Source organism: Mycena indigotica (assembly GCF_014461135.1).
Source record: "Mycena indigotica strain 171206Taipei chromosome Unknown Mind.scaff0005, whole genome shotgun sequence".
NCBI lineage: Eukaryota > Fungi > Basidiomycota > Agaricomycetes > Agaricales > Mycenaceae > Mycena > Mycena indigotica.
In genome coordinates, this window is record NW_023503004.1 from 4,152,623 (window position 1) to 4,271,973 (window position 119,351).

Here is a 119,351-nt window from a genome sequence, read left to right on the forward strand (position 1 = left end):
CGGGGGGGGGGCAATCCCGGGCGAGATGGTTTGGGTCGCCGCACCTGAAGCAGGCGCAACGAGGGGCACCCCGAGCCCTGGTGCGATCCAACTCCATAGGGACGGGAGCTGGAGGCGCCGGAGCGGGGGCGCGGGGCCGCGGGTGGCACGACCGGAGCCGCCCGGGCAGAAAGGGGCCGGAGCCGGGATGCGGTTGACCGGAAATGGAGTCCGAATCAAACCGCCAGGCGTCTTGGGGGGCGGCTGACTTGATCAGCTTGGCCCGGACCAGGGCCTCGTATTGACGGAAGGCCCGGGTGCGCCAGCTAAGGTAATCCCGGAGGTCCGGGGGGTCGTTCGAGGACGTGATTCCGTTGTTGATCAGGGGGTCAAGTCCGTGGCGGAACTTGGTCACCTTGACCAACGCGTCTTCGAATCCGGCGAGGTCCATCAGGTCCTCGAAGTCGTCGGTGTACTGGTAGACATCCTTTGTGCCCATGTGATAGGCGGAAGTCTCCAGTTTGGAGAGAGCATGATCTTGCTCGTTCTCCTCGACGAACCGGAGTCGAAACTCGGAAACGAACGAGCCCCAGGACGGAAACGGAAACGGGGCTTTGCTTCCGTGGCGCTCCGCCCATTGCTGAGCGGGTCCTTCTGCCATAAACGACATGGCATAGCGGACGGCCTTTTCCTCACTCGCCTCTCCGTTGACCACGAAGGCCTCAGGGGCAAGGCGGGCGAGGTGCGGACCGCGCGAGGAGGAACGCGGCCCGCGTTTCCGGTCGCCGTTGAAGGTGAACGGGGGGTTTGGTCGCAAGACCAATTTTGAGGCGAGGTTGATGTCGCCAAAAAGGGCTTCGAGTCGCCCTGGACCGGAGTCGGAGTCGGAATCGACGTCTCCGGCGATGGTGTTTGGGGTCCGCCAGCATTATTAGCGGCGGCAGCGGCAGCGGAAGCCTGGTTGGTGAGTAAAGCAAGGGCCTCAGTTAGGCTATCGATTTTCGCCTCGAGTGAGTCCAGCCGGGCGTCTGCGGTAGGAGTGACTCCGGACGGCATGACGGGTGCGGGGACCACAGGAGTAGAGGAGGAGGGGACAAGTGGCAGGGGCGGTGACGAGGGCGGAACGGACTCGTACTCCGAGCCTGAGTCAGCGCCGAACCTGGCAATCTTGTCCGGTTGATCCCGTAGAGAGTTTCTTCTGCTGTAAGGGCAACCCCGGAGGCCTGAGATCAAGGTCCTAGCAGGGGAGGATCCAAAGCGTGAACATTGGTAAGCGAATACAAATGAAGCTGACCTAGCAGGGGAGGATCCAAAGAGAAGAAACTCTAAGGGTCCGCCTGCTAGGTAGCTGACTATATACTGCTTGTCCGTAGCTGCCGCTGTCGGGCACAGAAGGCTTGGGCGGCGTCGCAGGCGAGGTCCCAGGGCGACCGTCGGGAGGGCGTTGACGGATCGGTGATTGTGCGGGCGAGATGGAGGGCCGGACCGGAGACGGAACCGGAGTCGGACCGGAATCGGAGGCGTCTCCGAGGGGCCGAAAGGGAGGTTCCCCTGACAATACCAACACACAAGGGCTGTCAGGAGAACTTCTCTTTCAGCCCCTCAGAGACAATTCCGACTCCGGTTCCGGTTCCGACTCCGGTCCGGCCCTCCATCTCGCCCGCACAATCACCGATCCATCAACACCCTCCTAACGATCACCCTGGGACCTTGCCTGCGACACCGCCCAAGCCTTCTGTGCCTGATAGTGGCAGCTACAGACAAGCAGTATATAGTCAGCTACCTAGCAGGCAGACCCTCAGAGTTTCTTCTCTTTGGATCCTCCCCTGCTAGGTCAGCTTTATTTGTATTTGCTTACCAATGTTCACACTTTAGATCCTCACCTGCTAGACCTTGATCTCAGGCCTCCGGGGTTTCCCTTACAAGGGCAAGGAGTATAAGGTGAGTAATGTTTGTTCTATGGTAGACCTTAGCTCACTATGATACAGAAACTAATAGCACGGAGCAACTTCTCAGACAGTGATTCTGACTATAATTATATAGATGTGGGGGGAAAGCACTGGTCTGTGGGGCTATATGCTAACATATAGAAATGGCTCTGAGATGACTCCTCTGATATATGGAATAGCATGAGTTATTTATTAAAATGCTAATCACACATAATCAACTGGGAAAGCACTAGTCTGTGGGGCTATATGCTAACATATAGAAATGGCTCTGAGATGACTCCTCTAGTATGTGAAACAGCACGAGTTATTTATTAAGATGCTAATTACACATAATCAACTAAGCAGGCACAGGTTAATTTCCAGTGATAAATAGCCAGATGGAGCAAGGCTGCTGACAATGAGACAGAGTATCAGGAACATATTCGAGATACTGGCATAGAGCGTACAGGTGAAGTCTCTGTCAATATGATGGATATCCTCAGAGAATTAGCTGTAGATGAGACAGCTATGTAGAGTGTGCCTGTCTTGCCTAACAGCCTTGGCTATGTCTAGAGTATGGTCAATATCTAGCTAGCTTCCGGTAACTAGTTGTCTATTCCCCCTGATGCAGCTGTCTAGTCTCTGCTGCCTGCCTATCTGGTCGATTTCCTTGCTGCCATGGCCTGGGATCGAAGCAACTTCAATCTCAATGCTTTTATTAACAATGCTACACAACAATATTAGCCAGGTAAACAATCTGTCCACAATGTCAAGGCAGATACACACTGTTGATTTGTCAACTTTATTAAGTCTCTAGGCCTGGAAATTGAAACAAATACGGTCTTGGAGATTCTCTTTACTACCAACTTACAGGAAATGCAGTTTGACAACCGTTTTTCTGATACTAAGGTTATTCTGTGTGCCGTTAGTGACAACTAGCTGCTCAACTCAGCCTATGGCAGTTTCCTGCCACGATCTAAGGTAGATGAACATATACAAAATGTGATCAACTAAGTCCAAGTAGTGTTAAGGCATATCCCAAGCTATAATTCCTATGACACTCCAATAGAGCTCAAGACGAATCTTTGCAACCTTGTTGATGGTGAGGCAGATCTGCTTAAGGATGTAGAATTTCTTCAGGTCAGCTCCAGAGCTCTTCAAGACATAAAACAAGATTTGGTTGAAGTGTTAACCATGTCGAGAGGACATATTTTATAGCTGGACATTAGAAAGGATGTTCCTCAGGAGAATTGGTGTGGTGTTACTGGAGGATACTAGGATGCAAAAACAGGTGTTGGGCTGCATAAAGATTTTTTTTCCAGAGTATCTTAAATCTAGCCTATAATGATCATCAAGACCTCTTGCTCCAGGAAACCCAAGAACCTTTACCTACACATACAGATCTATGGTCTATGATCAAACATGGATAATTCCATAGCCTTCACTGCAGCCTTCTGTCACTAGTGATACCGCCGGTTACCGTAATGGTAACGGCCATTGATTGTGACGGTTGGCTACGGCAATGGTCACCAGAACCATAGCCATGGGTCTGGTTCATCAAAGGGCTGATGGCATGGCAACGGCTACGGGTCGGCCATTACGGTTACGAAACAGGTTTGACAGTAAGATATCATTGAATATGACAAGATATGGCATCTTACTGCCTAAATATATCATGGAGCCATTGAGGGCCCTTCAAGTTATGTTCTTCACCTCCTGCAGCTTGTGTATTATCATCCTTCGTTCAGTTCCTTATGCCCGGTCATCCCTGATACGGTTGGCGCGTGACACACACGGCTCATACCGTTGGTTGGCGGTTGTCGGAGTGATGTCCAGATCAAGTCTAGGTATTGTCGAGATGTCTATTATAAGGATGCAGGGAAGAACTCGTCATGTGGGCATTAGTTACCCGGTGTGGACATGCTGTTCCAGCATCAAATGTCCACCTACCCATTGACCCATACCGATGGCCGTGGCAGTCGTAATCTTACGGCTGTTACGGTTTTAAGCCGAACCGTAACCATCCCGCAACGCAAATGTTCACATTCTCTCCTGCAAATTCCGTCAATGGTTTTGGGGGTTGAAGGATGGAGTAAACGTGGTTGCAAGTGCAAATGGTAAATGCTAAGGGATGCAGTATCACTGGTGTGGCTGGTGCTGCTGCAAATCAACAACACTTGGTGTTCTGGAATACAGGCTGCCAACTCAAGATTAACCCTCTGGCTATTGTAGTGATGGGCAGGTCCGGTTCGGAAAGTCGGTCCGAACCCGAACCAGACCGGACTGAACCCAGGTTCGGGGTTCAGGTTCGGCCAACCCCGGTTTTGAACTGAATCGAGGCCCAAGTTTGGCTGGGTTCGGCCAAATTAGGCCGAAAACGCCGGTTCAGAGGCCGGTTCGGACCGAGGTTCGGCGTTCAGGTTCGGGAAATCCCGATTTTGAACCGAACCTGGGGTTCTCGGTTCAGCCAAAAGTGGCCGAGAACCGGACCGAACCGGACCTGAGCATCACTAGGCTATTGACTTTGCACAAGTGACCAAGGGGCTCTTGGCCAGCTGTCTTGTGCTTAAATGTATGTGGTCGAAGAAATCCTCTCTGTGTCGCAAATGGCCACTTGTGACATAGTTAGATGTGGCTGGACGGGTGTTGCAAATCATCGTAACTCTAAGCACTACTGCATTGACAATAAGACTTGACCTATGCAGGAAAACAAGTTCACTCTTCCCATTGAGCAGTTTATCTTTGCCCATGACATTTTGCACCACAATGTATCAGCATCTCTAGGCCAGCTTGAATGAAGATATCCTCAATCAGTTTAGTTTGGTTAAGATACCTGTAGAAGAAGTACTTTCTATGTACAGCAGCACAGTCAAGGGACTGATCCATAGTAACGACTATGCATTCATGAAGACACTCCCTCCTTCACCACTTGACATGTTTATTCATGCTGATGATAAAGACAACATTCACTAGCTTCGTATCCTGGCCATTAACGTGAAGCTGAAGCGACACCAAGACTCTGATCTGCTGACCAGGGCTCCAAACCATTTTATGCCTGTCACTTCAAAGCAGGGTCCCTGGCAGAAGCCCAAGGCCACTTCTAAGGATACCTTGCTGGCTTAGTTCAGAGATTGTAAGTCTTTCCTTTGTGACTTTTGTAAGGCTTCTTATGGTTCTCAGGTCCTGAGAATGTCCATTTCTATGTCAGCTCATATGTTGGCCGTGACAATGACAAGCTATAACATATGTTCATCTCAGACAAAGTCAAGGGCCCAGAGCACCGCCATTATACAGATAATCACAAATGCAATAACTACAGATCAAATGCTTGCAGCTCGTGCCAGTTTATCTGAGTGGCCAACATTTTCTTATTGCCCCATGTGTTTGCTTGTTGTGCTGTTTTGGATGCTGCTGTGAACAGACAAGAGATGGAAAGAAGGGGAAGCCTATAGTTAAGAAAGGAGGTATACAGAAAAGGGAAAAGACTAAAACTTAGATTTCTCAGGGAACGGTGCTATAGACTAGATATTGTGGAACTTGTGTACTGCTATAGCTGTTTTGTTAACACATTAATTGTAAGCTGTGTGTGTGAGTAGTGGGATTATGTTATAACCAGCAAGTTCGCACTGTATAGTATGGCAATTCTTTGTATTAGTAGTAACTGACATCTTTGGCTTCAAAACAGTTAAAGAATGACGCAAAACGGCTCAGCAGTTGAGGAGATAAGTTGCCAACAAGTTTTTGATGGGTTTGATGGCTTGTGATCTAACTGTGACATGAGATCAACGAGTGTGATGGCACCAACTGAAAAAAAAGGCACAGATAAACCATTGGAGGTATTCACACCTGATATACATGCAGGTAAGTGACCTCCAAGACGATGATAGATTTCTCTACACTGTTGTGATCACATCGTCGGAGGTACTGCTCATTGTGATTAAGGCAATCCACTGTGTCTTGGCCAGCTCAATGATCCGTCGCCGTGATGTGCGCGGCCGTTCAACCTCCGCCAGCGTCTTAGCTCAGCTGGGAGAGCAGCAGACTGAAGTTGTTTGAAATCTGAAGGTCCCGTGTTCAAGCCACGGAGATGCCATTTGTTTTGCTTCGCCTTAGGCTGTTGGGAGGCAACAAGCTGGATCGATTGACGGTCCTCTGGATTTGTTCTGCATGTAATACGTACATAGGCCGAGCCGAAAAGGATCCTAGCCGAGAGCCAAGACCATTTTCAGGGATTTCAGGGATGCACCTGGCCAATGGGTGGAGCGAACAGAACAGCCTGTGCGGCGTTCCTGAGGCATGCCTAGTCCTCGCGCAGGATAAGTCAGCTCTGCTCGTTGCTAAGTGAAGCTGCACACGGCGGACAGAGATCTGAATCGACGACAAATAAATTGCCCAACCTGCAAAGAATTATGGTCCCGTCTTATACATCCAGCCGGCCCGGGCCGCCAAAGTGCGCCCTGTGGTCTGTTTACATTGGAGCACTCAATGAACTTCGGCAAGTGCAAGCGACATGCATCAAAGTTGCTTGAGGATATTCAGCCTTCATCCTCCAAGTTGTATATATACTATACTTGCTATATATTTTTTCTGTCACCCGACTGGCGACCCCGAGTCACACCTGCTCATCCTCGTCTTGGGCTTGGGTCCATAAATCATCGCACACATTATAACTAGTACAATCCAATCCAGAGAAGAGCATAAAGTCGTTAATCAGTTACCGCCTACGCCTCCGGCCTCCTCCGCTCCCCTTCCCCGACCGGCGCAACGGGGACCGGCGCGGGCGGGTCCGGCATGACGCACACGAGCGCGATGAACGCCCACACGCCCGTCTCCATGAACATCCCCGCGCCCGCATACGACAAGTCCACATACTGTTCATCCCATCAGCACCGTGACCACTGCCCAACAGGGAAATGACGCTTACCGAAATCGCAGCCCCTAACTCCGCCCACAGGGCCAAGGCGCCCATCAGAGTGCCTACATCCCTTCCCCGCCCCGCCCGCTCGAGGAATCCCACCGCCAGGGCGCGTGTGCCGAGCGCCGGCAGCCGCGCGATGGACGGGAGGAGCAGCGCGCAGACAGCGTAGAGGACAGGCGCACCGGTGTGGTCCCCGACGCGCGCGCAGAAGAGCGTGATTGTTAACGGAAGGAGTAAAAGTAGGAGTAAAGAGGTGCGCGTAAGCTCATGCGGCACGTGTAGCCCGGCACGTGGGGATCGGGGAAGAAGACGGGGAAGGAGGAGCAGGGTGGCGAGAGTTAAGATGCGGGGGAGAAGGTAGATCACCCAGAGGATGGGAGTCTACGGATAATAAGCATTTGGATCTGAAAGATGTGGGGGACGGCACACACCCGCCCTGATGACCCGGGATAAGCATACAGCTCCGTATACCTCAACATGCTCGTCTCCAGCGCGCCCGTGAGCGAGTATGCATAGCTTGCGACGCCGAGCAGCGGCAGCGCCTTCCCACTACCGGGGAAGAGCACCGTGAACGGGACAAAGACGGATGCAACGAGCGACTCTTCCCGCCTTTGCACGTGCTCGTACCTGTCCGTGGGAGGTTGTGGCTTCGAGTCAGGGAGCAGCCGCCACACGATGCCGGCGTTCACGGCCCCGAGTAACGCGCTGAAGAGGTATGTGTACCGGAAGGAACGGATCGCCGCGCCGAGCTGGAAAGACTCAATCATGTGCTGATTACAGAAGCAGAACCACGCACCGCGCCGCCGAAAACGACCCCCACCATCCCCACCGCTTCCACTATACCAAATAGCACCAATCTGCTACTCGGCCTAGCCACGTCCACGGTGTAACTGCCCTGTATCAGCCGGCAGAAAATAACAACAAAGACAGACACGCACGCATTAACAGCCCCGAAGAACGCGGGCCAGCCACCCAATAAACCCTGCACGATGAACGCGATCGAGAGCACATCGCGCTTCTCCTCTTCGCCGAGCGCGGGCCCCGCCAGTGCCACTGCGTGGAAAAGCAGATCGCTGCAATCGATCGTTAGTTTCGGTTTGGAAAGGGAAGGAGGTGACGCACAAGACGACAGTGCCCAGGACGACCCCCAACAAAACGGGCCGCCGGCCGCGCGTGTCGCCGAGCTGGCTCCAAAAACCGATGGAGACGAAGCTTACGACAAAGGCCGCGAAGCGCGAGGCTGCAACGGTCAGAACTTCATAGATAAGCAGAGGAAGGACTCACTGAAGTCAGTCCAAAGAGTAAAACCCGGGAGGTGGAAGTATGGCGCGAAGTAGCCGCATGGCGAGTCGGGGTGGGACGCTATCAAGTTTATCACCTTCAGCATCGCAGTATGAGCTACGGAGGAAAGGACGGACTGGGACAGAACTCGTCCTGGTAATGCTCAAAGCGCGCGTGCATGCTGGCGCCGCGCTGCAAGGGTCATCGATCGATCAGCATCTACGTTGGATGGGGTTGGGCCGACATACAGCAACGGATGAGAGGAGGAGCACCCCCAGCAGCCTATCAACATCGTCAACATTGAAACACAAAGGCCAAACGAGAGACGCACCAGGTAAACCCACCCCCAACGCCCAGCCCAAACCCGGCCTTCCCCGAATCCCTATCGTCCTCATCTTCCCGGCGGGGCAGCAGCGCGTCAGTCTCGCGCGCCTCTCTCTCCCTGTCGTCGCGGCCGTAGTGCGTCGTCATGGATGTCGGCGGCGTGCGTCGTGAGTCGTGTACTCGACGTGGTGATGGTGGTGGTGCAGAGCAACCCGCAAATGCCAAGGATCTGCGCAGGTGACGTGTGACAGCCGTCAATAGAAGCTGATTGGCGCATCCGCGTGACGGGCCTGTTGCGCTGATTACAGTCAACTCCCGACTGCGCGACGCGACTCCGTGTGGTACGAGGCCTCTATCGCAGGTATAGACCAGTGCGTTGGCGCGTTACGACGATGCGGATCTGCGACGGGCCACCAAGGCAGGATAGGCGCTATCTCGAAGATCCGACATCTACCGTTGATCGACCGCGCTGATCCTGTCGTGATGGCAATGGCCTCAGCACGATTATGTGCCGACTTATAACAATAGTCAAGACAACAGTCATAACAAGTAATGACTGGCAGGAGAATCACCAGAGTATAGTAAGAGTAAGGACATTCCCCCCATTGCAACTCCATACTAGTAAGTCTCCGATATCAACGGTGACCGGGATCCCCGTGCCGAGGAAGTATGCGGCATTCAACATCAACGCCGGACACGAGGATGAGTCATCCCTTTTTCCTTCGCACTCCTTCATCGCGCTCTCCGCTTCGCCCTGCGCAGTCGCTTGCAGGCACCGCATTCGACGTATCAGGCCTCGGCGAACGCCTTCCGAGTGGCTCGGACCCTCCAGCCCTCGCGCATAGCATTTCGCTGATGGGTATTGGGCAGTGGCAGTGGGCACGGGGCCCCAGGGCGTCTCCTGCACCCCCAATCCTGATTTGGGGCGCTCTCTAAACCGCCACGGGGTGACTTCTCCCGCCGCCGCCGCGCGGTGCCAGTGAGCTGTCCTCTCAACTCCATCCAGAGGACAGGTACGCGTTGTCCAAACAGCGACGAGTCGAGGTAGACCCGACGGAAATAGCAGCAACTGAGAGATGACGGATAAGCCCGACGCACTCTGAGTTGACTCTTGTATACGTGCGTGCTTATACACCTGCCATTATTCGACGCTGAATCGCTCCATAAACTCACAGGCAGTGCCAAACGTGAACGAAAAGGCGAAGCGTGGCAACTCATAGCGGCAAAAAGGTCTTCTCGGGAAGGACAACGCCGCTCTGGGGGTCCGCGGAGCTTCTCCGCTCTAAATTAAGCCTCGGGCCACAACAAATTTATCGCATCGGAACCTTCCAACACTCGATCGACGTCTAAAAGCACTGGCAACCTTCGATAGCCAAGCATCACTGGCTGCACGGCACGTCCACAAACGGCCAGCTATGAAAAGGGGAGTGACGCGCGCTGTTCGCCCTCCGTTTTCCCTCCGGTCTTCCCGATGCCTCAACCAACCTACTTCGTGCCAGCGACTGGATCATGGGCGCCTGCGCCATTGGCTAACCCTTATGCGCATAAGCGCGAAGATACTGGGACCACCGATCGCTGGGGTACGCGTATACTCGAGGAACCTACCGCTACTAGTAGTGCACCGTCTCCAACAGATGTAAGTCTGCGCGGTGAATCGTTGCCATCTCACTGACTAGCCTTCACCTTAGTCTGCCTGGAACCGGTCGTGGCCTCACTTTGACCCCGCCTCATTTAACGCGGAGCACTACCACGAGACGCGATACTTGCCTACGGGCCTCGTCGCCTCATCGCTGCCAACATATGGGACTTCTCCACTAGTACTGCCCGCCTGGAGCAATGACCGCTTTGCCGCCAACATGTCTTGTCGCCGACGCCAGGGAGTGGACCTGGCCTCTCCACCGGATACAACAAGTTATTCTTTGAACGGCTACCTCCCTGACGGCCCAAATATTGTCTCATATTCGCCCCCGCCGCATGTACCATCTCCCCGCTTCTCAGAAGCGGATGAACATTTGCAGATCACCTCTGCTCAACGCAGCCCGGCAACTGCATGCGATGAGGCAAACGTGAAGCCCGTTAGGGATCGTCGCCAGCCATTGTCGTGTTTGTTCTGTCGCGCCCGGAAAATCGCGTGTGGCACAGGCGGAAGATTCGACGAGCGTCGTGATTCCGAGCCAGAGATGTGCTGGTATGCTCCGCTTTGCACCGCAGTTTAATATGTGGCTAATTTCCGTCTAGGCAATGTCTCAAGCGCGGCCGCAGGGTTTGCATCTACCCGGCCGCGTCCAAGCGCGGACTGCGACACCGGGTCGAGAACGAGGGACTCAGTGGCGACCGCATCCGGCGCATGGCCCCCAATGAGGGGGTTTCACCCGGCGAGCTGGATGCAGAGGAGTATCGGATCTGTTTCCGACGCTAATCTCTAAGTGGACTCTTAAGACATTCTACTGTGTTGCCACCGCCTGTATTTGGCCTCGACATTAAAATTGGACAATAAATGTTTGCAAGGATTCGAACCGAGACTAGATTGGCTGTGATTGGTGTCGTCACAGATCTGCGGGTTGCTCTTGACGTCCATCATCTCTGAGTATATACGAGTTTGGTGGGAGTGGGACTCGTGCCAGTCCCACTCCCAGTGCTGTTTGACAGCGCTTAAGCCAATTTGGTGGGACTTGTCCCATCAGAGTGGGACTCAATGCATATCCTATGCATGATATTGGCATGATATCATGATCTTCGGGTGACCCCGACCAGGGCCTTGCCCCTGTGGCTGGTCACTCATCTCAGTCCAACGCCCACTGGCACCGACGACGCACTGTCTGCACTGTTTCCTTGTTCGGCTCTTGACATCTATCGTGTTGGGGCTCAGGTACTCTCCTCAACTTCCCACAGTCCAGCACCCGTAACAACCCATGGCACTGTATCTGTCTTCAAGTTTGTTCGGCTATATCGATATCAAACAAGCCGCCCCACGGAACTACCCACTATACATGTGACGATGGTACCAGTATCAGTATCTGCCGCCCCACCCCTCATGCCATTTGTGCACCTGGTGACCTAGGGGCCCGGGTAGCATTACTTGAGCATTACTTACGGCCCGCTATCGCAGCTCTGTACATGCTGCACTGTTACTTCTCGCGGGGGCACAGGCAAGACCTCTCGGCAACTCATGGGCGTCCAATTTGAATTGGATACACTCAAGATACACTGCTAGTTTGACTGGCAGGGATGTCATTGATCGAGAATCTAGCGGAAACTTCTGAAGTCCTTTCCCGCTTTGCATGGCTCAGGTCTAAGGGAAACCTTGTTTTCTATCATTTCCCAGCAGCTACCTATGGTAACCTATCGATTCGCGGTCAGTACCGCGATTGTGGTTCCACTCTTTTGTTGATGGCACTGCCCACAGAACATTCGGACTGACAAAGCTATCTCTGGCCCTGCGCAACATAGCCACGCGAATCCGTCCGCTGAGCAACACAGAATGTGATGTAGCCCGCTTACGGAACCATACTCCCACGAACCTATACTTGGCTTTCATCCAAGATAACATTCATCTTTCGAGTGATGGTCAGCAACAGCAATTCTGATATCGTACGGAAACTCCAAGTTCGCCGCATCTTTAAGCGCCCCTGCCCGAACTCCACTTGGCCTCTAATCCGGTGTTGGACTCGGGCGGGTTGGCATCCAGAGCTTCATCAACAGACCTCTTGACACAGTATAGTAGTACGCCAGAGCAGATCAGGGCCGCGGGCGGTGAACCTACTTCCGATAAGAAAGTCGACAACATCTCTCGAGACTCGGGATGATTTTGAGAAGCTTTCCGCACTGGGCAAACTTCTACAGACCAACCGACGATGACCCTGTAACAGTTACAGCAACCGACTTGTCAAGATTTGAAAAATCAGAAAAAAATTTCCGGCTTTCCAGGGACCCCCCTTCCCCTCCTAGTACTGTAGTAATTTTACTCAGTTCGAATGTCACACATCACATTTGCTATAATTTTTTTCTGCATGTCACACCATTTTTGGCATTCAGATTGAGTAAAATACTAAAGTAATGAATGATCGCTGAAAAGTGAAATGAATAATTTCAAGTTTCAAGGTTTTTTGCTCTAAGTCCACAGTAGTATAGATAATCATAAATAATTTTGGCACTGTGAGACTTGGATAATAAGATGTGAGACTGGTATGTGACTCAGTGGTATGTGACTCCGTGACCAAGTGACACTTTACATGCTTCACATAGTGTGACAAGTTTCCTAAAAAGGAAATTGCTGTTTGACTGTACAGTCTCTAATGAGTTATCTACTTAGTGAGAATATTGCTCTAGTGCTAACACGATCATTCAGCTGTGACTATATATAGAATCTACTATAGATCACTAGATGGAAGATTAGTATCATTGTCAATAAAATATTATCACTACTGACCTATTTCGATCATTTCAGCGGGCCTGTGACCTGTGACCGTTTGGCCGAAATGTTCAATTCGGCCGCAGGCTGAATTTCGCGTGACTTATTACCTGATTAGGAAATTCGGCGCGCCGCAGGCGCGCAAAATTTGAAAATCATCCTAATTGGGACACTTTGGGACCAAAAGATTTGCCTGTGACCCGTGACCCGCCGAAATATTTCGGCCAAAAAATCCCATGTGACCGTGACCGGCCTAATTGAAGGAAATGGGTCAGTATACATATTGTCTACCTACATATATGACATATCTCATATTACTCCAATCTCCCAATAACTCAATCAGAAATCAATCAGAAATGAGGGGTCCCTGATAGAATAAGGGGAGAAAGAAGCATACAGCCATCACAGAGGGGTCCCCCTATGGGATTATATATCTCACACTACATTGTATGCATGGAAAATCTTGTTATTCTCTTATATAATGATAATGTTGGAACTGGGTAGAGAGAGGGGATGGGAGCCCAAAGAGATATATTCCAATGAGGAGGGGCATTAAACAGGTCATATATATATGACAAATAATAGGGGCTGGGGAGATAACAATATGTAGGACCATATTTCAATACTCCCACTGAGCCTAATGCACCAGAAGCTCTCACTCACTTCAATGTCCATTTAGAAAGTGTAATATGTTTTGCAATATAGAAGTATGGGATTGCTACATAATGCTATACCTGCTATATTCAATCACTCTCTGCTATGTTGATTTTGTGTTTTCTGGATCAAGCAAGTATTTAACCAGATACAGCCCAGACATTCATCCAGATAGCTAAAATCATATCTCATTCCCAGGTGCATCTATATACTGTAGCAATTTATTCAATTCGGCAGTCACATGTCACACCGGCCCTCCGGCGCCGAAATATTTTGGCATGTCACGGGCCCACAGCCAGATGCCGAATGTCAAATGCCCATCAAAGCATCAAAAAAAAAAATTGGCGGCCCTCCGGGCTGCTAAATAGGCCGAAAAATTTCGGCTGTCACACACATCGACAGGCAGCGCCGAAAATTTAATTTCGGCGCTGATGTCACACCATTTTGGGGCGCCGAATTGAATAAATTACTACAGTACTTATTTACATGAAAAGCTTCAAACACATCTAGAGAATGTATGTAGCATAAGTTGTAAGGAATTTTGTGGTCCAAAATTTACTAAGCTAAAAGTAAGGAAAGCCAGGCCAGAGTCATGGCTTTCAGGCCAAGCCAAGGCCTGAAGACCACCCCAAAACAAGTTGACCCAAGTCACCCAACTTATTCCCCACCATCACTCTTAAGCTCCGAGAAGCAGGAAAAAATCAGGAAAAAAGAGAGGAGCCAAGATGTACTTATTCACATGATCCAATCGGCATTTATTTTATTTCCGGATAGGCATGATGGCGTGATGACTCATAAGCCATCACCTTCGCCAGCACATCCACGCTCCAAGCCTTACTTACCGTCCAGCGTGGCAGGCTACGACGGCTGCTGGTAAGGGAAGGGTCATAGGCATGTTGACCACTGGCAAGTCTTCCCTGAACAAGCTTGCAGCAGAAACTGACGCGGGCGGCATGCGTATAGACCAGGCCGTATCGTAGCGTAAGAGCGGCCTTCTCGGGCCAGCGGCACCGCCAGCCTGTATGGAAGCTGGAACGTTCCAAGGGGAAAATCCAGCTGTCGACCCTGCAATCGACATCGATGCCCGCGCCAATCACTTCTTCTCACCGCCATCTGCAGCTTCAGGTTTACCCGGTTTCACACGACACAACAGCCACGCCCACAAACGGTGGCTACTTATTTGGTGGCGCTAAGCGCTCGTACTCTTTCACTGCACGCCACGGTCTTGTTCGTCCATGGAGAATCCAACGTACCTTCAAGTTGTCCCGGAGAGCAGGGTCTGGTTTCCGTTGACGATGGGGATGCTCGACAACCAGCTCCAAGATTCGCGGTTGTATGGTCTCGGACATGTCGCGCTGGATGACTTTCACGGCGGCGTTGGCATATATCCACCATTGGAGGAACTTGGGATAGCTGTGAGTTTGCCTTTGAAGGCACTATTCTTGTCACTGCTGCTTATTCCGCTCTGTTCCAGTCTACATGGGACTTGAACGCATCGATGCCGCCGTCGTGGCCCAGCCTCAAGGTCCCGCCTGAGACCTATGCTGATGTGGCCCCTCCTTTCACCAGTCCCGAAAGCTTGATCCCGCTGTCGACAATCTTTCCCGGCTACTCTCCACCGCGCCGAGGGTTCGGAATGGATCGACCAAACCTCCATCCCTCGCTCTCCCTCGATGCTGATGCGCAGTCCGCTTTCTCAGGTTCTCCCTCCCCGCCACCCATATCCGAGTGGCAGCCCCGTCTTGGCGTCCCCCCGGCGCCCGCTGTCCCGAAAGCACAACTCGCCGCCAACGCGACTTCGCGGAGCAACAAACCCAAGTCGAAGCCACAGCAGCCGCTCTCGTGTTTGTTCTGCCGCGCGCGCAAAATCGCGTGTGGCTCGGTCCGCGTTGGCCAGCAGGGCGACCGACTCGGAGTGGGGGAGATAGAACAGCCCCCGAATGTGCTGGTATGTCCTGGTTTAAACGTTAGCATGGTTAATGATTGTGCTCGTGGGACAGGCAGTGCCACAAGCGCGGCCGGCGGGTGTGCGTTTACCCGACGGTGTCGCGGCGCGGTCTACATCATCGCCTGAAGCGTTATAGCAAGGAAGATGTCGATGTTGACGGCGAGCGGTTCCGACGAGTAGAGAGCGGCGCGGGCAGTGGCGACGTATACTGCGCCAATGAGGAAAATGTGGTCGGCCAGCTGGGGAACGGGATGGGTAATGGGCCCTTCCAGATCTGTTTCGAACGATAGGAGCGCGAAGGTTGCAAGTTTGTTGTTTCGTTCTTCCATCATTGAAGTTGCACTGCGGCGAATCTCTTCCAAATTGATTCCAAGGAGATATTTAGTATTGGGTCTTATCATGTACCCTTTTTGTTTAGTGGTGCTACTGCCAGTATTACCGTATCAAATAAAAGTTTGCGATCTTGGTCAACACAAGGAAATGGATAGGATATGTGACTGGTGTGACATCACTGCTTGGAAAGATTTCCCATGCCATGTCGCCCTTCCCTCTTACTCCTCCATAGCCGCCCATCGCTGGCTCAGTAAGTGGGCTCCTCCGCGTGGTGGACCATTAGCTCAAGCACTCAAGCAGTGTCCTTACAATGCCTAGAGGCTAATCCCGATATATCCGGGCTGGGGGTGCGGATCGCGTTTTACGCGCAGACTTTGGCGCTCGGTGCGTCGCAGTCCGACCGTTCCGCGTCCATTCTAATGCCTTGGACAGTGCTGTTGACTGGCCGCTCTCTTGAAGAGGCGCTCTCCTCCGTGTGGACCCTACTCGGCACGTCGTTCGGGCTCGCGGTCTCGGCGCTTGTTACTGCCGCCCAGGCGCAGCTGCCACTTTACCAGGCCATCATCGTGACGGACCTCGTCTGGCTCGCCAACTTTGCTATTTTCATGGCCCTCGCGGCCTACAACCGCCACCCGCGCGGCTCGCGCGTTGTGCAGTACTGCGCGATTGCGCAGACGTATGTCAGCATGGGCTGTGTGCTGTACATCTGGTCACAAGCGGACCAGCTAGACGGCGACGGGGGCCCGGACGAGGACAAGACTATATTCGTGGTCATGTTCGCCAGCGTCAACGCGACCGGCCACGGCCGCACGATTGCATTGACCATCACGAGCCTTTTGCTGGCTGCATACTCGGTCGTCGCGGGGCTCTTCCTGTGGAAGCGTGTCCCGCCCCTTGTTGCACAGAGCCTCCAAGCCCGCAGAGCTAAACCCAAACCCAGCCCCAAACGCCCCGACCCACTGTCTCTGTCGCTGCCGCTCACTTCATCTGTGTCAGCCGCCCCCTCTTCAGCGGCGAGTAATGCCTCCACTTTCCCCCCTCCTTCCCGCCATCGCCCACGCGCAGTGTCCACGACCACCGCCCCGCCCTCGCTCCCCTTCGACCCCCACCTGCTCATCCTCACCGTCCTGTTCCTCCCCCCGTACCTCGTCACGCTCATCTGCACCGAGCTCCAGATCGTACGCAACGATATCTGCCCCGCGAGCAACAACTCGTGGGGCTTCGGCCAGGTCCTCGCGCTCTCCGTCACCATCGTCCCGTTCGTCATCACCTGCCAGGCCTTCTGGCGCTACGGCATCAAGCAGCGCAAGCGGGACCGCGACCGCGAGCGCCACAATCATGGCCCGATACCGAGGGTTGTTGTCGACCAAGTGCCGTCCTTTTAGTTAGCGCCTCTTTATTGTATATATCCACACAATCATGTTGTATCTTTTGTATTTACCAATTCTAGGCTTCGTAGAATGTGGCGATAGATAAATGCCAGTCGAGGTTTCATGCGTTGCCTCGTACTTTAACTTCGATCTTTGGAGGACGATTGGATCGGCTCTGGTGATCCCTATGGGTGAAGAGGACTACTATATATAATTATTATAAACATGTATGGGGTACTTCCAAATGCTATTTAAGTTCCACAGATATATCAAATCAGTGGTGTCACAGATCCATGAGCATGTGATGTTCTTACAACTCTTTCTCAATCATGATATCTTTGTGCAACACAAAAAGGAATATCAAAAGCCCTAATTTCGATTGACCTTTTTGCAAAAACACAAAGATCACAATTTGTCATAGATGGAAAGTTGTACACAATGGCAGTCTTTTAAGTAATTGCTCTTTCATTATGATGAAAAGAGAGTCTTTCTCTGGTCCTAAACGATAGATGAAAAGGAATCATTTTGGTATCTGCCATTTTATTCAGATAAAATATCTTATTTCTTTCTGATGAGGAAATATCTATTAAAAGGTGAAATTTGTACTCATGTTTCTATGTGAAAAGAAAGGTTTGAATTTACGGTAAATTATTTACTGTGTGAAGGCGACTTTTATGTAGGCCCCCTTGAAGAAAGTACCGGTACAAACAGTATTCAGTGATGGCTCTAAGCCCTTACTGATAACCCTCAAAACACTCTAAGGCCTTAAGGCTTAGCCTAAGGCCTAGGCTTAGAGTAAATAAGGCCTTAGAGGGCTTAGTGTCCCAAAAAGGAAATTCTTATCTGTGTATGTGTTAGTCTCTAGAATTGCTCTATACACCTCTGAATTGTCTACTCCTAATGTTCCATTATCAAGGTCACTGTTTTAGCATTGAGCTGCCCTACAAAATACATATATTGCTGCTCCTCCTCCTCCTCAAGTGCCTGCTATAATACCTACCTTGAGGACTCCTTCCATGCAAAGTGTGTGCCACATCATGTTCAAGGGCAGAATCACTTAGTGAGTTGAGAAAATTAAAATCTGCCTTGGTAAGGCCTTGTAAGACAGCTGACTCAAGAAGCATGTGACCTCTAAGGCCTTAGGGCTGGCTAACACAAATTGAGACCCTTTCGCTAAGGTTTTGTCTTGATTAAGTAATTTCCCCGCCAAACTCGTTTCCATGCGATCAGTGAGCTTTCCCACAAGTATAATTGCAAGTCAAATTTGCGTCCGAGGTTGCGATCAATTCAGATGATGCAGTGACTATGACATTTATTTGTGTTTGGGGTTTTGTGGTTTGTCATCCAATTGTCATCTGAGACAACTTAGGGCGTCAGAGTTGGGGACCGGCGCTTTGCTGCCACTACCGATACTGTAGTATTTTACTCATTTCGAATGTCACCTGTCATACCTATAACATTATACAAAAAAATTTCGCATGTCACAGAGATTCTGAGAATTTCATGTCCTAAAGCGGTAATTTTGCACATTTTCCGGAAGACGCCAAGAACTTCCAAATAAGGAAATCATATGAATTCAAATTTTTGTATGCGATGTCATGCCCAAAATGCCATTCAAATCAAGTAAAATAGTACAGTAACAATTTATGCTATATGTCTCACAAGCAAGTATATATGGAGATGGATTGCTGCCTGTGACATGAGTCTGTCTGGTGTTGCTTGTCAACTTGCCCAGTGACTGCTACTAGTAATTGTGTTGGTTCAATGCAGACTCCTGAGATGTTTGAAGGGTAAACAGTTTTGTTAGTTGGGTGATAAAGGCTTTTGATTCTGAAAAACCCTGAAAAATCAGTCTATATGGATGTGGATTGCCTGCTATATGAGTCCGTTATGTGGCCCTATCAACATGTGTGACTAGCCCTTGTTAGTTCAATACAGACTCCTGGTTGTTAAGAGACATTCTGATTTTTTTTTTAAACAACTACATAAATATATTCATAGAATAAGACCCTATGTTTGATACCAGTCAACAAACTGCTGGATATTGTCTGATTACCATAAGTATTAATAAATAGTGTTTGAACTTTGACTACTGTTTATGCTTGTATTCCTATTTTCATTTGAATGCTTAACATAGAGAAATGAAGTAGTGGAAGCCTGAGGATTTACACACTAGATTGTGATTGAATGACAAAATTATGAGCTGCAAGTTTAGATAGATGTGGATTGTCACCTTTCACATGAGTCCAACATGAGTCTGACTAGTTGGCTTGTCTCGACTAGTGACTGCTACAAGTAATTTTATTGGTTCGATGCAGATGCCTGGGTTGTCCAGGAAAAAAGTTTTGTTGGTTGTTGATAAAGGCTTTAATTTTTTCCCAGAAAAAAATATACTTATTTGTAAAATGAGACTGCTTCATTCTATAGAATCATATGCGATATTGCAAACATCAGAGGGGATATATCTCACTAGCTATAGCACTGCCTACTTAACCACCAAAAAATGCTGCTGGTAGGCAACTGCATGTCACGGATAAGACCCGGCCCGTCCGCTCCGGCGCTGGTGTCGGGCCATTGCGGGCCCGTAACACGCAGCACGTGACGACGGGGAACATGCGCCCCAGTAGGAGGAACGCACACGTGGGAAGCACGTGACCGAGAACGACGCGTCGAGCCGTCGCCGAGCCCAACTTCGACACCAGGGGAATGGGGAGGAGTGCTAGGAGGTCAGGAGTAGCGCCTGGCCCGCAAGGGATGTGCGATCGTCCCCTCTGCGGCCAGGAACGGGAGTGAGGAGGAGGAGGAGAGGCCAGGGTGTCCGATCACCCCCTTTGCGGGCCCGCGTATATAATGCGCGATAGTGTACCCTGTACTCTATCGCTTAGATCGTCTGAAGAACTACCTTACTCCGTGCGAGGAGACGCTATCGACTCATCGGGCCCGACACGACCCGGATTCGAACCTTCGACCACCGACTACGGCAAGGGACCGAGTTCACGGGCCCTTTCGGTTTCGATCTACCCCGCCCGCCATACTTGCGGGCCCGACTATTCGTCTGTTCTGTTCCGGGCGCGCGTTCTTAGGAGAGGTCCTTGCACGGCCCGACCCGCAGTCTGACAGAATCTAAGCGATCCCCCTACACCCGCAACAGAATGGACACTACCACCGTCATCGCACTCCCGGCGTGGGCCACGATAGTGGCTATCGTCATCGCCTCCCTTGCCTACCTATACGGACGCACCCTCGAAGCCCAGCCCGTGGTCTTCAACCGCGTCCTCTACGGGAGAAAGGAGCCCGCCCTGAAGTGGGGCACCCCTAGGCGGGTCTCCTTGGACGAACACCATCGGCACATGGAACACACTTGCCCGGCCCAGGGCGCCGGGCCCGCCGCCAAAGCGCCGACGCCTCAACAACTCCCCGCCCCTCCCCGACGGCCGAACCCGATCCGACGATCGTCTCGGACCGCCCGGGCCACCGGCACACTCTGCCTGACGAAATGGGGACACCTCCCTCCTCCGCACGAAGGCCCTGGGGGCCCGTTCTTATCTCTCTCGTAATCTGCTCTACTTAATCTGTGGCGGGGCCTCTGCCCCTAATAATAAAACTCTTTCTTCACCCATCACACAACGGACGAGCGCAAGACGAATCGATCGATTACAAAACAGCCAAAATACAAAAAAAGGGGAAAAAACACGCAGACCAAAAACAAACACGATACGGTCCGAATCATCACGGGGGCGCCCTACGGGAGGGGGCCGACTGGACAGAGCGCGAACAATGACAGCAAAACAAAAGGAGGAGGATACCCGAACGCCGCGACCCAGTAGACGGGGAACTCCGGCCGAGGTCGCCGAAAGACGACGAACGACCCCCGAAGCCTAATCCAGGTCCATCATGTCGAAGCTCAGGCCGTCCTGACGGCACACATTCGCATATACCTCTCGTTCAGCGGCCCGACGCTCTAAACCCTCCGGCGTTTCCCAGAATCCCGACCTCTCTCCTTCGGACCGGTGGATAGCCAGAAGAAGGGCGCCCAGATAGCGGCACACGTCGGCGACGTCCCGCGAGGCGGTCAGGGACCCCAGCGAGTTCACCAACCGGAGGTCTGCATCCAGGGAACGCATCGACGACAACTCCGCGAGTGCGCGGGTCCGAGCATCCGGGAAGCCCCCCGTCGGCCGAATGAACCGCCGACTGTTGCAGCAACAGCACGCCCAACGGAGACAAGCGCTGATCGGCGGGTACCGACGGGTCCCCATGCAACCGGCGAGACTCGGCAATGGCCCGATCCAAGTCCCATCCCCTCCCGAACCACAGGGAGACTCGAGGGAACGAAGGCACCTGGAAACCCATGGTGGGATAAGAAAGAGGGTGGGTCTCACCCGCAGGGGACGGATGGCCGGGACGAGGCCTCTCCTAACGAGCGATTCGCGACAGGGGAGGCCGGCCGGCGGAAAGTGGGGCGGGGCCTCGGCGGGGGCCGACTTGACGATGGTGGGGGAGACGGCGGCGGGGTGCGAACTCGTTTTCGCACGGGGCGGGGAGGAGTCCCGAGAAGACGCTGACGAAAGGACGACCGGGCGGCCGACGACGGCCCGAAGAAGGCCCGACCGTCGGGGTTGGGCTCCGCCCGAACCGATCCTCGTTTGATCGGGGCAAATAGGAGAACAAGAAGGACCGGTACGGGACCGATGCGGACAGCCCGACTAGATCAGCGAAGCGGGGATCGGGACGTAGCAGCGCAAACTCGCCATCCTCGACTTGACGCTCCCAAAACTCGAAGGAAAAATCGTGCAGAGCCGCGGAGCGAGCCTTGTACGCATCTGCAAAAGACCGCCAGCGCAGACAAGCACGATGGAGCGGGCTACACGCGTCACAAGCCCGACGCACGGGACCAGGGAGTTTCTGGGGAGAACTGTCTGGGGCGCCCCACACGGTGCACAAACGATCATGAGCGATGCAATACTCGCAGCGAGGGGAGAGGGATCGGATCACGGTCCCCGGGCGACGGGGGGGCTCTCCCCGAAAAAGCGCCAGCTGTCCAGTGGACTCGAGACGAGGGGCCAAGGGGGTGCCGAAATCCCGGTGCAACGGGGTAGGCGACGAGGCCGGGGAAAAAGGAGGGTCAAGCTCATCCTCTACCGGATCGTGTTCCGAAGGGTCGATCCCCAGCGAGGACAAGCGACGGGGGCCGGCAATGACTTCCACATCCGAACTCGAGTCCGGATCAGAGGGGAGGAACAGGAGGGTCGAAACAGGCGGGGCACCGTCATGCTCCACGTCGATCTCCATAGAGGGGGAGGATCGCGCCCGAGCCACGGGCGTAGGGGGGCACGCTTTCCCATCAGGGCCGTCACCCCGGCACCTTCCGGATCACTTCCAGGGCTCGGGAATTGATCGTCTAACCAAGTTGCCAAAGGGAGGAAGCTAAAAGAGACGCCCGCCTCCGCCTCATCCAACGAAGGGCCACCCGAGAACGCGACCTCGTCCCGAGGATCCGGCAAGAAGACTACCCGAACGAATGACGACCACCGGTCGGCGTGAAGGAAACGGCGGCACGAGAGACGGAGGGAGAGGGCCCAGCAGACGGGCCAGCGTATCGGGCCGAGTTATATTCTCTCCGGGAAACACGCGAAAGCGGCCACGTGGGCCAAGACGAGGAATCGGTCTGAGACGAAGGGGGAGGCCAACGGAGGCAGCGCAAGACAAGGCGTGAAGGATGAGGCGCTGGGCGGAGACCGTCAGCACACGATCGGAAGCGGGCAAGGAAGGGAACGTACCACCCAACGCCACAAACGGGGAAAGAACAAAGCATCGGGGGAGGAAGTGTCGGCAGAAAGGAGATGGGCAAGGAGGCCACGGCCCAGTTGTCCGAACAAGGGGCGGATATCCTGAAGGGAGCCGTCCTCGCGACGCCAGACGAAGGAGGAGGGGAACGCATCAAACAAAACGCCAAAGTAAAGGTGGTGGGGCCCGAAGACAACCGGCTGCCACAGACCGGCTTTCATCAGGCGGTCGAACTCGCCTTGCCACAAGATTCGAAGGGAGGACGACGGCAGTAAGGGCGCGGCAGGGGGGGACTGGGAGAGTAGAAGCTCGATGGGAACGGACTACGGGGGCTAACCGAGGGAACAGCTTGGAAGAATAGTCGGCGGCTTGAGACGGAGGCAAGTCCTCCAACAGGCGGAGGGGGCTCGAATGACTCCCGGTACGACGGGTCTCGCCCTTGCAAGAGGGGCCAGGAAGCAGGGAACTCGACGAGCGACATGGAGGCAAAACGAACAAACAGGCGACCAGGCTCCGACGACGGGGGAACCATCTGAGAGCCAAAGGGGGGCAACAACCCGGAGCGGTACAAGTTGGGGGACGACATGAAGAGGATCAGAAGGGAAAAAGCCCTGGCTTATATGGGGAACGAACGCGTTCTATATCGAACTTCGACCGAGGCGCGCAGCACAGCCCACTCGCAAGCAATATGAACAAAGGACGCGCAACTGAATTGGCAACACGAAACGCTACGCCGCACGTGACCGCGGTGAAACACTTGATGGACAGGAAGAATCGATCTGCGGACGCCACGAGGCGTCAGAAGCCGCGGGAGATTAAAATGCGCAGCCGAAGCTTAGCTTAAGCTTATGGGCTGGATGGAATTTGCGATTGGAAGGACGAGCTAGAGTCAAAATTAAACCCGAGAAACCGGGGCGACCGAGCCACGCCGACTCGAGACGAGTCGTTCCTAGGGGGGGGGGTGATGTCACGGATAAGACCCGGCCCGTCCGCTCCGGCGCTGGTGTCGGGCCATTGCGGGCCCGTAACACGCAGCACGTGACGACGGGGAACATGCGCCCCAGTAGGAGGAACGCACACGTGGGAAGCACGTGACCGAGAACGACGCGTCGAGCCGTCGCCGAGCCCAACTCGACACCAGGGGAATGGGGAGGAGTGCTAGGAGGTCAGGAGTAGCGCCTGGCCCGCAAGGGATGTGCGATCGTCCCCTCTGCGGCCAGGAACGGGAGTGAGGAGGAGGAGGAGAGGCCAGGGTGTCCGATCACCCCCTTTGCGGGCCGCGTATATAATGCGCGATAGTGTACCCTGTACTCTATCGCTTAGATCGTCTGAAGAACTACCTTACTCCGTGCGAGGAGACGCTATCGACTCATCGGGCCCGACACGACCCGATTCGAACCTTCGACCACCGACTACGGCAAGGGACCGAGTTCACGGGCCCTTTCGGTTTCGATCTACCCCGCCCGCCATACTTGCGGGCCCGACTATTCGTCTTTTCTGTTCCGGGCGCGCGTTCTTAGGAGAGGTCCTTGCACGGCCCGACCCGCAGTCTGACACTGCACGGGTAAACCCATGGGTATCCGAGGCATTACTCATACCCGTACCCGCACAGCCTGCTGGCGAATTACCTTTTTACATACTCGACAGTCGACTGTGATTCAATCACAAAAGTGCCCAAGTATAAGTGTATGGAGGTGGATTTCCCCCTCTGGTGTGCTTGTCAACTTAACTGGTGACTGTACTAGGAATTGTGTTGGTTCAATCCAGACTCCTGTGTTAGCAAGGCATATGTACTCTGTTTTGTTAATTGGCTGATCAAGGCTTTATTTATATTTTTGAAAAAATAGTTGAATATATTTGTAAAATAGGACTGCTTGATTCTATATTTAATACAAGTTGAATGTGTGACATTGCAAACATAAGAGGGCATGGTGGGAATACTTATCTCACTGGCGGGCCCCAGGGCTGCTTACTCACCACGCAAGGAAAACACTGCTCCAGGGAATGCTTAACATTCTGAGCTGTGACTCACAACTATGTACGGATGTGGATATAGATTGCCACCTGTTACATGATATATATAAGTCTGTCTAGTGTGCTTGTCAACTTGACTGGTGACTGCTACTAGTGATTGTGTTGATATGTGGATTGAGGCCTTGAGGGGTCTGTTGAGTAGGCTGGTCAACTTGACCGGTGACTGCTCCTAAGTGATTGTGTTGGTTCAATCCAGGCTCGTAAGATATAGTATGCTCATGTTTTGTTGGCTTGTTTATAAAAAAGGGTTGGATTTGTTTTAATGAGTAGGACTGCTTGATTGTGATATTGGAAACCTGCATACCTAAAAAGCAGGAATCCCTCACCGGCCGCGGGGCTGCTTACTCACCAGACAAGGAAAAGGCTGAGTCTAAGTTATGTAAGCCTCAACAGCTCCACAAATGTACATGAATTTGATCGAAGTCGAAGCCTTCACTACATTTTACGGGGCACCAAGCACTGCCCATTGCATCTCCTCCACTCACACACCCCTCGCCCCGTCCGCAGACCGTGACGCCACGTGATAATACTGCGCGTCGACGCGCTCGAGCACGACCTGCGCGTCCGGCGCCAGGTTGCCATAGACCCACTCCGCGCGGGCGATGCGGGCCGCGTCGCGCTCGCTGCGTGCGCGCATGTGCAGCCCGCGCTTGGACACGAGCGGGTAGACGCACGCGCGCCGCCCGCGCCGGGCGCACTGCCAGCACAGCCCCGGCCCGCCGCGGCGCGGGGCAGGCGCAGCGTCACGGTCGCGCTCCCCGGGCGGCGCGGGCCCGCACGCGATCTTGCGCACGCGGCAGAAGAGGCACGACATCGGCTGTCGGCGGTGGATCGGTTCCGGGCGGTGGGCGGTGCTGGTGCTTGGCTCGTCGGTGAGCTCGTCTTCATCTTCGTCATCGTCATAATCGTCGTCATCGTCGTCGTCGTGCATGCACGGGCCGGTGAGCTTCGGCAGGGGTGGGCGGCCGCGGGCCCGGCGCCGGAGGGTCACCGGGCGGGCCGGCCGCGTTCTCGCTTCAGCGTCCACCGCGCTGGCAGGCGCGTGATAGGCATAGGGCACGCTCTCGGAGCGCGGGTCGGGGAGGGACAGGCGGGCCGGGTAGCTGTGCGTGTCCGGGCCTCCTGACACGCCCTCGCCGTTCCAGCCCGCGAGCGACGACAACGTGCGCATACTAGTACTGGCACGTGACGGCGGCGGGGGCATTGGCATGGGGAGCGACAGCGCCGTCGGGCCCAGCATGTAGCGCTGCGTCTCGAGCGGCAGCGGCGTGGCACTGTAGGGGCTCGCATCGTCGGCGTACGAGTCGGGCGTGACTCGCGTGAGGGTCGGCGCCCAGGAGCCGGTCGTCGTCCACGGCGTCTAGAGAGCAATCCGGTCAGCGACGAATAAGGAGGGGAGGGAGGCCTACCGCCGGTAGGGGCACAGACGGCGCAGGGACCTGGTAACTGGAGGGGCTTGGAGTGGCTGGTCCGTAGTCGGGGGCTGGCACGGTCGTCGCGTCAGCGCTGCCAGTGGCAGTGGCATAGTCGCTGGTGCTCCAGCCCACGTGCGGCCCCTCGTCCTCGATCTTCGGATAGCGGTACGCAGCGTGGTATGGCGGCGGTTGCGGGCGCCAGGGGCCCGTCGCGGGGACGAGGTACAGCGGGCGCGCCATCGTCTTTTCGAAATTCCAGCCAGTCAGAGAATTAAAATTGGGGGGAAAGCAAACCCTCGCCTGCGCCACCGCCCTCAGGCTCCTGATATAGCCCGGCGCTCTGTGGGTGATTGTTGGTCGTGCCATTACGTGCGCGTGCTGCTTCTGCCCCCAGAAGCGTGATCGACGACGCATTACTGTAAACATTTGCGCCTGCAGGGTCGAAGCTTCGCCCTCCTGATCGATGATCCAGTGACAACGTTGGTGCGGCGACCTTATTCTGGGCGGCGAGCTTCGATTCGAAGCGCATGGCAGGGGCGGTGCAGCCGAGAAGCCCTGGGCCGAAAATGCTAGTACCGGTTTGAGCTTGGAAGCCTAGGGAAATTAGCCTTTTGGCGTCGGCAACGAGGCCAGGAATGTAATGGAGGCGCGTGATGTGCTGGTGGCGCAGCGAAGGCGCCAGAAATGCTAAAGCTTGCAGAAAGCGCTCGCGCACATGAAGCAGCCATTCGGAGCCGGCGCGGGCCCCGCGCGACACCATCGCTCGTCCTACTCCCCCATATATATCGCCCCCAGCCCACCCCAGCGCCGGGCCCACCCGGGCCTCAGGCGTCGATTTCCAAGGCTAAACTTGGCTCGAGGCGCACACTACGTGTCGGTGCAGCGGGAGAAGCCCCGGCCCTCCCATCCAATCAGCCCATATCCAGCCACATCAAAGCACCATATTCGTAGAGACGACGCACCAGCATGCGCGCGGCCCTGTGGCCGAGGCGCGTCTCCGGATTCCCCCGGGCCAGCGCTCGCCACGCCACACGACGCGTCCGCCGGCGCCGCTGCGCGTCTCGCCCGACCCCCGAGCACCCAGCATGCTCCCACTGCTAAACGCCCGCCACACCCGACGCGTCGTGCGGCGAGCGCGTCGCATGATGATGAGGGGAGACGAAAAAACGCGATGAGTCATCATCATCAGGCCGGTGTCCACTCTGGACGCCGGACCCTGGTGCCGGGTTCGAATTCCAAGTGGTGTGAATACAGGCACTGCGACGCGGGCTCGTTTTTCTACAGGGCTTCTGTCATATATGTAATATACGCCTATGCTGAATCTGGGCAGATTTTGTGGTTGGAGAAGAATCTGCCACTTCTGACCTTTATCTGTTCACAAATGGAATTTTTTTTACAAGTGCCCTTTTTTATTCCATCTCAAGATTTTGTGATAATCAGTGACATTGTGTACCCATTGAACTGTCAAACAGCAAAATTTCCTTTCTTGGAAATTTGTTACTGTATCACTCCTGTGATGTGATGTATGTCAGGGGAACCCTGCTTTAGCCTCCTTCGAACCATCTGAGCGCATCTGAGGTGTATTGTCAGACTGCGTCGAGTTGGGCTCAGCGACGGCTCAACGCATCATTATCGGTCACGTGCTTCCCACGTGTGCGTTCCTCCTACTGGGGCGCATGTTCCCCGTTGTCACGTGCTGCATGCTACGGGCCCGCAATGGCCTGACACCAGCGCCGGAGCGGACGGGCCGGGTCTTATCCGTGACATGTATCCAACTAGCACCCCCTTGGACGCTCCGGCCCATCCAGACCATCACCTACGGCCTCCTTCGCCCCTGACGCGCAGGCGCCACGGTGGCAGCTGGAACACCTGGTACAATGCATAACATATGGGATATAACTCAGTCTCCTTCAACACAAAAATTAGTGTATTTTATCTTTATCTTTTTTGACTGTTTTAGTGTCTTATATCATGTACATAGTGATGGGATCAATGTTCCTGGTATAATCCATTGTGTGTGGAACCATTTTTGCAAGAGATCACTGATTTTGATGATTGTGTGATCTTGCATCACTCCCACTCAGTTTAACATTGATATCCTCTTTCTGCTCTATTAAATCCATAATATTACATATTGAATCATTGGCCTGAAGAAAAGGTGATTTGCCTTCTTATATATGATCTTATATTAGTCATATCCTAACCTAACGATATAAGAATAGCCCACATGTTGTGCATTGCACTTTTGGACTATAATCCAGATGCTGCACATTGCACTAGCTGCGAGAGGTACAATGGTAGTGGTTGTCAACAAGCAAGGTATAAAGGAGAAGGCGGAAGACAAGCAGGAGAGATGAGTAAGGCTTTCTAAGCCTTACTCAGCTGCTCAGTTAGCCTCAGGTAAGCTACCAGGACAATGGGGGCAACATTGCCAGCAGTGACAGCGACGGAGGCGATACCGAGTGATGGTCGCGCTGTGACAGAGTGATGAGTAGAAAGCTATATATTGGGCCCCTCCTGTACCTCTATATAGACAGTGAATTATTTGGATTGCACTCATAGGCTATAGCCTGCTTACCAAAGGGTAGGGGATTTATTTGGACAACAAGAACATGGATACGACTATGAATATGGCTTAAAGGGCATTTGAATATGATCATTAACAGACTCCATCTGTCAATCAATGGACTGCTAATGCTGTCAGACCAGGATTGAATTGCAACCAATATATACAAGTACCTATCGTTCCCATGATACTTTAACTTGAATATTGTTACTATCTTCAAATAAACAACACTATCAAAATATCCCTAGGTTGCCACTGCTGTATACTTTAGTAGAAGCCCCCAAACATGCACGTAAACACATTATCGAACCTTGAATTAGCAGGACTATATATTTACATTAGATTAGTTGGATTGTGTTGGTTGGTTATGGTTGTTTAAGTGAGTGCTAATGCCTATTCCATCTTATCTATTGTTCCTCTTTTGGTCCTTTTCCTTTCCCACCCCACCCTGGTTTCCTACATTTCAGCCCATACAATCATCAATCTGTTAAGACCCTCCCAATGATCATATTAGGACAAGGCCTGTTCTGCTCAGGCCTTCTGCACTCTATGAGTTATGGATAACTAGTATATAGTTAATGCCCTAGCAGACAGGCATATGACCATATGGTCTATCACACATTTGCCTCCTAGTGAAAACCGAATCGTGCAACAGGATATGATGGAAAAAGAGACAAGAAAAGCGAGAAAGAAAGCATCTGCCAGCACAGGTGCATTATATTCTATGCTGTCAATAGATTCACCCTGCTAAAAGCTGCTTTCAGGCAATGTTGCGCCTTTTAAGTAGGTGACCAAGGTCTGGAAACCCAAGTCAAAGTCCACTAGTAGCACCATGTCCCAAGGTGGCACCAAGTCCACAGGTGGCAGCAAGTCCACTGGCGGCATCGAGTCCACTTACGCTGACTATCCACCTACGCCGCAAACCTTGGATATGAATAAAGCAGAGGTGGAAGGGCAGGGTAGAAACCCACAGGAAAAACTACACACCATGGTCCTCGATGACAGAGAGACTGTGGAGTATGTCACTAGGCAAACTGACCTCTTTCAAACCCAATTACTGCGAATGGTCCCTAGCCAAATTAAGCTTGACCGACAAGAAGTTATTAACTGTAAACTTAATAGGCCAGCTATTTTCATAGCACTTTGCGTTATTATCTGCTGTGGTCATGCCTTTTCTTGAGGGCCTTGGGCTGAGCACCTCAAATCACAATCCTATCTGCAAGCAAGTTCTCCCCTTTAATCTAAACTTACAAAGCACCTCAATCAACTCTATTAATTAGTTTATGCAGGCCTAGTACAATAAACTGCTACAATTAAAAGACTAATAGTTACTACTAAACTCCTCTAACAACTATATGATGACTGCTGGGATGTTTAAGGTATCTTCTCTCATTCTTGCTCAACATCCAATAGAAAGCAGTCTAGGGCGGCACCTATAAAACCTAGTGCTGGTCTTTCTGAGGAATGTCGGTTGTGGACAATGTATAAGCTATAAGCACTAGCAGAAGATACTATGAGATGAAGACAGATTTAGATACCTAAGTCCAACATATAAATAGTTTATGTAAAAGTAAATAGTATTCAACATTTTTTATAGTGTTACATTATGATAAAGTAATCTAATGTTAATAAAGCAATCTGATCTTAGCTTTTCACAGTATGCATATTTAAGTCACATAGTAAACTTTCTGTTGTCTTTTGCTATTTAAGTTACACTGTGAACTTTTTCTTGCCTGTCAAATAATTCCACAAGAACTTGTAACTGCTTTTGCTTATTCTGCCTTCCTTTCCCAATCATGCAGACAACTATTAATAATGCATACTGTACTCTATCACTTAGATCATCTATTGTACCGCTTCTCTCTATGTAAGGAGATATTATTAACTCATCAAACCTTAATAACCTGATTCGACCCCGATACTAACAACTATAAGAGACTGCTTTAACAGGCCCTTGCAGCTCAACTTTAACCTCACTTACTACACTTGTAGGCCTGGCAATTCATCTCTTGTGTTTGAGACATGTATTTCTTAGGAGAAGCCTTACATGACCCAACTTAAAGCAGAATTTAGCCCTAAGGTGCTTAAAGAAGTTATAAAGACTATTATCCTAGTCTAGAATATATTATTACCTAGGGCAGAGAACAATTATACCTTTAGGACTAATCAAGTTAACATAGCTTTACTGCAGATAGATAGTTTATCAACATAGTTATTAATTTTAGTTTTTTTATATTATCAACCCTATTATAGTATAGACCTAATAGTAATGCAGGCTTCTTAGCATTTAGCCTGCAATGTGAAGTCATTACAGTCAGTTATGTATAGTAATAACAACATCTCGTTTAAACCTAAACTGAATCAAACCACACACACACACTTTCAGGTTTTAAGTGTATTATAAGGCTGAAAGTAAATTTTAACTTTAACAATGTTGTATTAGTTTTTGTTTACTTAGATGAAAATTAATTGCACAAAGATGATAGGAGCATAGTTTAAGTTGGGGAAAGCTTTGCAGGTAATTAAAGAATAGTAAGCTTTTTTGTTTTCACTAGTAGTAGTATATGAAAAAGTTATACAGTTAGCAAAGTTATGCCACTAGATCTGTTGTAAATATGATATCACAGCTTAAAAAGGGAAATAAACCCTATTAACTACAACTGCCACAGACTAGGCATCTTATTGAGAGAATATAAATCTAGAGAGAACCTTTATTATAAGAAAATCAGAAAGGATAGAAGAGGTAAAATTAATATGGCCCCAAATTATTAGTTCCTAATTCTGTGTCTACCTTAACTGTCCTCTAAACAATATAGACATGAAGAAGTAATTTTTCAAGGAGATATGTGACTAAGGCAGCATTATTTAGGTTGTAGTAAGTGTAAAAACCTGATAGCATGCTGAATATAGACAGCTTGATTAACTAGATGCATCAAGGTAGAAAGATCAAGAACTCTTTCTTTAGACCTATGACTACAGCTCTATAGGTTAATGTCTTAAAATAATTATCTGCATAATTGGGAAAAGAACACAGAATGAGCAAAAGCAGCTACAAGTTCTTGTGGGATCATTTGACAGGAAGAAAAAGTTTATAGTATGACTTAAATAGTAAAAGACAACAGAAAGTTTACTATGTGACTTCGATATGCACACTGTAAAAAGCCAAGATCAGATCACTTTATTAATATTAGATTACTTCATTATAGTGTAACACTATGGGAAATATCAAACACTGTTTACTTTTAAACAAATTAGTTATGTGTTATACTCAGGTATCTAAATTTGTCTCCATCTCCATCTCCAATCTATTTCCAGCCTTTAGTTTTTAGAAAAAAATGATTTACTAAGTGTTTCTAGTTATGTTAACTTAGAATCTATATAATCATCTATGCCTTGTTCCTTATATGCACACATCTCACTACTTTACTTATCCTTGTTTTAATTTTGTTACTTACCCCATTACACTTAGTTCCTATTCTATTACTTCTTATATAGGTCATTCTATTCTTAAAAACCTTAGACCAAGATGCCATTTAGGATCTAAAGCATTAAGGAACTAAGATCTTGATCTTCTCATAGTTTATTAAACTTGTTGTCAGTATCTTTAGACTTCTTGAGTGCAGCAGAAGTAATATAACACCTAGAAATATTATAAGTTTTTGTAAGAAAAAAGATATATTTACATTATACCTGCCAATAACATACACTATAATTACATCATCCTTGGCCAAGCTACTGCCAAAGTTATTGCAAGCCACAACCATATCACCACTCTGAAGTTCAAGAAGACCTGGCATTATGGTTACAGTGTTGCCTCTAATAATAAAGGTTAGCTTGAAATTCAGGGTTATTTTTATCCTAAGTTAAGACCTTAGATTAGGCTAGAAACTTTTCTAAGGCCTTATTTTACCCCCCCCCCCCTATCTACCTATATGGTCCAGTGTGACTTGTGTGATAGAGGCAGATATTAACTATTATTAATGTGTCTAGAAAGAGATACCCACAAAGGCTGGTATGATAGTGAATTGATCACATGACAGAAATCGTGGGAAATCATCAAGGAATAGATGATTTGATGGGCCGGAGTCATTTGGAGTTAATCTAAGTCAGTCTGAGTCATTTGAGAGTTCTTAACAGGCATAGCTTCAATGACTCACATTGAGTCACATTGAGTCACACTAAGTCAGTTGGAGTCAGAGTGAGTTAGTTGGAGTCATTTTATTGATCCAAATATGACAGGAAGTTCTTGTAAGGAAAGGTATGTAAAAAAGGCTAATTTTCCGTAGTAAGTAAGTATTTTCTAGTGCAGAACTTAGTGTTACTTGTGATTTACATAATTAATTGACATCCTTCTGGGCTTAGTCATCTATAATCAATTTGGATTACTTGAGTAGGCATTGGTTAAACTTCCTAAGTCTACTGAAGGACAGTCAGCTAAATTCATTCTGGTAACTTAGTATTGGTACAGATTATAGGATAACGACCTAGTGGATTGCTAACGGAGCAGACTCCAGCTGAGTACTGACCATATAGGTACACAGATTGACTTAAACTTAGGTTTTACAGAGCATGTGTGCAGAGTAACGCCCTAGGAAGTAAGCACGTGGGGAAGTACCAATGGAATTAGGTTATACAGAGAACTTGTGCAGATTAACACCCTAGCAAGTAAGCACGTGGGGAAGCACTTTAGAAACTAGTAATACAGAGAGCTTGAGCTGACCAATACCCTAGTGAGTAAACATGTAGGGAGGCAGCTAGAGATTTAGGCAACATAGACAACTGAACTAGACACTACCCCTTTATAACCATTATACAACCTTCCCCCTATTTTTCCTAAATACACCTCACCTCCCTGTTTCTATACTAGTACTACTGTGCTATTCCTTGAATAAAGTCACTTCTAGAAAGATATAGAGGGAAACTATTTTTCCCTATGAGATCGTGGGCTGTATCAATGGAGAAAGGATGTCTAATAAAGCTTCTGTAGGCTAAGCATAACAATGAGAAGCCAGATGCTAGTGCTCTTGAGGGCTCTGGTGAGGATTTTGATAAATAAATAGTTAAAAATGGTTTTTCTTCTTTAGGAAATAACCCTTAGAAAGCTCTTAGAATCACACCCTAAATAAGGGTAAATAAGTATTTAAGACCCTTTAATTTAAAAGCGACCTTTATTTTAGGTCTTATAATAACACTGACTACACAGACTTGAGGGAATGATCTAAACTACTAACCTCAAAAGCTCTGAAGTCTGTCTAGGGAGGGCTCTGGTGACTCAGTGGTGAGGGTTTTGATGGATAAATAGTTAAAAATGGTTTTTCTTCTTTAGGAAATAACCCTTAGAATCACACCCTAAATAAGAGTAAATAAGTATTTAAGACCCTTTAATTTAAAAGCGACCTTTACTTTAGATCTTATAACAACACTGACTACACAGACTTGAGGGAATGATCTAAACTACTAACCTCAAGAGCTTTGAAGTCTGTCTAGGGGGGATTTGTTAGTCTTGCTTTATCTTCCAGGTGGCCTGGAGACCTGCTTGGGAAGTATTTTGAAGGTACATAAATGACACAAATGCCAAAATTTCAGCTGTCATGCTTAGTATACTATTAATCTCGATATTTGTTGATTCTCCTTGTGGTCACCATTTTAGCCTTGTTTATTTCCATCTCCAAGAATATCTCTCAAGAGAGTTCAACCCTTTATCTCTATTCCTGCCAAGATGTGAATCATATATTTATTCATTTATTACTTTTTAGTACAGCCCTCCGCAGACAAAAAAGGTCAAAATGTACATGATCGGAGTCCTCGCCCTCATAACCGCGAGTCCATCTTCTAGGCGTCACCGCTGAGCCAACTAGATAAGATTAGATGATTGATCCGATCATAAAACATGATCATCTGCTCATCATGACGTGACGTGGCACTTCCATTCTCTTCCCTTCCACTCCATTGCCAACGACGTCGATGACCGTTAGTTTTCCCGGTGTCGGTTATAGCCAACATCGTCCCGGCACGCGCACTTCCCTGCGAGGCTAGCTGCGCGGGCTCGTGGCCGCGCTGGGCCCGACGACTGATCGTTGACGCCCACCACCCGTCGGAGGCCGCGAAGAATGGCGGGACCAGGGTCGCCGTATTTTTAGATCGGGCAACTGGCGCGGCTTCTGCCCGTGCACATCAGGCGGCATGCAACACCATTCGTCGACACGCACGCCTTCTTGAGGCGCCACCGCGCGTCCAACTAGCCAGCGGGCCTCTCGATACTCCGGTTCGCATTCAGATCTTCAGAACCGGCTGGTAGAGCGGCCGCGTGACGCGTTGAGATACCCCCGTGTCCAACCGCGACTGATACCGGTGCGCGCACCCATATATACCGTCCTCCTTCGCTCACTACTGGTAGCACTCTACCTATCCGTCATGAAATTCCTCCGTGCTGCGTTAACTGCGCTTCCATTTGTCCTGCCGGTTCTGGCGGCCAACAGCTTTGCTGGCGCCAACGTACGTTTTTTTTCCACTATCCCGTTCCAAACCTGACTTGTTCTGCGCCATAGAACTACTACATCTGGGCGCTGCCCACCGCCGACCGTATTGCGATCCTCGACGGGATGCAGGCCGCGGGAATGAAGGTCCTGCGAACATGGGTCACGGGCGTGGGTGCGGGGCAGAAGAACAGCAATAACGTCGCTGGCAAGTCCTTCAAGTTGGTGTCGTCGGAACAGGATGCGGGATTGACTTTGCGATTAGTTCCGGACCTCGAGGCGAATGGCATCGGCAAATACGACGACACTGTGTTGAACCATATTGACCAGCTCATGGTCGATGCGCATGCGCGCGGCATCAAGCTCCTTATTGGTACGTGATTGCTTGAACTCGCTGCACCTATCATTTATCTCCGAGTGGAACAGGCATGTACGACCAGAACGCACTTCGCAATAACGACATCTACGCGCGCACCTACGGCGTCAGCGGCTTCTACACCAATCCCGGTCCGTCCATACTTCAAGTTCCGTCAGATAACATATAATTCTAAACTTTGGAGTAGACGCAATCAACGCGTTCAACCAACGCATCACACACATCCTTAACATCCACAAGAACGCGCTGCTGAGGAACCAGGCGTGGTCTTTTCTGGGCGCGTACATCTTCGGGCTCGAGGCGCAGAACGAGCCCATGATTTGGGACCAAAGTCTCTATCTCAGCCATCTTTCGTGGGTCTGCGCGTCTGCGCTGCAGGTGCGTGCTGCTATTCCTGACCAGGCGGAGTGACTGATGAAGAAATTAGATCAGGAATAACGTCGGAGATCGGGTATGCTGTTGTAATGTCAAAGAATGACAACTGATCAAACAAAATATTTAGAATCAGCTCATATTCACGGGCGGTGGGGCGGCAGCGTCCAGCGTCCAGTCCGCATTCTTTGCGAGCTCATGCGCCGTCGACGTCGTGGCCGTGCACGACTACAACGAGTGCGTCTACCCTTGCTACTCTCATGGATCAACATATCAACTCGTTTTAGCGACTACGACTCGTTCATGTCCTCCGCCGTGAGCCAGGCCAAGGCCGCGGGCAAGAAGCTCCTCGTCGAGGAATGGGGCTCGCTCGTCGGCAGCGGGCGGACCGCGAACCTGCAGTCGAATGTGCGAACGGTCGTGTATTCCGTTCGCTACCGAAATTTACTGTTACACAGGTGCAGAAGATAAACAGCTACAAGGTGCCCTGGCTGTACTGGGAGGTCATCAGCAACGCCGACCCGCACCAGGGCGAGGACTACGAGGTATATAAATATATGCGCGGGACTGTTTGTGGTACTGAATGACTGGTGCAGATCCAGGTGAACGGTGCGGACTGGGGCACGCTGTCGAGCGCGTCGCAGAGCACGGCGGGCATATCGGGAGCGGCGTTCGATTTCAGCGCGTCGCTGGCGTTGTGAAGGAGAAATCACCTAGAATAGCACGATGTCTTAGTGTTTGCGATGCGATTACTAAACGACTTGAGTCTTGGCCGTGGCCCGGGCGACCTACCCATGGGTCCGTGGGGAGTATATATACCAGCATAGTAGTGGGACAATGCCAGTGGGACTCGAGTCGGAGTGGGACTTGGTGATGTCACATCAACTGTGTTGGCGACGGCCGTAGTTTTTCGCCTTGGCTACGTCAACGACCCACAGTGCGTCACGGTGCGGTTGGAGATGACAAGCCTAGTCTCCTCAACCCGTCGAAGGCGCCGCGCGCAGTAGCCGCCGTTTACCTTCCGCAGTTCAATGGTGATGAGTCATGGCCCCGAGAAGCGCACGTGCTGTGAACTGAATTCGTAGGCTCTTTGGCTCTCCCCCCACTGGCATACCGACTCGTCCTCAATGCCCGCCGTTCGCACAGCTAGCGATGACAAGTTCTCGGCCCTGCAACCCGTCAGGTGAGTCCCTGCGTTCAAGCATACCATGGCCACCTTGCAGTTGCCTTGCAGCTGACGAATATCCCCCGCCCATGCAGAATGGGGCCGACACACAACCTAGCCCATCGCGCCAGCATCCGTGTGCTCGCCGCGGAGGGCGTCTCGCATCGGGCACTGGCCAGTGCCTTCGGCGGGTCGGTCAGCACCATCCGACGTGTGATCAGCAACTGCCACAGCAGCCGCTCCATAGACAACACGGCAGAAGACCACGACATCGCCCACCGCGAGGGTCTCCTGGCGTTCAACAAGCTTTGGAAGGTGACTCAGAATTCGAACTGGCAGGCGGTGCGTACCCAGCAATGGCCAGCATTCGGCTCAGCTTGATATCGATGTGCATTCGCTATGTAGACTCGGAACTTGAAGAAATCCCAGCCTGAGGTCGTCCTGACGAAAAGGATGGAGAAGGAGCCTGAGAAGCAAGTGGCGGTGGCGGCATCCCAGGTGCGGGTTGCGATGGAAACCGATAGTGGCGCGCGGGTCAGTAGTAACCAGTCCGAGGCTGGCGCACCACTGGCAGTGGCAGGACCGTCCAAAGTTCCTTCGAATCCTCCCTCGCCGCCCGATTTCCTGCGTACATTCCTCACGCGGATCGGCTGTCCAGAGCTCCACGCACCGCTCGCCGGCGCCAACTTTGGCCGTGAGGATCTTCTCAGACTCGCCCGTGCTGGCGTTGACGACGCGCTGCGCTATGCGTACATGGAGCAGCTAGCAGCGCGGCTCAACCTCCCGGAGTTTGGCGTCGCGCAGTGTGTCTGGCTGGTAGAGAATATCAAGCAACTCAAGGTGGACGAGGACTCGGAGTGAAGAAGAACTGAGTGCAAAGGTGTTAGCGAAACCAATTCGACACTGGCAATTGCCTGTATTATGTCCGAATGCGGCGGGCCATCAAACCGCGCAGATTACAGAGACCGAATAGAGGCGATATTTGAGGGACAACTGTATAGTCAATCTTCATACATAGCTGTGGTCATTGTGTTGGAGCAAGGTACTTAGAAGTTACCATTTTTCCAAATCGCCTCGGCATCAAACGCCAAGAGTCTTGGCATACGTATGTGACTTGTGGCTGACAACGGCCTTGGACCGACACTCTTTCCCTCCCCTTCCCGACCCTCCGCTCCTTTCAGCCCCTACCATGGGCCCCCTTCGCTTGGCGCTATTGCTGGCCCTTTTTTCGCGACACGCGTTTGGAGACATCACCGTTTACCATGCCCAGCGCCCCATGACGACAGGCGTGAATAGTGCTGGTCTCCCCAGCCACACTGGCCTCCCCGCCTACGATCCCACAACCCTCAACCCCCCGCCCATCCCCGCAGATGTGATGAAAACCATCCCGGTCAACCTCCTGGTGAGCTGCCCCGCTTTTTTCCGGCGTTCGCTGCTGAGCTCTTTTTGACGTCAGAACTCTGGAACGACGGGGATGTCTATTAAGCAGAAGGGCTCGTTCATGGGGTTCAGCATCGAGATGTCGGTCACGAATCAAGTCTGTGCGTGTTCCGTTCCCTATTTTTATCGCTCGGGGCTGATCGCGTTTGCAGTGGGCAAAAACTCAAGTCTCATTCAAGTCCCCTTCCTCAACCTGATGGCTAACCTCCAACAACGCGCCGGCTCTGTAATGGTTCGCGTGGGAGGAAACACGCAGGAGAGCGCGAAGATGGTCGACAGCCTCCCCAACGGCCGTATCCTCATGAAAGATCTCCAAAACGTCACCGGCACCACACAAACTCCTCCCCTCGACTACACCGCCGACTTGCTCTACCTTATGCGCAATGTCTCCAGCTTCGTCAATGTCCATTGGTTCGTCGGTATTCCGTGGTTTGTCACCAAGCCATTCGACACCGCGATTGTCACTGCTGCAGACCTCATCCTCGGCGATTACCTCCTCGGTCTTCAGGCCAGCAACGAGCCCGATATGTATGTCCTCCATGGGCATCGGCCGCAGAACTATGGCCCATTCGACTACCTCGGCGAGTTCTCCGATTTCTTAGGCCAGGTCGCCACCACCAACGCGGATCCCACCGGGCGTGCAACGAAAAGCCTCATCGGGCCAAATATCGCGACATTCGCTTGGACGCTGGAGCAAGTTTGGGACACAGGCTTCGTCGACACCTACAACGCAAATTTGGCTTACTTGGCTGCCGAAAAGTACGACGTTTTTCTTCTTGTCGATCTGTCCTAATTTTCTTCCGCAGATACCCTGACCAGAATTGCGAAGTAAGCACCGATCGTCGACCCTTTTTTTCTCGTTTCTAATTTACCTCCGAGGCCCGTTTCGGCGATCCCGCCAAGGGCGTCAAACCTCAAGAAGTTCTGCAGAATTACCTCATGCATAGTCGACACAAGGAACTGCTGGGGCAATACCTCAACACCACGATGTATCTGCAGACCAAAAACAAGCCGTTCTTGATGTTCGAGACGAATACTGCTTCGTGTGGTGGTTTCCTTGGGATTTCGGACGCGTTTGTTTCCGCGCTGTGGGGCATCGACTATGCGTTGCAAATGGCCCATTCGAACTTCTCCGGCGCCATGTTCCACTTGGGTGGACAAAGTGTCTACTACAATGTTAGCCTTGCGAAATCGCATTTCCTTAGCTGATTCGCGTTCTAGCCTTTCACAGCCCCACCGACGAACGAAAGTTCTTTCCATGGATGGACCATTGGGCCGGTGCGTTATAGCCAAAGAGTCGAAATTTTGGCTGACTGACAAGATAGATCTACTACTCCGCCCTCATCATGGCCGAGGCGCTGGGCCCAAGCAACAACTCGCAAGTTCTCGACCTCCCTATTCAGGGTCTCTCCGATGCCACCCCCGTATACGCCATCTACGAGAACGGCGTGCCCAAACGCGTCGCCATCGTCAACTACGTCAACGACCCCAGCCATGCCAACGACATCAGCGTCGTCATATCGCTGGCTAACCAGGATGGGACCAAGACCACGCCTGCGAGCGTCAAAGTCAAGTACCTCGCCGCCGCCTCGGTGGTACAGAAGGGCAACATTACCTGGGCGGGACAGACGTTTGGCGGGAACTTTGACAGTGATGGGCGGCCGATGGGGACGGAGGACATCAAGACGGTGACGTGCGACGGAAATGCGAAGACGTGCACGGTGGTGGTGCCCGCGCCCGGCTTTGCGCTGGTCTTCCTGTCGGACGACGCGATGACGGAGGATAAGGGCTTGCCGAGCAAGACGTTTGCGACGACGGCGAAGACCAAGTTCAGGAATACGGGTGCGTTCTCCCGCTTTCGCCTCGCGAATCCGGTATTGATAGCCGTTGGCAGTGACGATCGACCCTGCCGTGCTGGCGACCTCGAACGGGAACAAGTTCTCTGACCACGAGCTGGCGGGGACGAGCAAGCCCCCGAGCGCGGCGCCGAGGACCGCGGGCGTGTCGATCGCGGTTGTCTCGCTATTGGTCGGCGCGGTTGTCGCTCTCCTCGGACGGGCGCTGTAGACCTTGGCTATAGAGGGGTTGCCTCAGGACACTTCGGTGTCGACTTCGCGGCCAGCGGCTTGATGTCGAGCACGCTGGCCGTCTTCCTACGTACCACACGCACATTATAGACCAACGGACCGAGACGGAATCTCTTTATTTGCGTCGCTTTAATATGCTTTCGTTACAATTCCAAGCCTTAGGACTTCTTTTTGTGAAATAGTACCGTAGATCGCAAACTTGAAGAACTGAGGACTGTGCTTACTAGCACGAGGAAGGGCCGATCTGTGTCGCCAAGCTACTTAGTAGAATCCTGGCCAGGATACTTTTGTTACAATCCCCAGTCCCAGCCATCTTTATTCCAATAACCAACTTAAGATCGAGCTCAAAAGTAGACCGGGGGGAGGGGGCTCAGCCGCTCAGGCTGCATGTCGAACATGTAGCTACAGTAGTACTATACTAGGTACGGTCAAATATGACCGAACAGTAGTCCGAATGTAAAGTCCGAATGAAAAGTGATGGGAATCTGTTCGTGACGTCCGAACACCTCATCCTTGGCTAGCCCCTATCAACCATGGTGCTGCGCATCAAACGACGATCGCTGGCTCCTCTTGTTTGCCTCTCTCATCCCATCTCCCATGGCGCACCGAGCTCAACCGTCAAAAAAGCCCAAGAAGAAGAAGGACAAGACAACTACCAAGCGGCCATCAAAGCGGGCCCGGGCCACCGAGGAGGAGGAGGAGGGTGAGACAGAGGTGCCGATACCAGAGAAGCTGGAAAAGAACCCGTGTGTCGCATTCACCTCCATCTAACACAAGTTCTTACGCTACAACAGGTTTGGGGAAGACCCCGACAAGACCACCAAGTTGCTAAGCCTCATAACCGACAACGAGGATTGGAGGAACAAGCTCTTCCCGCCCCCTGGCCAGAACGCGTCAACAGAGAAAGGCGGTGGTCTGTCTGCATCATCCGTGCACTGGATGCTGGCCAAGGCACTCTGGGGCGAAGACCACAATGCCTATATCAACTGGCTTTCGGGACATACAAGAAAAGCCAAGGAACGTGCTGCTGTCGGCGATAGAGTCAAAAATCGGCTGAAAAAGTTTGTCCTCCACTCTCGTTGCTCTTCCCTCATGACAAAGCCCAGGCTCTGCGTCCGTACAAGCGAAATACGAAAGGAGATGAAGCAAACGGGTGCGGGGAACCAGATGACCAAGGAGGAACACGACAATCTCCCTCAAGACGATGAGCGACGCTCTGCGTGGGGTGCGTCATTTTTCATTTACTTCTATCTACTAACTACCATCTACAGGTGCCAAATTGGACACTTTTCCATGGTACTGGACCATGATAGACCTCATTGGGACTCGACCTAACTCGCAACCTGTCGCCATTGGCAACAGCACTTCAACGGATTTCCTGTCAGTCGATGATGGGACTGAGCACTCTGACAGTGCCCCCCCGCCTTTGCACGATTCCGATGACGACGACAATAACAACTCTCGGGACGAGAAGGACTCCGACGATAAGTCATCTGATGACGACGATGACGACGCAGAGATTGTGGAGTTGTCAACGGAGGAACGGAAGCGTAAACGAACTGGGGCACGGCCATCTCCCTTCACACCAGCAAAGGCAGCAAAAGAAGCACAGCCTGTCCCTGCAGGGAAGAAGGGTAAAGCGACGGACTTGGGCACGATGGTAGAGCAGGAAAACGACCTACAACGAAAACAACTCAAGCTGGCCAGTCTCGAAATAACCGCCGATATCGAGCGCAGTAAGGCGAAGGCTATCCATTTGAAGGAGGTGATGGGCCGGCAGATGGAAATGAAGCTGGAGCGGGAGAAGCGGAAGTCGACAAATGAGAAATTTGAGCGGAAAATGAAGTTGTTGGAGGCGGAGAGGAAATTCGGGCCCGATGCAGTGCGGAGTATGTTCTCCGAAGAATATAAGCAGGTCGACATCGACACCTCGGGCTACAGCTCCACGTCCAACTCTCTCCATGGTTCGCCAGGCCCGCCGCGCCTCTCATTTGGCTTTCCCTCCGGATCGGAGGGTGGACCAGAGACCCAAGATATGTTTTCTTCCATGAATGGGTCATTGGGACTGTACAACTCTGGGGGGAAATTGGATGTAGTAAACATATATTTACTCAAAACCTAGTCGTTGTCTACGAGTACTTATCGCAGCCAGTAAATAGTCTTTCAATTCATTTCGCTTCGCTTTTCCTGCTGCAAGTCGTGCCCGTCGTCCAGCTGCTGTGCCCTCCATCTCAAGTGGTACTTCGGAGTCTGCGTTCTCTTGGGTACCAACATTTCGCCGGTGTCGTATATCAGCTGGAATGAAGGGATCGTTTTCGGGCGCAGTATATTCAGGATTTAATGGACGTTTTGCTCGAAGCCTTGCCTCGTGGAGAAGTGCGAAGTTATGAACCACGACACAGGCCATGATCCATTGGGTTGCATATTTGTGGTCGTGACGGTTGTTGATAGTAAGACGCAGTCCTTTGAGTGACTGTAGCCGGCCTTTCAAAAACCCAATGCAATGCTCGGAGCGGACTCGAACGTAAGACACATGGTTGTTGAAGATAGTGTTGTCCGGGTCTTCACGTTCGGGGCTCTTGAATGGGGCAGTCAGCCAACGGGATATCGGATAAGCGGCATCTCCCCAAATGAATTCTCCAGACAAAAGGAGTGTGGTGAGCTCTTGGTAGACCCGAGTTCCTGTCCAGGCAGTTGCATCGTGGGTACTGCCAACGTAGCCATACCCAATGTCAATTATTTGAAGGTTTGGAAGGTTGACCACCTGAGCCAATGGATTGAGTTAACAAAGAAAAAGGAAAACTTGACTCACTTGGAGGTTCATGGAGTAGTTCATTTTCCGGTCAAAATAGCTTGGTCCATACCAGTTTGGACGTGTGGCTAATGGAATCAGGGTTCCATCGACCATGCACCAGCCGTCTCTCCACTCTCGGCAGCCTGATGTCTTCTCAACCCATATCTTCGCTTCCTCCTTCTCCACTGCAGTCGGCATACGGACATATTCAGCCAACATTCCACTGCCTAAAATAGCAGTTATAACGCGCCGCGTACAACGAGGCACTGTTCCCTTCCCCAGTCCCGACCACCATGAGACAGCCTGAAGTGATACTCCATTGCCATTATGCCCAAATTGGTAGAGTGCCACGGCGAGCTGGATTTCGACAGGAGTCTGGCCATTATTGGAGTTATTGGTAAAGACACTATGGCCCTCGATTTTCCGAAGGAGTTTGTCGAAGGTTGTGGGCCAGATTCGAAGCTCACCACGGAATGCCAGCTTATCGTTGTGTTTCCACGACTTGAGACATGTTTTGAGACGTGATTCTGGCCGAATAAGTGGTATGCGTGGCACACTGTAGCGCTGGGCATACATATCTTGAATCTGCCTTTCTACCCAGTTGAGAACTCGAGAAGAGGAGATTGGTGTGCGTCGATATCCTCGAGGAATGGGTAGGTCATCATCTCGCAAGTCAAATGAATCGACACTGGCAGTTGATGATGTGCCGCTAGAACTTTGTGAAGAATCCGCACTCAGGCTTGAGTCTGTATCAGAGTCGCTGGAGATCGTTGCATCGTTTTCGAAGTCTTCAAATTCACTGTCCATATCGAACATAATAGACTGTCGGGGATGAGTGGGGAGCCCAAATGACAGTCGATTGAGACGCTGCAATTGAGCAGCAGTCAGGCCAAGAGAGCGGAGACGGCGTAAACGCCTTGCTCGTAGGTGATACCGGTGGAGTGCCCATGAGGTTGCTGACTTGCGTAGATGTGTAGCACGTCCATGGCGGGAGTCAATCCTGGCCATAGGGAATAAGTGCTGGGTCACAGCACGTCACAATTTACTCAGGAGACCACTGCGCAAGCAATTAGCCCAAGGCACTGGCATTTGGTCTTGCGTTCGGATGTCTATTCGTGGTGCGGTCAAAGTTGACATCCGAACGGATGTCCGAATACATGATGTAATCTACTCATTCGGACCTGCCGTTCGGGCATCGTTCGGATGCCTGTTCGACCATATTTGACCGTACCTACTATTACTACGGCACACAGCAGCTGTCAGTGGCCGCCGAGAGTGCTGTTGCACTGCAGGCAGAGTTGAGGCAGAGGGTCCGTAGTACAGAACAACCTAAGACTAGTACTTGGACTGCAAACTACTTAAATGCAATGTACTTCACCTATCCTGCCCACTTATCCCCTCTAGTTAGAGCCTCAGGGGGGGGTGAAGCTCTAACTAGAGGGGATAATTCAAATCCGCTGTGTTTCCTTAAACTTGCTTCTGGATGTTAGTGGACAGGATGTTAGTAGACGGGAGGTCTTTGGGGGGAAGGGGGGAGGCCGGCTGGGGGGAGCGGGCTGGGGAGTGGGCTGGCCGGAGCATCAATGGATGATCACCGGATGACACGATGACAGCGAAGGTCATCATCGCTGTCTGCTGTCAAGTCCCGCCCTCTGCCCGCCTCCCCGCCCTCATCCCATCACTGCCATCAAAGTTGCTGATGGCTGTTGATCTTGGGGTCGCCCATGGTCCCGCCCACCGTCCCGATCTGATGGCGCATCAAAAAACGAAAGTTGTGCAGAATGCTTTGCTGATACCAAATGTACAAACCGTTTATCAATAGCTTGAGTAGTTAAGGAGATATAAGCCTTTTGATCTAGTGATGGATGAGTCTGAAGTTAGTAGACATCTTTTATAAGGGATATTTGGAGGATTTTAGTATGGTATGAGTATGTAAAGCAATTTGGGTGTCAATACCAGTGTCAGGGGAGGTCATAGGTAGGTAATAATGATCCCAGCTGTAAGGATTCTCTCTAATAACTTATCCTGTCCACTAACTTCAAGTTATGTTAGTAAGGCTAACTATGTACAGTATGCACATGTAGGTCCTTGAACATATATGTAAGTCTCTATAGAAGGTGTTGGGACTGTCAGTAGAGGATATGAGATATAGTTGGCAAGAGGGGGGGCTTACAATCTATATTGAATATGCACTGACCTCCTTGGTATGGAAGTCAGTAGATATCTTCCACCACTTTGGTTGAGGAAATCACTGGTAGAGCCACTATAGGCTATAGAAGGTCTACTGGTATATTCTTTATGGCACTAAAGTCCTGGATTAATGATAGTTTAGTTGACTATGTCCACTAACTTCTGTGCACAGAAGTTAGTAGACATATTTTATAACTTTGGTTGAGGAAGCAGCTGAAAAGGCACAGGTGTGAGATATGTGGCCATAGAGGGTCTACTTGGAACACTTTTATCCTGAAGACATCTTAAATTCATTATAATATAGTTGAGCATGTCTACTAACTTCTGTGCCTGTGAAGTTAGTAGACATCTTCAGCCACTTTGGTTGAGAACACAGCTAGTGGAGGGATATATGACATGACAGGCTATAGAAGGTCCATTGGCATTTTGTTTATGCTACTGAAGTCCCAAATTGATGATAGTTTAGTTGACCATGTCCACTAACTTCCCTGTACAGAAGTTAGTAGACATCTTCCACCACTTTGGTTGAGAAAGCAGCAGGTGGAGAGGCATGTGACATGATAACTTATGGAAGGTCTACTGGCAGCATATCCCTTATACCACTGAAGTCCACATAATAATATAGCTAAGCATGTCTGCTAACTTCTGTGTCAGGGAAGTTAGTAGACATCTTTCACCACTTTAGTTGAAAAAGCAGGCAGGGGGAGACATGTGTCATGCAAGGCCATAGGAGGTCTACTAGAATGCCTTTTATCCCGCTGAAGTCCTGTATTTGTGATAGTGTAGTTGACCATGTCCACTAACTTCTCTGGCACAGAAGTTAGTGGACAGGGAGTTGGTGGATATCTTCCACCCCTTTAGTTGATAAAGCAGCTGGGCTGAGGGGAGAACATGTGTCATGTCATGTCTGGCAATGGAAAGCTCACTAGGATCTCTTCCATGCTATAAAGTTATAATAGTTACATTGTTGGAAGTTAGTGGACACCTTCAGTTTGTAAGGCCCCCCCCCCTTGCGATCCAGGATGTCTACTAACTCCCCTAGAGAGGAGATTCGTAGATATCTTCCCTGTGTTGGTTGAGAAGGTAGCTAGGAGGATATACAGGCCATGGGAAGTCTCCTGGTAGGTCTTTTATGCAGCTAAAGCCCTACATGCCATATCTACTAATGCATAGAAGTTAGTGGTCCTAATCCACTACTCTAGTCAAGGGGCATCTGGGGCAAAAATATGTGACATGTTAGGCTATGGAATATCTACTAGCATGTTTTGCATGCATCCTATAGCTGGCAGTAAACTAGGCCAGTAAACTTACTCCAGGGCCTTGCAGAATGCATGGTTACTACTGCTATAGGTTCATTACCAATTACCTGACCAAGTTGAATGACTTGGGAGGCCATTTTATTAGCTACTCAATAGTCTAAATGCATGTCACAGGTCTTTAATCTAACATAACAATCATGTATACCTAATGCTCTGAAGTTAGTAGACAAGAATTGAACACACTATAACTCAGAAACCGCTGCATCAATTCAAATGAATGAAGTATGTGATGAAATATCTCATCTAGTAATGTATTTATAGATGTTCCCCTGAGACCTCTTAGGGATATATGTAGCCAAATACTTAGAGATCATATATAACTATGCTATAACTTTAGGAGTATTCAATTAATTATGATGAATGACTCATAAGAGGACCCTACTGTTCAGTACTGTGGTTTGATATATATCTCCTTGACTTATCAGCTTGCATAAGTGGTTAAATATTAGGAGACTATCAATCAATATGTTATAAGGGAAGAAGGATTGGGTTTGCAAGCATAAATGAAGTCTTGGCAGAACTACTCTGTCAATTGCTTCAATTGTACCTGTTGTCTTCGACATCTCTCTTGTTCTAAAGCATTGAAATATAGAAAATATTGCTGCTCTACCATCAAAGAGCCATCTCTAAGCTTGCCTATAGTCCAAATGAACAGACCATATGCTGTAGGACTTCATTCTATATATTCCTATAAGTTTACAACAAGTTTCCATGGATGGGATGTGAGTAAACAGTCCATCAGTAGTTTGTGGGTCCCATCACAGGTAAATGATACTAATGGATCTCAGTGTAAAGTACATGGATGTGCCTCCTGAAGCAATCATCCTGAAGATATGACCCTGTATATGATACTAGACCATCAATACCCTTCACCTCTTTAACCTTCCCTATGATATTTTCATCTTTCCTGGTGCTGACAGACAGATTCTGATGGCAAATTTATTTTGAGCTCAGTTCTTGGCAGATCCTGATGGGTGCGGGGTCTATGGACTCAGGGCAGCTCCCTTAATGATTCCAATCTATGTCTGATATCTCAATTATATAGAGTGCAAGGCAAATACCTGTGCAACAGGGGCTACCATATCTGCTGTTCCTGATATGCTGGGACAGAAATCTCTAAAGTTTCTGGAAGCTACATACTCCCTGACACCGAATCTATAGGTATTTCCATACAATATAAAGTGTTGATAGCTTGGTGCATCCATCATATTTGGGTTAGATAACATAGATTATGATATTGTGAAAGATCCATGACAGTTGGGAGGCTGACCTGAGCGCCGAATATGTTCATTTCCAGTATATCTAACAGTCTGCAATAAAGTTTTGGTCAATATCTCAAATTTTTGACATGTCATTTTTGCAATTGAGACCAGGCTCAATTGCACTTAAGGACGAACCTGCCTTCGACCTGATATTCAGACACATTTCAGGACAACAACTATTTATTGTTTGGGATCCTAGTAGGTGCTCAGAAACACTTCTCTCATCTAATTTACTTCAGATACATTGCCTTGAAACCCAATTTTATGCTACATGTCTACTAACTTCTGCCTGACACGGTCAGAAATTGACATATACATCTATTATGGCATGCATATCTGGATCTACTGGAAGCTGTACACTCCCTGACACCAGATCTATAAGTATCTTTATCCAATATGAAGTGTTGATAGCTTGGTGCATTCATCATATTTGGGATAGATAACATAGATTATGATATTGTGAAAGATCCATGATAGTTGAGAGGCTGACCTGAGCGCCGAATATGTTCATTTCCAGTATACCTAACAGTCTGTAATCAAATTTTGGTCCATATCTTAAATTTTTGACATGTCATTTTTGCAATTGAGACCAGGCTCAATTGCACTTAAGGACGAACCTGCCTTCGACCTGATATTCAGACACATTTCAGGACAACAACTATTCATTGTTTGGGATCCTAGTAGGTGCTCAGAAACACTTCTCTCATCTAATTTACTTCAGATACATTGCCTTGAAACCCAATTTTATGCTATATGTCTATTAACTTCTGCCAGAAATTAGCATGTATATCTATCATCCCTCTCAATTTGGGCCTATAAATCACAGGAAATGTCTTTCATATGTTACTACATGCATATACAGTACTTATATGCTCAGTCTATATAGTAGAATGGGTCTAATAAATTAGAGTCTACTAACTTTTAGGTAAGAAGTTAATAGACATATTTGCTATTTGTGTATATGATGGACCCTATCTTATATGTATAACATGCTCTCTTAAGACATTTATGCATATAGATATAGCCTGAATGGCAACTGAGGGCTGAATTTCTACTGTCTCAGTCATTATCTTCTCTAACTCATGCTCTCTACTAACTGCCATTCTGGCACAATATTGAGTCCTTTCAGTTAAGTAGTGCTCTAAATAGTACAAAAATATGCTCCCTCATAATACTCACCTAAATCTTATATGTAGCTAGCCTCTGGGAGCCCAGTCTGACCTACACTAACAGAGTAGATAGTACAAGTGTTGAGTGCCAAATGATCAATTATAGCCAACATGAGTGTCTAATTTGAGCTCATCATAGCCAGTACTGCAATAGGTCATAAGGAAGGAGGGGAGGAGAGGGGTGAGAGCGCAGGGGAGAGAACAGGAGGGGGAGGGGGAGGGGGAGTAGATCATCAGATATCTGTTACTGAGCATTGATAGCCTATATGCCATTGAGGACACATACTATTTACCACCCTCAAGCTACTGATGTGCTTTGAGATACCTGCTATCACAGAAGATCATAGAGAGATATTATAGTTTGAAGATGTCTACTAACTTTCCTGACATGGGCTATATATGTCTTTGATTGACCTCTTGAAGAATGTGCAAGGTGCCTGGTAGACTTTGTATGATATGAGTTGATACATATATTGTGTCAAAGTCAGCCAGACTGCTGTTCTAATTAGAGTAGTGAAAGATGTCTACTAACTTCTGTGCAGGGAAGTTAGTAGACATGGTTATCTAAATTACATTAATCTAGGACGTTAGTAATATGGAAAACGTGTCAGTTGACATTCTAGAGCCCATTACACCATATGACTCTTCACCTACCACTTTTTTAACCAGTGTGAAAAATGTCTACTAACTTCTTTGCAGGGAAGTTAGTAGACATGTTAACTAAATTACATTAATCTAGGACTTTGGTAATATAAAAAAACATGGCAGTAGACCTTCCATAGCCTGTTATGCCATATGACTCTCTACCTACTACTTTTTTAACCAGTGTGAAATATGTCTACTAACTTCTGTGCTGGGAAGTTAGTAGACATGGTTAACTAAACTATCATCAATTCAGGACTTCAATGGTAGAAAAAACATGTCAGTAGACCTTCTATAGCCTATCATGCCACATGTCTTTCAACCTGTTGCTTTCTCAACCAACAGTGAAAGATGTCTACTAACTTCTGGTCAGGGAAGTTAGTAGATATGGTTAAATATACTATCATGAACTCTTGACTTGAAAGTATAAGAGACATCCCAGTAGACCCTCCCTGGCCTCACATACTACTAGTAGATTTGTGCCCTTTAGATGCTTTCTCAACCAAAGTGATCAAAGATGTCTACTAACTTCGCAGGCATAGAAGTTAGTAGACATGCTTAACAATACTATTATGAATCTAGGACTTCTCCAGGATACAAATCGTCCAAGGAAACCTTCCATAGCCTCACATGTCACACTTGGACCCTTTGGCTGGTTCCTGAACCAAAGTGATGACAGATGTCTATTAACTTCTGTGCTAGGGAAGTTAGTAGGCATGATCAACTATATTGTTATAAGTGCAGAACTTCAGCAGGACAAAAGGCATCCCAGTATACCTCCCATGGCCTCAAAAGCCATCCTTGTTCCCCCTATCTGTTTTCTTATCCCAAGTGATCAAAGATGTCTACTAACTTCACAGGCAAGGAAGTTAGTAGACATAGTGAACTATAATAAATCCAGGACTTCAGCAGGACAAGAGACATTCTAGTAGATATTTCATGGCCTGTGTGTCCCCCCCAGTAACCTTCCCAACCAAACTGGTGGAAGATATCTACTGACTTCCATACTAAGGAGGTTAGTGCACATGATGGATTGTAAGCCCCCCCTCTTGCCAACTATGTCTCATATCCTCTACTGACAGTCCCAACACCTTCTACAGAGACTTACTTATATGTTCAAGGACCTACATGTGCATACTGTACCTAGTTAGCCCTTACTAACATAACTTGAAGTTAGTGGACAGGATAAGTTATTAGAGAGGACCCTTACAGCTAGGATCATCATTACCTACCTATAACCTCCCCTGACACTGGTATTGACACCCAAATTGCCCTACATACTCATACCATACTAAAATCCTCCAAATATCCCTTATAAAAGCTGTCTACTAACTTCAGACTCATCCATCACTAGATCAAAAGGCTTATATCTCCTTAACTACTCAAGCTATTGATAAACGGTTTGTACATTTGGTATCAGCAAAGCATTCTGCACAACTTTCGTTTTTTGATGCGCCATCAGATCGGGACGGTGGGCGGGACCATGGGCGACCCCAAGATCAACAGCCATCAGCAACTTTGATGGCAGTGATGGGATGAGGGCGGGGGAGGCGGGCAGAGGGCGGGACTTGACAGCAGACAGCGATGATGACCTTCGCTGTCATCGTGTCATCCGGTGATCATCCATTGATGCTCCGGCCAGCCCACTCCCCAGCCCGCTCCCCCCAGCCGGCCTCCCCCTTCCCCCAAAGACCTCCCGTCTACTAACATCCTGTCCACTAACATCCAGAAGCAAGTTTAAGGAAACACAGCGGATTTGAATTATCCCCTCTAGTTAGAGCTTCCACCCCCCCCCTGAGGCTCTAACTAGAGGGGATAAGTGGGCAGGATAGGTGATGTACTTCGTGCAGACGAGGCCCCTATGAACTTGTAGCACCGCCCTCTAGAAGCGTCTCTCCCTTCGATTCCGCTACATGGACCGATATCCAGGCAGGCGTAGCCTCTGTCGTCGGCCTTGAGCAACTGCCCGTGGCGCGTTGGAAGACACTGAACATTGCGCAAGATACTTGCCAAGTGGAAAGATAAGGCCACGAAACGGAGGGAAGACGGCCAAGACGTACACGCGAAGGTGATGGCCATCGCCCCGAAGGCGTCCTCCATCTCCACCAGACACCACCAGGCGCCGCGGTCGATGCCCGGGACCAGACCCCGGCTGTCGCAGGTGCGGAGCGTGTCCGAGTACGCGAGCGTGTGGAGGACGGCGCACGCGGCGAAGAGCAGCCAAGGGCCGACGAGGGCGGCGCCGAGGACGACGAAGTGCCGGCCGGCCCGGGAGGACGCGCGGGCGGGGTCGGGGCGCCGGGTGAGCGGGATTCTGGCGGCGTTAGTTAGTGAGGGGACGTGGGGGTGTGCTTACAGGTGAGAGAGCAGGAGGACGGTGTAGGCCGACAAGAGCAGTCCGATCGGCCGCGGCGACACTGCCCAAGGCTGAATGCACGGTAAATTCCCGACGCCGGAGGAGCACACACTGGTGTTTGAGCTGGGCCCGGGGCGGGCGGTCGCCCTCGAGAGAAGGAAGACGGCGTAGACGCCCGCGAGCGCCCGCGCGACCTCTGTGGCATCTTAGCTGTCGCCGGTGAGGCTTAAGGCGCTCACCATGGTAGAGCCCCGGGGTGCGCCCAAGCTTGCGGTCAAATCGCGGGGAGTCCATTGAAGGGGGAGTCAAGAGGCTGCGATAGTCATCGAGAATGCGGGTCAAATGCGGGCGGAAGGACAGTACCGGCTCGACGGCGGCACTCACATCTACTTATTATTAACCTCAATTCACGATGTCGTCCACCTTGCCATTGAATATTGAAGCTCCATCCCACACTGCTGTCTACCACCCAGGAACAGACTACTATCTGTTCTCTGCGTGGCGATACAGTACTCAAGGGGTAGGAAAACAGACGCAATGGGTCATAGGCAAACGTAGAGGTAGAAATACAGCGAGACATTACAGTTGTGGTCGCGGGGGTAGCGTAAGGGGAAAGATTAGGACTAGTAGGCCACGGTCCGTACGATACGCGTCGACTTTTGTTGTTGGTTTGTGTTGGCAAAGACTAGTCTGAGTCCGACTCGGAATCCTCAGCGTCTGAGCCGTAATAGCATTCTGCACCAGGCGGTCAGCTGGGAAACACACTGCGCGCCGGCCACACACCTTTGGCGTTCAGCTTGGGCCGCGCGCGGTAGCCGGGGACGGGCAGCGGGACGCGGAAGCTCATCGCGGTCGGGGCGGTGACGGGGTCGATAGACTGCGAGCGTGTTGCTGTCGCGGCGGCGAGCGCGCGGGCATGGGCGATGTTCCCATAGCCGCCGCGTCCAACGGGCTGGGGAACGGAAATGAGTGCACGAAGAGCAATGGGGAGGGACGCACTATGGCCATCCGCCTCGCGTCAGCATGGGCCCGCAGAATCTCCTGCTCCTGGTTGGAGTAGGCCCATTCGTGCGAGCTATGCGCTTGGGCAGCAGCTATGTTTCCATATCCACCTCGCCCAGTCGAATGAGAGCCACGGGTGCGTTGGCGGCCGCGCGGCCACGGGAATTCTTCGTCTTGCTGCTGCTGTGCGTTGTCGTTGAAGTAGTTCCCCAATCCTGCCCGTCCAGCGAAGTGCTATCCAATATGAGCGCGGATATGACGGGCGGCGCGGGGACGTACACCGCGGGATGGTTCTGGGGGGAAAGAAAAGGGAAATGCCGTCAACACATGGCTCGCGATAAGGGAGAAGAGAAGCGGCGTTGGAGCGAAAGATAAGGAAATGCGCTGGCTCTTGCTTTCGACCACCACCACTCACCGATTGCCGTGGCTGGCGCGGCCGACTCTCGCCCCTCGTTTCCCTCGCCCTCCTGACGGCCGCGCAAGCTCGCACTCAACGCCGAGATCCGCCCCGTAAACGACCTATTATTCGTCGCGCTCTGCTGGTGCTGCTGGTGGGGCATGTCCACTGGAGTTGGGGTGCGACGCGACGGGGGAGGCGGACAAGATGGAAGGGGGACGCAAGGGAAAAGGGTGCTGCTTTTCGCTCATTCGCCGTAATGGATGGTGTCGTTGGCGTGATCACATCCACCCACCCATAAACGTGCACCGCCTGACCTTACCCGCCGCTTGTTCTCGCCTTCTCCCGGATCTCAGACCCCCCACGACATGACACACTCGACACACTCGACACTCAGGGCCAGCCTAGCGTAGCACCTCTTCGTATATTGCGGCCCCTCCCGCAAAAGCCAAGCCACAAACCGCCAGCTATCAGTCCATCTGCGCTATTCCTGTCGCAAGAATGGCTCGATATTGTCCACTCGCGGTTAATTCATACATCATTCTATTCCCCACGTTCTCTGGGCCCACAAGCCAAACGTGTCTCACTTGTCGCGTCACACATGGGCTCATGGCTACATGGAGATCGTGGCGCTTCCCGTTTCTCACTGTAATTGCTCCCTCTTCCATCCGTGCCTTCTGCACGTTGGCCGCGGCGTACAGCATACACATCTGCGGTCCAGAGGGCGATGAGCATCGACAGTGGGGACGGGACTACTGCGCAGAGCAGGCGTGCCCTTGGCGCAGGAGCTTCTCCGCATGCGCACATTTCCGATTACTGACCCGCCCGGCGCCTCGTGACCGCTGCGACTGGCAAGGTCCGCATTCATCTCCCCCTATCCTTCAGATTGTGCAATAATAAATGGTCTATACTAGAAATCTCAGCCAATTCGCTGTTTATATCTGCACACAGGTCCAAGGCAATGTAGAACGGCCTGCTTTGCGCATATCTTTGTGCTTGAACGCATCGTTCCCCGCCCGCTGTCAACGTGAATGACGAGAAACTTGAAGAAGGGCCGCTAACTGGCGCATACCGGCAGGGGAAGACAGTGTCGTGGGCGAGATCCGTTGTTCATTAGTCAGACGAATTGTGGTCATTGTCCTGCCACTGGCAAATGCGCGAAGAGGGAATGGGTATATGCTACGGTATATGCCGCCCTCGGAGGGCTGCCGGACCCAGTGCCCAACCGTTGGCGACCTCTCGTGTCTTGGCTCTGCGGTCTACGGTAGTCTACCATCCTAGTACTCGGTCAATAAGTTCAACTTGAAGTAAGTAGTAGTAAGTTGTCTGAAAAACCTTCAAGTTAGTAGTAGTGAGCAACTTGAAAAATCTTTCATTGATCTTTCACCTACGCGACTGGCAACTAATAATAGGTGGGGAGAATGGTACAGACTCGGATAGTTCTTGCCTTCATATCTTTAGCTCACAGCTAATTATTACCCGCTCTTCTAAGTTCTATACCTCCATGCTTCAAGTTGAATTCTTGCCCCGGCCAGCAGTCGCAACAGCGCAACAAGATAGATCCAGGTTCACACACTCCGAGTCGTTCGATAGTAATAAACCGCATTAATTCCTTCCTGACGACACACATAATACCCAAGTTTAAAAATAGCCCTTCTACGCGGGAATAGTCTTGTTGAACCAATCGACCGCCTGCTGGAATGCCTTCTCGAACGCCTCCTTGACCTCCGGGTACATCAGGAAATTAACCAATCCTTCCGGAGGCCTTGCAAGGCCTTCTGAAAGGTCTTTTAGCCTTTGATGTTTTGGCCAAGACTTCTGTGGTCCTTTTAGGCCTTCTCAGCCTTTCAAAGTACTTCCGAAATCCAAATTGTTGATATGTTGAGTTAATCGGAAGAACTTGCGTCATCATCAAACTTCTTCGGCGAAATAACGCCTCTTCTTCCCACCCTTTTTTCTTCTTCCCCCACCATCTCCCCGCTATCCTCTTGTCGTCTGGTCCCCTCCGCAAGTTTGCTGCAAGTCATACCGAATGAAACAAGGCACACAAAGACCATTCAAGTACGCAAGACTGCCTGCAAGCACCTCAAGGCATTCCCAGCAAGCCGCGCCAGCAAGCCGCGATCGCGCGAGGAGCAGCAAGCGCTGGCCAGTGACCTCTGCAACTCGCTGCTCCGGACTGACCTCACCCATCAAGTCCTTCCATTCCCCCCACATGCCAGCGCCACTTCCGTCCCGTCCCATCCCACTCTGCACCAATGCACCAACTCCTCGCCGCTCGGTTCTCGAACATGCGACTAAGCGAATGCGAAGACAAATGCAAATGACCGCGGTGACTGGGATGGTGTCTGCTCGGCATGGCAGCATTCAACTTCACGGAACTCGATGCGGGGCCTGCGCTGGTTCATTTGCGGCAGGTACAAGGGGACCGGGGACCCGAAGACTGCCCGGCGCCGCTGCAGGAACATGACCTGTGCCCACAACTCGTCGGCGGGGACAGCCATGAGCGGTAGCGGCGGCTATGACTCGGACCGGTAGTGGGTGGAGTGTTGTTCGTCTACTTCATGTTGTTTTATTACTAGATTAATACAAGTTGTGGTTTACTGCACCTGAATATGTGAACTGTGAGTCCTTTTGAGTGCCTTTTGGCCAGCCTTATTGATGCCTTTTGGGCCAAAAGGTCTTTTGAAAGGATGGACCTAGCTTTTGGAAGGCCTGAAAGACCTTTTGCCTTTTGGGGACTTTTTATGACCTTTTGGTCCTTTTAGACCTTTTAGACCTTTTGAAAGGCCCAAAAGGTTTTTGGTGAATTTCCTGATGTACTGCAGCGCAGGACGGGCGCCAAATCCATGCGCTGGAAAGAGTAAGTGCGATTCAGTTGGCAGCATCGTCTTGTCTTACCGGTCCCTAGCGACACAGTCAACAGGGCGCACAAGGACCCGAAAAGACACACACCAGGGTACACCTTGATTTCGTACTCCACAAACGTGTCCTTCCCCTCCCGCGCCTTGTACAGCGCCTCGATCTGGTCCAGCCGGGCTTTCGAGATGGCGAAATCGTCTAGAGACACGTTAGCACCAGAAACCTGCGCCATGACAAGGCGACCTTCTGCCGCGATCCAGGCAGTGGGCGCCTTTATACCGAGAATTTGCGCGTCGCTGGGCGGTGACGGGTGGGCGATGACGATGCTGCTGAAGAGGGCGGGGTGCTGCGAGCCGAGAATGAGGGAAACGCCGCCACCGAAGCAGTAACTTGGGCCATGAGACGACTGTCGGACCGGCGAAATAGCGACACACCCAATAGCCCCCAGGTTCTCGTACTTCTTCGATTCCTGCAGCTTGGTGATGAACTAGAAATTTAAGAAAAGCATCAGTTTGTTAGTGGGAAGGTAGAAGGCGACGCACGGTAAGCGCCCTTGCCGCGCCTTGGGGTGGGCGGTTGCGGACACGGGCGGGCGGCCCGCAAAGAGGTCGGGCACGTACAGTGTTGGCCCTAAGGGCTTAAAAACCGACCTCCCCAGGGTCTAAGGGCTGAGAGCTTAGGCTAAGGCTTAGGGCTTAGAAGGCTTAGCCGGGTTTAAGGGCTTAGAGTCCCAAAAAGAAATTTTTGATGGCTCTAATTTTTGGCAATATACATGCAAACTATGGTTGGTAGACCTCCGAATTGTCAATTTCGATAGCTCCTGAATCAAGAGTATCATCCTCCGCCTCCAATTCTGCCATCACACGCATGTAGCGCTCGTCGTCTGCCCGCGCACGAGCCGAAACCCTCGTGCGCAGTTGCTCCTTTGGCGTGCTGGTCCCAAATAATTTCTCGAGCGACATGGAAGACAAGCAGAAGAAGGGAAGATGGGCCGATAATAATCGATGAAGTTTTTGTCAGCCGCGTCGATCATATGTCATACATATTACGCGATCTCTAAGCCCTCTAAGCCCTCCGAAGATTTTCGGCCAATATCTAAGCCTTAGCCTAAGCCTTAGTCTAAGGCCTTAGGGCTTAGACACCCTCTAAGCCTTAGAGCTTAGAGCCAACACTGGGCACGTAGACATCACATGCGAGCGCTTTCGCAAAGCTGTCCGCGAGGATGCGCGCGTTCTGCCGGGGTCAGCCAGGCGCAACGCAACAGCGAGAGTGGAGACGGACGTTGAGCGGCAGCCCGAATATATCCGTCAGCAGGATGATTGCCCGTGTGGAGGAGGCGCCTTGCGGGCCCGGGCCCGGGGAGAAGTACGCTGCGTTGTCGATTTCGGAGATCGTGCCGGTCGGTGTGCCCTCCAAGGCCGCGCCCGGTGAAGCAATTGGGGGCACGACATCGTCCGTCGTTGGTCCGTCGTGGAGGGGGGAGGGAAAGGAGGACAACGTGATCATATGTAGCGAGGAAGGCGATTATGTCAGCACCGAAAATCTCACTTTGGACCCGAACGCCGACTCCGAAGATGGCTTCAGCGCAAAATACGGCTTGGGAGCTGGCAAAACAAGTTTGGTGGCCCAGTGCCGAAATCCATCGTCTTCGAAAACTGCTGGACGAAAACCACTTCTGAAGACTTCAGAAGCTTACTACACCGCAGATTCCAGAACATGGTTCACGAGCCCAACCAGTCTCGTCGTAATCGTTGTTGGGCAGCACTGACTGAGGAATGTTCAATGGGGTCTAATGCAGCTTCTGCGGGCAAAGCATAGCAATGAGTAGGGAATGGCACGGAATCCGGATAGGTGCAATCCATGCAGATACACAGATTTTATCTGTATTACCTTGATTCACCTTGCTTTGCAAGGTCCCCCACCCTGACAATTCCCATCAAATTTACCATCAAAACTGCTGTTTCCAAATAGTACGAAATAAATGATGTCACCCTCTTCTTGCAACACTGAGTACTACTTAAGCACCCTTCCTTCTTACATCTATAGCAATGTCTGTCAGGGGAACCCCTGCTTCGGCCTCCTTCGGACCGTCTGAGCGCATCCGAGGCACATCCAACCGCCGACCGGTGCCCCCTCGGACGCTCCGACCCACCCCGACCATCGTCCACGGCCTCCTTCGCCCGTACAATCACCGATCCATCAAGACCCTCCCAACGATCACCTTGGGACAGAGCCTGTGACGCCGCTCAGGCCTTCTGTGCTCTACGTCGGCAGTTACAGACGACCAGTATATAGTTGGCTCCCTAGCAGGTGGACCCTTGGAGTTTCTTCTCTTTGGATCCTCCCCTGCTTGGTCGGTCCCTCCGTGTATTTCCGTAGCTTTTATTTACGCTTTGGATCCTCCCCTGCTAGGCTTTGGTCGGAGTCTCCAGGGTTGCCCTTACATCAGTGGTCGAAGGTTCAAATCGGGTCGTGTCGGGCCCGATGAGTCGTTGGCACCTCCTTGCATGGAGAAACCCCCAGGTTTTATGAGGAAGGCCCTTCACCAGTAGCCATGTTTTTACTAGTAATCATGAGTGAATGAGCTGGCAATAGAGTACATGGTACACTATTGCACCTTATATATGTGGGCCTGCAAAGGGGGTGATCGGACATCCTGGCCTCTCCTGCTCCTCCTCGCTCCCATTCCTGGCCGCAGAGGGGACGATCATACATCCCTTGCGGGCGAGGCGCTACTCCTAACCTCCTAGCACTCCTCCCCAGTCCCCTGGTGTCGAGTTGGGCTCGGCAACAGCTCGACGTGTCGTTCTCGGTCACGTGCTTCCCACGTGTGCGTTCCTCCTACTGGGGCGCATTGTCACAGTTTGGGTCGGGCCGCCGGGCCACGGGGCCGATTGGGCCCGCCATACTCCTCGACGCTCCCATTCTTCCAACCCCTTCCGTTCACCCCTGCGACCCTACGTAGCGCCCATCCGATCCGCCCTGGGACCTGGCGCCCACCCGATCTATCCCTAATATTGTAGCATATAAAAACCATACTCACAAGATGTAGTCGCTAGGCTAATATCGTCTATTCTCCAGGCTAACACCCATCTCTTGTGCTCCTTAGACCCACTCGAAGTCGGACCCCTGACGCCCCGATACAGCCCGAGCCCGACGCTGACACGCATGTTCCCCATCGTCACGTGCTGCGTGTTACGGGCCCGCGGTGGCCTGACACCAGCACCGGAGAGGACAGGCCGGGTCTTATCCGTGACACAATGCTCTAAAATAGTAGTGTAAGGGCAACCCCAAAGGCTTCAACAAAAGTCCTAGCAGGGGACGATCTAAAGCATGAATAAAGGCTACAGAAATACATGGAGGGACCAACCTAGCAGGGGAGGATCCAAAGAGAAGAAACTCTAAGGGTCTGCCTGCTAGGGCACCAACTATATACTGGTTATCCGTAACCACTGTTGTGTTGTAATTATGCTTACTCTAGCAAACTCTGAGCAGGTCATTCAGCCCAATGCTGACTGATCCCAGTCAGACCATTGTAGAATATTCATAGGTAGTATAAATCCTGTATACTACTCTAGGGAATGACATTGGATTCTCTATCCCCTCACTCTTATTTCTTCCACATGTTGTTGAGCACAGAAGGCCTGAGCAGTGTCACAAGCCTGATTCCAAGGCAACTATTGGGAGGGCCTTGACAGATTGGTGATAGTGTGGGCATTGGAGGCTGTGGACGATGGTCGGGCTGGGTTAGAATGTTCAAAGGGCAAGAGCTAGATGTGCTTTAGATGCACTCAGACGGTCTGAAGGAGGGGAAAGTAGAGGTTCCCCTGACAAGTAGCTAATCCAAATCCCTCTGTTAGATTATGTTTACAGGAGGCTTTTTAGTCCTATGTCTGCAGTGAATTGCCTTTTTTGGAGATTGTAAGTACATCACAATATTAATAGTATATTTGTCAGACTGCGGGTCGGGCCGTGCAAGAACCTCTCCTAAGAACGCGCGCCCGGAACAGAACAGACGGATAATCGGGCCCGCAAGTGCGGCGGGCGGGGTAGATCGAAACCGAAAGGGCCTGTGAACTCGGTCCCTTGCCGTGGTCGGTGGTCGAAGGTTCGAGTCGGGTCGTGTCGGGCCCGATGAGTCGACAACGCCTCCTTGCACGGAGTAAGGTAGTTCTTTAGACGATCTAAGCGATAGAGTACAGGGTACACTATCGCGCCTTATATACGCGGGCCCGCAAAGGGGTGATCGGACACCCTGGCCTCTACTCCTCCTCCTTGCTCCCGTTCCTGGCCGCAGAGGGGACGATCGTACATCCCTTGCGGGCCAGGCGCTACTCCTAACCTCCTAGCACTCCTCCCCAGTCCCCTTGTGTCGAGTTGGGCTCGGTGACGGCTCGACGCGTCGTTCTCGGTCACGTGCTTCCCACGTGTGCGTTCCTCCTACTGGGGCGCATGTTCCCCGTCGTCACGTGCTGCGTGTTACGGGCCCGCGATGGCCCGACACCAGCGCCGGAGCGGACGGGCCGGGTCTTATCCGTGACATCACCCCCTCCCTAGGAACGACTCGTCTCGAGTCGGCGTGGCTCGGTCGCCCCGGTTTCTCGGGTTAATTAGAGTTTAGCTCGTCCTTCCAATCGCATATTCCATCCAGCCCATAAGCTTAAGCTAAGCTTCGGCTGCGCATTTTAATCTCCCGCGGCTTCTGTTGCCTCGTGGCGTCCGCAGATCGATTCTTCCTGTCCATCAAGTGTTTCACCGCCGTCACGTGCGGTACTGCGTTTTCGTGTTGACAATATATTTCGCGTCCTTTGTCCTCTTCCTGCTATTCCGGGCGTCCTCGGGGCGTCTCACTTCGCCCTCCTTTTTGCGAGGGTTTCCATATGGAATATTCCCTGTTTCGGGCCATATATAGGCTGTGTCGATTCTCCTTTTCCCTTCGTTTTTCGTCGTCTCCCCGTCATGGCCCCCCCACTATTCCTTCGTCGACGAAACACTGCCGCCGTACTCCAGCGCTGTCCCGCCGTTACGGGTAACGCCTGGTTTTTGGACGCCCTGGCCTTCCCGTCATTTGCCCCGACCAGCGACCCCAACCATTCTTCGTTCCCCATCCAACAGTCGGGCCTTGTCGATTTGGCGGACCTTCCCGCTCGTCAGGTCATCCGCCTCCCGTGCATAGGGTCGACCTTTCGCGCGTTTTCGTCCGGGACCCACTTCACGCGTCGCCCTCGTCTCCACCATTCTCGTGCCCCCCGCTTCTCCCGTGGGTACTTTCGGGATCCTGCATATCGGTTTTCCCGTCTCCATCGCCCTCCCCTCGTCCGCCTTCCCAGTACCAGTCTCTGGGATTGGGTGCAAGCGTCCTTTGACGCGGCCATGGCGGCTGCCCTCTGGCGCCCTTCCATATTTGGTCCTCGCGACCGCTTCTTCGGCGTCCTTTTTGATGCTTACAAATCGTCTTGTCGGTGGAATTACCCTGGTCGCGGGTCTGGCGGCCCCTCCGACCTGCGCGAGTACTTGGGCGGCCTCGCTCGTCAGTTAGTCGTTGCTTTGGCGCCGTGTGAGGAGGACGGGGCAGACCGAGAGGCGTTTGAGGACCTGTGGCCCATCCTCGTGCGTAATCGGCCGCCGCTCTCTCCTTTCGTGTTCACTAAGCCCTTTGGCAGCGCGAGGTCATTCGTTTTGTTTTCTCGTTGTCTTTGGCGGGCCTCCCCGTCTTCTTGTCCCGCGGCCTCTGGAATCTGGCCCTCGACTGCGTGGGTCGCGTGTTCCCTTCATCGTCCCGTACCGGTCCCGAGCTACTCCTTCGTCATTTGCAGCAACCCTGCCCCCTCCTCGTTCCCCATTACTTTGCTTGGGACCCGGTATTGGAGTTTGGGGTGCGATTCTGGGAAGGTCCCGACCCCCGCGATGCGGCGACGTTTGTGGGCGCCCCCGCAATCTTCAAGAGGCGGAACTGGGGACCACTTTCTCTTTCCTGGGTATGGTGGAGCGCTGGGCGGAGTGGTTGGATCCTGGCACGGAGCCTTCCCCACCCACCTCAGGCTACCCCTACCTGGTACCTCTTAGGCTTAATCGAACCCAGGGAACCCTGGGCCTAAGAGGTACCAAATCCATGGTATCACCCATGGGGGTGGTACTATCCACAAATTGTGGATGGTACCATGGGTGTCACACAACCCATGACCATGGTTCCATCCATACAGCCTTGGGTGCATCCATGGCTGTGTGGATGGTACCATGGTGCTTTGCCTGATTTGGATGGTGGGGTGAATGCCTTGTAGCTCGCTCAAATCTGGCTCAAAAAATAAGCGCTTTGGTGCAGCCGGTAGGTCTCCCCCCGGGCTCTTTGATCCAATCACCTAGTGACGGGAAAGTCACGGGTTTGGCTGGAAGGTGCTTCTGGCATATTTTAGGAAAAATACCCTTGCAATGCTATTGCCTTGGCTTTTGGGTTGTCTGATTTGCACTAGAAAAATGAGATATTTTCGCTCTTCAAGACAGGCCAAGTCCCATGAGATTTGCTTGGCAGACTATGGAGTTTTGAATATTTTTTGATTTTTCTGGCTTTTGATTAGTTGGCAGTTCGGGCATCATAAATGGGTAGTAGGCAGGCTAGAGTACATGGAAAGTGATGTACAGTATGTCTAGAGTATGTACTACATGCTCCCACCCAGTTGGCCATGCCCCCACTCCTTGGCCTTTGCAGGGTATTGGGCGCTGGGGGAGCCGATCGGCCATCACTGATGGCATCAATCCGACCGGCATGTTTGATTTGGATGCATCCATGGTGCCAGGCCCATGGATGCATCCATGGCTGGGCTTGATACCATGCATGGATGCATCTATAGGTAGTTTTGAAATTATCTGTGGTACCATCCATCTCACATGGATGGTACCACAGTCCTGACATGGATGGTACCACAGTCATGGTTAATACCATAATGGATGCAACCACAGTCATATGTGGATGCAGCCACGGGCAACTTGGATCAAACTGTGGGTACATCCATATAGACATGGTTGCATCCACATATGGATGGTACCATAGCACATGGTTGCATCCACACTTCCTGTATGGAAACATCCATACACTAGTGGTACTATCCAAGGCCCATATGGTCCTCTATGTCCCTGGTAATACTAAGTAAGTAACCTTACATCTCAGAAGGCTTTCAATATGTGGAGAAGAGTAAATTCTATAATAATTTATCAATCAGTAGGTAATGTCAGATATGCAGCATATATGAAACTAAGTACACCACCAATTGGCATGTAGCTGATGTTCAGCTGTTGTTTCCAGCTGGCACTGACTCACATAACACCTGGCAGTAGCTGTTGGCCATGGGAATGCCAGATGCACAATCCAGAGGCCTAAGGACCTCCTGGAAAATTCCGCACTGGATGTCAATGAGATGATTGATACTTCCCTCTTCCCTCTTCCCTCTTCCCTCTTCCCTCTTCCCTCTTCCCTCTTCCCTCTTCCCTCTTCCCTCTTCCCTCTTCCCTCTTCCCTCTTCCCTCTTCCCTCTTCCCTCTTCCCTCTTCCCTCTTCCCTCTTCCCTCTTCCCTGCCCCTCCCTTCTTCACTCCCTTTCTCCAGTTCTCTCTCCCCTTCCTTCCCCACTACCCCTCCACTTCTCTCAATATCACTCAATAGCCGGCCAAAGCTGGTGACAAGCTGGGTCCATTTGTGTAGAGAGCTGGAATCCAGCTCATGACAATGGTGTAAAGCTTTAGCATGTGCATTTTTCAACTGAGAAAATTAGTTACTGAAAGATAAGCATGCATCTTCAGCTAGCCCTGATGGATGATACTGGGAAAGAGATCATCATTTAAGGGGTATACCAGCTTGCCATCATTTATCCCATTCAGCTATATCATTTGTCACTATTATCTCAATTTAGTCACTGCCAAGCATGCTTGAATACTAAAGGGGACAGTATTGTACAAATATCTGAGAACTATGAATGTGGAATGTACCATAGCCCTATAGATTAATGACCTTACCACCTGGGATTGAGCTCTACTATAAGGACAAGAACACCACTGGCTACCAGATAGAGAATACCCAAATAGTTAATATCTACTCAGACTGCTAAAACTTACAAAAGCCATGACATGGTGAACTCTTCATTTTCTGATAGGATAACACTGATAATAGTACTATAAGAGATTCCCATATTCAAGTCTTGCATTTTACTTAAAATTGAACAATGACTAGTTTTAATAGCTAAGATCTCTCTTTCATCCTCTGTTCAGCTACCTTTGCTATGGTGAACTTATTATTGAATGGATGGATAATACTGATAATAGTACTAGGAGAGATTCCTAGGTTCAAGTGTGGAATCACACTTGAAATTAAACAATCACTAGTTATAACAGCTAAGACCTCTCTTTCACCCTATTCAGCTACCTTTTATAATACATTTTAGGTGTTGAATTGATTACAGGAGAGAGTTCTACTAGAAATTTAGAGCTCCTCTGAAGGTCTGATACTCAGTCTATCAACCTCATCATTCATATAAACCAGTTCACACTCAATCTGTCTTTTACTGTTCCCCAGTTCATCCCAGAAATCAATTCAAGTATGTGTGTGTGTGTGTGTGTGTGTGTGTGTGTGTGCAGATTACAGCTAGACTGCATATATCATGAGTCATAGTATTCATAGGTCTAGTGGGGAATCACTAGAGATTACATACCTGAAAGATATGGTATGAGAGATGTGAACTGTGAGTGTCCTAATAGAAGCAACCCTCTGTATATAGTTCCAACTTTAACTTTAGTGAGAACTCCCTATCTATGAGTGAGTTATTGACAGATTGATATTAAAATACTAGGTATGATAGCCAAACTTACATATGGTTAGTAATGAAATCAGTAGACAATAAGTGCACCTTATTTGAACCCAATTAGTTGTCAAAACATGGTGTCACATTATTATGACTCAATTGCATTTTATCACTTATTTCAGATATATCACGTACACTTTGGTCCTGTCTCTGATTTTTAATATATATAGTCTTATATCTTATGGCATATTTAGCCTATTTAAAAATTGTTAGCTGATATCAGCTTTAAGTTGAGTCCAATATGATAACTTAATATAAGTATTCCCCAATTTCTTAAAAAATCAAGTCTACTTTCGTAGAGTTTTATTGCTATTTTTCCAAGTCATTTGAAATATATATCTTTTTTGTCCACCATTTATTGCAAATCAATCCTACTTAAGCACCCATTTTTGGGTGGAAATCCCAGTATGAATAATAATGACATTATCAGAGGAACCTCCCCTTCGGCCCGCCAATTCCGAGTCTGATTCTGACTCTAGTGAGCATATCACCACCTCCATCAGGCACATCGCTGCCCTGCCATAGAGATTCCCCTAGGACCTGGCCTGCGACATGGCACAGGCATACTGCTTGGAGCAATGATCACACTTGGTGTATCAAGAGCATAGTATATAGTTCAGCTACCTAGCAGGCGGACCCTTAGGGTTTCTTCTCTTTGGATCCTTCCTGCTAGGTCAGCTTCCTGTGTATTTGCCTGCCACTGGATCCTCCCCTGCTAGGACCCTGATTTCGGGCCTCCAGGGTTGCCTTACAGACATTCCATTGTCAAAAGATAGAAATACTGTTATTAAGGTACTTGTGGTTATGAGTTCTCCAATTAGTGAGATGACACCTCATTACACCGGGCGCAATGTCATCGGCGGCCCCGAGATGACGGTCTGATCGGCGGCATATCTGACAGGCCGCATGGCGGACCCAATGGCGGTTCCACAGGCGGCCAGGTTTTCTTTGTCTAATTCTTTGTATCATATAATATACATCAAATATCACTTTGTCACAGTCTTTGTGCTTCTGGTTGAATACCTCCTCAGGCTTCTAAACCATGCGCGGATCGTACTGGGACCGGATCAAACTTCCATGATAGGTTCCCACACACACTCTGGTGGGTATGCGGCCCGGGTATTCGACTCTTGCCGCAGCCTTCAAGACTGGTTAGCCGATCCCCGGGGCCGTTGCACGCAAGCATTCTCACCTTGACTTCGGCGCCCTCGAGCTCAGAAGCCGAAGGGCCAGACTTTCCAGGTGAGTTGTGTTGTCGAAGGTCCGGAAGTTTTCGAGCCCGTTGCAAACGATTATGGCAAAAAAAGTGATGCGTGGAAATCGTTGCTTGAGCTTTCTTGCCGCTGACCCGGCCTCGTTGTGGACAGCAGGGTGCAATGCCGCCCGTGCACGTTTGCGAAACGATCAGTCGTGAACGAGTGTGTTTTATTGGTCAAGGCAAGCATGTGTAAGTGCCCAGGGTCATACGAGTCAAGCTTAGGGCCGCCGGGCACCAGAAAACGCAAGCTCCGGGGCCGCGGACAACGCCGGAATGGTGTCGTCGCTCAGAGACAATCGTGCTCTGCCCAAGAACTCCTACCCAGCATCTCCTACCACAGACTTGCGCGGGGGGCTTGAGACGGCGGGAACTGCGGCGGGAGGACGGCGAGCTTGTCCAACGTCATGGCGGAGTCAAAGCCGCGCAGGTACACCGGCCTGACGCGCCGGGCATCGCCGTGGAGAGTTTGGGGGTGCCGCGGCGCGACACGCTCAGTGGCGACGGGGACGCAAAGGCCGCGAGAGAGCGGTAGTCGGCGGGGATCTGCGAGCGGCGCTTCGGCACCGGGGCGGACGCGAGTGTGACTGCTGCCGCGCTGGCTCAGGGTGGCCCGCGACTGCCACACTTGCACTTTCGCTTGTGCGCCCCAGCAGTACAGGCGCTTTCAGTGGCCTCAACAGACTCGGATGGGCTGTTCGATATGATTGGACTCCGTGTCCCCGGAGTCACACGCCTACCAATACTCTCCATGCTAGCCGGCACCTACATGCTGAGGGACAAGATGCGGGCATCCTTGGGCTTCGCGATACCCTCACTGGTGTGCAGTCTTGCACCGGCATTAGATACTGTTTGACATTATATTCATAGAAGAGCATGATAAATTACAATTTGTATGGCATGTATACTAATGAGCTCTTTGTTTCCTTCCACGGTTCAGAGCCCAACAAACAGTCCGGAACTTTTCTGGGATTCCAAGTGTTCCAGCTGGCCGTGTCCAAGATGTAAGGTGTGTAATAATATGTTCAGGCTCAATCATTTCCAGCTTCTGGTCTGGCTCAAAAGCAACCAGAGTTGATAACAGATGTGGAGAATGTGCATAGGGAGTGTTTGTGACATCAAGTGGACGGTCCCTCTGGACAACAATGAATTTCCTGAGAAATCCATGCAAAGGAAGTTCAAGAATTGTTTGGATGATACCAGTGCACTCCTCATGCTCCACAGGGTCCCAGTATTGAATAAGACTGTTGCTATAGTGGGACTTGCAAGAGCTGAATGTGACTTCTCCAACCCTATATTTGTGCAAGTGTCTAGCCACTGAAGGAACAATCATCTGAAAATGTTCAAGATCTGCATTTCCAACACTATTATCTAGATATCCAGCACCATTTCTGTTCAAAAATGAGAGAAGGAGCTTATATAGATCTGTTGAGAGCTGCCAGCAAGATCTCAGATAGTTTGTAAGTTCAACATTTGTCAACTCTGTTGGTGCTTTAAATCTTGCAGCATCAGGCTCCAAAATCTTAGTCAGAGCTTCTAGTTTGGGTGTCTTCCCAAAGTCTGAGTGGTATAGCCGTGCTGTAAAGCGGATTCGCCGGGATATTTGTCGCAGCATTGTAAAATCCATATCAGCTAAAATCCTCAGATATAATCTTCTAGATAGAAATGATAGCTCACATAATTGCTTGTTGGTAGGAATTTTTTGCAATTCTCCATTTAGTTTTTCCCCCCCACCCCTCCCCAGCAATACCAGCACCAGGACCCCACCATCGCATCTGATCTTCAACATGCATGGCATAATGAGCATTTGGAGGCTCAGTGATATCTGGATGTGTATTCTGGATATATTTTCTATAAGCCACAAATTTTTCTGTAAACACACTAGCATCATCATCAGAACACTGGAAGGAGGCATTGATATTAGTTGCTGATACTAGATCATAAAACCCCTGTTGCATTTGTTGATTGATATCATCATCCTCAGACAGCTGAGTTTCTGGAACAACTAGAGGCAAGATAACAGTAAACAAATTCAAATACTGAGCAGCTTTAAGCTTTCCATGTTTCTTTTCCCCTAGATTGTGAGGAAGGCGTGTTGCATATGAGGGCATGTCAATTTCCTGAATGCAAGTCTGAAACTTCTGCACTACAGCTTTTGAGACCTTCCAGTTGCCAAAGACAGCAGCCCCAGTAAAGTCATCATCTGTATCACTATCCTCTTCCTCTTCACTATCAGAGCCAGATGAAGAGGATGAATCACTATCACTGGAGGGCCTAGGTGTTGAAACTGCAGAAACTGAGTCATGAATGTCTTCCATTTCAATATCCTGGTCTAGAATAGTATGACCAATTGGTCTGATAGTAGCATTTGATGCTACAGAGTCTGTAGAGTTTTCCCGTCTGAGACTAGAATCATCATGTGGGTTAAGCTCTTCCTCCTCAGTTGAGTCTAGATCTTGAATCTTGTTCAGAAGTTCTAGATCCTTCTCATTTGTACGGCCAATACCCCAAACTGTACGAAGATGGAACTTTAAAATTCCCTCTAGCCAGTTATGCATAAAGCCTAAGATTGTATCTTTGATAGGATCCCTATATGGAAGCAAGTGAAGAGAGCAGTGTCTAACACCTGTATCTGTAGCCTGTTGATTTTTTGCCTTGATAGTTGTCTTGGCTTTCCAAGTAGCAGCCTGCTCTAAAACCTTCTCTGCAGTACGCAGTTCCCAGTTTTGATAGTCTAGACGAGCATTCTCTGGTCTTTGTAGAAGACAATACCAGCAATAGCAGGTAGCTGCATGGGATAAGAAGCCACTAGCCTCTCTTGAGGCAAGTAAGTCTGCAATCAGTGCCTTGATTCTTGCCTGCACAAAAACACCATCTGGGTGGAAGTAGGTAGCCATCTTCTTTCCAGGTGGTTCATACTCTAAAACCTTCTTAACAATAGGATCTATGACATGAGGTAAGGTGGTAGAGTCAGGCTTGGAAGGTGATGGGACAAGTCCAATTGGGAAAAGATTTTGCAGCTTATAGCGTATTTCAGGAGGTAAGTTTAAGCAACAGAGGCAGAGTGTTCCACAGGATATTACTTTTCCTAAGATAAAGAAAAAAAAAATTAACAAATTTTTAAAGGATATATATTTGAGCTCACCTGCTGTCTTGTTCATCAGAGGATTAAACCAGTCAATATACAAGCCAAAGACCAAATTATATTTGGAAGTTAGGTAGTCTTGCATATCTCTCCAAGCACGGCTATCCTGCAGATCACTGATTGAGCTCCCATCCTCTGGAATTGGACGATTTACAGCTGCTTCCAGATGCTCTTCAATATATTTCTGTGAGAGGAAAAATTGAAGCCATTCATCAAAATCTAGAGAATTGAATGTTGTATGAGCAACAAGCTTGAGACCTGTTGGGGTGCGGCATTTTTTCACTAGCTCTGCACCACATTCTTTAGCTCTGCTTGAGCGTTTAAATGGGCAGTGATCAGGTAATTCCTCTGCAGAACCAGAGTATTCTGTATAGCTTGATGGTTGGTTCCAGTTCAAAGCGAGCATGTAGTGTGCGTATATCAACAGGAATATCAAGACTAGGTAGATCCACAGTCACTCCAGGAGCTTGGTGAGCAAGGGTTATCTTGAAAATCTCTAGAGCAGTTTCCAGAATCAGTTTGATGCCTTTCAATGTTGTATTGACCACAGAGGATGGGACATTCTTCTTTGTGTGCAGCCAGATAGCAAGCATTGAGCACAACTCAACAATCAATTTGTTGGGCTCCTTATTTTCTGTAAATTAAAATATTATTGATGGAAATTCACTGATAAGTTTGCTTCACCATCTGCTGTATCCTGAAGAGGTTCTGGCTCAGGAGGTTGTTGGCCATCATCTATACAGTTTCTTGAGTATATTCTGTTAGCTAAGTGTGATCAGAGCTCACCTTCATCATCAGAATCTACTAAATTTAGATTTGCTATGATTTTTTGGACAGAATGTTTAGAAATGCGCTTTTTGGCAGGACCTTTAGGCTGAACAGGTGTCCGATGTTGATTCCGCTTTCTCCAGGTGAGCCATTTCCCCTGCTGTGGCATACCATCAATCACTATAATTGATTGATTGCAGCCATAGGCAGCACAGTTGCAGGGATAGAGTCGTGGTGGTTGCTTGGCCATTCAATGCGTCCTGACCCTTGGCGTAGTACATAGCGGGAGGAAGAATTCGGGAGAGTCGGCTGGGCTCCAGTCGGTTGACAACTCTGCGGTTTGGTGGCCTGTATACGTCGTTCAGTAAAGCAATATAATGAAACTTGACTGCTCTTACGGTTTGCCTGAGGGATTCAATTCCCATTCGGCCTTGCCCTCCTGGTCAAGATAGCGAAACAGCGACTCGACAGGAGCACTTCGGCCAGGTTTATCCCGTGCAACACGGGTAGGTGCATTCCTTTCACGCCGGTCCCGCTGCTCAACTGGAATGTCCTCGTCGTCGGAATGGCAGGCTGGCTGTGCAACGATGCGAAGAACGGGCTTGCGGAACTTCTTCCGCACAGCCGTTACCAAACGACGCGCACACAACTGGAAGAACAATCAGCATGGTGGTTATTTCGCAAAAAAAAAAATAGACAGACCCCATCCCGGCGCTTCTTGATCACCTCAAGCTCTCTCCGGAGGCGTAGGCTATCGGGGTCATTCTCGACACTGTGGCTGTCCGGGGCCAAAGTGCATTGCAAGAACTTCCAGAAGACATCGCTCAGGAAGAGGCCGTCCATCGCAAGGATGGATGAGACTGATTGCTCAGTGAACACCATGGCCCGCGCGGCAGACTGGAAGGTGGAGATAGCAAGCACGCAGTGCAGCTCATTGTAGGGGGAGCGGAGTGGCCCAAAGACATCAGGCAGGTAGATGCGCAGGCCAGCAGCAGCAATAACAGTGAAAGCATGGGCCAGCCAGGAATGCGGAATTTGACCAAGGGCGGATGCATTCGTGCCCTTTGCTGGCCGCGAAGAGCTCTCCGCAGTTGATTCTTGAATCTGCTCCAAAACACGTGTTGCACGGTACGCGGCTGCGGCGATGGGCTGCTTGCTTTGCACGACCAGCAGATCCACATGGGCTTGCATATCCTCCACCTGCATATGCCTCCTCTCAAACCACGCCAGCTCCTCTGTTGCACGACCAAGCCCTGAAGACTGCGTGATCGCTCCCGACAGCACGCGGACCCAGCGCCGGAACCCTGACTGAGAAAGGTAAGTTTTGGTTATTGTCTTGATTTTTAGTAACGCACAGCAGTAGCCTCCTCTATATCCTTCGCATCTTTGTCTTTAGGTCGGCGACGACGGGCTGGAGGCCGTGTGATAAGTGGAGGGTCCGGTGGCGGGTTAGCGGTATGAGAAGAAGATGCGGCGCTCGGACCGGCACCGGTTGTTGGTTGGCGGTGACGCTTTTCGCGGCCTTGTGTAGCGTTGGCCGGTGTGTCAGGCTTCTTGCGCTTCCGATACGCAGTTGAAGGAGACATAGGGCTACAGTGGAATGAACATGCTAGATATTTTAACTCGAGAACAGGGACAAAGACGACAGCTTGAATATCACATTTTCTCATTGACAATTCCCATGAGGCATGCATGAGGCACAACCACAAAGAGAAGGACAAAGATATCTATGCTCCCCATTCACCCGACTTGCAAACCGCCGTTGGGACCGCCATTGGGACTGTCACACATACTCCGATTAGCCAACCGCCATGACACTTGCACCCAGTGTTAGTACTGGTATAACAATAAAGCTACTACTCAAGGTCACTGAAAAAGTTATCCAAGTACTTGGAATAGCCAGCTTTGATGTAATAGCAGGACCTGGTGACATTTTGTCATCTTGAAATAATCCCTTATGAAAACTCTAATTTTCTTGCATATATAGTATGTTTGCATAGTATATTTGTTTTGTCATGCCATAACTACTATATTAACTGATGTCCTTTGACAGAACTTGATTATATCGGATCATACCAAGGTTACTTAGTATTACCAGGGACATAGAGGACCATATGGGCCTTGGATAGTACCACTAGTGTATGGATGTATCCATACAGGAAGTGTGGATGCAACCATGTGCTATGGTACCATCCATATGTGGATGCAACCATGTCCATATGGATGTACCCACAGTTTGATCCAAGTTGCCCGTGGCTGCATCCACATATGACGGTGGTTGCATCCATTATGGTATTAACCATGACTGTGGTACCATCCATGTGAGATGGATGGTACCACAGATAATTTCAAAACTACCTATGGATGCATCCATGCATGGTATCAAGCCCAGCCATGGATGCATCCATGGGCCTGGCACCATGGATGCATCCAAATCAAACATGCCGGTCGGATTGATGCCATCAGTGATGGCCGATCGGCTCCCCCAGCGCCCAATACCCTGCAAAGGCCAAGGAGTGGGGGCATGGCCAACTGGGTGGGAGCATGTAGTACATACTCTAGACATACTGTACATCACTTTCCATGTACTCTAGCCTGCCTACTACCCATTTATGATGCCCGAACTGCCAACTAATCAAAAGCCAGAAAAATCAAAAAATATTCAAAACTCCATAGTCTGCCAAGCAAATCTCATGGGACTTGGCCTGTCTTGAAGAGCGAAAATATCTCATTTTTCTAGTGCAAATCAGACAACCCAAAAGCCAAGGCAATAGCATTGCAAGGGTATTTTTCCTGAAATATGCCAGAAGCACCTTCCAGCCAAACCAGTGACTTTCCCGTCACTAGGTGATTGGATCAAAGAGCCCGGGGAGACCTACCGGCTGCACCAAAGCGCTTATTTTTTGAGCCAGATTTGAGCGAGCTACAAGGCATTCACCCCACCATCCAAATCAGGCAAAGCACCATGGTACCATCCACACAGCCATGGATGCACCCAAGGCTGTATGGATGTCCATATGGATGTACCCACAGTTTGATCCAAGTTGCCCGTGGCTGCATCCACATATGACGGTGGTTGCATCCATTATGGTATTAACCATGACTGTGGTACCATCCATGTGAGATGGATGGTACCACAGATAATTTCAAAACTACCTATGGATACATCCATGCATGGTATCAAGCCCAGCCATGGATGCATCCATGGGCCTGGCACCATGGATGCATCCAAATCAAACATGCCGGTCGGATTGATGCCATCAGTGATGGCCGATCGGCTCCCCCAGCGCCCAATACCCTGCAAAGGCCAAGGAGTGGGGGCATGGCCAACTGGGTGGGAGCATGTAGTACATACTCTAGACATACTGTACATCACTTTCCATGTACTCTAGCCTGCCTACTACCCATTTATGATGCCCGAACTGCCAACTAATCAAAAGCCAGAAAAATCAAAAAATATTCAAAACTCCATAGTCTGCCAAGCAAATCTCATGGGACTTGGCCTGTCTTGAAGAGCGAAAATATCTCATTTTTCTAGTGCAAATCAGACAACCCAAAAGCCAAGGCAATAGCATTGCAAGGGTATTTTTCCTGAAATATGCCAGAAGCACCTTCCAGCCAAACCAGTGACTTTCCCGTCACTAGGTGATTGGATCAAAGAGCCCGGGGAGACCTACCGGCTGCACCAAAGCGCTTATTTTTTGAGCCAGATTTGAGCGAGCTACAAGGCATTCACCCCACCATCCAAATCAGGCAAAGCACCATGGTACCATCCACACAGCCATGGATGCACCCAAGGCTGTATGGATGTCCATATGGATGTACCCACAGTTTGATCCAAGTTGCCCGTGGCTGCATCCACATATGACGGTGGTTGCATCCATTATGGTATTAACCATGACTGTGGTACCATCCATGTGAGATGGATGGTACCACAGATAATTTCAAAACTACCTATGGATGCATCCATGCATGGTATCAAGCCCAGCCATGGATGCATCCATGGGCCTGGCACCATGGATGCATCCAAATCAAACATGCCGGTCGGATTGATGCCATCAGTGATGGCCGATCGGCTCCCCCAGCGCCCAATACCCTGCAAAGGCCAAGGAGTGGGGGCATGGCCAACTGGGTGGGAGCATGTAGTACATACTCTAGACATACTGTACATCACTTTCCATGTACTCTAGCCTGCCTACTACCCATTTATGATGCCCGAACTGCCAACTAATCAAAAGCCAGAAAAATCAAAAAATATTCAAAACTCCATAGTCTGCCAAGCAAATCTCATGGGACTTGGCCTGTCTTGAAGAGCGAAAATATCTCATTTTTCTAGTGCAAATCAGACAACCCAAAAGCCAAGGCAATAGCATTGCAAGGGTATTTTTCCTGAAATATGCCAGAAGCACCTTCCAGCCAAACCAGTGACTTTCCCGTCACTAGGTGATTGGATCAAAGAGCCCGGGGGGAGACCTACCGGCTGCACCAAAGCGCTTATTTTTTGAGCCAGATTTGAGCGAGCTACAAGGCATTCACCCCACCATCCAAATCAGGCAAAGCACCATGGTACCATCCACACAGCCATGGATGCACCCAAGGCTGTATGGATGTCCATATGGATGTACCCACAGTTTGATCCAAGTTGCCCGTGGCTGCATCCACATATGACGGTGGTTGCATCCATTATGGTATTAACCATGACTGTGGTACCATCCATGTGAGATGGATGGTACCACAGATAATTTCAAAACTACCTATGGATGCATCCATGCATGGTATCAAGCCCAGCCATGGATGCATCCATGGGCCTGGCACCATGGATGCATCCAAATCAAACATGCCGGTCGGATTGATGCCATCAGTGATGGCCGATCGGCTCCCCCAGCGCCCAATACCCTGCAAAGGCCAAGGAGTGGGGGCATGGCCAACTGGGTGGGAGCATGTAGTACATACTCTAGACATACTGTACATCACTTTCCATGTACTCTAGCCTGCCTACTACCCATTTATGATGCCCGAACTGCCAACTAATCAAAAGCCAGAAAAATCAAAAAATATTCAAAACTCCATAGTCTGCCAAGCAAATCTCATGGGACTTGGCCTGTCTTGAAGAGCGAAAATATCTCATTTTTCTAGTGCAAATCAGACAACCCAAAAGCCAAGGCAATAGCATTGCAAGGGTATTTTTCCTGAAATATGCCAGAAGCACCTTCCAGCCAAACCAGTGACTTTCCCGTCACTAGGTGATTGGATCAAAGAGCCCGGGGGGAGACCTACCGGCTGCACCAAAGCGCTTATTTTTTTGAGCCAGATTTGAGCGAGCTACAAGGCATTCACCCCACCATCCAAATCAGGCAAAGCACCATGGTACCATCCACACAGCCATGGATGCACCCAAGGCTGTATGGATGGAACCATGGTCATGCGTTGTGTGACACCCATGGTACCATCCACAATTTGTGGATAGTACCACCCCCATGGGTGATACCATGGATTTGGTACCTCTTAGGCCCAGGGTTCCGTGGGTTCGATTAAGCCTAAGAGGTACCAGGTAGGGGTAGCCTGAGGTGCCCCACCCCTGGTTGTTCGTCAGGACACTCCCGAAATGGTTTTCCCGGATCCGCCAGTCGTTGAGGAGTTGGGGTCTGTGGTCGGTGCCGGACTACTACCACCCGGGCCGGGGGTGATCCGACATCGGGCCCCGGTAGGTTTGCCTGAGGACGACGTCTGGGCTCCGGCCCTCTCCTTCCGTCCCCGTTCCTCGCCACTGGCGCCCGACGTCATTATGCTCGACGTCGACGACTCTGATGATGTGTCGATGGGACCTTTGTGCGCCTCATCGCCTGGTTTGGAAATGCTACCCAGCCCCCCTCCTTCGATCCGCGAGGCATCAGTGATCGAGATCTCGGACGATGACCCTCCGCTAATCCCCGTGATCCCCTGCCGTCCCGTCGCTCCCCCACCCTCTATAGCTCATTCTACACAAAAGATGTGGGCAAGTACCCAAGGGGCCAATGCAAAAGATGTTGAGTATAATGCAAAAGATGTTGAACCTGGTATAATTGTTGAATTTCTCATTGCATTTGAAGTATATGACTAAGCCAATTACATAAGAAGTAATAGGAATCACCTTTTCTTCAGGGCTGAATATGCGGTATGTAATATTATGGTCCTAATAACACAAAAACAAGGAAATCAATCATCACTTACATAACATTGATCTAGCTGTACACAGTGATCAAACTCACTGATGGCCATCAGAAAGAGTTCCACATTAGTCAACTTAGCTAGATGCCATCAATCCCATCACTGATACCACTCTACAGGGCTTAGAATTAAAGAAATATTATTAAAGAAAATACTTGTTGGGCCATTGCCCTCATCTTTTGCATTACCCCTCTGGGCACTGGCCCACATCTTTTGCATAGATACAGCTATATGAGCTGGCTCCCCGCACTTCCCCGTCGAACCGGGTATCACGGCTTACCGTGGAAGACACCGACGGCTACGTGCCCTCTGCCCCTGCCTTGAGCCGGACGGGCGCGACAGAGCGTTTCCCGGGTGAACCGTTGCGCCGCCTCGGCGAAGTGGTCCGGACCATTACGCCTCGTTGCTCCTTTTGCGCACAGATGGGGCGTCTTTGCACCGTCTGGGGTCAGCCCGGCGACCTCGCATCCAAGCTCCCGGCCAACGTCCGGCGTGCTTGCGACTGGTGCAGTCTCTCGCACCATTGTTGCAATTCGTGGGGCCCGTTTGCGGCCGCTTACGAGGCCAAGGATTTGCGCGGGTCTTCGTGGCGGTTCGAGTTCTGGGAGTGCACGGACGAGGAGGGCGTGTATGCTCTGTTGGAGATGGATTCGCAGTTTGCAGACCTTCAAGTGGTGTCGGAGAATTTCCTCTATCGACGTTTTTGCTTCCGTTTTCTACCCCGCTCCAATACGCTCCGGGCGCAGCATCGGCGTCGTTCGGAGGACAAGGGGCACTCTACCCGTCCCAACGTTCGGAACCGGCATGCGGGCCGTCAACCGTCTCTGTGACGCCCCCCGGGCCCGGTCACGGGATCCCCGAACTGGGCCGTCGCGTCGGCGCTCCCGCTCTCCTCCTCCTCGGCGATCGGCCTCTCCGATCCGTCGGCCAGCGCCGCCTCCTCACGCACGATCTCCCGCACCCCCCCGTTCCGCGCCAGTCACCCCGATCCGTCCCCCACCCACTGGGCCGCGTAGGGACGCGGGCCGCCCCGAAGCGGGAACAAGTTCCGGTCGTGTGGGCCCCTCAACGATAGGGGATATGCCTTTCCGCCCGGAGGATTACCCGGAAGTGCTGCTCTGGTTCGGCGAGCCGTCGCCGGTTCGAGCCGCTGCCGAGGCGCACCGCTTGTTGGACGACCCGGATGTGGCCCAGTCGTGCTGGTTCTCCGCCGTGGGGGTGACGCTCCTGCACCAGTTGCTCACCCGGCCCCAGGACAATCCTCTATCCCTCGGTGTCTTGCGTTCGATCCGGTCTTGCGTTCGATCCGGTCCGAGACTTGCATGTTGATGCAGCCGGCGGATTTCGAATTGATGGATTACCTGGGTCACCAGTTCTCCGCGGCTCAGATGGTGGAGCTGTATACTCGGGTGATGAGTGTCTTCGGGGCCGTCGATGACTCGGGATCGACCCGGCTCGGTTTGTGGGAACAGAGGGCTGTCGCGGATCGTCGCCAGGCCGGTCGCTCGGGCCCCGTTCCTGGGGGTACTCGGCCTGGGTCGGGATCGCGACGTTCTCCCCCGTCGGGTCCTTCGGCGGGTCGAAAGGGAAAAGGCCGGGCGTAGCCGGCGGGGGGTTTTTTTTTTTGTATTTTATTATTTTGTACCTTTTTTTTTTTTTTTTTCCTTGGACTTTTTGCAATAAACCGTGTCGCCCTCTCGTGTGTTCTGTTGTGCAGGCGTAAGGGGATCGCTTAGATTCTGTCAGACTGCGGGTCGGGCCGTGCAAGAACCTCTCCTAAGAACGCGTGCCCGGAACAGAACAGACGGATAGTCGGGCCCGCAAGTGCGGCGGGCGGGGTAGATCGAAACCGAAAGGGCCCGTGAACTCGGTCCCTTGCCATGGTCGGTGGTCGAAGGTTCGAATCGGGTCGTGTCGGGCCCGATGAGTCGACAACGCCTCCTTGCACGGAGTAAGGTAGTTCTTTAGACGATCTAAGCGATAGAGTACAGGGTACACTATCGCGCCTTATATACGCGGGCCCGCAAAGGGATGATCGGACACCCTGGCCTCTACTCCTCCTCCTCGCTCCCATTCCTGGCCACAGAGGGGACCATCGTACATCCCTTGCGGGCCAGGCGCTACTCCTAACCTCCTAGCACTCCTCCCCAGTCCCCTTGTGTCGAGTTGGGCTCGGCGACGGCTCGACGCGTCGTTCTCGGTCACGTGCTTCCCATGTGTGCGTTCCTCCTACTGGGGCGCATGTTCCCCGTCGTCACGTGCTGCGTGTTACGGGCCCGCGATGGCCCGACACCAGCGCCAGAGCAGACGGGCCGGGTCTTATCCGTGACAATATTGGGTCAGAGCATGTTGGTCCAGGCTGAACATCCTCTCACTCTAGTGGTTGATAGTCCAATATATAAGTCTTTTTCAACTGACAGGATTATCACCAACAGGTAACAATTAGCCTTATAACTATGAGGAAGAATACCATTCACAGTACATAAACTTGAATACTATAAGAACAAAAAAAAAAGAGTAGAAGTGGTACTAGTTAGTATACAAGCTGGTTTTGTAATAAAGTTCATGAGTTTGGGGCTGACATCTAAGTTGCTAGGATAATATACCATAATATATTATGCTGTAGCCATAATAATAATATGGAATAATTTAATATTCATTCTGGCCCCCAGGCATCATATAATCATAATAATAATAACAACAATACTTATGGCATAAGTAATATTAAATCATAATATAATAATCGCCAGCACTATTATCAAATGGTTTACAGGTAAGCTTACTGGACCCACTCATACAATGCTGAGACACCTGGCATACGGTGGACCGTACCATACCCCCCCCCGTACCGACCTTCATGGCGCCGGGGTACGGTGCGGTGACGGTCCGGAGGCCGCCATTGGCCCATATCTCGGCCGTAAATGTATGGCCGCACCCATATAGGGTACGGTTCCCTCGGTTTTACCAGTAAGTATATGCATTCAAATGAATTTTATTAAAGAAAACCCCCAAAGCAAGCCAGCAACTCTTGTCGTGACTATGAGTTGTTCATGTCGCCGGTCGGGTCGATGCAGGAAGGTGCGAACTCCGTGTATTCCGTTCGCTACCATTTACTGTTACACAGGTGCAGAAGATAGACAGCTAGCTATAACCCCTGGCTGTACTGGAACGTCATCAGAAACGCCGACCCGCACCAGGACCAGGACTACGAGGTATACAAATATATGCGCGGTACTGTCCGTGGTACTGAATGAGTTGTAGATTCGGGCGAACTGCGCGGACTGGGGCACGCTGTCGAGCGCCTCGCAGAGCACGGCGGGCATATCGGGGCGGCGTTCGATTTGAGCGCGTCGCTGGCATTGTGAAGGACTAGTGGGTCGATCAGCGCCAGCCTAGAATAGACGACAGCTGGCGATCTACGAATATATATATCCCGATATCAGTGTGTTTGTTTGCGATCCGATTACCATTAGACAACTTGACCGTGCGCGGTGCTTGTAACGGGCATCGACATTGGTGGGCTCTCGAAGACCATTTGGCTCTGGCTCCGGATCAGACTAGGACAGTCATAGGGAACTTGAAGCAAAACACACTGTCAATTGTCCGTGCCCTGCAATTCGACGAGCATAGGACGATGTAAAGGCCCCTCTGCCGTCCAGTGACGCTTTCAGCTGTTTCCGACCATGCATACTAGCCAAGGTTTGGTCGAAGGAACATAAACTGATCAGTGTACTCACTGGGCCAGCATCGAGTTAGAGAATACTGCATTGACAATTTAATATTCGTGAACGGCTGTACCACGAGGTTCTAGATTGGCTCACGTTTGGGCTGTACGAGAAACACGGCGCTCCATGCCACTGTCAGAAGGATAGATTCAGAATAAGGCTGTAATGAGAAGTGAGGTCGTACGATTATCAGGCATGGTGATGAACTGAAAAATATTGAGCTTGGCTGCAGGAAAGCACAATGCTCACCAGAATCAACTGCAACACGCCGGCTGCGCTAAAAGTGCAGGTAAGAATGCAGATCTCGACCCATAAAACGAAGTAACCTCGTGATACTCGTCGTCTCTGCTTTGACGTTGGCATTCCGTTCCATTGAAGAACACTATACGACGCACCAAGCGACCAAACAATGATCCTGTCGATCATCCTCCGCGTGTCACGCACCATCGCGAACTCGTTCTCCTCCAACATGGTCTCGCGCAGCTTCCACAGATAGAAGCACAGGGACGCCGCGGTGAGGACGTCGACGCACGGCCCAATGACAGACACGCAGAGCATCAACCACCGCAGGCTGGTCTGGAACACGACAAAGCCGGAGGAACGCCAGAACCCGACGAGCATGAACATGTTGAAGACGAACCGCGCGAGCGTGAGGGAGGAGCAGATGCTTGGGATCAGCCAAGATCGCGAGAGGGTGTGTATTCGAAGTGCAAAATAGGACTGCCACACAGCACGTTAGACACAGTTACCAGGGTTAGAGAAGGCAAACTTGGATGAGGAGGTTGATGATCGCGGAGAAGAGCACGGTAAAGGCAATCGAATGCGGCGGGTCCGCGAGATGCCCGATCTGCCCGTAGAAAGTAACAAACATTCCGTAAATCTACATCTGTGTGAGTCCCCCGGGATGCCGCAGAGCTTCTGGACATACCGCATGCCACATCGCAACAGAGTGGCCGACTTCGATGCACCTGCCATTCTGCGGGTCAGCATCTCCGCGTTTCAGGCTAGTCCAGATTAACGCACCAAACGGCACCGACTAAGGCCTTCGCTGCCCCAGAAGAGCTGTAGAGACGATAGTAGTGGAAAGATTGGAGGGAGGCGACGCCGAGAAGGAACGTGGAGAGCACGGCTCCGATGAGGATGGGACCGGCGGTGCTATCGAGGGAGGGCATCAGCAGGCAGAGTCATAGGAATGAGAGGGAGTGGGAGTGTGTGCACCTTTGGAATCAGCCCCGCGCTTTATACCCATGCCCGTCACGCCAGCTACATAGCAGATCGTCATGATTCCCCGCTATCAAGTTGTTGCGAACTGCCCCGGGCCTGGGCAGGGAGATAGTAGATGCGCGAAGGCAGGAAAGCTGCTGGACGACAGATTGGTTCGACGTCTCGCATCTTCTGCTATGCTCATCGGTCCGTGTCATACGCCACGGATCGAGCCAATTGCGGGCGAGGCCAAGGGGACGCCCGTGCTACGTAGGTGGCGCGGAGCATTCGGTATCTTTCTCTCCCACCGGGACGAGGAATATTCAGCTAGTCCAATCCTGGGAGCACACCAGCGAAGGCATGGATGACGGGAGAAGTCAAGCCGCGACTGCTGACATGACGTGTCCGAAAATAAGCGCAGCGGCGTGATCGGGAATCAGCGATAGATTTTCGGCATTTTCGGAGCTATCGTACATGTACATAATGTGCGGTAGATACATACAATCACAGATAGTGCTGGCCAAATATAATTATATTATTTTATGGGCATAATATATTATAATCATATCATATTCAGAGCTCCAACCCAATAATATATTTGTAGTATAATATAATCATATTCAGCTGTGAAATATGAATATGTTATGAATATATTCAACTATAATCTAGTATGCATATCTCTTGATATGTTTCACATATTTGCTGCTAGAAAAAGGAATCAAAAACATAAAATACATGCTGGATTGTCAGTGCAACTTCCTTTTGGGCCTCCCTGGGTTACATAGGACTCTCAAAATACAATCAGGGGCATTGTCACTAGTCTTAGGTTAGCCAGTAGATACTTGATCAGAGGTCCTACACTATGTTTAATAGGTCAACCCAAAGTGATCACTCCTGACATTTGTTCCTACTAAGGGTAATGTATGAATCACCATATATAATAGATAATATGTGACATTTATCAGAAGTAGGGCTAACTCAGACTAAGATTAGTACTATGACTGAGTACATAGACTGAGAAAATAGCTGTAATCATCTACCTTACTATAGTTGAATATTCTGCGACTATAATATAGTATAGTCATAATATAATATAATATATTCAAACATAATCATATTCAAGTGATCCACAAAGTGCATAATATATTCATAATATTCTGAATATATTCAATATTTAATCAAGCATAATATAATTCTGGCCAGCACTAATCACAGACCAGTGACCTTCCCGGCGCCGGCATTGGCCGCAACGATGGACGCCACTGAGGACGCAGCGTCGAGCGTGTACGAGTATGGCATCGAGGTGAGGCTGCCCGCGGCGACCTGCCAAAAAAGGTTAAAAGAGTGATACAAGCGGGTTTGAAAGCCTACAGTGTCGAGAGTAGAGTTGGTGAACACGTTGTTGCGCTGGACAGCACTTGTTTTGCAGTCAAACGAGATGTTGCATCCAACAACGCAAAAAGTACTCACAAGCCGCCGTTGAGCGTCGTCTCGATGGGGTCCTTGGCGTTCGTGAACTGGTTGTCCTCAATGAGCGTCTGCGCGCCGTCACGCGAGTCGACGCCGGAGTCGAGCAGGCCGTCGAAGTGGTTGCTGTAGATATGCGCTGTGCCGAACCGAATGGAAGGCGTGCGCGAGTTGATCTGAGAGAAGTGGTTGTGGTGGTAGGTCACTCTGTGGGACGTTGGTTACGCCTCGACTGGAGAGGCCGAACATACCGCAAGTGCCCGCTGTCCTCGGAGCCGGTGTTGTCGGAGCCGCCGACGAGGGAGCACTTGAAGTGCTGCTGGAAGACGTTCCATGAAACCGTTACAAAACTGCGGGCGCAGATTAGATGTGGCCGTATCGTTCGGAGAGAATTAGATTTTACTCGGTTCCGTGGTTCATGTCCAGTTGGCCATCGTAGAAATCCTTGTCGTGCGTTAAGTCGGAGGTGAATGTGTTGTGCTTCCCAGCCGTCAGCAGGATCAAAGAAAGCATCCGAAGAAAACGCGCACGTCCACCCAGATATTCGTGCTGGTTTGCAGTTCAATCAAGTCTGTTGGCGCGGGCGATTTGGAGAGCTGCAGGTTGCGGAAGATGACGTTGGTGCCTTTCTATACGAGTATAAGTTGAAGCTTTGAAACATGCTTCAGAACTTACCTTCACACGGAAGCCACCGCCGGTAACTCCTGAGTTTGAGCCGATTCCGACGATGGTCGTGCTAAATTACTCATTATTGTACTCCGCGCAAGGGAGGTTTCCACCAAGACTTACTGGTTGCCGACGTCGATAGTGTCGCCATCTGAGAGAACAGATTAGAGTGACATTTAACTGACACTGAAAGAACAACAGACCTCCGGTGATGATGCCGCTGATTTGCACGATTTTCGCCGAAGCTCCAGTAACAGCTGAGCGAAGGGCGGAAAGGCTGGTCACGCTAGACAGAGAGCGCGTGAGCAGTTTGAATTGACAGTGGGGCATCCTCTCTCACGTTGTGGTAGGACCGCCGGCACCGCCAGTGGTTCCGCCATTGAGGGTCGCATAACCGACGAGCTGGTTGACTGGAAAACCAGTGAGTGAGTGGACATGAGTATGCAATTGAGACATACCGGGAGCAGCGCGTTGCTCGATGGTGGCTGCGCTAACAAGAGCGAGGAGGAGCGAGAAAACTGCGACGCGCATATTATATCTGATAAACTGGATCGACAGCCAAGCAAGAGCCAAGGAGAAGAATTTCTCTGGGCAAGCCTGGCCAAGCCTTCCAAGCTCTTATACACCGACGTCCGGCCCGGGGAATTTCGTCGGAGGTAAAGCTGGCCCACAAGGCCCTCAAAGTGGACCAACGTTTAATCCTCGGTAAAAGCCCCCGGCAAGCAGACAATGTGATCACGAAGGACCGCTGCCTGGAAGAGGAAAAGCCGTGGTCAGACACCACAATGAGCTTATGTCTACAATGCCAAGGGACGGTGCCTTGACGCAGCCACACTTTTTCCTGGGTCTTTCTACGTGCAGAGTGAATATTAGAGAATATTTCGCACCAGGGAATTAACGGACAGACGACATGCTAATTGAGGCAGCCGACACTCCTCAATGACCTGTTTCTCCGTCTCAAAGCGGACCGCCGGAGCGTATGAGGCCGGGTGTAGCTGATTTGGCCAGCAGCAAGATGGCCTGCCAAAGCGCAGTCGCATGACGTCCGCGCCGTTCATTAAAGGATCATCGTCTTTCGCCGCTTCTTGAAGTTCTTCCATATAGCGACAGCTCGAAAAAAGCTCGTGGTGGGAGGAGGTAAAAAAAGACTGATCCGGTCACCATGACGAAAGCATCACTTCCTCGTGGGAGATTTCCTCCCTCAGTCAGCGCCATCATGGCGCCTTTTTGCTCGACCGTCTTACGCACGATGCGTGTCCCTGGTCGCACGCCAGCAGCGTTTCTCTCCTTATCTCTTCACCATGCCCTGGACTAACATCCCCCTCAACGACGGCACCGGTCCGTTTTCCACTTATTCATCACAAGACGCTCATTACTTGAAGGCACAAGCATTCCCAGTCTCGCGTTCGGGACAGCAGGACTTGAAGACCCCGCTGGAACCGTAGAACAAGCACTAAGTCTCGGTGTCAACCACATTGGTGTGTGCCACCCTCTTCCCTTGTCGCATGCTCATGTCGTTCCTATAACTTAGACACCGCGCAAATATATGGCAATGAGAACGAGGCCGGAGTCGGCATTCGCGATAGCGCCCTCCCCCGTGACGAGCTATATGTCACCACCAAGTTCTCCGGTGGTGGCCCGGAGCTGAAGAGCATCAAAGAGAGCTTCCAAGATAGCCTCGATAAGGTGCGCTTATCTCGTTTTATCCTGCTGTTTATAGTCTGAGATATTTTTGTCGCTGTGCAGCTTGGGACGACATATATTGATCTCTACCTGATTCATTCCCCTCGTTGGGCACAACCCGACATCCCCAGCGCATGGAAGGAGCTCGAAGACATTCGCGGCCGGCCTGGTCAAGTGCGTGCCCTCCCTTACCGTCACGGTCATATTTATTTACCCGTCCGGCAGAAGCATCGGTGTCAGCAACTTCTCCGTTCAGGACCTGACTATCCTTCTCGCCAGCGCGAAGGTCAAGCCCGCTGTCAACCAGATTCTCCTTCATCCATACGTCTTCGCGCAGCAAAAGCCCATTCTCGAGTTCTCCAAGAAACATGGCATTGTTATCGAGGCGTATAGTCCACTCATGTTTGTTGATCTCACATTCCTGCATATCACCCGCTTGATGCAATATAGTCCCTTGCGTCGTAACCCTGGTGGTCCCCTGGACAAACCAGTCCAGGAGATTGCTACACGTCTAGGTGTCACTCCCGAACAAGTTCTTTTAGCTTGGACCAAGGCAAAAGGTGCCGTAGTCATTACGACCAGCACGAAGAAAGAGCGCGTCTTGGGGTATCTTCATGCTGGCGATCTAGGTGTGTGTGTGTGTTTTTGTGCTGCATCCTTATCGTGGACCACCTCTCATAATTTCTCAGAACTCACTGAAGAAGATATTGCCGCCATAGATACTGCTGGAGCGCTTGGGCTCCCGCTGACCTTCTCTGGAGTCTCCGTTTCTCGTAGCCATGCTCGTGCTCTGGCGTTGTTCTTCATCTTCGGGCTTGTGCTCCTTGTGTTGATCAAGCGCATCAGCATCTAAGTGGGGAGAGCTCTTATGTAGAATGAGGCAATGAACCAAGTTGTCTGTAAACTAGCTGAGCATAATTGAAGTTTCCTTTGGCCTAGTCCACCTTCATCGCATATTTTGTTTCTCTTTTGGACAATGGCTGGAGTTGCTGGTACAGCAGAAAGTTAAGTTTGTTTCCTTGCCTCATCCTGTTTGCAATGCTAGATATGAGTCCTGAGTTGACCTCCCCTTTGCGGAGAAGCCCCTTTTTGCCTTCACAGATGATTTGAAGTAGGGCGGAGCCACCGAAGACAGAGTTGTGATGCTATGCTAGTGCTTGGAGGAATCAAACCAAATGACTGATACAGGGTTTTCTCATTCTGAACAGACAAAACAAAGAGCTTTAGCTACAATGCCCCACAACCTGAGCCTATCTATGTGAATAGTCACGGTGACTCAGCTCATCAGAGCCTTGTTCCACAGATGCAAGTCTAGCATGCATTAATTCTGATGAAGTTATCAACACCAGCAAAGAATTTTGGGTACTGAAGAACTTGAAGCTATCAGGATCTGGAAATGACATTGACTCAAATTTATGTAGCTTTTTTTTAAACATCACCGTTAACCTTGCTTGGCAGAATTAGGATCACCGAAAGAGGGAAGGTGAGTGCTGGCCAAATACAAATATCATATACAATTCAGATATTATATTGTATTCATATCACATTTGCATAGTGCTTAGAAGAAGAATATATTTATAGTATATTATATTCATATTCCCTCACAGATATTTAGTAAGATATGAATATGTTGAAATATATCTGAGTTATCTGGAATGTGAACTTGAACTCTAAGTAGTCAATATCATCTGCCAACCCCAACTTAAGCTATTCCTTGGTAATGATACCAATCAATCCTGTCTCTGTTGTTGTTGATAAGTGCACATCAGATATTGTATGCTTGAGGCTAGAGAATACTCCGAGTCCAGTATTCCATTGGCCTGTGACCAGAAATGTGCAATTTAGCCAAGGGCCAAATTTGGTGTGGCCTCCTGTCTCGTATAGTAGCTTTGCCATAGGCACAGAAAATTTTGGCAATTGGGACATATTGGGATCAAAGAAATGTGTTGTGACCTGTGACAGGCAGGAAATTTTAGGCCAAAAATGGCAATGTGATTATAACAGCATGTTATCGGCTGACATGCTACAATAGCTGAATACTTGAGGATAATTGAATAAATATAATGTATTCATAATGTATGATGATATATTCAGGTGAGTATAATCAATCTTTAAGGGTTGCACCGACATCTTATTATATATATATATCCATAATGTTTAGAATTTAATGAAAGATATTTATTTATGGCCAGTACTAGTCAAGGTTTAGTGGTGCAATGCCCGGGGCTCGAACGCTGGACGAGAATGGTGATGGGATCACGGCTATCTCCAAACGTTACCAAAACTTCATCAATCAGAAATTGGCATAACGTTTACATACATCTTGCCGTCCTCCATCATGTCTGTCGGAGCACTCCCGCTACTGGACCTCGCCCCCGAGCTCATTCACGCGTGTCTCTCATTTCTCCCTTTGGACGACATCGCGTCGTGTTTGCACGCCGGAAGTCGCCTGCTGACAACACTTATCCTAGATTCTCCCGCCATCCGCTATCGCATCGAGCAAGAGGAAGCAGGGGTTGAAGAAAACCCTTACTCCTCCGCCTTGGCAGGTCTAGATATCTCCGCGCGCTTGGCCGAGCTGCGGGCCCGCGAACGCCGTTGGCGCGAATTTGACCCAGTTTCGCGTCACAAAATCGATTACCCCACATGGCCCGTGCTGCTCTATACCATCCACGCAGGACTTTGGATAGCGGCACAAGAAATGCAGGACACAGGCCCGGGAGGCTCTGCTTTAGCTGATGCTGTGCGGTATGTCGACATGTCGCCTCAAGCTCAGCCAGCTGAGTGGCGCACGGTATTCTCTGGGACGCCGTTTGCCAACTTTGCCACCGCTCTGGAGGAACACGATCTTCTGGTAATCTTCACCGTGTAAGCTATCTCTGTTGCTACAGCCACGTATTGATGAGAATTCCAGCGTTGTATGTCCCGATGAACCCTCGATGGTCTCCATCGACGCGCTTATGCTCACGTTCTCGACCGGAAGCCCACATGCAATGGCATCCTTGCCAAAGGTTCATATCACCCGTCGAGCAGCGAACAATCCTATTAGCGATCTTAACGCCGAGGTTTCAGGCGACATGATTGCCCTCGCCATATACAACGAGAACAACATGTACGCGGACACAAACTATCTCTATGTTTTGAACTGGAAAACCGGGACCATTCTATTGGTTTGTCATGTACTGCCATGAGGTATTTTAACCAGGTTTTGCAGGGGCCCACCGTAATAACTTCCATTGGCCTCGCGTTTCTGAGCCCGCGCGACCTTCTGATCGCAAGCGCCTCAAAAAATTGTCTATTCGTTTACTCCTTCTCTGACTCGTCGACTTCTCTCGTCCCGACAATCATAAGACTGTGGCTGCCCCAGGTTCGTCCACGTACTGGTATCGTTGGTCCACAAATGCAATGCCGGCGCTCGCCCAACCCACACAACCATTTATCCCATCCACGGTATCATGCGGCGCGCTTCCCCCCGGCCCCGAACTGCGCCAACATCTTCCTGTCATACGAGACGATTGATGTCGACAGCGACGAATGCGAAACGCATCCGTATCTCATGGTCCCGGAGTACATTTTGGATGCAGTCAAATTGGCGAGGGAAGACGAGATTGACGACCCCAAGCCCGAGGTGGAAATCGACTGGGAAATGTGGGGCGAGCGCTGCACGCGGTGGCTGTGGCCTCAAGACGTCGCTGGCGCGTGGATATTGGCCAGCTCTGGACACCGAATGGTCGCTTACCCGCCGTTCAACCCACAAGCACCGCGGCGTGGGCCCAAACAGATGCAAATTCTAGATTTCAATCCACGCGGCGTCGCAGCTCTGCGCAGTCAGCTTAAGAACGGCGAGAGGGTCAGCGATACTATGCGGCTAGTCCTCCGCAACACACTGCCTGTGTCCCAGAAGGAAACCGCTGGATTTACGCACTATGCACAACGGGTGCGGTCGCGCCTTCCTTATATCGAGATGACCGCGCCGGAGGAGTATAAATTCGATAATGTCTATTTGAGTGAGGAATTCATTATTGGGCGGACGGTGAGTGCTTTTTCGTGGGATTCGCTGGTATTCACTGATTCTCCTTAGTATGGCGAGGAGGAGAAGGGTATAGTCGAGAGTCTGGAGGTCCTCTATTTTGGATAGTGGTTTCAATTATTATTGATGGTCATGGAATGAATGGGTTACAAATCGGATGGGTATTCGATAGACATGTTGGCGACTACCCATCCCGACAAGATCCGTTTCGATTATGAGCCAGTCCTGAACATGTGTCAATTTATGGAACAACCAAAAAAAAGACGGTACCTTCACTGATATCAGACCCGCATCGAAGCTAGGAACAGCTAGTTTGCCTTCGCCAGACACACTAGCGTCGAAGTCCAAGGTTATTAGGTCTTCAGACTGTGGAGGCGCTGCGCTTGCTGATATTCGGGGTAAGGGCTTTGTTGATGACATTATCATTCTTATGCTGGCCGAGAAATTGGGGAGTTTAACAGAAGTAACTCGTAGGATGCCGATCCGAGGCATTACCAGAGAGTTTGAGCATTTCCCGACCAATTGTATGTGGAGGGGGATAGCATCGGAGAGCGCAAACGTCCGTGTAGACGGGACGAATACCTGCATAGTACGATGAGCCACAAAGAGCGGTAAAGAAACTGTAGTGCCGACATCGGTAGTATGGTCTGCTGAGAAGGAGACGGAGTTTTTGAGCCAGTCGCCAAAGACGCTTTTAGACGTCCCGTGGGCAGCAAGCGGTAGGCCGCGCCAGGGACAATCGTCGGGACGGTATATGATAGGAAGCTCGTATCTATGGGGTGTTATCAGAATGGGATCCAACATTTGCGTGGCATTATTCATACTGCTGAGTGCGAGGTTTGCGTGGCCGTCCCCACAGGCGAGCAGATGATGCTTTCGCCACAGAAAAGACAAGCCGGTATGTTGTCTTCGCATGTGCGGACGGAAAGCTCACTGTATGTGTTGGCGGGAGAGTATGCTCGATACCGACATGAGTAAAATGACTAGGAAGCTTGAAGAGAAAGTCGAAACAAGACGAGGAAGATTGAACGGCGTCCGCCAATGGGTCCGAAGCAGGGAGCAACTGGAGGTCTTCGTTGATTAGATCGACGTTAAGCGCGCCGGCCTCGAGGGTGTTTATGCGGAGCGTCCCTTCAAGCTTGCATGTGTAAATTGGCTTGACAGTTGGGATGGTCGCGGGCCCACGTACCCGAACAGAAACTTCTCTCCATTGCCTTGCATTACCACCCAGCACGATACTCCCGCGGATGGTGTCCTGCATCCCGTAACGCGGCGGTTTGGCCACGATATCCTCTTGGTCGAACAGCAGGACCGTGCCGAATGGGAAAGGCTTGCTTGAAAGCGACCTCGTCGTTGACCGATGATTTGACTCCAGAGTAAGCGAGCCTTCCGGTTGGAGTAGGGATTCGTGCTGCGTGGGATAGCGCGAGTACACCGGTAGCTCGTGTTGTGTTGAGCAAGAGCCGACTCCGTAGTATTCTGGTGGAACCAGACCGGTCGACGGGCCGGCATATGGTGGAGGAAATGGCGCGTTCATAATGTTTGCCGTGAGCGGTTCGTGCTGGTGACCATTATATACCCTTGCTCCGTCAGCACCACCGCTGACTTATCATAAGTAGCATCCATCGCCGTTGCGGGATTGACGCGGAACGTCGTGGAAACAAATCTGGAGGCTTAGTCAACCCACTGAAGCCATGTGCAAAGAGTGACGTCACCTCTTCCCTCTTTCCTTCGGCCATGTCGGGACGTCGGTACCGCACAGATGCGCAGACAGGACAACGTGGACGATCCCGCCCAGAATGATGAATCGGATGGCCCCTCAACTTCCGAGCGACACTTCAGGGCCCTTTATGGGCAGAAACGAAGGGGAAGAGCAGCTCATTGGCCCTGTGTCCCCGGACAGTACGCATCCTGCACAATTTTTAGCACTTCCCAATACCATTCGCTTCGTCCTTCCCGTTCACGTGCACCTCTGCGAGGCTCTCTCAATTTTTTCCCTCTTCGCACTTGCTTTGCACACATGGGCGAAGATTTTCTAAAGATTTTCCTCCGTTCGGATGTTGAAATGCTTGGTTGCCCTCGTTGTGGGGAACACGATGGGGTGTTTCGAAGAAGCAAAACATTACGTTGCGTGCGATGCTTCTGAGACATCTCCGGGTCTTCTGACCCCTCTATATAAACCCACCTCTTCGACCGCATGGAACGACCCCGCCCGCTCCAAGGCTTGCCCTACGCCATGGCTCGTCACTCAGCGGCGTTACTGCTGCTTTTCTTTTGCGCCACGACCTTTGGCGGCTCCCGGGCCAACGTCCACGAACGACTCGGCATCAACCAGAGCGCCCCCGCAAACGGGAGACTGTCTCTGAGTGTCGCGTCATGTCCAGGCTACGCACTGAGTGGCGTGGCCACGAAAAAGAACGGGTTTTCGGCGAAGCTTGGCCTCGCTGGACCCGCCTGCAACGCCTTTGGCGTCGACGTCAAGGATCTGACGTTGGAGGTTACATACGAGACGGAGTCGCGGTATGTGCTGCTCTCTCTCTCCCTTTTCTCGTGAATGACCTCCATCCTCCAGGTTGCATGTCAACATCTTCGACACCGCCAACTCGCAGTTCACCATCCCCGCCTCGGTCTTCGAGCCGCCAAAACCCTCAGGCTCCGTGACCTCAAAAACCTCGGACCTTGTTTTTAACTACAACAAGTCTCCGTTCGAGTTCTGGATCACCCGCCGCACCGACCCGCACGCTGCGCCGTTATTCGACACGCGAAAGTCTTCTCTCCCGCCGACACCCATACCGGCAGTTATCCCCACAGACAACTCGACAGCTTTGGAAGCATTCCCATTGGTTTTCGAGAACCAATACCTCCAGGTATGTCCCCTTCTTGGTTATATTCACCATCTCATGTGTCCTTTGAAGCTCACATCTGCCCTTCCCCTTGACGCAAACGTCTACGGATTGGGAGAAGTCATCGCAAGCAGCGGTCTACGAAGGGATGTCGGCACGAACGGCGGTGTTGGTACAATTCAAAACATGTGGAGTACGCCGTCCCTTGACAGCTGTCCGGTTCCCATCTGACTTCCTTCAGGTCGCGACATCGCCGACCCCGTCGACGAGAACGAATACGGGGTTCATCCCATCTACATGGAGCACCGCTTTAACGCGACCTCTTCTACTTCATCCACACACGGGGTGTTCCTGCTTTCCGCCAACGGCGCCGACATTCTGCTCCTGACACCGCCGTCGTCCAACACGTCGCTCGTGCAGTACCGCATGATTGGCGGCACCTTCGACTTCTACTTCTTCTCCGGACCCACACCCACGGATGTCATGCAGCAGTACGCCGCACTGGTCGGAACGCCGACCTGGCAGCCGTATTGGGGATTCGGTAAGCTGTCTACTAGTTTATTGAATTCAATTCTCATGCATGTGTTGATAGGCTTCCACCTCTGTCGCTGGGGCTACTCCAGCCTCGATGTCCTCAAAGACGTCGTCAAGTCCATGCGGGACGCGAACATCCCGCTCGAGACGATGTGGAGCGATATTGACCTATATCATGCCGTTCGGGACTTCACCTCCGATCCGGTTAGCTTCCCAGGCGAGGGGATGCGGCAGTTCATCCGCAGCTTGGTGTGTGTTTTAGCGTATTGTGCAAGGACTGTGCTCATGGCTCCGACAGAAAGCGAATAATCAGCACTACATCCCGATCGTTGACGCAGCTATTGCGAAAGAGGTTAACAGCTCGGACCACGTATGTATATCCTTTCATTCGCTATTCTCTATCTGATCGTTCCATTAGTATAATTCATACTCGAAAGGCGCCGAGCTCGACGTCTTTATCAAGAACCCCGACGGCAGCGAATACGTCGGGCAGGTCTGGCCCGGCTACACTGTCTTCCCCGACTGGTTTGCGCCAAAAGCGCTCGCGTGGTGGACTGAGGCGCTCGGTAACTGGTCCAAGGAGGGTGTTGAATACAGCGGCATTTGGCTCGACATGAACGAGGCCAGCTCGTTCTGCGACGGTTCTTGGTGCGTGTTTTCTTGCGTGTCTTGTACTCAGACTAATGGGCGTGTTTATTAGCGGAACTGGTATCGATATCAGCAACACCTCTGGTGAGTTCCCCGGTTTCTCTATGAACTAAAGTTGAGCTTTCGCTAGTCCCTTTCATCCTCCCCGGCGAACCAGGTAACCTTGTCACGGACTACCCGGAGGGCTACAACAGCACCATCTCGGGGCCGAGCGGTAACATAACCGTGAATGGAACCCTCACATACGGTGCATCGGCGTCAGCAAATGGTCTGTCTGTCCGCGGAATCGGCGCAGGAAAGCAGAGTGGCATCGAGGTCAATACCCCGCCGTATGCGATCCATAACGGTATGCTGCTTTACTTCTGAAAGGTGCAAGTATAACTTATTTGTATAGGCAACGGCCGTCTTTCCTTACATGCGCTTGCCACAAACGCGACCCACCAAGGCGGCTACCTCGAGCTCGATGTCCACAGCCTGTGGGGCACGATGGAGGCGATCGCCACGCACAAGGCGCTCAAGACGCTGTTCCCCAAGGAGCGCCCCTTCATCATCTCGCGGTCTGCCTTCGCCTCCGCGGGCAAGTGGACCGGCCATTGGCTCGGGGACAATTTCAGCACATGGAAGTCGATGTACTACTCGATCCAGGGCATCCTGCAGCACCAGATGTTCCAGATCCCGATGGTCGGCGCCGACACGTGTGGCTTCGTGGGGAACACGGACGAGGAGTTGTGCTCGCGGTGGATGCAGTTGGCGGCGTTTACGCCTTTCTACAGGAACCATAACATCAAGGGTGCCATCTCTCAGGAGCCGTATCGCTGGGACTCGGTCGCGAATGCATCACGGACCGCGATTGCGGTGCGATACTCGCTTTTACCATATTGGGTGAGTGGTTTCTTGTCGTCTCGGCCCAAAGGCTAACACATTAACAGTACTCGTTATTCGCGAATGCTTCGCTAGACGGTACTCCTCCAGTCCGGGCCTTGTTCTGGGAGTACCCTAACCAGCCGGAACTCTTTGCTGTTGACAGACAATTCCTCATCGGACGAGACATTCTTGTCACGCCCGTCCTGACACCAAATGTGTCCACCGTCGATGGTGCGTGTCTGTTATGTACCTGTGTTTCCTTCTTACTCTTGATAGGCATCTTCCCCGGCAAGGGCAAGTCCGTCTGGCGCGACTGGTACACCCACGACGTCGTCAACGCCTCCATCACCGGCAACACCACGCTTTCCGCGCCGCTCGGCCACATCCCGGTCCATGTCCGGGACGGTGCTGCGATCCTGCTGCATCAGAAGCCGGCGTACACGGTGGAGGAGACGCGCCAGGGCCCGTATGCGCTGCTCGTCACGCTGTCGGGGTCCGGCGCGAAGCAGAGCGCCTCGGGCAGCGCTTACGTGGACGACGGCGCGTCGGACCCGCCCGGCCCGGCTCGCGTCCTCTCGTTTGCGGCGCGCACCGGCAGCGTGCGCATCGGCGGGACGGGCAAGTACAAAATCTCACAGAAGCTGGCGCAGGTGACGGTCCTGGGCGTGGCGAAGAAGCCGCGGGAGGTTAGTGTGGACGGCAAGAAGGCCAAGTTTGAGTGGACAGCGAGGCAGCAGCGGCTGGTCGTCAGCGGGCTGAGCGTGGATCTGAATAAGGCGACGACGGTGGAGTGGGAGTAGGAGAATCATACCAAAAGGACACAGGTTGTATTTCCTGACGACTAATGTATAGTGCAAACGATTGGTTTTAGGACGGAGACAAATTGCCCTTCCGTTTGTGGGTAGTTCTATCCAGTGCAACAATCGGCTCTATGCATATCGCACTCCTGAATAAGTCACGCATCGGTGTATCCGTCCACCTTTAAGGGCAAATAGATCGCATATCCAGCGTAGATACTCGTCGTCAAGCGCAAATGGACCCGTCGGAACACAAGCGGTTGTCGAAGAAGAGAAACCAGCTCGCGTCAATCGCCCAGTTTCCGATCCGATGTGGGAATCTGAGCACCGGTTAACATTAAACTTGTATTAAATAGGCCGAAAAATGGATAACGAACCTGTGTATAGTCGGTGATCTTTCCCAGGACCCCGTCAGCGCATTCAGTATCTTGACGCGAGCAATTCAGTACTACATAGTCTGATGATTGTTCATTCTGGAGCGCTCGCTCGCCCACGGTGGGCAAAAAGGCCGAGAGCCCTGAGGTTATTGGGAGACCGTGACTATTGATTAATATTCCAAGCACGGTTCATTTAAGACGGTGGATGGAACGAAGACAATTGCATACTCACGAGTCGCGATGCGAGTCAGCTCGATCCTCTTCGTCTTCATCGTGGAAACGAGCGTCAAAGCAGCCAAGACTGCAACACGCGCCTCGTCATTTGCAGGCTCTACTACCGCAGCGATCTTTCCGCCAGTTGGAGCCGACACCGCGGCAAATTCGCTATTCCCAAATCCAAGCGTCGTAGGCTACGCTGGGCCAACAATCAGTGAGTACCCTTCTGCACAGACAACTTACGCATGGTAACTGACTGCGCCAAAGCTGGGGACGAGGCTGCGGTATTGCAGACCGCACCAGCTGCCCCGTTCGTTGATTCCGTCTTCCCGCTCGTTGAACCGCAACCGCTCGAGGCAGCGCCGACTGCCTCGTTCGACATCTTGACACATCTCGGGTCATTGTCACCGTTTCGATCCCTCCCGCCAACCACGTTCGGTGTCATAAACGCCTCTGCAGTAGTGCCAGACGACTGCACACTGACACAGGTCCATTTACTCCATCGCCATGGAGCGCGTTACCCAACCATCGGCGCGAACGAGGTTGCCGCAGCCGTGCATGCAGCGGCAACAAGCGAAGAAGGCTTTGAAGCAACGGGACCCCTCAAGTTCTTGAACACATGGACATACAAACTCGGAGCTGAGATCTTGACGCCATTCGGGCGGTCACAAATGTGCGCAAAGTCGACTATTTCGCGAATGCGAGGAGCTTAAATGCGATAGGTTCAACCTAGGCATGGGATTCCGTGTTAAATATGGTGCGTGAAGGAGCAAGCCCACTTACAGAGCATGACACCATCGTAGGCGAATTGCTAAAGGAGGCGACGGAGCTTCCTGTGTTTCGAACACTTTCTGAAGGTTTCAATAAGTTTCCGCTATCCTACTAGTCAAAGAACTTACCATGATGAACTAGAACGTATGGTCGACTCCAGCCTTCATTTCGCTGCAGGGTTTTTTGGTGTCCAATCTTACTCGACATCCTACCACCAGCTCATCGAAATAGAAGACGATTCGGGTTCGTTCATTGGCAACAGCACGCTCTCGCCCTTGAATTGTCGGATCCTCCATACAGATGTCGGAAGTTTCGGGGCGGAGCAGGCAAGGGGGTGTCACGTGTCAAAAAGTGACAACCGGGATGGTCGGTCGGTCCCCCCTCCGGACCCTTAAAAATTTTTTTTGGTAGAAACTTTTTTGGCTGAAATGGTAAGTCAAAATTGTCTTAAGATGGGTTACAAGTACTGTTTGGTGCACTATACATCCATAATTAAGTATCAACAATCTCACAAGTGGTTATTTTTCAGTATCTCATCATTAGATGGAACATTGTGACAAATCAGACCATATGGGGATGGATATCTGTACTCTGGAGTGAGATTTGTAAGACAATGACTATATCAGGACTTTGTCTACAAGATATATATATAGCTAGAAGTCTATATTTCTATTAATGTTCTTGGAAATTCAGAGGACTGACTGAGTTTGATGCTATCAGAACACATGACTGTGTGAATTACCTTCCTAATATGGTAATGTCACATCACAGTCACGGTCGGTGGGTTCCCTGGAAGGGCTTAAACAAAAAGTCCAACATATGTTCCGTTATTTTTTTTCTGATACCCCCTTGGGAGCAGGCAGAGATATGGAAAGTGAAGTATTTGAATGCGACCCACTGGCAGAAGCGTCTGCAGACGTTTATTGATGGTAACTTGACATTAAACATCGGCACAATCTTCGCGATGCAGAGCCTTTGCGCATATGAGGTATGTAGATTATTATTATTATTATTATTCGGGGCATAAGGTCCCAAATCTGGGTACCGCCCGACTCAAGAGGCTAGCGGGGGTGAGCTGTACCCTCCAGGGAGTACGTCGACCCCCTACCCGCTCTCAGGAGCCATACAATCAAGCACTAAGCTACACCCGTGACGTTGCCCTCACACCGACTATGAACAAGCGGACCGGAGACCCACGCGCCGCGGCCGGCCCTCGCAGGGCAGGATCACTGGATAAAACCCTCCGTGAAAACCCAGTGGGAAAAAACCCGGTGGGACGCAGACGGAGTTCTCCCCTCCTGCGTGGAAATCCCCAGGATCCACCGCTAACACAAAACGCGCGTCAATCGCAGCACAATCCGCTTGGGTCAAAGACTCCGCACTGTGCAGCACCCCCACAAAACAGAACAAACTCCCGCCCCCGCCGTATCAATCTCACCTCTCACCCACTGAATTCTCGCTATCGCTCCCCGCGGCCTCCTCCTCACTAGATACTAAACAAAATAAGCGACTCACCTAATCGAAACTCGGAGTAGACAGTGGCGCTGGGGTATTCTTCATTTTGTGGTCTTTTCACCGAGGAGGAGTGGAGGGGATATAACTACTGTAGCATTTTATTCAATTCGGCGCTCGAAATTGGTGTGACATCGGCGCCGAAATGAAATTTTCGGCGTCCGGCGGCTCCAAGTGTGACCGCCGAAAATTTTGGGCAGATTACGGCGCAGCCCGCCGGGCCGCGCCACCCAAAAATAGTAAATCAGCTGAGGGAATTCAGCATCTGGGCTGTCGAGTGTGACCGCCGAAAAAAATTCGGCATTTTAAGGCCGGTGTGACGCGTGACCGCCGAATTGAATAAAATGCTACAGTACTTCTTCGGTTAACATGTGCCTTTGCACATTCACAGATGGACACTCACCCTATGGTAGACCTCGACTTTTGGTACTCGTATGGCCCAGGCTCGCCCTACTCAGCGGCACTCGGTATCGGGTGGGTCCAAGAGCTCGTGTCTCGCTTGACAGAGACCCGTCTCGGCCCTGCCAACTTCACCACCTCCCTCAACGCCTCAATCGTCACCAATCCGACTCTTTTCCCCTTCGCTCAACCAATCTACGTGGATGCGACGCATGACGCGGTTATCGCTGCGGGTAAGGTCCATGAATTACTTGCTTGATGAGTGCTGACTCACTAGTCTATGAAGTCGTTACCGCCCTTAATTTCACCAGTCTTGCGGGAAATGGGCCGCTTCCGACAGACCACATCCCTAAGAATCAGGTCAGCACATTTGTTCATGTATAGAACACTTACTGAGCCATGGACAGACGTACTTTTGCGCAACAAATATCCCCCTTTGGCGCAAACCTAGTGGGCCAGGTCCTCTCTTGCCCCAGCCGAAGTCCTGCTTCCTCTTCAAGTTCCGCGTCGGCTTCCACCCACATCCGTTGGTTGTTGAACGATGCAGTGGTGCCCCTAACGGGTCTTTCTGGCTGTGCATCCAACGAAGCCGATGACGGACTCTGTCCGCTGATGAATTTCGTGGCCGGGCTCGAGCAGCGCATTGCTGAGGTGGACTTCGGGTTTGCTTGTTTCGGGAACTACAGTGTTCCGACGCCGGATAACATTATCGATGGCCGTTATCCTCAGTAGAGTGAAGACTTACTGGTAGTTGTGCTGTATTTCCTGGCCTTCCCCCACGAGGTTCTTGCTGAGTCCTGGCTTACGTCATCGCACGTGATTATCTCGGCCGGACCTCCGCCATCATCAACAAACATTCTTTTTTTTTTTTTTTTTTTTTTTTGGAGCGTTTGGAGTAATGAACTTCAGTCTGCAGAAGCATTCCAAAGAACATCCGCTGGGTGCACTGGGAATAGCCAGTAAAAATGCCGGGAAGTAAGCTCAGGGGGAAAATGCCTTTACGCACGTTTTAAAACCAGTGTGGGACTCCTACTGTTAGTGTGGTTCATCCAACACCTTTCTTCAAAGGTAGAATACCCACTAAAACCCCCTTTTCATTTATCCAGTTATCCGGCAAGGAGTCTTCATCCAGCAGAAGTCCACTCCAAGTATTTAGAACTACTTGGTGATCAATAGCTAATTTATCAAATTTATATTTATTAGTCAAGATTCTATCTCGTTGCAGTATTGAATTTATCATTGTAAGCCATCGATTATGTATTTCATTAACTTGGAAAATCTTCTGAGGATTTTTTTAGACGTCTTTCATTTTGTATATTCCAAATCATATACCATGCAGCTGATACTAAAATGCTGAACAGTCGATCTTTATGAGGCTGAGGAGTACCTTTATTATTATGAAACTTAGTTAGATTACACCCTAGCACTAATCCCCATTCAATTCTTGGCCATTGGCTAAATTTCATACTCCAGAGCTGCTCAGTTAGTTTCCATATATATTCTTTCTAAGGCAATGCATTCTAGCATAATATGTTCTAGAGTCTCTGGAACCTTACACAGAGGGCATTCACCAAATGATTGAAGGTGAGGAATATTATCCCAGAATAGTCCCACTTTGAAAGTATTATGCATAGTTTTCCAGAGAAGATCTTTGATTTTGCTACTGAAATGTAATGGTCTGATTGATTTCCATATAGCTGCATCTGTAGGTTCATAATTAGACACTTCCTTTATTGTTTCTCTAGTTCTTTCTAGGTTACTAAAAGTTGACTTTCGCACAGGAATTTGGTAATTTGATTTGATAATCCTGGAAAACAATCTTTGTGAACCACTTTGTATTGAAATACCGGGTGTATGAAAGGTAAATTCAGGTTGTGTTTCTAAGACCCATGGTGTGAAAGGTTCATCAGTAAGTAAGCTAGCTTTATTATCAAGAATTTTACTAAAGCAGATTTTCTGTGTTCTCTCTTTCATGTAGGATAAGCATGCAATAAACAAATGAAATATAGGGTTTGCCATGTCATTTTCAAGCAAATGACGTTTCTTAACCAATAAATCAGACAGCAATGGATTAGTAATACAAATATTAACTGTACAATGAGGACCAACTAGCTCAAGTACCAGCATTAGTGCACCTAACCAGGCTGTCTGAAGGTTCAAAGGTGTTGATGTATCAGAGAAAAGAATTTCAAAAGTCTTATTATCACCACAATCTTCATTTGAAATCATTCTCAATGCAACAAATAACCTAGGTTTATACTCTCCTGAACATACAACTTTAACATTTATAAATATATCAATATCATTGAGTTCTACAATTTGAGTATTATGTCTTCTTGCTGGTTGAACGGACATGAAAAAATCATCCTCTACAAATATTCTGCACACATTAGCTAGATCATCCACCTTGTAATTAGGGTCAAAGGTGTGTTTATATTCACTTGTAAATGGGAGTGAATTCTGTGATCGTTCTTGATCAGTAAGACTCAATTCATTAACAACACTACAGAGAGGATTCCATTTATCATGAATACATAATATGAGTTTTTGAGCTATATTAATACATTTTCCAGGATGATCACATCGTAGTATTTTCCTGTCATAAGAACATGCATTACAGCCACAATTCTGTCTTGAGATACCTGAAAGATTAATTGTATGTGGTTTTTGACCTGCTATAGTTCCTCTGTTTGCCAAGGTTAATGCATCTCCTACTGTTTGCACTCCATGATTAAATTTTAAGCAATCAATTCTAGTATAATGTCTTAGTAAAGATTTGTATGAGTTCTCTTCTACTGAGATATGATACCATATAGGCATTTGTAGTTTAACGTCTAAATCAATTTGTAGTCCAAATATTTTCAAGTTAAATTTTTTTGCAGATTTAATCATTCTTTTGATTTCTTCTGGTAATCTTGTAGTTTTAGAGATAGGCAAGGTCATTGATTGTAAGAAGAGATTAATCATAGTCCCCTCAGGTTTTTGAAGGTAACTTTGTGTCCAAACATTATCTATCAAACTGTCAACAAAGAAACACCAAGATGGTCTATGATCTCCTTGAGAAAGATATATTTGAAGATTCCATAAATCAATTGCTTCATTTCTAGATTCAAGATCAAATATATTTCTACCTCCCCTCTCAACAGGCAATCTCATAGTTTCATGAGCCACTCTTGCCTTTTCATTTTCCCATAGAAATGCATGTTGGATTCTTTTTAATGTTGCTTCAATTTCTTCTGGCATACCTTGAACGCGTGTTAGATATTGTGTTCGCCCTGCAATGCTCATATTTATTATATGTCGTTTGCCTTCCAGTCCAGGATTAGCCCATATAGCACGACCTAAGTCCCCTCTAATTTTTTCCAGTACTGATGGCCAGGGATTAGAGCTTTTCAGATTATTTCCTAAATGTGCCCCTAACATCCTAAAGCTTTCATTATCTTGTAAGATTCTCATTGATTCTGGAATAATACCTTTGGGTGAATTTGAATTTAGTCTTCTATCATTTATAATCCCTGCTCGGTATTGATTATGACCAAAAGGTACAATTACTGTTTTAGAGATATTGAACTTGGCAGTTGAGGCTTTGCACCATGTATCTAAAATTCTCCACAATAATGTCCAAGAGTCATAGCTAGATAGGTATATAGTTGTATCATCTGCAAACAGTGAGATAAGAAGCCTACGTTCTGTTCCGGGTACTTTGATTCCTTTCAACTCTGAGTTCCTGAGCATGCATGCTAATGGTTCAATTGCAAGATTAAATAATAAGCATGACAAAGGATCTCCTTGACGTACTCCTCGTGTTACAGTAAATGGTGAGCTTAATTCTCCATTAATCATTACCATGGTTTTTGCTCCAGTATATAAATTTAGAACAGTATTAAAGAAACGAGGAGGAAAGCCCATATGAACCAAGACCTTCTTAAGGTAATCATGGTCAATCCTATCATATGCCTTTTCCTGATCCAAGGCTACTAATACTCCATTTTCTTCTGCTACATCTGCATAGTCCAATAAAAATTTAGCTAATTTAACCTGATCTTCAATTCTCCTTCCCTTCATAAATCCAGCCTGGTCAGGATTCACTAAATTACTTGCCACATTCATCAGTCTTAGAGAATAAGTTTTGGTCATCAATTTATAGTCAGTATTTAAGCATGTGACAGGGCGATAGTTGGAAATCAAAGAGCGATCACCTTTCTTGTAGATAGGGCACATCCATCCTGAATTAAAAGTTGAACCTTCATTTACTCCATTTTGTTCAATGTCTTTAAACACCTTAGTGAGAAAGGTTATTATATCTAAAGCTGGAAGATCTTTAGACTTAAGTTTTCCATATCTAATATCCAACATCTTATAGAATTCATAAGGGATTCCATCTAAACCTGGTGATTTATTATTATTGGAGAGTTTGAGAGCATGTTGTATATCAACTTTATTAAATTCTATATTCATTTTGCTATACTCATCCTCAGAAAGATGAACCTTGCAATTTTCCAAAACTATATCTGTGCTCATAAGCTTGCCATAACCTCCATCATCTAGGTCAATGTCTTTAGTCTGGATAGAATCATGGTAATCTCTTGCCATTTCACTCATGAGTTTAGGATCAGACACATATTCAGTTGAATTTCCTTGAGTAGTTGATTCCCTGAACTCATATATATAATCTTTCTGCTGGTAGCCTTTTAAGGACTTAGTCCAGCTAGAAGTTCTTAGGTTTTCATTTGTGGCATGATATGCTGCCTCTCTCTGTGATTTCTTTATTTCTGCTTCCTCTAGTAAATGAAGTTGAATTTTCTGTTGGAGGACCACAGCTGACAAAGATTTGTCCTCTTGGCTTAGGGATTCATCATGTAATATCAAATCAATTTGAACTTGTAAGTGTCTTACTTTTTTGTCTGTTGCATTTATTCCCCTCTGGGTGCAAAGCTTACCATATTCTACAATTTTTTCTTTCCATCTTTCTAAAAGGGTTTGATAGTTATGATGGGGATCTCTTATCAATGGGTTCAATTCATTCCCTTCTTTCTCCATTTCCACTCCACACTGATTTACAAAGTTCATGAACTTGGAAGTTCTCAATAGGTAAGTAGGTAAGGACCACCTTTTACCATTTTTAATTTCCTTTCTGGCAACTAGTTGAACAGTTACTAAACAATGGTCAGTTCTAATTCGGAAAGCGAAAACACACGACCTGTAGCCAAAACGTCACTCTCTTCATAGTGGATCTCCTAACAGTAAAAAAAAATTGATACATATGGGCACCAATTGTCAAGTTCTATGGAGTCCGGGCCCGCTGAACTTGTCAAAGCAGCCTTTAAGCAGGTCCTCAACAAGTGGACAACAACTCAGGCATCAGTGTATCCCACCACCTCCCCGTGTTCATTGAGATCGCATACCCAGCGAAGACTCTCAAAATACTCGTTGTCGTCAGATTGGAGTTGGGCCGCCGGGAGGGACGCAAGTGGTTGTCGACGGAGAGAAGCTCCGGGGCGGGCGTTTTCGTCAGACGACGGGCCGGCGTCGGTGCCGGGGGAGGACGTCGGCACCGGCGGCGACGGAGCCGGGTAGGTCGGGGTGGGTGGAATCAACAGAGGGTTGGTGCGGAGCCTGGCGGTGGGCTGGGTCCGCGGTGGCACGCGTATGGGGCCCGGCACGCGGGGCGCCGGGCGGGTCGGCATGGGTCCCCGTGGCACCCGGGTGCTACCAGGGGGCATGGGGGCCGGGGCGTCGAAGACGACGCGCACGTGCCGGCCGTCGCTGCTGTAGCTCGTAGTGACGGAGACACCGTGCGGCGTCATATACGAGGAAACGGATCCGGGCCGGGGATTGGCCAGGGCGATGGGCGGAGCAAACTCGAGAGGACCGTCAAGAGCCTCGTGCCGCGGAAGAAAGCCCATAGGCGAGGGGGTGCGGCTGGGCGGGGCGAGGGCCATGATTCTGATGGTTATTTGTTTGTGTTGGGAGATGGGAATTGGAGTTGGGAGGCGAAGGTTGGAGACCTCTGCTTATATACAGCTGCTGGGCCAACGACAAAGCGTTCGGCATTGTTCGGGGGTACTAGCGAGCTTTGACTCTCGCGCTTTGTCGCGCGCTTTGAAGCCCGGCCCGGGCCCAGCCCAGTGGGTACCCACAGAAGTTAGAACGCAGGCAAGTCCGCTTGCACACTGAATCTGACTCTACATTCAAACCACCCACAAACTGCTGCCATCGAGCAATCCCGGTAGCATCCCCTGTCACTCTGCGCCACTCCCTACTAGAAAATTCGAAGTCCTGCAGCCGCACACAGGACAGCGCAGGGGACATGACAGAGAGCTGCTCGACGGTCTGCTGGTAAGCAGTCCCATCATCGCTATCCCCCCAATCTGCGTTGGGAGGGACAAGCATCGCGTCTTCAAATTCTGCTGCCAGCACGTCCGAATCGTCGAACTCGAAAGGTGGACGTGCGCGATTGGACATCGGAAAGCGATGGAGATGCAGACTCGTCAGGCGTCGCATCTTCGGTAGACAAGTGTACTGGAAATAATCCCAGGCTTCCTAGCTCAGCTTTTTTAGTCGTCAAAGTTTGTGTATATTTAGTCAACTGGATACGCACCGTGGATGGTCTGCCGGTATAGTATACGTACTCGAAGTGCTCCAGCGCCGGGAGTTGGACCGTGATGCAGGCGAGGACATCATCGTTCCACACAGCCACGGCCAGAGCAAATGATTTCAGTGGGTGCTGTGCGCGGTATAGGCGATCGACGAGCCAGATCGCGGCCCTGTCGGGTACAAAGCCCTGCACCGCAACCTGCTCCAGCGTCGACGTTGCCGGAATAAGCTAGGGTGCTGTGAGTAATGGTGGTTTCGAAACGGTTTCAAAACCGGTTTCGAAACACGTGTTAGTTTTGAAATCGATGGCCAGCCGACCCGGTTTCGAAACCGACACGTGATCCTCCGGGCAGCCCGGGCCTGACCGCTGGGGCTTGATCGCCTCAGAATATCACCTGCGATCACCTACCGAAGGCCAAGCAGGTGAGTTCCCGCGGCAGTGGAGCCGCCTCGGCCACCAGCTGGCCTTGGCCCATGGCATACTCCTCGGAATTATCATACCCGGGCCCGTCCCCAGCTGCCGACTGTCAGCAGACCCCCCCGGCCGGCCGGTTTCGAAACTGTTTCGAAACGGGGGGTGTTTCGAAACCGGTTTCGAAATCGGTGTGAGTAATGCTTTTTGCATTACTCACAGCACCCTAGAATAAGCTGCTCCAGAACGAACAGCGGAACTGTCACGGGCCGGAGGCGGGGCATGGGCTGGAGTCGTATCTAGTCGGATCCGCCGCCGACAGAGATCACACAGGAACGGCGGGTGGTACAGCCGCGGAATGATAATATCTAGGCGTGAGAGGTTCTGCAGCGAGAACCCCTCCACACAAGAAAAATAGGTCGACAGCCTAGAGGCTTCGAACGTCTGGCATGAAGAGAGGCGGGGCCAGGATGTGTAGCGACTCCACTCTACGTGTCTTTGAAGGAAAGCGCATCCAAAACGACAAAAGATGCGACGCAGCAACGTGCAGGCTCCAGTAGCGCAAATTTCGGATGAGGGCATGCAAGGCATTGCAAGCTGGCGGTATGGAAGGTGCTGGAGATGCGGGAGATGACTGCGAGAGTGGCCCTGTCCGCCTGGTCGAAGATGAGCATCCAGACTTCCAAGGGTATGGGTCTCATCGAGGTGAGAAGTGATGTGAGTATTGCGTAACAATCATGACTCACGCTGAATATTGGATCAAATACAATTTCTCGGAATACTTATCTATATTTCAAGTTCGGGTTTGTATGTCCAGATCCAAAATTCCACGCACCCACTTATCCAAAGTAAAGGACCTCCAAGACCCCCCCCCGGGCGCCGACCGTGTCACCACTCTGAGCAAGGACTCAGAGTCAGTTGTAAACACATTACAAAAAAGGCGCTTACTGCTAGTGTCCGCCCAACAATAAACTCCTCACTCAAGTAGACGTTGTCGAATGTGAAAGTTTCCGGCACAGTGATCTCGATATACTGGTTGTCCGACCGCACGCGCTTGTCAAAGTGCATAAACCCGGGGGTGTTCTTTTGGAACGCCTTTGAGTCAGTGCGGACTAGCCGCCTATGATCGCCAATGTTAGCCGGGGCACCGGGGCCGTTGTCGACAAGACTCCGCAGCGCAGCGACACCGTAGGGATTAAAATCCAGTATCTTCATCCGCTTCGGCTGGTCACGCGGCGCCACGGGGTCGTACGGCGGATACGCGACCATGCGATGTCCAGAGCTCGCGAGTATCCAAGCGCCTGCGACCTCTTGTGGCTCCAGCCAACGGGTGCATGTTTTTCCCCACGTCTTCCATTCAATTTCCACCTCACCCCCGTCCACGTTCCCGTCCCTTTCCTCCTTGATCGATTGTACAACATCCAGAATGTATCCCGGAAAGAGGACAAACGGGTGCATCTCGCGGTCGTCGCTGTCGAGATCGATCGTCTCGTAGGACAGGAAGACATGGGCAGAGTTCGGCACAGGGGGGAATTGTGCTTGGTAATACTGTGGGTGAGATAATTTGTTGTGTGGGCTGGGCGAGCGACGACATTGCATTCGCGGACCGGAGATGCTCGTGCGTGGGCGGACGCCGGGGAGCCACAGTCTTGCCGTCGTGGGAACGAGGGCGGACGACGAGTCGGAGAAGGAGTAGATGAACAGGCAGTTTTCTGTCGCACTCGCAATCATAAGGTCGCGGGGGCTCAGAAACGCCAGGCCAAAGGTAGTGCTGACAACCGGCCCCTGTTGGAATCCAACATTATATGCAGCTCCAGTACTTTGGAATGACACACCAGTAAAATGTTCCCGCTTTTCCAATTAAACGCGTACAGGCAGTTCGTGTCTGCGTACATCTCGTCCTCGTTGTAGATTGCGAGCGCGACGAGGTCTCCGGAGATTTCGGCGTTGAGGTCGCTGATAGGATTATTTGACGCTCGACGTGTTATATGGACCTTTGGCAAGACTGCTATCGGATGTGGGCTTCCCGTTGAAAACGTGAGCATGAGCGCGTCGATCGAGACCATCGAGGCATCATCAGGGCATGTAATACTAGAGTACTAGTCAACACCAAAGTGAAAATAGGAAGACATTGACATACACCGTGAAAATGACCAGCAGATCATGCTCCTCGAGCGCGGTTGCGAAATTTGCAAAGTTGGTCCCAGAAAACACGGTGTGCCAGACCGCGGGCTGCGCTTGCGGCGCCATGTCTATATAAGACAGCGAGTCGGCAAGCGCCGATCCCCCCGTACCATGTGCTTCCCGCGCCTCCAGCCAGAGCCCGGCGCGAATGGTGTATAGCAGTACCGGCCATGTCGGGTACTCGATTGTGTGCCGCGATACCGGGTCGAATTCGCGCCAGCGGCGTTCGCGGGCGCGCAGCGCGGCCAATCGCGCGGATGTATCCAGCCCTGAAAAGGCAGATGAGTAAGGGTTTTCTTCAACCCCCGCCTCCTCTTGCTCGATGCGATAGCGGATGGAAGGAGAGTTCAAGATGAGTGTTGTAAGCAGGCGACTCCCGGCGTGCAAACACGACGCGATGTCATCCAGAGGGAGGAAGAGGAGACAAGCGTGGATGAGCTCCGGGGCGAGGTCCAGCAGCGGCAGTCCCTGGGACATGATGGCAGAGAGAGGCTAAGTTTGGGACACCGAAGATTTGTGTCAGTTGACATGGCAATAGCCGGGTGTCTGATGACGTTATAGAGGTTTGTTTTTGTTGCTTAAGCCTGGGCCCTGATGTACTTATCGGAAGCAACCACTAGAAGAAACTGGCAGCGGAGTGAGCTATTTCCATCATCCGAGTCTGCCACACGAACAGTTGTCACAGGAGAATTTTCTAAGAAACAATCTGGTCCATCTCGATTCTTCATAATTGTGATGAATTTAAGAATAAAAGTACTGACATATCCCCCCAAATTAGAGTATGTATCATGCCCCAAGAAATTGGAACAAAGGTTTTCTCAAATGTTCATTCAAGGTCCAAAAATCACCTGTAGTTCTATACATTCAAGTTTGACCACTGCATTGAGTGCAAATCTGGCATGCAATACACAGACTACACTGAGTAGTGCTTGCCAGAATTATATGATGGTTGATTAAATATTAAATATATTCAGAATGTTATGAATATATTATGATTATGCCCTTGGTTGATCACTTGAATATGATTATGCTTGAATATGTATATTTATGACTATACTATGATATAGTCACAGAATATTCAAATACAGTAAGCACACCGGGATTTCTGCCTACAAATGGGCTCTGAAGTAGAATTTATTTTTGATAAATAGTGGACAAAAAATCTATTTTTACCCGAAACATAAATAAAACTCCAGGAAAGTAGACTTGTTTTGTAAGAAATTGGGGTCTATATTAAGTTATCCGATTGGACTTAAGTCAAAGCCAATATCAGCTGACAATTTTGTGGCTATCAGATCAGCTGGAACATGATGTTGAAGTTTTGATGGTCACATTTGTGACTTGCTGAGAACCTTCTGGTAATTTCCTGTTTTGCGCTGACTGATTCATAGAATATACTAGAATATGGATAAATGGGATATAAACAAAATAGACAGTTAGCATAGGGCATTGTTTGCCCTAACACATATATCTCTTACCAGATTGCGATTGCAAACTGAATATCACCACTTCTGATCCCCTCGCACCTCAGATCAATAGGTATTTCAACACATGAAGTGTGACCGATGAAATAAATAAAATACTGTAGTAAATGAATTGATAATGCCAGTGCCAAATATGTGCATACATTCACACAACATCTGCTCGATATAAAGGTAACTAGCATTAATGAAAAAATGACAACAGCCAGAATATGAGAGTGAGAAACATCTTCCTTATTTGGAAATTTGTGATCTGATAAATAAGATATCCACAATTCATGATTTTACAGACTTTATTTTCTCATTAAAAGATGAACTTAATATCAATATCTTATGTTTCTTTGTAGCAGAAAGAGCATTTTTTTTCACAAGTAAGATGTGTATATTTTATGTTTTTATGTCAATGAAAACAACATCTTTGTAGAAAGGACATCATTTGTTCACCCTTACATATAAGACCCTTTCATATAAGAACAAAGAGTATCTTTCAGAAAAAGTCAGAAAAAGTCAGAAAGATCATGAAACATCATCTTTCAAAGTTTCCTTACCCCTTTCCTGTAAGCAGAAAGCAGACCTTTCTCTTTTTCTTGAAAGATGTTCTTTTTCTCTGCTATCAAAGTGTATATAAAAAGGCCTTTCTTAAAATGGCAGAAATATGTTCTTTTGCACAACATATCATTAAACATAAATATAAACAGCTCATTTATGAAATAAATCCTTTATATTGCACAGAAAGGGGTATTGAAAGCCATATGGAAAGGTCTACTTTTCAGAAACTTTTTCATCCTTGTCAAAGATAGGCAACTGCACAGGTAGGCCTACCTGCACGGGTAGACGGGTATGGCTCAGGGATGGCAATATCTGTAGCTTCCTGACTCAGCTGGCTGGACTCTGTTGGCTTAGTCAACATGCCTGTAAATATCTGTGAGTATGGGTAGGGATTTACCCATGGATAACCAGTTGCTGATGGAGATGTGTCATATAGACTGAATGATTAGAGGCTGTAAAGAATGATAAAAGGGTGGCACTGAGCAAGAGTCACACAGAGGGCATGTCAGGGGAACCTCCACTTCAGCCTCCTTTAAACTATCTGAGTGCATCTGAGGTGGATCCAACCGGAGCCCTCTCGGACGCTCTGACCTACCCCAAGTTGGGACTATAGTTGGGGACCCCAACCATAGTCCCTGGCCTCTTTCACCTGTACAATCACCAATCTGTCAAGACCCTCCCAACAATCACCTTGGGACAAGGCCTGCGATGGCACTCAGGCCTTCTGCACTCTATCACGGTAGTTACAGATGACAAGTATATAGTTGGTGCCCTAGCAGGCGGACCCTTAGAGTTTTTCTCTTTGGATCCTCCCCTGCTAGGGGTACAGGTATGAGTAGGCCTTGTACCTAGGGGTTTACCTGTGCAGTTGCCTAGGACTCAAAGACATTCTTTTGCTTCTCACAGGAACTGTCACAAACAACACCAATTCAGAGGATGCCAGTTGGCCAGTGAAGGCAAGCAAGAAGCACCGTGAAAAGATATCGTAAAGATGATGGAATTTGAAGACTGGGGTACAAGACAAAATCTACTCTACTTATATACACTACTACCATGTGTTTACCATGCCTAATACGAGAGGCAATGACGTCATACTTTAGCCATGCTGTTACGTGCTGTTTGCCTCATGTCCAACTCCACGCTGTCAATCAACATCAGCATCGACATCTGATGATCCAATCACCATCTTATCGTCCATCTTATCTCCTCCTTGTCTTATCTTATCAACCAGGGCCATGTCAGCGTCGGGCTCGGGCCGTATCGGGGCGTCGGGGGGTCCGACTTCGAAAGGGTCTGAGGAGCACGAGAGATGGGTATTCGCCCGGAGAATAGACGATATTAGCCTAGCGACTACATCTTGTAAGTACGACTTTTATACGCTACGGTATTAGGGATAGATCGGATGGGCGCCAGGTCCCAGGGCGGATCGGATGGGCGCTGCGTAGGGCCGCAGGGGTGAACGGAAGGGGTTGGAAGAATGAGGGGACGTCCAGGAGGACGGCGGTATACGGGCCCGACCCGAACCGTGACATCACCCCCTCTGTTGTGGGCGGCGCCTCGACGCCCTATGGGTCCGCGTCCCCTGGTCCTGCTTTCGGATTTTCCATCGGCCGTTTACGAGTTCTTCGGGCGCGAACGGGTTGAGAGTATAGAAGTCCTCGAGTGCCTCTTCTGCGCCCTCCAGTTTGTCCCGCAGTTCCCACGTCCACTCTTCCCGAGGGTAGCCTTTCCACTGAATTAAGTACCTCAGGCGGTGTCGACCTTGCTTGCGTACGAGGGAAATGGCCTCGACTTCGTAGTGAGGCTCGCCGTCCCGCATTTCTGCCGGGGGGTGGGGGCGGCCCGTTGATGATCCGCTACAGGGGCGTTCCAGGGTCGTAATAGCGCCGTGTGGAATACGGGGCTCACGCGCCAAGTTTGGGGTAGCACCAGTTCGTAGGATGTTTTACCAACTTTGCGCTTGACTTCGAACGGCCCGAACCTCTTGTCGTCCAGTTTTTTTGAGGGTCGATCGCTGGTCAAATTCGTCCCCTGGAGGTAAACTTTGTCCCCTTCGGCGTAATTCGGGTCCGGAGAGTGTTTTCGATCGTAGTATTTCTTCATCGTTTCCTGGGCTTCTTTCATAGCTTCGGCTGCATCGGCCCGGGCTTCCTTCATTCGCTTGGCAAACACTGTAGCGGCCTCGGTCGGGACGTCTTGCGGGGCTTCGGACCCCTTTCTCGGGTGAAATCCCAGCGTGAGGAAAAAGGGCGAGAATCCCGTTGAAGAGTTAACCTTGTCGTTAAACGCGAATTCCGCTAGAGAAAGCCAGTCGGACCAGTCACTCTGCTGGAAGTTGCAGAATGTTCGAAGGTATTGCTCGACCTCCATATTCGCACGCTCCGTTTGCCCGTCCGTCTGTGGGTGATACGCCGATGAAGATCGGACCTTGATTCCCAGCAATTTGCTCAAGTCGCTCATGAAATGCCCGATGAATTGCTGGCCCCGGTCGCTCGTTACTTCCTCTGGGAATCCGTAATCCTTCCAGACGTGATTGCGATATAGCCGAGCGACTCCTTCCCCGGAGATGTTTCCCGTGCACGGGAGTACGCGTATCCCTTTACCCAGTCGATCGACGATTACGAGAATTGTGTTGTACCCGGAGGATTCGGGTAGTTGCACGATCAGATCGATTGATATGCGCTGCCATACCCGAGTCGGCACGCTATTCGGGACCAAGGTCCCTACGGGGCGTCTCGGGAATATCTTCGTTCGTTGGCACAACGGGCAGGCCCGTACGTATGCCTGGCAATCGGCCTGAATAGACGGCCACCAGTAGTTGCGGGTCGTCAGCTCGAGGGTTCGATGCCACCCTGGGTGTCCCACGATAGGGATGTCATGGTGTTGCCGTAGCACCCGATGCCTCAGTCCCATAGCCGGGGGTACGTATACCAGTCCGTTCCGAGTCTTGAAGCCGTCATGCTGTTCCCAGCCTTCCGGTTCTCCGTCTTCCCAGAGTTTGAGGACCTTTTCCTCCGTGGCCGATTCGGCCCGTCGGATCGAGTCCATCAGCCCGTCGCCCTCCGTATGCTCCAGTGTGAGCATAGCACGGATCGCGTGTTCCTTGAATAGCCCCGCCGGGAGTAGAACGATGTCCTGGTTATCCTCCTTCCCGTTGTCGTACCCGTTTCGTCGGGATAACGCGTCGGCCCGCCCGTTCGTTTTCCCCGGTTTATGTAGCAAGGAGAAGTGATACTCGCTCAGTTCGAGAGACCATCGTGCCTGCCGCCGGTTCAGTTTCTTAGCCGTCATGAAGTACTCCAGATTCTTGTGGTCGGTCCAGATTTCGAACGGCTTATCTCCCCCGTTCTGGAGATAATGTCGCCACTCGGTGAGGGCCCGCATGATAGCGAGCATTTCTTTGTCGTGAATGTCGTAGTTGCGCTCGGTGTCGTTCATGGCCCGGGAGAGGAATGCAATCGGCACCCACTTCCCCTCCTGTTCTTGCGAAAGGACGGCCCCGGTGGTGAAGTCGGAAGAGTCCGCTTCAACCCGCCATGCCCCGTGATCCGTAGGGAAGTGTAGGACGGGTTCATCAGTGACCCGGTCTATCAAGGTCTGAAAGGCCTCCTCTTCTTCCGGTCCCCATTTCCATGGGCTGTCTTTTCGGGTCAGCCGGGTCAGTGGCTTGGCGTACGCGCCGAAGTCTTTGATGAATCGTCGGTAGAAGTTGAGGAACCCCAGGAAGCTTTGAACCTCTCGCAGGTTACGAGGTCGGGGCCATTTGCGCACGCCAGCGACCTTGATCGGGTCCATGCGAAGTTGCCCATTCCCGACGATCACACCGAGGTATTCGACTTCGTTCCGCTCGAAGTCGCACTTGTCCGGTTTCAGGTACAGTTGGTTGTCCTTCAGAATCTGTAGGACCTCTTTCACCGTTGCGCGATGTTCGGAGAGGTCGCTAGAGTATATGAGGATGTCGTCCAGGTACACGATCACGCGACCCTGGGAGATCAGGTTGGAAAACAATTCGTTCATCATGGATTGGAACGTGGCCGGGGAATTGGTGAGGCCGAAAAACATCACGAGTGGTTCGAATAGGCCTCGATTGGTAACGAACGCAGCCTTCTCTTCGTCGCCTTCTTTTATGCGGATGTTGTTGTATCCCCAACGTACGTCGAGCTTGGTGAACCACCGGGCGTTACGTAACTTATGCATGATGTCCGATATGAGTGGTATCGGGTATCGGTTTTTGATAGTGATCTCGTTTCAGCTCATTCACTCAGGAATACTAATAAAACTGTGGCTACTGGTGAAGGGCTGTACTCATAAAACCTGGGGAAGGGCTCAAGGGTCACAAATGTCACACTTTTTAAAAAACCATTTTATTCATTTTTGGGTGTTAGATCATGGTATTGATGATGGAATTGATGGTATCAAGATAAAGTGATCAATGTGGAACGATTTTTGATGGACATCAGTACCATTGATGGCTATGTCAGGATACATCAATTTTAGCCTAATTAGGATGTATACCTTTGCCCTAGATCACAGGCCTACCTAGATGTTTATCCGGGTCTTCGGCCTGAAAGAATAGTGATTTGCCTTTCCATATCTGGTAATAGCTTAGTCATAGCTGTCAAACTCATTGAGATATTCACAATTGATTGAATGTCACATTTTTTGTCACAGAACTCCGGCCATGGCTGGCATGAGCTCCCCCAGGTTTTATGAGTACAGCCCTTCACCAGTAGCCACAGTTTTATTAGTAAAACTGAGTGCACATCCTGCTCGTTTAGCTTCCGGTAGTCCTGTACGGGCCGTAATTTCCCGTCCTTCTTCTTGACGAAGAAGAACGGGGATGCGTATGGGGATTTCGAGGGCCGAATCCGCCCGGTTGCCAAATGTTCCTTGATGAATGCGTCAAGTTCTTGCTGTTCCTCTCCTGATAGGGGAATGCAGCGCCCTTTGACGGGTTCGGCGTCTGGGTGTAGTTCAATGGCATGGTCCCACTTCCTCCGTTCCGGGAGTTTGTCGAAGTCCTGTTTTTCGAAAACCTCTTTGAATTCCTCAAGATAGTGCGCGGGTACGCTCTCCTCGGTGGTTCGGGGCTTCTCGGCAGCGTAGGCGGCGGCGGCCAGTTTGGCGGCCACGCTCTGCATGGCCCGGATGTGGGCGGGTGCGTTCGAACCTTCGTCGTAGATCCGCGTGACGAAGAGGCGATCCCCTTTGCCCAGGGGTTCGTTGTCCTCTTCGTCCCATTGTTCCAGCAATCGGGCCCGCTTGCACTCGGGCGGGCATCGGGTGAAGGCGATCACCCCTTCACGCCAGTCGATCACGGGATTGTGCTTCTTGAGCCAGTGATGCCCGATGATCACGTCACTGTTCCCGGTGTCCATGATGGCGAACGTCAGAAGTTCGGAGTGATCCTGAATGGTGACTCGTAAGCGGGTAACGTGGGTGATTGCCCCGTCGGCGTTGATCGTCCCGTCGGCGTTGTACACTGGGACTGGGTGCGGTAGGGCTTCGAGTTCCAGTTGCGAGTCCTCCGCGAACCGCTTGTGCATGAACTCGGAGGTGGCGCCACTGTCGAGGAGGGCGTCAACCGAGTACCCGCGGAGGTCGTTGACCCCTTGAAGGGTGACGGCTACCCGCGTAGCCGTGGTGCCTTCACTTTTCCGAAAGGGGGGAGCATTTTGCAGTTGTCGCAAAGCTTCGGCTACGTCGGGGGCGTACCCCCGTTCGTATGAACTCTTCTAGTTCGGGCCCGTTCTCGGCTTGTCGGGCCGGATGTATCCACTGTTGTAGTTTCGCACGAGCCTTCTCGGGCTGGTCTCGAATTTGCGCGACAAGCCTCTCGGCGCTGGCCGCGGGCCAACTTTTCCAAGCGGGCCTCGGAGTGTCTCGTATGGTTTTATGCGGGTTTTTTCGGGCGGAAACGGTGGGTTGCGGGGTTTGTTGTTCGGGGTTGGTTTCTACGTCTGGTCCCACGTATCTCTGGATTGGCAACACGGAATATCGATTATGCAGGTTGTAACTAGAGACACTTGTGGTATACGTCGGCGAGGGCGTAGGCTTCACTCGCGATGATCGCCAAAATCCGCTTTATCCGCGTTATCTTTGACAAACTCGGAGAAGATAGCCCGGATCTGGTTTGCCGATGCGGCCCGGTTCGGGCACATCCGACTGATGTGTCCTTCCTGGCCGCAGTTGTAGCAGCGAGTGCTGCGGGCCGTAGCGGGGGCTTGGGCCCGGTCGATCTCCATAGGCGCGGGCCCCGTCGAGGGTCCGGCGACCGTGGTTGCCCCGTTTCCTCGGGGTGCGGCCACGGTCGGTCCAGTGGCGCTGATCACTGCGTTTCGGGCCCACCCGTTGAACGGGTTGCGGTTGCTGAGCCCGCTCTTGGCGGGGGCGGGCGCCGTCGGGGGCGTTTTGGCCCGAGGGTGGTTAACCTTGTGGCTTTCGTCGAAAATACGGTAGCGGCGGAGTGCGCCGTCTTGCTTGATGGCCTCTGCTTTCCAGGCCTCGTAGGTGTCAGGGAGCGTGTCCTTTCGGTAGACCGCGTTCGTAACGCCCCGGAGCATACAGTTCTTGGCGACGCGAATAAGGTTAACGTCGTCGTAGTGCGCGACTTTGTTGAGAGAGTCGAGGACTGTGAAATAACTAGTCGCATCCATGTCTTTGGTCTGGACGAAGGTTTCCATCTTCTGCTGCGCGATTTCGGCGTGAGCTTCCCCGCAGAAGGCCGCGATGAAGGCTTTCTCAAAGCCTTCATACGTAGTATAGGCTGCGGCGGTACGGAGTTTCATGGCTTGGGAGACGTTTTCCTTCCACGTGACCGTGTTCCCGCCTTTGATATAGGAGAGTGCGTACGAAATCTTTCGCACCTCGTCGTTGTAAACATTCGGGTTGGCTTCGAAGGCCAACCAACAATCGGCCAGGAAGGCGTCTACTTCGCTGGCGTCGCCTGTGAACTCCTTAGGGGGAGAGACGGTTACTCGTGTATTTCCCCCGTGGGGCCGATGAGCCAAGTCCTCTCTGGCTTGGCGGAGCAGATCGTAGCTCTGCATGACTCCTTGCTGTACAGCTGCGTATTCCCCGTTTACTCGGGACAGCTCGGCCTCGAGGACCACTTGTCGATTCGTCAGGGCGGTGTTTTCCGCCTTGAGTTGCTCCATCTCCTGACTCGTTCGGAACAGATGGGCGAACAGGAACTCCTGTTGTTCGTTATGGCCCAGGGTCATGAATCGGGCACGTTCGTCCCCCTGGCTTGCGGGGGTGCCCATCGTACTGTCGTGCTCGGTAGACATTTGTCGCGCTTCTTGCGTTCGTGGGGGAGGCTAATATTCTGTCAGCGTCGGGCTCGGGCCGTATCAGGGCGTCGGGGGGTCCGACTTCGAAAGGGTCTGAGGAGCACGAGAGATGGGTATTCGCCCGGAGAATAGACGATATTAGCCTAGCGACTACATCTTGTAAGTACGACTTTTATACGCTACGGTATTAGGGATCGATCGGATGGGCGCCAGGTCCCAGGGCGGATCGGATGGGCGCTGCGTAGGGCCGCAGGGGTGAACGGAAGGGGTTGGAAGAATGAGGGGACGTCCAGGAGGACGGCGGTATACGGGCCCGTGCGGGCCCGTGCGGCCTTATGGCCCGGACGGCCCGACCCGAACCGTGACAGGCCAGAATAAAAGGTTTAAAAGGCGAAGAAAAAGGGTTTTTGAACCCAGGGTTTGACAGGAACCTTGATAAAGAATAGTCATTTATCTGAAAAAACTAATATAAGTATCATATATATCTTGTCTATGTAAACATGTATCAAACGAAACATGTATCTAAATGTGTATGTTTGTATGGGAGACATACTGTAAAAAAAAATTAGAGACAACTTGGGTAAAATACAATATGGGTGGTATACTGTATCATAAGTATTTTACAACTTTCAATTTTTTTTCCGCCCTTTTTTAAATACAACTCTGATTTATCAGTCTCAACATGTTTTAATGGAGAACAACTTCCAACACCATGAAAACAATTTCCTTAGGACACTTGCAACCTCCCAATTATTGCAAGTTGTTAGCTGCATTTTTTATTTTTATAACTACAACCTCAATTTGTTTGCAAGCAACTTTTGTCTACTATCACTACAACTTCAAACATGTTGACTGCAACTTTTAAACAACCAACACAAACTTGGAAGTTGTTGGCTGCAACTTCCTTTCTACAACTACAATACTGCTACAATAAATCCAAGTCTTATACTGAAAAAAAACAGTATCATACTTGGTAAAAAAATAAGCTAGGAGTCCAAGCCTAATACTATATGCAGAGCAATGTTTGAACTTAGAGTGATAGTTAAAGAAGCTCATTTATTTAATCAATTGTAATAATATATTCAATTCAAGAGGTAGATAGCTTCCTCAAAAGTGCACGAGATATTTTTATATATTTTCCCTGGCACTCAGATGAGAGAGTATTGCCTACCAGCCTACAACTAGTCTAGCCATTGCCAGTAAATTAGCCTAAACTTACTGTAAGGGCAACCCTGGAGACTCCGACGAAAGCCTAGCAGGGGAGGATCCAAAGTGTGAATAGAAGCTACGGGAAATACACGGAGGGACCGACCTAGCAGGGGAGGATCCAAAGAGAAGAAACTCTAAGGGTCCGCCTGCTAGGGCGCCAACTATATACTGGTCGTCCGTAACTGCCGACGTAGAGCGCAGAAGGCCTGAGCGGCGTCGCAGGCTCTGTCCCAAGGTGATCGTTGGGAGGGTCTTGACGGATCGGTGATTGTGCGGGCGAAGGAGGCCGTGGACGATGGTCGGGGTGGGTCGGAGGGTCCGAGGGGGCGCCGGTCGGATGCGCCTCGGATGCGTTCGGAGGGTCCGAAGGAGGCCGAAGCGGGGGTTCCCCTGACATCACCCCCCCCTTTGAATGCGGCGTCCCAACGCATAGTTCGAAAGGGCAAGGAGTCGAAGGTCGCTGAGGCGATGTGCCGTGGTTTACCCGGGTACCTCCGATAGAAGTCCGCAATCTTGTCTGGCGCAAAGACACGGTCGAACCGAACCCACGAGTCGTGTGAAGCGTCGTAGCCTTTCCACCTGACGAAATAGTTAAGACGCTTATACCTTATCCTGGCATCCAAGATTTCCTCGACTTCCCATTCGGGGACTCTGTCCTCTAGCTCGGGGGGGCGGTTCGTCGTAGCCGGGTCGTCCATTGAAGGGGTCGTCCTGAGCAGGCTCGAGCTTAACAACGGGGAAGACGGGGTGGAGCTTGGAGTAACGCGGGGGGAGGTCGAGCTTGTAGGCACCTTTGCTAACCTCTGCGAGCA

At 50.5% G+C, this 119,351-nt stretch overlaps 17 protein-coding genes across 17 annotated transcripts; 11 read left to right on the plus strand and 6 right to left on the minus strand.

Annotated features, from left to right (window-relative positions):
• Window positions 1-6,628: 6,628 nt before the first annotated feature.
• On the minus strand, window positions 6,629-8,577 carry MIND_00635700 (putative membrane protein C14C4.07; the record flags this gene model as incomplete). The annotated part of the gene is made up of 10 exons (XM_037363095.1): window positions 6,629-6,778; window positions 6,832-7,206; window positions 7,257-7,574; window positions 7,622-7,715; window positions 7,764-7,898; window positions 7,948-8,065; window positions 8,110-8,187; window positions 8,244-8,298; window positions 8,355-8,388; window positions 8,438-8,577. The coding sequence occupies 10 exons, from the start codon at window positions 8,575-8,577 to the stop codon at window positions 6,629-6,631; spliced, it is 1,497 nt and encodes a 498-aa protein (XP_037221016.1).
• Window positions 8,578-9,901: 1,324 nt separating this feature from the next.
• On the plus strand, window positions 9,902-10,849 carry MIND_00635800 (Zn(2)-C6 fungal-type domain-containing protein; the record flags this gene model as incomplete). The annotated part of the gene is made up of 3 exons (XM_037363096.1): window positions 9,902-10,066; window positions 10,119-10,618; window positions 10,669-10,849. The coding sequence occupies 3 exons, from the start codon at window positions 9,902-9,904 to the stop codon at window positions 10,847-10,849; spliced, it is 846 nt and encodes a 281-aa protein (XP_037221017.1).
• A 4,810-nt stretch (window positions 10,850-15,659) lies between these two features.
• MIND_00635900 (F-box domain-containing protein) lies at window positions 15,660-17,161 on the plus strand (the record flags this gene model as incomplete). Its single annotated transcript, XM_037363097.1, has 3 exons — window positions 15,660-16,026; window positions 16,077-16,160; window positions 16,209-17,161. The coding sequence occupies 3 exons, from the start codon at window positions 15,660-15,662 to the stop codon at window positions 17,159-17,161; spliced, it is 1,404 nt and encodes a 467-aa protein (XP_037221018.1).
• Window positions 17,162-35,362: 18,201 nt separating this feature from the next.
• Window positions 35,363-36,873, plus strand: MIND_00636000 (Glycoside hydrolase; the record flags this gene model as incomplete). The annotated part of the gene is made up of 9 exons (XM_037363098.1): window positions 35,363-35,443; window positions 35,497-35,797; window positions 35,851-35,931; window positions 35,988-36,178; window positions 36,228-36,251; window positions 36,303-36,409; window positions 36,460-36,580; window positions 36,631-36,717; window positions 36,769-36,873. The coding sequence occupies 9 exons, from the start codon at window positions 35,363-35,365 to the stop codon at window positions 36,871-36,873; spliced, it is 1,098 nt and encodes a 365-aa protein (XP_037221019.1).
• Window positions 36,874-37,299: 426 nt separating this feature from the next.
• Window positions 37,300-38,198, plus strand: MIND_00636100 (uncharacterized protein; the record flags this gene model as incomplete). Its single annotated transcript, XM_037363099.1, has 3 exons — window positions 37,300-37,355; window positions 37,433-37,679; window positions 37,743-38,198. The coding sequence occupies 3 exons, from the start codon at window positions 37,300-37,302 to the stop codon at window positions 38,196-38,198; spliced, it is 759 nt and encodes a 252-aa protein (XP_037221020.1).
• A 328-nt stretch (window positions 38,199-38,526) lies between these two features.
• MIND_00636200 (Glyco-hydro-79C domain-containing protein) lies at window positions 38,527-40,844 on the plus strand (the record flags this gene model as incomplete). The annotated part of the gene is made up of 8 exons (XM_037363100.1): window positions 38,527-38,739; window positions 38,794-38,878; window positions 38,930-39,536; window positions 39,584-39,605; window positions 39,657-39,953; window positions 39,999-40,055; window positions 40,103-40,619; window positions 40,672-40,844. The coding sequence occupies 8 exons, from the start codon at window positions 38,527-38,529 to the stop codon at window positions 40,842-40,844; spliced, it is 1,971 nt and encodes a 656-aa protein (XP_037221021.1).
• A 617-nt stretch (window positions 40,845-41,461) lies between these two features.
• Window positions 41,462-42,986, plus strand: MIND_00636300 (uncharacterized protein; the record flags this gene model as incomplete). The annotated part of the gene is made up of 4 exons (XM_037363101.1): window positions 41,462-41,610; window positions 41,659-41,925; window positions 41,971-42,089; window positions 42,136-42,986. 4 exons carry the CDS (start codon window positions 41,462-41,464, stop codon window positions 42,984-42,986), a joined length of 1,386 nt encoding a protein of 461 aa, XP_037221022.1.
• A 41-nt stretch (window positions 42,987-43,027) lies between these two features.
• Window positions 43,028-44,666, minus strand: MIND_00636400 (DDE Tnp4 domain-containing protein; the record flags this gene model as incomplete). Its single annotated transcript, XM_037363102.1, has 3 exons — window positions 43,028-43,081; window positions 43,137-43,628; window positions 43,677-44,666. The coding sequence occupies 3 exons, from the start codon at window positions 44,664-44,666 to the stop codon at window positions 43,028-43,030; spliced, it is 1,536 nt and encodes a 511-aa protein (XP_037221023.1).
• An 8,615-nt stretch (window positions 44,667-53,281) lies between these two features.
• On the minus strand, window positions 53,282-54,158 carry MIND_00636500 (uncharacterized protein; the record flags this gene model as incomplete). Its single annotated transcript, XM_037363103.1, has 5 exons — window positions 53,282-53,331; window positions 53,380-53,548; window positions 53,596-53,832; window positions 53,878-53,891; window positions 54,014-54,158. 5 exons carry the CDS (start codon window positions 54,156-54,158, stop codon window positions 53,282-53,284), a joined length of 615 nt encoding a protein of 204 aa, XP_037221024.1.
• A 26,391-nt stretch (window positions 54,159-80,549) lies between these two features.
• Window positions 80,550-81,977, minus strand: MIND_00636600 (Saposin B-type domain-containing protein; the record flags this gene model as incomplete). The annotated part of the gene is made up of 11 exons (XM_037363104.1): window positions 80,550-80,621; window positions 80,674-80,770; window positions 80,818-80,842; window positions 80,902-80,937; window positions 80,990-81,011; window positions 81,055-81,082; window positions 81,132-81,150; window positions 81,201-81,525; window positions 81,575-81,685; window positions 81,734-81,773; window positions 81,829-81,977. 11 exons carry the CDS (start codon window positions 81,975-81,977, stop codon window positions 80,550-80,552), a joined length of 924 nt encoding a protein of 307 aa, XP_037221025.1.
• A 3,465-nt stretch (window positions 81,978-85,442) lies between these two features.
• On the plus strand, window positions 85,443-86,677 carry MIND_00636800 (uncharacterized protein; the record flags this gene model as incomplete). The annotated part of the gene is made up of 6 exons (XM_037363105.1): window positions 85,443-85,479; window positions 85,524-85,619; window positions 85,673-85,827; window positions 85,888-85,998; window positions 86,081-86,453; window positions 86,514-86,677. 6 exons carry the CDS (start codon window positions 85,443-85,445, stop codon window positions 86,675-86,677), a joined length of 936 nt encoding a protein of 311 aa, XP_037221026.1.
• A 1,479-nt stretch (window positions 86,678-88,156) lies between these two features.
• Window positions 88,157-89,962, plus strand: MIND_00636900 (uncharacterized protein; the record flags this gene model as incomplete). Its single annotated transcript, XM_037363106.1, has 4 exons — window positions 88,157-88,692; window positions 88,739-88,994; window positions 89,039-89,857; window positions 89,906-89,962. Exons 1-4 carry the CDS (start codon window positions 88,163-88,165, stop codon window positions 89,960-89,962), a joined length of 1,662 nt encoding a protein of 553 aa, XP_037221027.1. The 5' UTR covers window positions 88,157-88,162.
• Window positions 89,963-89,974: 12 nt separating this feature from the next.
• On the minus strand, window positions 89,975-91,391 carry MIND_00637000 (uncharacterized protein; the record flags this gene model as incomplete). Its single annotated transcript, XM_037363107.1, has 5 exons — window positions 89,975-90,079; window positions 90,125-90,436; window positions 90,488-90,626; window positions 90,679-90,992; window positions 91,044-91,391. The coding sequence occupies 5 exons, from the start codon at window positions 91,389-91,391 to the stop codon at window positions 89,975-89,977; spliced, it is 1,218 nt and encodes a 405-aa protein (XP_037221028.1).
• Window positions 91,392-92,051: 660 nt separating this feature from the next.
• Window positions 92,052-95,543, plus strand: MIND_00637100 (Glycoside hydrolase family 31 protein; the record flags this gene model as incomplete). Its single annotated transcript, XM_037363108.1, has 12 exons — window positions 92,052-92,374; window positions 92,427-92,721; window positions 92,770-92,890; window positions 92,939-93,238; window positions 93,290-93,480; window positions 93,530-93,601; window positions 93,650-93,879; window positions 93,932-93,963; window positions 94,010-94,225; window positions 94,274-94,761; window positions 94,809-94,974; window positions 95,020-95,543. 12 exons carry the CDS (start codon window positions 92,052-92,054, stop codon window positions 95,541-95,543), a joined length of 2,958 nt encoding a protein of 985 aa, XP_037221029.1.
• A 614-nt stretch (window positions 95,544-96,157) lies between these two features.
• On the plus strand, window positions 96,158-97,019 carry MIND_00637200 (3-phytase A; the record flags this gene model as incomplete). Its single annotated transcript, XM_037363109.1, has 4 exons — window positions 96,158-96,347; window positions 96,401-96,806; window positions 96,856-96,890; window positions 96,937-97,019. The coding sequence occupies 4 exons, from the start codon at window positions 96,158-96,160 to the stop codon at window positions 97,017-97,019; spliced, it is 714 nt and encodes a 237-aa protein (XP_037221030.1).
• Window positions 97,020-98,822: 1,803 nt separating this feature from the next.
• Window positions 98,823-99,411, plus strand: MIND_00637300 (Phosphoglycerate mutase-like protein; the record flags this gene model as incomplete). Its single annotated transcript, XM_037363110.1, has 3 exons — window positions 98,823-99,048; window positions 99,093-99,175; window positions 99,223-99,411. The coding sequence occupies 3 exons, from the start codon at window positions 98,823-98,825 to the stop codon at window positions 99,409-99,411; spliced, it is 498 nt and encodes a 165-aa protein (XP_037221031.1).
• A 7,252-nt stretch (window positions 99,412-106,663) lies between these two features.
• MIND_00637400 (uncharacterized protein) lies at window positions 106,664-108,500 on the minus strand (the record flags this gene model as incomplete). The annotated part of the gene is made up of 4 exons (XM_037363111.1): window positions 107,965-108,500; window positions 107,660-107,915; window positions 106,773-107,609; window positions 106,664-106,720 (listed from the first exon to the last, which is right to left on the minus strand). The coding sequence occupies exons 1-4, from the start codon at window positions 108,483-108,485 to the stop codon at window positions 106,664-106,666; spliced, it is 1,671 nt and encodes a 556-aa protein (XP_037221032.1). The 5' UTR covers window positions 108,486-108,500.
• Window positions 108,501-119,351: the final 10,851 nt, after the last annotated feature.